The sequence below is a fragment of the Leucoraja erinacea genome, chromosome 2 (genome assembly GCF_028641065.1).
Source record: "Leucoraja erinacea ecotype New England chromosome 2, Leri_hhj_1, whole genome shotgun sequence".
Classification (NCBI taxonomy): Eukaryota; Metazoa; Chordata; class Chondrichthyes; order Rajiformes; family Rajidae; genus Leucoraja; species Leucoraja erinaceus.
The window spans coordinates 23,620,414-23,764,592 of NC_073378.1; the positions used below are offsets into that span (position 1 = coordinate 23,620,414).

The 144,179-nt window shown below is 41.9% G+C and overlaps 2 protein-coding genes across 6 annotated transcripts; one reads left to right on the plus strand and one right to left on the minus strand.

The window, feature by feature from the left end:
- Positions 1-2,757: 2,757 nt before the first annotated feature.
- LOC129707725 (signal transducing adapter molecule 1-like) lies at positions 2,758-74,880 on the minus strand. Of its 4 annotated transcripts, none has more exons than XM_055652976.1 (15): positions 74,610-74,880; positions 44,286-44,401; positions 43,019-43,103; positions 39,748-39,823; positions 39,356-39,451; positions 25,333-25,479; positions 25,084-25,174; positions 21,926-22,115; positions 17,596-17,690; positions 17,287-17,375; positions 15,436-15,523; positions 11,194-11,248; positions 9,567-9,720; positions 6,537-6,715; positions 2,758-5,098 (listed from the first exon to the last, which is right to left on the minus strand). In XM_055652976.1, the coding sequence occupies exons 2-15, from the start codon at positions 44,335-44,337 to the stop codon at positions 4,900-4,902; spliced, it is 1,596 nt and encodes a 531-aa protein (XP_055508951.1). In that variant the 5' UTR covers positions 44,338-44,401; positions 74,610-74,880; the 3' UTR covers positions 2,758-4,899. The 4 variants fall into 4 exon arrangements, with proteins under 4 accessions (XP_055508951.1, XP_055508941.1, XP_055508933.1 ...); XM_055652966.1 differs by having other exon boundaries at positions 6,537-6,712; positions 44,268-44,401; XM_055652958.1 differs by having other exon boundaries at positions 44,268-44,401.
- A 25,198-nt stretch (positions 74,881-100,078) lies between these two features.
- Positions 100,079-144,024, plus strand: hacd1 (3-hydroxyacyl-CoA dehydratase 1). 2 transcript variants are annotated; one of them, XM_055652998.1, is made up of 7 exons: positions 100,079-100,266; positions 115,454-115,571; positions 115,663-115,681; positions 115,763-115,851; positions 118,028-118,149; positions 140,556-140,734; positions 142,462-144,024. In XM_055652998.1, the coding sequence occupies exons 1-7, from the start codon at positions 100,154-100,156 to the stop codon at positions 142,542-142,544; spliced, it is 723 nt and encodes a 240-aa protein (XP_055508973.1). In that variant the 5' UTR covers positions 100,079-100,153; the 3' UTR covers positions 142,545-144,024. The 2 variants fall into 2 exon arrangements, with proteins under 2 accessions (XP_055508973.1, XP_055508982.1); XM_055653007.1 differs by lacking the exon at positions 100,079-100,266 and adding an exon at positions 100,295-100,545.
- Positions 144,025-144,179: the final 155 nt, after the last annotated feature.

Here is a 144,179-nt window from a genome sequence, read left to right on the forward strand (position 1 = left end):
TTCCTTCTCTCCAGAGATGCTGCCTGTCCCACTAAGTTACTCCAGCATTTTGTGTCTATAAGCCGGTTAGCGTGACCAGTGGTTAGTAAGATTTGAGAGTCCATTATTGAAGATGGGTTTCCAAGTACTGAGAAGCACATGATAAAATAGGCCAAAATCAGCATGGTTTTGTGAAGGGGAGGTTTTGCCTGACAAATCTGTTGGAATTAGAGTGAGATGCATTCTGAGGTTACTCTGACCACCTGCCTGCTTCCCTTCCTCTGCCTTGAGATCACACATTGCTTTTCTGAATGTTTTTTTTTCTTAAGCCAGGGTGACAAATAGTGCTATCCATGTATCCTACAGTCTCACTGTTGCACTGCGGTGCCTACGGCTGCTGCTAAAGTTGGCCAAACGGGTAAAGGCACCCGCAGATGTGTTCATTCAGTTTGCAAGGAGCATCTCAGAATTTCTGCAAACCATACAAATACATGGGACTATTCTTCTGCAAAATCGAATCAAAGACTCATACAGCACAGAAACCTGAGCAACTTTGGGCATATATCCGAGGAAGGGTGTTACTGCCTCTGGAGAGGGTCCAGAGGTTTACAAAAATGATCCCACAAATGAGTAGGTTAGCCTATGAGCGTGTCGGCACTGTGCCTGTACTCGCTGGAGTTTAGAAGAATAAGGGGGGAAGCTCATTGAAACATACAGAATAGTGAAAGGTTTGGATAGAGTGAATGTGGAGAGGATGTTTCCACTAGGACTAGAGGTCATAGCCTCACAATTAAAGGACGTTATTTTAGGAAGGAGATGAGAAGACATTTCTTTCATCAGAGAGAGGTGAATCTGTGGAATTCTTTGCCTCAGAAGGCTGCGGCGGCAGTCAGTAGATATATTACAGCAGAGATACAGAGGTTTGATTATTACAGGTGTCAGAGGTTAAGGGGAGAAGGCAGGAGAATGGGGTTAGGAGGGAAAGATAGATCAACCATGATTAAATGGCAGAGTAGACTTGGAGCTGAATGGCCTAATTCTACTCCTATCACTTTTTACCTTACGAACCAGGCCTTTTGGCCGAACTCGTCCATGCCAACCAAGATACCCCATCTAAGCTGATCCCATTGCCTGCATTTGGGCCACATCCATCTAAACCTTAGATTAAAAGTACTGCAGGTTGTATCGAAGGAAAGTACTGGAGTTACTCAGTGGGTCAGGCAATATCTCTGGAGATGGATAGGTGACATTTCAGGTCAGTCCGAAGATGGGTCCCAACCCGACCCATTGACTCTCCAGAAATACTGACTGATCGATTGAATAACTCCACTACTTTCTTCCCCCTTGAAAGCCTTCCTAATATCTAATTTTTAAAGTCCTCCTTAAAATGCATTCCAATTTTTAAACTATATAAATTCTCACTAACCAACAAAATACGCTGCTCATGAAAATCCTAATCAAATCCAACCAATGGCAAATATAACAACGGCCACAATATTTGATGTCTTCTACTGCTAAGACATGCATGAAACACTGATTAATTAACAACATACTTCCCTGACTGGAAATAAGGTGGAATGTAGAACGGAGGTAAGGAGAAATTGCTTTGTCCCAGAAGGTCTACAATTGCTTTGTCCCAGAAGGTCTATGGAATTAATTGCCATAGACGGCTGTGGAGGCCAAGACATTGGGTATTTTTAGAGCAGACATTGATAGGTTCATGATTAGAAAGGACGTCAATTGTTACAGTGGGAAACCAGGAGAATGGGTTGAGAGAGAAAAATGGATTGAGAGGGAAAAATGATTGAATGGCAGAGTAGACCACATGGGCTGATGGCCTAATTCTGCTCCTATGACTTATGGACAGGAAAGGGAAATAAATTTGTAAACTATTAATTTAAAATATTTGTTTTAATTACTCCTTTAATGGAACTTGCTACCCTTTTTTTTGTTTAAACACCAAAATTACAAATTGCAGATGCATTTTCAAAAGCATCTCCGCATCTTTGATTACGATAAATACGGTTTGATACGATAGAACTTTATTTATCCCAGGAGGGAAATTGATCTGCCAACAGTCATAAAAACACAAAATACATGAAACATGAAATTAAAGTGACGAGCGGACAGGCTTGGGGGATGTGCAAAGATTGGGATGGGGTTTGGAGGGGGAGTCAGTCTCAGTCTACCCCATGACAGAAGTGGGAGGAGTTGTAAAGTTTGATAGCCACAGGGAAGGATCTCCTGTGGCGTTCTGTCCTGCATCTTAGAGACAATAGACGATAGGTGCAGGAGTAGGCCATTCGACCCTTCGAGCCAGCACCGCCATTCCATGTGATCATGGCTGAACCAGTCATTGGTGGAACCAATCTGTTGCTGAAGGTACTCCTCAGGATGACCAGTGGGTCATGGAGGGGGCGAGCTGCATTGTCTATGACGCTCCGCAGTTTGAGCAAGACCACCCCCATGAATCCAACTCTGTCCCCAGGACGGAGCCTGCCTTTCTGGTGAGTTTGTTGATCCTATTGGTGTCTGCAGCACAGGAAAACACACAAGTACATACAAGAAAAACACACAAGTTCGCCCTGCTGCCCTAAATTCACTTGCAAATCCTTTCCTTGAATGCGCTGATGTCATGAAGAATCACGTAATTGTTTTATAAACCCACGTGCAAAATATTATAATTTTGTGGTGATTTATAGTGAATCCCACATAAACAGGAACTATATTACAATTCTTGATGTAAAACTATTTGAATTCACTGACACTAGGACAACATCTGTTAAACTATTTATTTAAACCATTTAGTTGATCACAGGTCAACTGTGAAACTTTCGATCAATGAAGATTATCTGTATTTTCTCTTTTCTGTGCCTTTGACATGCAATAGAGTAAGAAATCTTATGAGAGGCTTTAGAATTGCTGCATTGGAGTCAACCATTTTGTTACAACTTATTTGACAGTTAACAAGGTCAAAGATTACACAAACACACTTTCAAGACAATTAACAGCATGAGCTTTAAAGCATAGTTTAAAACTTTATATGATGAAACATACTTAAGCATTCATCAATAAAATTTAACATCTTATACAAAGATTTTTCCCTCATTTCCTATCGTCCAAAAAGAATGCGTGAATGGGAAACTGAACACAACTGAACCAGTATTACACGATTAGCATGTGATAAACAGTTTTTGCAAAATTGTGGACCATTCATGAATTTAATAGCAAACAGGAGAAAATAAAAACGGATGTTTATATCTGTTAACCTGAATATTAACCAACATACTTATTGAAACACACGAGTTGAATTACATTTGGTTTGCAATACATTGAATGAACAAGACAATGCATTTTTAAAATTTTCAAAGCAGACAAAATATTAAATTAAAAAAATGTAAAATGCAACACATATTCGCAAACTTCACACCTCCAGTTATGGACACTAAATTAGAGGAGCACCATCTTTTAAAAGGTTGAACGACAGCTTTTTTAATGTATTTTCAAACAGAATGATAAATGATGTAGGAACGGAAATACAGCATAGTAATTTTTTAATGATAGTGCCTTTAAAAGAAGAGTAACTGTAGAAAATAAATTCCACTAGTCTGCAAATGTGCCTCTTCACATTATCTGCCAAGTCCAGTTATGCAATGAAAATCTAAATACCTCTCAGTGAGAGTGAAAGTCTATAAATGTAAAGAGGGTTCTAATCCAGAAGATAAATTAGGAAGCTACTCAATGGACAAGACAATCCTTTTAACCTGGCTACAGCACGCAATTTTCATTTAAACACGTAGTCAAGAAAAATTAGAACTGAAATATTGTTGAATTCTAAATTATTATTATTTCAACCATCATTTGAAAAAAAACAATCAGATCATACAATCCCAATCAATGATAAGTTTCATTCCAATTATGAACAGGGATCCAGAGCAGCTTTTGTTTCAAAGCTATGTCTTTGGCGGTTAAATGTATGGAGCCGCAGGCAAAGGGAAAACTCTCTGAACCACTAGTTTTGTGCTACAAGATATGTCATTTTAAAAAAAGTTTGTAATTAGAGTTATTATTCAAAGTTTCACTCTAATTTTACATTTATATAGAAATACTTTTCCCATCTTTCAAGATAAAATGCTAAGCAATAATTTGCTACTCAGACCGTAAAAACAAGACATAAGGATAATGCTTTATACTGCATGTAGTTGAAATTAGTTTCAGACACTTCATTTGAAAAATTAACTTTAAAAATATGGGATTTATTTCCCATATTAGGCATAGAGTGAATCAGGAAATTATTTGAAAAAATACATAATGTTTGAGAAAAAAACTAAAACGGGAGGTGAAAAAGCAGCAGCATATAATGCATAGAAAGTTATGTATAACTCGATTGTTTGCATTTTCTCTTTATAACCAGAATGAGCAGAGCAACAGTGTAGTCTTATTTGAGTGCAAAATGGGGCTATGCAGATTGAATCCTTCACATCATAGGGATGATGAAACATTAACTATTTTATATATAAATAAATTAAAATTACTACAAAAAATTGATAATCTAATTTTAAATCCACCATGAATTAATTTCTATATCAACTGCAACAGTTTATCTTCACATTTTCACTTATGGCTATCAAATGTAATACTAATACAATAAACCAATATTATTTACACATACCAGCTGTCAGTTCCATTTTATTCCACAAAATAGGAGAATATGCACAGCACAAATGGCTGTTGTCATTTTAAGAACATGATGTTTTTTCATGGGTAGGTTACCATTTGTCCTCCTTCAGCATTAGATGGTTCTAAAAAAAAAGTTCAGAGTAGTCTGCGCATATCGATGCCGCTTTAATTGCTGTAAATTAAAGTACTACCTGTTTATTCTCAGCCAGCATTAAGAATAAAACTGAAGAAAAATATCCCCTATAGAAGTGCAGTCTGTGAGTAAGGTGATTGTTGCTGACTGTTAGATTGTTGGCCATTGGTTGTAGAGGAAACACTGTAGCTTGGCATCTGTTGTCCATTTAATCCTGTACTCTGGTAACTTGACACGTCAACATTTGAAGGGGCAGTTTGACTATACACTGTTGGTTGATTTATGTATGTATTTGCTGGCATAGCACTGAAAGAGAATAAAAAGGAGAATCAATCACATTTAAACTTAGGTTCTATTTAATTGCAATATAAACCACTAAAGGGCCTGTCCCACTTGGCGATATTTTCGGCAACTACCGGCGTCAAACAGGGTCGGTAAAAGATTTTGAACACTTCAAAAACCAGCGTCGACAAAAAAAAGTTGCGACACTTGAGGAAACACTGTGCGTCAATACGTCATCACGCCACGACTTTTTCAGGGACCTGATATGTCAATCAATGATGCCGGCAGTCGCCGAAAAAAATCGCCAAGTGGGGCAGGCCCATAACGCAGCTTAATAATTTTAGTTTAGTTTAGATACTGCGCGGAAACAGGCCTTTCGGCCCACCTGGTCCACACTGACCAGCAATCCCCGCATATTAATGCTATCCTACACACACTAGGGACAATTTACACTTTTTCCAAGCCAATTAACCTACATACCTGTACATATAGAAACATAGAAATTAGGTGCAGGAGTAGGCCATTCGGCCCTTCGAGCCTGCACCGCCATTCAATATGATCATGGCTGATCATCCAACTCAGTATCCCGTACGTTTTTGGAGTGTGGGAATAAACCGAAGATCTCAGAGAAAACCCACGCAGGTCACGGGGTGAACGTACAAACTCCATACAGACAGCACCCGTAGTCGGGATCGAACCCGGGTCTTTGGCACTGCAAGCGGTGTAAGGCAGCAACTCTACCGCTGCGCCACCGTAATGAGGCAAGATACTCAGCCACTGATGTTTAAACTGAGTCACGATGTGGGTTTGTGTCCGTGACTATCTCCACCGTTCCCAAGTTAAATGCCACTTCAGTAAAACTGTCGACATGAGTGCATCATCCTTTCATTTCAATTTGTCACCTTGCTAAACTGTGGTGCAATTTCAGCTGAATGGTTTAATTGTTAATCTAAGGTTTGTTTGCATCTGTACTCTACCAATCAAGCATCTATAAACAAGCTTTCCCTCCCAACGTTTACTACTTTACATTTGTGTTACACCATTTTTAAATTGCAAGTTTATCAATGTCCCCCTGTAATTTAGGATTTTTTAAAAAATTTACATGAACACTATATTTGAGCCATGAAATACCAGAAAATACTAGTTCTCCTTTCAAAGAAAAGTATTCTTTTAATTCATATTAGCCAAATAATTATAAATACTTGTTACTCCAGTTTCCAATTAGCAGCTAACATATACACAGAAATGTCTAAGAGTGCGCTCAACTGCGGAGATCTCGAAAGAACTGCCAACAACTGAGTGAGATGAAAGACATTTGTCAATGGCCTATGCTCCTTAGAGGAGCAAAGGGCTTAAGAAGAAGAAGAAGAAGAAGATATACACCTGCTAAAATGGGTTTAAAAATTCTGCAAGAGATTCACGAACAATACAAATGATAATCGATCAACACAAAAACACTTACTTGGTAAAAGACGTCAGAGCTTGCTGGGTGGACAGGGCTGAACTTGCTGCTAGAGGGACACCAGCTTGACTAAGTGATGGAATGTGATCTGCTGAAAGACTATAACCCTGGACTGAAGCCATTTGATATGTACCAGATACTACATAAGTGCCACTGGGAGGCTGTCCTGAATATACCTGCTAAAAAAGTTCAAGCATGTGGCATTAAATACATCTGAAATGTACAAACTCACTACAATGAGCAACCAAGTTCTCACTTTCGGCCAAAGAAACATGGCATCAAAGACATTTTGGCTTCCCCACTTTGAATAATGTAACCATTCCTAAATCAGTTCAGGCCACATTTATGGCAAAGAATACAATCATCAAAAGTTATGAGATTGTGTACTATTTCGTGTAAATTTGTATCTGTTTAAAAATGGCACTGTCAGGTACTGAAACAACTTGAAAACATCATAATCAAGACAAGTTCAGACCATTGCTGGTATCAGTCTCCCACCATCTATTGGTCCAGATGTCTCATACAATCAGAGTAGCATAGTACCGAAATAGGACTTTCAGCTTCACTCATCCATGCCAATCAAGGTGCCTTCATGAGCTAGTCAAGTTTTCGTGCTTTTGGTCTATATCCATCTAACCCTTTCCTATCAAAGCACCTATCTAAATTATTTTGTTTTAAAAGGTTGTAATTGCATATGCCTTAACCACTTCCTCTGGCAGCTTGTTCCATATACCCACTACTCACCACCATCTATGTAGAAATCTTGCCTCTCAGGTTTTATTTTAAAAATTTCTCTCTTACCTCATCTTATCCATACCCATAATGATTTATAAATAAATCTCTATAAGATCACCCCTCAACTTCCTTCACTTCAGTGAAAACACTCAACCTATTCAATGCTGTCGTATACTTCTCGCCCACTAGTTGAAGTAACATAATTGTAAATCTTTTCTGCACCCTATCTAGCTTAATGACACCTTTACTATAATCTGATGACCACAAGATGCTGCACACAATATTTCAGGAACTTAACCGTTTGCCTTGCCAGAGATGTTTCCCAAATTTCAAGGTATTTCCAACATTTTCTGTTTTAATAGTATTAAAGTACCTTCTAAAAATTGACCATGGACTTTATGACAAGGAATATTTCAAGTTTACTCATAGTCATAGGCTAATATAGTGTGGAAACAGGCCCTTCGGTCCAACTCGCCCAAACTGGCCAACAATGTCCCAGCTACACTAGTCCCACTTGCCTGCGCTTGGTCCATATCCCTCCAAACCTACCCTATCCCTGTACCTGTCTAACTGTTTCTTAAACAATGGGATAGTCCCAGCTTCAACTATCTCCTCTGGCAGCTTGTTCCATACAACCACCACCCTTTGTGTGAAAAAGTCACCCCTCGGATTCCTATTAAATCTTTTCCCCTTCACTTTGAACCTATGTCCTCTGGTCCTCTATTATCCTACTCTGAGCAAAAGACTGTGCATCTACCCGATCTATTCCTTTCATGATTTTGTATATCTCTATAAGATCTCCCCTTAACCTCCTGTGCTCCATGGAATAGAGACCCAGCCTACTCAATCTCTCACTATAGCTTACACCCTCTAGTCCTAGCAACATAAATCTTTTCTGAACCCTTTCAAGAAGGGTTTCTTTTCTATTAAATGGTGCCCAAAACTGAACACAATATTCTAAATGCGGTCTAACCAACGTCTTACACAACTGTAACATGACCTCCCAACTTCTATACTCAAAACTCTGACTGATGAAGGCCAAAGTGCCAAAAGCCTTTTTGACCACCTTATCTACCTGTGACTCGACCTTCAAGGAACCATGCACCTGTACTCCTAGATCTCTCTGCTCTACAACACTACCCAGAGGACTGCCATTTACTGTGTGGGTCCTGCCCTTGTTCGATGACCCAAAATGCAACACCTCACTTCTCAGTATTAAATTCCATCACCCATTCCTCCGCCCACCTGGCCAATTGATCCAGATCCTGCTGCAATCGTTCACAACCATCTTCACTATCTGCAAAACCACTAACTTTTGTATCATCAGCAAACTTGCTAATCTTGCCCTGTATGTTCTCATTGATGTAGATGACAAACATTAACAGGCCATGCACCGAACCTTGAGGCACACCATTAGTCACAAGCATCCAGTCTGAAAAGCAACCATCCACCATCACCCTCTGCTTCCTTCCATGAGGCTAATTTTCTATCTATTCAGCTATCTCTCCTTGGATCCCATGCGATCTAACCTTCCAGAGCAGCGTACCATGCGGACACTTGTCAAATGCCTTACTGAAGTCCATGTAAACAAATGCCGCTCATCAACCATTAAAAAAAAAATCTGATTTGTGAGACACGACCTCTCACGTACGAAACAATGCTGACTAATATCCCTAATCAGCCCTTGCCCATCCAAATGCCTGTATATCATATCCCTCAGAATACTCTCCAGTAACTGACCAACTACAGTTGTTAAGCTCACCGGCCTATAGTCCCCAGCATTTTTCTTGAAGCCCTACTTGAAAAGAGGTACATAATGTTGAATTCCCTCCATTTTTTTTTTTACAAAGGTCATATTATTTAAATCATTCCTCTGGCTTCACTTTCCACCATTCTTCTCTGATAGCTATTTGGCTTTTGTCCACCCATTGCCATAGCTCCCACACCTATATCCACCCTTCACTTGCCTGAAATTGTTCCCCCCTCCCCACCTCTCCTCAAGCTTTCTCCTCATACTACAATCAGTCTGAAGAAGGGTCCTGACTCAAAACATCACCTATCATGTTCTCCAGAGATGCTGCCTGAACTGCTTGAGATACTTCTGAACTGTGTGTCTTTTGTTTGTAAACCAGCATCTGCAGTTCCTCATGCCAAGGTATAAACTGTCATTTGTCTTTCCTTTGCTGCACATAATATTAAATCTTCAGGTTTTTTGATTACATGAGAGATTGAATATATGAAGATGCTCAGCTAAACTATCAAGAAAAAAATGGTTTGGAAAATTATTTACAATACCTGAGAGACTGCTACAGAGGACGGTTGCACATAATACTGCTGATTCGGAAGTTTAGCGTACATGGAATACATAGGATCTTCATTCATCAATTTAGCGTACAGGGATAGAGCCTCCATCACTTTCACATTTAGATCTGACAGTTCAGAATGCTTCCTAAAGCCACAAATTATTACATTGGTACATTGGATGTAAAATAACAGAATAAAATTTTGCAGTTGTACAGAGCCCTAGTGAGACCATACCTGGAGTATTGTGTGCAGTTTTGGTCCCCTAATTTGAGGAAGGACATTCTTGCTATTGAGAGAGTGCAGCGTAGGTTTATACGGTTAATTCCCGGGATGGCGGGACTGTCATATACTGAGAGAATGGAGCAGCTGGGCTTGTATACTCTGGAGTTTAGGAGGATGAGAGGATATCTCATTGAAACATATAAGATTGTTAAGGGCTTGGACACACTAGAGGCAGGAAATATCTTCCTGATGTTGGCGGAGTCCAGAACCAGGGGCTACAGTTTAAGAATAAGGAGTAAGCCATTTAGAACGGAGACGAGGAAACACTTTTTCCTCACAGAGAGTGGTGAGTCTGTGGAATTCTCTGCCTCAGAGGGCAGTGGATGCAGGTTCTCTGGATGCTTCCAAGAGAGAGCTAGATAGGGCTCTTAAAGATAGCAGAGTCATGGGCTATGGGGAGAAGGCAGGAATGGGGTACTGATTGGGGATGCTCAGCCATGATCACATTGAATGGCGGTGCTGGCTCGAAGGGCCAAATGGCCTACACCTGCACCTATTGTCTAATTGTCTATAACACAAAATGAAATGTTAATGGGTCAGATATTTCTCAAACTCTGTGTTCCACAACCAAAAGTGCATGTAACATTTCCCACACGCAGTTTGGTCCAGTCTGAATCCCATCATCATGCATGCAATAATATCAAGAACATAGAAGAAACAGATATCTGTGCTAATAGTGAAAATCGCTCTGTATCTACTGTGCAAAGATGAAGGTACCTTGCAGCTCCAGGTGGCATAACATGCCCCATTTTACTTCTGACTAAACAATTTTTATTTTTTATTTCTGATTTTGATAGTATGAAGCTAAGGAAATTTAAGAGGGCACAGGACGGGGCGGAGCCAGTCCTGACATTGCTTTAGATGCAGGTGTGAATGCCGGCTGAGTATTAACAATACAACACATTGAAGATGTGACAGTTCAAGAAAGAATAATGGACAAACAATGTAAAATTAATGCTGTGTGACAAACCAGTCGGTGGTCATATGTCTACAAGTAACATCCTAAACGTTGCCCCCCCCCCCCCCCCCCCACAGTGGATGATTAAAAAAAAGATCTGCTCTATAAAGTGAAAAGTGACGAATCAATTCAATTCTGTGCTCAGTTTATACTCAGTCCCCTTGCAACTTTCAGTCATCCTTTAAAGTGATCTTCAACATGCAGGAGGATTTATTCATCAGATGAGGAAGGTCAGTAGTTGGTAATCTGGAGGTATTCATGTCAGTGTTAGAACAGATAGCTGGAGGTTTCAATGGCTCCAGTTGATGTTGACAACACCAAGGGCTATTAGCACTCTCCAGCATACGTTGCGAACAAATGTGAAAATAGGACTTTTACCTGTCAATTTCTTCTAACTTCTGATCTATAAGTGGCCCCATCTGATGACAGATACCTGGGAAATTTTGGAGAATGGAAAGGTTTGGGAATGGGAAAAGAGAAGTACAGAAGTTATTCTATAATTATGTAGGTATATGCAGAAGATAACTGATTAACTAGCCAGTCCAAAAATATACCCATTACAACGCTAACCTAGATGAAGAGTTTAAAACGGTTCCGGGATAGGTTTCTTCAGAAAGTACTCTCTAGAGCCAACAGCGTGCCGGCTAGATATTGGACAAGGTAAGAATTAATGACCTCATTGTGAAGGCATCTGAGGTAGCAGCAATTATAATATCATTGAATTTTACATTTAATTTGAGATGGAGAGGAATGGGTGCAAGATAAGTATTTTACAATTTAATAAGGGCAATTAAGAAGGTATGACAGCAGAGTTGGCCAAACTGAACTACAAATCAAGTTAAGGGATCTGCGATTTGAGATTGACAGGAGACATTTAAAGCCATCTTTTAGAACTCAGTAGTGTAGATACATTTTAGGTGATAGAAGAAATGCAAGGAAGGTCTCAACAAGTGTAATTAACTAAAAAGATTATAGATAGCATCAAACAAAGAAAAAGCACATATTTACATTAAGATGGGCAGGTCAGATTGGACACCAAATACTAAAATAACAACTGAGTAAAAGATAGTTAATGAATTAAAAGTTTGAGTGTGCAATAAAGCCATTTAGTAATCTAAATAATGATAAGGCTAGTTTCTGATAACCCTTTTTATGAGAGATAAGTACACCTTGGTGTAATAAATAGTGTGCGTGTCTGATCATTTAATAAAGTGTAGAATGTGCTTCCAGTGGAAGTGGTGGAGGCAGGTTCGGTTTTATCATTTAAACATAAATTGGATAGTTATATGGACGGGAAAGGAATGGAGGGTTATGGTCTGAGTGCAGGTAGATGGGACTAGGCGAGAATAAGTGTTCGGCACGGACTTGTAGGGCCGAGATGGTCTGTTTCCGTGCTGTAATTGTTACATGGTTATAAAGGAAAATTAGATGGTAGATGAATCACACAAACATTTTATAATCAGTCTTTGTAAGGGCCGGGAGGTTGAAGTGCTGCTGTTGAGCTCACAGTGCAGGGTTTGCTGAGTGCAGGGTTTCGGTAAGCAGGGTGAGTAATGATCAGGTCAAGTTCATTTTCCACTTTCTTAACTGCAAGAGACTGGTAATAAAACATGTGGAAGTGAGGACTGTGGCATGACCCCCCTGCAATATATGGGAGATCAGGGATGTGTCCAACACCCCTGAAATAACACATTGACAAATATATATAGTCAAAAATACAATAAATACTGTAATACTATAGAACCATAATAGTGCATTAAAAAAAAAAGTACGCAGTGCAACCGAAGACACAGTCCAGAAAAGATCATTGTTGCTGAGGAAGTGGTTAGTGTTATGCAGTGTTGAAGAGCCTGTGCTTGCCGGTGAAGAAACTTTTCTTTAAACTTGTAGGCATTGTTTTCAGGCTCTTGCATCGTCTTCCCTAGAAGTGAAATGAGAGCATGGCATCGTTTTTATGGCAGCACCTCATATAGATCCCTTCGACCGTGGGGGGTTTAGTACCCGTAATGGACCAGCCTATGTCCACTAACCTCCTTTGAGTCCTTCATTCCGAGGGGTCCAGGTTACCACACCAGGCTGCAATGTAACCTATCAGTATGCACTTTTCCATACATCCGTAGAAGTTCGATAGTGTATTCATCAACATACTAAATCTCCTCCCACTGCTTGGGATATGGCAGTGTTGATGAACTTTGTCCTTGCATTGAAGTGTTGGACCCAGGACAGATCCACAGAGATATATATACATCCTCTTTGCAATGGTCCTGTTGGCCGGTTTCCTTCCCCCCTCCCCCCTGATGTCAACAAAGCTCACTGGTCTTGCTGATTGAGAACAAGATTGTTGTTCTGGCAGCTATTAATCAGATTTTTAACTCCTTCCTGTACTCTGACTCATCATTACCCAACAAAAGTTGTACAGTCAGTGAAATTAATGATTATGTCGGAGCAGTGTCAAGGTACAGAGAGAGTAGAGTTGGGGAATGCGCACACAACCTTGCGGTGCTCCTGTGTTGATGATTATCTAGGTGACAGTGTTGCAAGTGTTTTCCAATTCGACAAAACGTCTAGGTGAGCAGTAATGGAGGCTGATTCATCAGCGAGGGGAACAAACAGGAGTTGCTTCTGTGACTGAGAGCGAGAGTATAGAATGTCATGTTGCCTCCCAGCTGCAGGGTTCGATCTCAGAGTGGGTACAGAATATATTGAAGGGGAAGAGAGATCCACTAACGGTTGCAGTACGCATTGGTACTGATGACGTGTGTAGAAAGAGGGAAGAGACCTTGCAAAGTGACTTTAGGGAATTAGACAGAATGTCAAAACGCAGGAAGTTCAAGGTCATAATTGCAGGATTACTCCCTGTGCCATGTGCTGGCAAGGGTAGAAATGAGTGGCTCAAGAGCCGGTGTATAAAGGTGGGCTTAAAGTATTTGATCACTGGGATCACTTCTGAGGCAGGTGGGACCAGTACAAGTACAAGAGTTGCTGCTAAACTGAAGAGCCCAATATTCCTGCAGTGGTTCACTCAAGCTACTCAGGAAGGTTTAAAAGGTATTTTATTAGAAGTGTGCAAAACATCATAGTAGATGAGGGCCCACTTTCACTAAACCCTAATTACACCTGACGCAAGCAAAACTACCATATTCGTTAATCTGTCAGCAAGCTAGTCAATACAATTTTCCTTCCCTAGCGTAGGATGCACTCTAATGGTTGAGTACATTGCAGGCTGTTGTAAAGTAGGATAGCAATATACAATATACAAAAATATACAACATGGTTCAATTATAGGGGACATGGGTGAGACAGCATCTGAAATGGTGTGTACACTATTGGTCTTCTTATTTAAGAAATTATATTATTATAGTTCAGAGGTTTCCCAGGTCAATGCCAGTAATGGATATGTCGCCTTACAAGGGTGGGTTAGAAAGGATAGATCATAATCTACTGGTTGTGAGGGTGGGAAAGGCTGTGTGCATTCACCTTATCTATTCCCCCCATGATTTTCTATAAAGATCAACCATCAGCCTCCTAGACACCATGGAATAAAGGCCTGCCAACCTATCCCTGCAGCTATCCTCAACTTACAAGTCTTCTCAGCTTAATAAAATCTTTCCTACAACAGGGTAACCAAAACCGAACACAATACTCAAGTGCAATCTCACCAAAGTTTTGCACAACTGTATCATAATGTCATAACTCCCACACTCTATGCCCTTACTGATGAAGGCCAGGGTGCCAAACGCCTTCTTCACTTATCTGTCTACCTTGATGTCACTTTATGGGAACAATGTACTTATACACCTAGTTTCCAAAGCAGGCTTCCTCATAGTGCCTTCAACTGAAAACGTGCAAATTAATGATATTTGCCTCACCACTACCTACTTGACCCCTTGCAAATGAAACAGAAAATGAGTATATTTAGCAGGTTGAGTACCATCTGTGGAGATAAAAAAAAGTTTCTTTCTCCACAAATGCCTCTGGACCTGCAGCATTTCCACTTATTAAATGATGAGAGACCTACCACAAATTCCATTGCATTATTATTCCTATTCTTGGCCATTATCTGAGAGTATTTTGCAATTTGACTGAGATAAACCTTCGCAACACAAAACTTTATCAGATCTATATACAAACACCATCCATCTCACTTCCATGGTCTGATCGGCAGTGGGAACTCTCAACCATGATAATCTATTCAAATTATCTTTTTGCAAACCCTTCATATGCCATAATGCATAATTATATATAAACAAATTATTCTAACACTTCTGGCTGCGTCCTATCGCACATCACGTCTCGTTCATCCATCATATAAGCTCTCAATCTGGCAATAGATTAATTTTAAATTTCTCGTATCTCTCTAAGTTCCCACTCTGCATCTCCATTGCCCATTTTTAAAATCATTCCACTGTCAAAGCAGCCATTTTGTTTCTTCAAGCTCAGCTCCCAGATCCAAAATTTCCTTGTGTGGCTTGGCTTAACATTTTCTCAGCCCCATGTCTAAAATCAATACCCAAATTTAAAAAACATGTGTACCAACATTTATAAATGTATGGCTTACATTAATACAGCAGTGAACTGCAGAAAAAGTCAATTGTAATAGGAAACATGTAGCATTCCTACCTTCCAGATGCAGTAGTTCTGTTGGGTCTGGCTGACCATCACTGGGGTTAGCACTCTGCAGCATATGTAATAGATGATCCATCTTTTCCTAATGAAGTAAATAAAAATAGGAATTTGTTTTTGATAAAGTTTTATACAAGAGATCAACAAAAGTGAGTCCACACCATTGGGGCTATACTTTATAACATGGGTTGACAGCTAGGCGAGTTCAAAAACGATACTTAGCAAGAGTTCATTTAATGATTGGCAACGTACCACAAAAGTTAGTTTTGTGGTTCCTCAACTTATAAATAGCTTAGAATATTGAACAGAGATTTATATCGACGTTTACAAAGAATATATTATATATATATATATATAAATATATATATATAACGTATAACAATTACAGCTATAACTATCCAATTTATTTTTAAATGATTTCAGCAACTAGGGGTAACATGAGGGGGAACTTCTTTACTCAGAGAGTGGTAGCTGTGTGGAATGAGCTTCCAGTGAAGGTGGTGGAGGCAGGTTCGTTTTTATCATTTAAAAATAAATTGGATAGTTATATGGATGGGAAGGGAATGGAGGGTTATGGAGCGCAGGTATATGGGACCAGGGGAGATTATGTGTTCGGCACGGACTAGAACGGTCGAGATGGCCTGTTTCCGTGCTGTAATTGTTATATGGTTATATGGTTATTATTGATGTACATGACAAACAACAGTGGACCCAACACAGATCCCTGTGGCACCCCACTCGTCACTGGCCTCCAACCTGACAAACAACCATCCACCATTACTCTCTGGCATCCCCCATTCAGCCACTGTTGAATCCATCTTGCTACTCCACCATTAATACCCAACCATTGAACCTTCTTAACCAACCTTCCATGAGGAACCTTGTCAAAGGCCTTACTGAAGTTCATATACACAACATCCACTGCTTTACCCTCATCAATTTCCCGAGTGACATCTTAAAAAAATTCAAGAAGATTAGTCAAACATGACCTTCCAGGCACAAATCCATGTTGACTGTTCCTAATCAGACCCTGTTTATCCAGATGCTTATATATATTATCTCTAACTATTCTTTCCATTAATTTGCCCACCACTGACGTCAAACTAACAGGTCTATAATTGCTAGGTTTACTCTTAGACCCCTTTTTAAACAATGGAACAACATGCGCAGTACGCCAATCCCCCGGCACTATTCCCGTTTTGGGCCGAAGTCCTTCTTCAGACTACAGGCTGAATAATAATCTTATATGTTTCAATAAGATTCCCTCTCATCCTTCTAAATCCCAGAGTATACAAGCCCAGCAGCTCCATTCTCTCAGCACATGACAGTTCCGCCATCCCTGGAATTAACCTTGTGAACCTACGCTGCACTCCCTCAATAGCAAGAATATCCTTCCTCAAATTTGGAGACCAAAACTACACCCAATACTCCAGGTGTGGTCTCACTAGGGTCCTGTACAACTGCAGAAGAACCTCTTCGCTCCTATACTCAATTCCTTTTGTTGTGACACCTGGCGACAACCTACGACAGCAAAAATGTCGCTGAAAATGTTTCAACATGGTGAAAATTTTGCGGCAGTCGCCTGTATCGCCCAAACAATAAATTGCGTAAGCGGCAGGTCCATTAAGCTTTGGTAATCCTTGCTTAAACCCATCCCCACCCCCCCCCCCCACACAGAGTTTTTTTTTTCTTCTTTGAGCTGCACTTTACATATCAGTATCGACTTTTAGCTCAGTATCAAATTGTGAGATAACACACATTTGAAATGAATTGGAATATTTCATAATGTTTAAGGTGCTATTATTTAAAAACATCTTCCATTACACTGAAAAACGTACAATTACTTACGTCATCAACATAAACTGGTTCAGGTTCTGGTTCCAACGTTTCAACTTGTACCTCATCACTAAATTGTACAGTTTTCTTTTCAGTTTTCACTATAAAGGACAAAACCTTGCATTAGCCAGATTTTACAATTACAATCACCAAAGCTTACAACAATAATTGACTTTCCAATCAAATTTGAAAGGCAATTTCAAGTTCTACCATTTTTTGCACGTTAACGTTAGCAATGGGAATATATCAAATAAATTGCAATTTGTTGCTTTTAAAATACAAAAGCAACCATTTATTTTAATTAATGTAATAATTACTCACACATCTCTGGCTCTGCTGTTAGGTCTGCTGTCACAAAATTTGATGGAAATAATCCAATACCTTGATATGTTTCACCTTTCCACCAGTTTGGATCACTAGTGAAGATAGTGAATGAAGGTTACCACAGTTCAGTATTGATAATCTAAAATTACTATCCCAGAGAATGTTATGGTGCACCCAAAAAATCTAACATTACTTCATTGAATTCTCCGAAATACTCATTATCCAAGATTTACTAACTAAATAGCTTTTTTTCCCTTGCATTTAATTGTACAAAGCCAGTGTCTATCTAATGAAGCATTATACTGCAGTTGAATCATACAGCTCAGTTGCCTGCATTTCCAGCTAAACCTCTCCTATCCATGTATGTATCTGTCTAAATGTATTTTAAGTGTTGTCATGTACCTACCTGAACAACTTTGTATGACAATTTGTTCCATACATGTACCATGTGAGAAAATAGCTCCTCAGATTCCTATTAGGTTTAGGTTTATTATTGTCATGCGTACCGAGGTACAGTGCACGCTACCCAATCAGATCAGGAAATACAATGAAATCACACACACAATAGGCACAAAAGGGGAAGATACAGAGTCCAGGATATATAGTTCTCAGCATTGTTGCGCATCAATTTCATATACAAAGTCCAATGGATGCAATGGAGTAGAGATGAATCAGACGGTATCCCAGCTTTAGGGACCAAAGCCGAGTAATAGAGGGGGAGAAGCTGTTTCCGAGTCTAATGTGTTCACTTTCAAGCTTCTGAACCTTCTTCCCAACAGGAGTACGTAGTCCAAAGTCTAAAGAGTAGGGGCAAGGAAGAATGACCGGACGGGTAGTGAATCTTTCCCATCTCATTTTAAACCTTTGGTTCCCTTCTTCCCCTCATGATTTAATACACCTCTATAAGATCACCCCTTATTTTCCAAGGATTAAAGTGCTAACCTGCCCTACCTCTACCTATAACGAAATCCCTTGAGTCCCGGTAACAGCCTTATAATTCTATTCTGCAGCCTTTCCACTTTAATGGCTTATTTGCTATAACAGGGTGACCACATCTCCAGATGAAGCCTCATTGACCTCTTGTACGACTGTAACATAACATTCCAACTTCTATACTCAATGCCCTGACTGATGAAGGTCAACATACCCAATGCCTTTTCCTCTATCTACCTATGATATCACTTTCAAGATGTTATACCGGGGCCTCCCTGTTCTACATCACTCCCCAGGTCATGACAGTTCACTGTGGAAGTCCTATCCTGGATATCCTACATATGAAACTTCTGAATGTTGAAGAGGTTGAACTGTCATATGTTGATCGAATGGAGCGGCTGGGCTTGATAACTCTGGAATTTAGAAGGATGAGAGGGATCTTATTGAAACATATAAGATTATTAAATGTTTGGACACGCTAGAGGCAGGAAACATGTTCCCGATGTTGGGAGAGTCCAGAACCAGAGGCCACAGTTTAAGAATAAGGGGCAAGCCATTTAGAACGGAGATGAGGAAAACTTTTTTCACATAGAGGGTTGTGAATCTGTGGAATTCAGTGGAGATTATTCTCTGGATGCTTTCAAGAGAGTTAGATAGAGCTCGTAAAGATAGCGGAGTCAGGGGATATGAGAAGGCAGGAACGGGATACTGATTGTGGATGATCAGCCATGATCACATTGAATGGCGGTGCTGGCTTGAAGGGCCAAATGGCCTCCTCCTGCACCTACTGTCTATTGTAAATGCAACACCTCACACGTACCTGAATTAAATTCAATTTTTCACTCCTTGTCCACTTACCAGTGCAACCATATTCAATGTCTACAATATACACATTAGTGTTACCTGCTAAGAGACTAAACATGCCTTGTACAGCCACATCCAAATTATTGTTCTAGATGGCAAACAGCAAAGGCTCCAGCAACGATCCCTAAACACACCACTAGTCAATGGGCCTTCAGTCGGAAAAACAACTTTCCACTATCACCCTTTGCTTCCTACCATCAAACCAATTATGTAATTATGAAGAGAGTCAGAGTTATACAGCATAGAAATAGGCACCGGCTCAACTTGCTCATGTCGACCAAGATGCCCCATCTACACTAGTTCATCTGCCTGCATTTGTCCCATATCCCTCTAATATATTTTCATGTACCCGTACAATCTTTTTGAAATGTTGCTATAGTTCATACCTCAACTACTTCCTCAAGCTGTTCGACCATATACCCACTGCTCAATGTGGAAAAAGCTGCTCTTCAGGTTCCTATTAAACTTTTCCCCTCTCTCCTTACACCTATATCTGGTTCTTGATTCCCCTACTCTGGGTAAAAGACTCATTCATCCTATCTACTCCCCACCATGATCATAATTACTTCTATAAGATCACCCTGATCCTCCCGTACTCCATGGAATATAGTTCTAGCCTGCCCAAGCTCACCCTATAGCTCAGCACCTCATGTCCTGGGAACATTATTGTAAATCTTCTCTGCACTCTTTCCAGGCTAACATCCTTCCTATAACCAGGTGACCAAAACTGAACACAATATTCCAACTGCCTTCTACCTCAGACACCACTTTCAAGGAACTATGTACCTGTACTCCTAGATGCCTCTGCTCAACAACACTCCACAGAGCCTTGCCATTCACTGTGAAGTTCCTGCCCTGATTTGACTACCCTAAATGCAACGCCCCGTACTTATCTCCATCATCCACTTAAACTCCATTTGCAATTCCGCAGCCCTTGCCCAATTGATCAAATACCTGCTGTAATTTTAGATAACAATCTTCTTTAAATTTTATAACCATTTTCACTATGTACTTAAAGCACACGGTATTGGGGGTTCAGTATTGATGAGGATAGAGAACTGGCTGGAAACCAGGAAGCAAAGATTCTGGAGTAGTTCCTGAGGATTGGCGGGTAGCAAACGTAACCCCACTTTTTAAGAAGGGAGGGAGAGAGAAAACGGGGAATTACAGACCAGTTAGTCTAACATCGGTAGTGGGGAAACTGCTGGAGTCAGTTATTAAAGATGGGATAGCAGCACATTTGGAAAGTGGTGAAATCATTGGACAAAGTCAGCATGGATTTACGAAAGGTAAATCATGTCTGACGAATCTTATAGAATTTTTCGAGGATGTAACTAGTAGCGTGGATAGGGGAGAACCAGTGGATGTGGTGTATCTGGACTTCCAGAAGGCTTTCGACAAGGTCCCACATAAGAGATTAGTATACAAACTTAAAGCACATGGCATTGGGGGTTCAGTATTGATGTGGATAGAGAACTGGCTGGCAAACAGGAAGCAAAGAGTAGGAGTAAACGGATCCTTTTCACAATGGCAGGCAGTGACTAGTGGGGTACCGCAAGGCTCAGTGCTGGGACCCCAGCTATTTACAATATATATTAATGATTTGGACGAGGGAATTGAATGCAACATCTCCAAGTTTGCAGATGACACGAAGCTGGGGGGCAGTGTTAGCTGTGAGGAGGATGCTAGGAGGCTGCAAGGTGACTTGGATAAGCTGGGTGAGTGGGCAAATGTATGGCAAATGCAGTATAATGTGGATAAATGTGAGGTTATCCACTTTGGGGGCAAAAACAGGAAAGTAGACTATTATCTAAATGGTGGCCGATTAGGAAAAGGAGAGATGCAACGTGTCATGGTACACCAGTCATTGAAAGTAGGCATGCAGGTGCAGCAGGCAGTACTGAAAACATATGGTATGTTAGCATTCATAGCAAAAGGATTTGAGTATAGGAGCAGGGAGGTTCTACTGCAGTTGTACAGGGTCTTGCTGAGGTCACACCTGGAGTATCGTGTACAGTTTTGGTCTCCAAATCTGAGGAAATACATTATTGCCATAGAGGGAGTACAGAGAAGGTTCACCAGACTGATTCCTGGGATGTCAGGACTTTCATATGAAGAAAGACTGGATAGACTTGGCTTGTACTCGCTAGAATTTAGAAGACTGAGGGGGGATCTTATAGAAACTTACAAAATTCTTAAGGGGTTGGACAGGCTAGATGCAGGAAGATTGTTCCCGATGTTAGGGAAGTCCAGGACAAGGGATCACAGTTTAAGGATAAAGGGGAAATCCTTTAGGAACGAGATGAAAAAAACATTTTTCACACAGAGAGTGGTGAATCTCTGGAACTCTCTGCCACAGAAGGTAGTTGAGGCCAGTTCATTGGCTATATTTAAGAGGGAGTCAGCCATGATCATATTGAATGGCGGTGCAGGCTTGAAGGGCCGAATGGCCTACTCCTGCACCTATTTTCTATGTTTCTATGTTTCTAAAGAAAAGTTCATAATAATAAGGAAAATTATTTCCATGTACCTGTCATCTAGCACAGTAATTATCTCTCCAGCTTTAAAGGTGAGCTCATTATCTTCAGCAGCTTCAAAGTCATAGATGGCTCGCACCTTCCGTCCTTCAGGTTTGCTGGTGGTAAGGGTTGACGTGTTTGGATAAAGACTAGAAACCGTAGTCTGTTGCTGTCTTTGCTCTTTCAATGATAATTCAATGGCTATAAAAGTCAGCAGATACTAAAATGTAGCTCAACAAAATTATAATAATTTAATTTCCTCTGCTTGTTTTATCAACATTAACAAAAAACAGTCAATTACCTGCAGAAGTGAGATTGTAACACTTCAGTTTTTACATAGAAAGCATTTTATTGGGATGCATCACTGCATGGTTTGGGAACAGCTCCATGCAAGATTACAAGAAATTGCAGAGAATTGTGGCGCAGCCGAGATCATCACACAAACCAACCTCCCTTCCATTGATTTAATCTACATTTCACGCTGTCTGGGCTGGGCCACAAGCATAATCAAGGATTAGTCTCACCTTAGACACAATCTCTTCTCCCCTCTCCCATCGGGCAAGAGGTAAAAAAGTGTGAAAACGCACACCTCCAGATTCAGGTACATTTTCTTCCCAGCTGTTATCAGGCAACTGAATCATCCTATCACCAACTAGAGAGCGGTCCTACAGTGCCCTCCATAATGTTTGGGACAAAGACCCGTCATTTATTTATTTGCCTCTGTACTCCATAATTTGAGATTTGTAATAGAGAAAAAAAAATGTGGTTAAAGTGCACATTGTCAGATTATAATTCAGGCCATTTTTATACATTTTGGTTTCACCACGTAGAAATTACAGCAGTACTTATACATAATCCCCCCATTTCAGGGCACCATAATGTTTGGGACAAATCAATGTCATATAAAGTAGTCATGTTTAGTATTTTGTTGCATATCCTTTGCATGCAATGACTGATTGAAGTCTGCGATTCATGGACATCACCAGTTGCTGGGTGTCTTCTCTGATGCTCTGCCAGGCCTGTATTGCAGCCATCTTTAGCTTATGCTTGTTTATGGGCTAGTCCCCTTCAGTTTTCTCTCCAACATATAAAAGGCATGCTCAATTTGGTTCAGATCAGGTGATTGAATTGGCCACTCAAGAATTGATCATTTTTTAGCATTGAAAACCTCCTTTGTTGCTTTAGCAGTATGTTTGAGATCATTGTCTTGCTGTAGAATGAACCGCCGGCCAATGAGTTTTGAGGCATTTGTTTGAACTTGAGCAGATAGGGTGTGTCTATACACTTCAGAATTCATTACGCTACTACCATCAGCAGTTGTATCATCAATGGAGATATGTGAGCCAGTACCTTCAACAGCCATACATGCCCAGGCCATAACACCCCTACCACCGTGTTTCACAGATGAGGTGGTATGCTTTGGATCTTGGGCAGTTCCTTCTCTCCTCCATACTTTGCTCTTGGCATCACTCTGATATAAGTTAATCTTCGTCTCATCTGTCCACAAGACATTTTTCCAGAATTGTGGTTGCTCTTTTAGTTCATTAAGTCTTCTGCAGACAGTGGTCATTGACAAATCTACACCTGACTTTTGAAGAGTGTTTCTGATCTGTCGGACTGGTGTTTGGGATTTTTTCTTTATTATAGAGAGATTTCTTCTGTCATCAGCTGTGGAGGTCTTCCTTGGCCTGCCAGTCCATTTGCGATTCGTAAGCTCACCAGTGCTCTCTTTCTTCTTAACAGACAATAGGCAATTAATAGGTGCGGGAGTAGGCCATTCGGCCCTTTGAGCCAGCACCACCATTTACTGTGATCATGGCTGATCATCAACAATCAGTACCCCATTCCTGCCTTCTCCCCATATCCCTTGACTCTGCTATCTTTAAGAGCTCTATCTAACTCTCTCTTGAAAGCATCCAGAGATTTGGCCTCCTCCGCCCTCTGATGCAGAGAATTCCGCTGATTCACAACTCTCTGCGTGAAAAAGCTTTTCCTCATCTCCGTTCCAAATGGCCTACCCCTTATTCTTAAACTGTGGCCCCTGGTTCTGGACTTCCCCCATCATCGGGAACATGTTTCCTGCCCCTAGCATGTTCAATTCCTTAATAATATTATATGTTTCAATAAGATTCCCTCTCATCCTTTTAAATTCCAGTGTATACAAGCCCAGCTGCTCCATTCTCTCAACATATGACAGTCCCGCCATCCCAGGAATTAACCTCGTGAACTTACGCCGCACTCCCTCAACAGCAAGAATGTCCTTCCTCAAATGAAGTTTCCAAACAGTTGATTTTGGTAAGCCTAAGATTTGACCGATATCTCTAACAGTTTTATTTTTGTTTCTCAGTCTTATAATGGCTTCTTTGACTTTCATTGGCACAACTTTGGTCCTCGTGTTGATAAACAGCAATAAAAGTTTCCAAAGGTGATGGAAGGACTGGAGGAATGACTAGGTGCCGAGAGCTCTCTTACACCTGCATTAAGGAAGCATTTAAACACGCCTGAGCAATTGCAATCGCCTGTGAAGCCATGTGTCCCAAACATTATGGTGCCCTGAAATGGGGGGACTATGTATACATAAACACAGCTGTAATTTCTACGTGGTGAAACCAAAATGTATAAAAATAGCCTTTAATAAAATCTGACAATGTGCACTTTAACCACATGTGAATTTTTTCTATTACAAATCTCAAACTGGGGCGTAGAGGCAAATAAATAAATAATGGGTCTTAGTCCCAAACATTGTGGAGGGCACTGTATATTGATAGCTGTTTACTCAAATTGAACCATATAAAGAATTATGTTTCAATGGATTTAAAATTCCATGCTTCAGTGCATTCTTTCATCAAATTCAACGGTAGTTACCAACATCTTGCCATTTCCCAACAATTACAACATTGGTCCATCCACTAACATTAGTTCAGAGACCCTATTTATTTCAATGGAAAATAATACCTCCAAGGGAAATTGGGAAGAGGCAGGCAATGCAAGATATTTGGGTCTGTTTTTTTTCACAAGGTACATTGTTTCTACACATTTTAGAGCAATTGTCAGCATTACTGTGCATTAAGTTTAACTATTTTTGTTCTCGGCAATAAAACTAAATCACTTGCTAATTTCTATCAATAAACAGAAAAATGTGTGTATTTAAAAAAATGTATTCAGTCACCTTTCGCCAAGTCATCCTCTTCTTTTTTGTTTGTTGTTAGGTTGGGATCCTTGGCTACCAAAGCAGGACTTGCTTTTGCTTGTTCTGCAGCCTATCACAATCACAGAATTTACAAATAAACAACTCTACTAACAAAGAAAATGATTGAAATGAACAATGCAAAAGTTCTGGCAACATTGGCTGATGAAGAAAGCGCGACCTATTCAGCTGGCAATTCCTGCAGAAAATACAAATACAAAATTGCATTACCTGAGAGCCTACAGCAGGAAATGTAACTCCTTGTTCCTTTAGGTTTTTAATCATTGCAGATATAAGACTTAGTTGGGGGTCATTCTTAAATTCTTCAGCCCATTCCACCATGAGGGCTTTAAGCTTCTCGCAGACTTTTGGGTGTCCCTGAAATGAAAATCAAGAACACAGATCCTCAAGGCCTTTTAAATTGCTGTTTTCTTCTCAGACATATAGGCTGTGGGCTGAGCATCGAAAATGTGTCTAGAATTTAACGTTTGTGACTCACGTCTGGTATCTACTTGAAATTTGGCATAGATTTAGATAAAATATAATTGGGAAGGAATTCAGAACTCGTTTGTGTCAAAGGTTGCACACTAATTAATTAAGCTAATTTGAAAATTAGATCAAAAAAGTAAGCGCCATCTAGTGCTCAATGCTCATATTACTATGGGGAGCCTAATTCTGTGCTGCGGTCTATTTAAACCATATGTGACATAAATTATCAGCAAGGTTAGCATTACCTTCATTCCTTCTAAACCGTGCTATTGTTTTGATGTAATTAGGAGGCAGCCAATGTCCCAGAGTGCTCGCTGCCTAGCTACTATGAAACAGAGCGCATGATTGGTCAATGTGCGTCCGACAATGTCAAACGAGCATTGATTAAACAATTACTACTTGGAAAATTGGTGGTTTTTCAATTATTTTAAAAATATGTGCAGATTTTGGTCTTGATGAGTTTAAGGTAAGATGTCTATAATATTTTTACACAATATGTTATCAATACAGGTAGATACGTGATTTGGGTCAAGAAATGAAACGATAAAGCTCCTCGGCCCACGGTCAAATATCGCAATATGCTTTCCTGCTCTTGATCTAATCTGGTCCTTCGATATTCTGTAGTGATGACGTAGATCACATCATTTTTATTGCTCAAAAAGTTACTCTCAGTTTAATAATACAATTTGTAGAAATATACAATTCATTGATGAACGCAAGTCATATGTAATGTTGTGCTATTTACCTTAAATAATCGCTTCAAATTTGGGCGAAATTCACAGGAAATATATAGGTTAAGAAACTTTGGAATTGTGAAAGAAAACGCAGATTTTTGAAAACAAGTCTAGCTCTTAAACCACATCCAACATTTTTTTGAATCAATAGTTCAAGGCCACATTTAAAAGGAGAAATCTTATGTTGCATTTTTTACATTCTAAATCACTAAAAAGATTGCTGTGCCACAAGATTTATGGGATATAAAATTAACAATAGCACATAATCTCTTGAAAACCCCCCAATAATTAAAAATGAGGCCAAGGTGCAGATTATATAATGAAAGGCTCCGGCCTTAATGTACTTTGAAGCATTGTCACTCTTTTAACATGATGGACTGTTTTATGTGAACTATTAGGTTACTTCCAGAATATCTTAATACTTTTATAGACTCTGCCACAGATCTAGCAGCTGTAGCATTAATTTACACCCTGCAATAATAGGTCTTTACCAAGGAGAGGAGACTGGCAATTTGCAACCAAGTTGCATTAGTAGAATTACCTACTTTGCAAATATTGCACTAAATCCAGAGGAAATGTTATTAGTCCAGGAAGTATATTAAAATATATAGAACAGGGCAGATCAAAAAACGAAAAGAAAATATAAAGAACGTCAAAGTATTTAGATATTTTGCTGACGATGCTGCAAGTTCAGCTCCAGATAACAGATGGAAGTCGGCTTCACAAACCTCTCGAGACTTCCCCATGGCTAAATTTCCAGTTTAAATACCAGCTGTCAAAAGTAGAGCATGGATGAGCTAGTATGGCACTCAGAGCTTTCTACAGTAGTTTAAAATAACTTTCCAATGCTAATTTCCTATAAATGTGGCATAACAATAAGACCTTATCTCATCCTTTTCAGCAGGGGAGATAAAAACAGCGACAAAAAGTCAATTAGTTTTATCCAACTTTAAGCCACTGGCTCAGGCCCAACATTAAGTACAGCCCGGAAATGGGGTCATATGCCCTTTACACTCCGTTGGTATGTGACATGCCAAGTTTTCGGGTGGCGGGGGTTGCAAGTGGGGAGTTTTGTACAAAGATGTTGCCAGGGTTCTCTTCAACAAGGTAATTTGATCCCATTTGTACCTGAAGGTACTGTCTTTCATGAGTAGGAAGGAACTGCAGATGCTGATTTAAACTAAAGATCGACAAAAAATGCTGGAGTAAATCAGCGGGACTGGCAGCATCTCTGGATAGAAGGAATGGGTGACGTTTCGGGTCGAGACCCTTCTTCAGACTGAGTCAGGGGAGACGGATATACAGAGATATAGGAAGTGTAGGGTGTGAGAACGTGACAAAGGGGATGGAGATCGGATATGGGGGATGGATCGATTGGCAAGGTGCAAGAGCGGAACTCACTATCAAAACATGGAGGGGACGGGGACACAATTTTTTTGCGGCCGCGTGCACATGCACACACACGCGCGCGAGGCTTCGGAGGCTCAATCCAGCGTTAAATGCAGCTCAACTGCGCCTGTCTGACCGGGTTAACTACAGCCCTGTCTGGGCTGACGGGATACCAGCGCTGCTTCTCCGCGCTGGCCATATTTCCCGCAAGCCCGGGCAGGTTAACCTGGCGGGGATGTCGCCCATCTCTCAAAACATGGGGGGGGGGAACGTGTCCCCTCTGGCCCCCCCGGGTTTTCCACCCCTGGCCAGGTGGGCGGAGGAATGGTTGATGGAATGTAATACAGAGAAGTGTGGCATTTTGGGACATCGAACAAGGGCAGGACCTACACAGTAAAGGTAGGCCTCAGGGTAGTGTTGTAGAGCAGAGGGGCCTAGGAGTACAGGTGCATGGTTCCTTGAAGGTCGAGTCGCAGGTAGATAAAGTTATCAAAAAGGCTTTTGGCATTTCATCAGTCAGAGTATTGAGTATAGAAGTTGCAGTTGTATAAGATGTTGGCGTGACCGCATTTAGAATAATGTGTTTAGTTCTGGGCACCATGTTATTGGAAAGATATTGTCAAGCTTGAAAGGGTTCAGAAAAGATTAACTAGGAGAAGGTAACAACTAAGTAAACAGAGATAAAATGTAAACATTCAAACTAGTCATAGAACTGGGAAGGGGGAGGGAAGGAGAAAGAGGGAAAGCAAGGAAGCATGAAGTTAGAGAAGGCAACATTCATACCACTGGGTGGGTATCTGCTCCAGCGAAATATGAGATGTTGTTCCTCCAATTTGCAATGGGCCTCATTCTGACAATGGAGGCAGCCAGGTCAGAAAGGTCAACGTGGGAATGGGAGGGAGAGTTAAACTGTTTGGTAAATGGGAGAACAGGTAGGTTTAGGAGGGCTGAGTGGAGGTGTTCGGCGAAATGATCGCCGAGCCTGCGCGTGGTCTTGCCAATATATGAGTCGACATCCGGAGCATGTCAGAGGATTACTTGCTGTATGCAACGGCTGATAGGGTGAAAAGTGAAGACTAGGGGGACTGTTGCGACTTGGGGGGGAAGGGGAGCAAGAGCAGAGCTGCGGAATATCAAGGAGACCCGAATGAGGGCCTCATCTATAATGGAACAAAGGAACCCCCATTCCCTAAACATGTCATCTCAGATGTCCTGGTATGGAACACCTCATCTTGGGCGCAACGGCGTAAATGGAAGAATTGGGAGTAGGAGATAGCCTTTGCAGGAAGCAGGGTGGGAAGAAGTGTAGTCTAGATAGCTATGGGAGTCAGTAGGATTATAATAAATGTAATTCGATAGTCTATCTCCCGTGTTGGAGACGGTGAGATCAAGAAACGGTAGGGAGATGTCTGAGATGGTCCAAGTAAATTTGAGTGCAAGGATGGAAATTAGTAGAAACGTTAATGAAGTCAGTGAGTTTTGCATGAGTGCATAAGTAGCACCGATGCAGTCGTCAATGTAGCGGAGCTATAGTTCGGGATAGGGCCAGTTTACACCTGGAACAGGGAATGTTCGACGTATCCGACAAAGAGGCAGGCATAGCTGGGGCCCATACGAGTGTCCATGGTCACGCCTTGGATTTGGAGAAAGTGGGAGTCCAAAACCTTTTTACACAAAGGGTGGTAGGTATATGGAATGGGCTGCCAGAGGAGGTTGGTGAAGCAGGTCCTATCACAATGTTTAAGAACACATTGGGTCAAACACAGGCAGGTGGGACTAGTGTAAATGGGGCAACTAAACTAATCTAAACAGTTGGTCTGCGTTCATCTGAGGGGCCTGTTTCCACACTGTACGACAATTTCAAACATTTCATAATTTATCAAATCTGAAGTAGCGAATCGGCTAGCACCAACAAAACTGAACTTAGAAAACAATATGTTCATGTTATTTCCTTGACTATAAAGCTATCTACAGGGTATTGTGCACCAAACTCCAAAGGACACTATGATAAGGAACAGCAAAACATAATATTTGCAGCATTGTTTAAAAAGTCCTATTGAGGAAATATTATACAATAGAATTGATCAGATGATAACATAAGTTCCTCACACAAAAGTTAAGTTGCAAGAGAAAGACTTGGAGCTGAGGTTTTCAGAAATACATGGCCCCACAAAGAAATAAAGAACACACACACACACATAGGAGAACAGATGGCTTATCATAACTTGGAGATGTTGATGTGAATAGGCATAGCTTTGTTTGCTTTGAAGCAGCTATAACGCTGTCAGAAGTTGTATATGGTTTAGTTTGGTGTTTAGAGTATAGGTTATTGATGGGTTTCTTCTCAGGAGGAGCATCATGTATCCTTTCTTTGTGGCACATCTTTGAGCTCAGGTGTGCAATAAAGGGGATTTGTGGTTGTCTATATTGGGTCGTGGGCACCAAGGCTAGATAATAGTCTGTGATCTGGTTTGTGCTGTTTAAATGTATTTATGTTGAGATAAGAGATGAGGCATAGGTGATGGTTGTTTATAAGGGTTGTTTCTTATGTTTATAGAAAACTGAGAAAGTAACTCTGTTTTTATAATCTTCCATTTGCTGTGTGGAATGCTATTAGTGAGGAGGCCTTACATTCCTTTCGTCCAGAGATAGAAGAGGGAGGTTGTAATTCAGAATGAAACTAGACCCGAGCTTGGGAAGAAGCGATTATAATTTATCAAGTGGGAATTAGTGGCCTTTGTGTGGTTTGGGATTGTAGAAATAACTTAAGTCCTTACCACTTTGTAAGAATGGGGCAAAACTCATATTTAATCCTTTAACTGTATTTTAACTATGAAGTAGGAAAATTATTTATGAAGTGTATTGTGTTTTAATTAGGATTGTAAGTATTAGACTGTGTTTAAATCTGAAGTTTTAGAAATAACTTTATTTTACAAAAGTGAAAATATATGTTTTGTGTGTATACATTGTGTGATTGTTGTATGATATGTATTTTAGATTCTGAGAGGTGGTCTCTTAAAATTAGTTTTATATTTCTGTGGTTTTACTTCATTGAAAAAGAGAGAGATCTACAATAATAGGCAGCATGGAGTAAATGAGGTGCTTGAGGAGTATAAAGAATGTAAAAAGAATCTTAAGAAAGAAATTAGAAAAGCTAAAATAAGATCAAATTCAGATTCAGATTCAACTTTAATTGTAGTACAGAGTCCACGAGAAGCAGTTAGCATCTCCCTGAGCGACATAGAATATGATTTCAATAAATAAATCTATATACAGTCGTAGTGTTTTTCCTGTGGGAGGAGTGTCGGGGGGGGGGGGGGGGGGGGTGATTGGCAGTCACCAAGGTGCAGTGTTGACAGCCGCAGGGAAGAAGCTGTTCCTGGACCTGCTGGTCCGGCAACCGAGAGACCTGTAGCGCCTCCCGGATGGTAGAAGGGTAAACAGTCCATGGTTGGGGTGAGAGCAGTCCTTGGCGATGCTGAACGCCCTTCGCAGACAATGCTTACTTTGGACAGACTCAATGGAGGGGAGCGAGGAACCGGTGATGCGTTGGGCAATTTTCACCACCCTCTGCAGTGCTTTCCGGTCGGAGACAGAGCAGTTGCCATACCATACTGTGATACAGTTGATAAGGATGCTCTTGATTGTGCAGCGGTAGCAGTTCACCAGGATCTGAGGAGACAGATGGACCTTCTTCAGTCTCCTCAGGAAGAAGAGACGCTGGTGAGGCTTCTTGATCAGAGTTGAGGTATTGTGGGTCCAAGAGAGGTCATCGGAGATATTGACCCCAAGGAACCTGAAGCTCGAAACACGTTCCACCTCCGTCCCGTTAATGTGGATGGGGGTGTGCGTGCTGCCCCTAGACTTCCTGAAGTCTACAATGAGCTCCTTGGTCTTCTTGGAGTTAAGGGCCAGGTTGTTGTCAGCGCACCATGCTGCTAGGAGCAGGACCTCCTCCCAATAGGCCGACTCATCATTGTTGCTGATGAGGCCAATCACCGTTGTATCATCTGCATACTTGGTGATGGTGTTAGTACCATGTACAGGTGTGCAGTCATAGGTGAAGAGGGAGTAGAGGACGGGGCTCAGCACACAGCCCTGTGGAACTGGGTGAGGGTTGAAGAGGTGTGCTTGTCTAACCTAACAGACTGGGGTCTGTTAGTTAGAAAGTCCAGTATCCAGTTGCAGAGGGAGGGGGTCGATGCCCAGGTTAGGTGATCAGTTTAGAGGGTATAATGGTGATCAGTTTAGAGGGTATAATGGTGTTGAATGCTGAGCTGTAATCGATGAACAGCATTCTTACATAAGTGTCTCTGTTGTCAAGGTGGGAGAGGGCGGAGTGAAGTGCCGTTGAGATGGCATCCTCCGTACTCCTGTTCTTGCGATGGCAAACTGATAGGGATCCAATGTGGGGGGTAGGCAACCTTTGAGGTGTGCCAGGACCAGCCTCTCGAAGCACTTGGTGATGATGGGAGTAAGTACAACTGGGCGGATGTCATTGAGGCTTGCCGCAGTGGAGTGTTTTGGCACAGGCACGATGGAGGTGGTTTTAAGGCATGTGGGGACAACTGCTTGGGCAAGTGACAGGTTGAAGATGTCAGTCCAGACGTCTGTCAGCTGCGCAGCACAGGCCCTGAGGACGTGCCCGGGGATGCCATCAGGGCCAGCAGCCTTACGTGCATTAGTCCTACTCAGTGCCACGTACACATCGTAGGGGGTGAGTGTGAGGGGTTGGTGATCAGCAGGGAGCACAACCTTGATGGCTGTCTCTAGATTGTCCCTGTCAAAGCGGCCATAGAAGTGGTTAAGCTCCTCAAGGAAGGAGGCGTCGCTGGATGTGGGGGTGGTGTTGGAGGGTCTATAGTCCGTGATGGCCTGGATGCCTTGCCACATGCGTCGGGGGTCGGAGTTGTTGTTGAAGTGCTCCTCAATCCTGAGCTTATGGCAGTGCTTGGCCTTCTTGATGCCCCTCTTCAGGTTAGCCCTGGATGAACTGTAGGCTCGAGCATCGCCTGACCTGTAAGCGGTGTCCCGTGCTTTCAGCAGTAGCCTGACCTCGCTGTTCATCCATGGTTTCTGATTCGGGAATATGTTCACCCGTTTGAGGGAGGTGACACTATTGATGGGGGAATTTATAAAGTCCAGAACAGAGGATGTGTACGAATCAATGTCCGTGTGAGAGTCAAGGGTGGCCTGGGCTACAAACGCCTTCCAGTCAGTGTTTCCAAAACACTGCTGAAGTGTGGAATCCGCCTCCTCTGACCAGACTTTAACTGTCCTCACAGTGGGTTTTACCCGTCTGATGAGTGGGGAGTACTTAGGAAACAGGAACAACGAGAGGTGATCAGACTGACCAAGGTGGGGGAGGGGGATGGCTTTGTAAGCTTCAGCCATGTTAGTGTAGACTTTGTCCACTGTCTTGTCTACTCTAGTGGCGAAGGAGACATGTTGGTGGAATTTGGGGAGTACAGTTTCAGGTTGGAGTGATTGAAGTCACCTGCAACAATGAAGGCTGCCTCGGGGTTGTGAGTCTGTTGTTTGCTAATGGCAGTATGCAGCTCTTTCATTGCAAGCTTGGCATTAGCATCAGGAGGGATATAGGCTGCAGTCACACAGTGGAGGTAAACTCTCTGGGCAGATAGAACAGTCTGCATCTAACCAAGAGGAACTCAAGGTTAGCTGAGCAGTGACTCTCGATGAAGATATGAGGTTGCTTTGGCAAGTAAGGTGAAAGTAAATCCAAAGGGTTTCTACAGCTATATTAATAGCAAAAGGATAACGAGGGATAAAATTAGTCCATTAGAGAGTCAGAGTGGACAGCTATCTGCAGAGCCAAAAGAGATGGGGGAGATATGAAACAATTTCATTTCTTCGGTATTCACCAAGGAGAAGGATATTGAATTTTGTGAGGTAAGGGAAACAAATAGAGTAGCTATGGAAACTATGAGATTCAAAGAAGAGGAAGTACTGACACTTTTGAAAAATATAACAGTGGATAAGTCTCCAGGTCCTGACAGGATATTCCCTAGGACATTGAGGGAAGTTAGTGTAGAAATAGCAGGGGCTATGACAGAAATATTTCAATTGTCATTAGAAACAGGAATAGTGCCGGAGGATTGGCGTACCGCGCATGTTGTTCCATTGTTTAAAAAGGGTTCCAAGAGTAAACCTAGCAATTATAGACCTGTTAGTTTGACGTCAGTGGTGGACAAATTAATGGAAAGGATACTTAGAGATAATATATATATAAGCATCTGGATAAACAGAGTCTGATTAGGAACAGTCAACATGGATTTGTGCCTGGAAGGTCATGTTTGACTAATCTTCTTGAATTTTTTGAAGAGGTTACTCAGGGAAATTGATGAGGGTAAAGCAGTGGATGTTGTCTATATGAACTTCAGTAAGGCCTTTGACAAGGTTCCTCATGGAAGGTTGGTTAAGAAGGTTCAATTTTTAGGTATTAATGGTGGAGTAGCAAGATGGATTCAACAGTGGCTGAATGGGAGATGCCAGAGAGTAATGGTGGATGGTTGTTTGTCAGGTTGGAGACACCGAAAGCGCTTAGCATCTCCCTGGAAGATGGAGTTGGAAACAATGGTAAGTGCCTACCTGCAGTACATCGCGTGTAATCCATTTGGTGTAGCGTAGCAACAGTACGGGTCATGGGTCGTGACCCGACTGCCGTGAAACCTCCCTGTGTGCGTGTGTGAATATATATGTGTGCGTGTGAATGTGTGTGTGTGTGTGAATATTTACATGTGTGTGTGTGTGTGTGAATATGATTAATGATTCCATTTATTGTCATTGTCAGTGTACAGTACAGAGACAACGAAATGCATTTTTAGCATCTCCCTTGAAAGGGAGACACAGGGCGTCGCGGTGTGCCCGCGCCTGCCGCCGTACATTCCATTACAGGCAAAGGTGGGTGAAGTGTCTTGCCCAAGGACACAACGACAGTATGCACTCCAAGCGGGATTTGAACCGGCTACCTTCCGGTCGCCAGCCGAACTCTTAGCCCATTGTGCTACCTGTCGCCTCTGTGTGTGAGTGAATGTGTGTGTGTGTGTGTGAATGTGTGTGTGAATATGTGCGTGTGTCTATATGTATGTGTGTGTGTACATGTGTGTGAATATGAATGTGTGTGTGAGTGAATGTGTGTGTGATTATATGTGTGTGTGTGTGTGTGTGTGTGAATGTGTGTGTGTGTGTGCATATGTGTGTGAGTGCATGTGAATATATATGTGTGTGTGTGTGTGAAATAATATAATATTTCGTAGTTCAGAGCTTATTTGTTAAGTTTAATAGTGTGATGGCTGTCAGGAAGAAGCTGTTCCTCAATGTAGATGTTACAGTTTTCAGTTTACATAAGTCGGACGTGACTCCAGAAGTCGGGCATCAGTCAGTCCACAAGCTGTGAGAGTCAGTCCAAAGGCCATGAGTTAATCCCAAGGCAGTGAGTCCACACGTCATGAGTAAATCGCTCACTGCCCCCTCTCCTCCACTGACACCTCAAGACGCTGCCCTCCGCCTGGCTATAGGATGCACCCCCTACTGAAGCCGTCCACATCCCTTGCATGAGGACACCCCACCCCCTTCTCATCAGTTCACGACAACCCCCGCCTGAAGCTGCCCTTGGCTGCACGACATTTACCACCCATAGGGCAGTGTCTTGAGGTGGGGGATGAGTCTGTATATATGTGTGTGTGATTAAGTCTGTGTGCGTGTGTGTGAGTGAGTGCATGTGTATGAGTCCGTGTGTGTGTGAGTGTGTGTGTGTGTGTGTGTGTATGTGTGTGTGTGTGTGTGTGTGTGTGTGTGTGTGTGTGTGTGTGTGTGTGTGTGTGTCTTTGTGTGAATGTGAGTGTCATTGAGTTTGTGTGTGCGTGAATGAGTCTGTTTGTGAATATGTGTATGAGAATGTGTGTGAGTGTGAATGTGAATGTGTGTGTGTGTGTGTGTGTGTGTGTGTGAATGTGTGTGTGTGTGTGAATGTGTGTGTGTGAGAATATGTGTGTGTGTGTGTGTACGTGTGTGTGAGTGAATGTGTGTGTGTGTATGAATATATGTGTGAGTGCGTGTGAATATATATGTGTGTGTGTGTGAAATAATATAGTATTTCGTAGTTCAGAGCTTATTTGTTAAGTTTATTAGCGTGATGGCTGTCAGGAAGAAGCTGTTCCTCAATGTAGATGTTACCGTTTTCAGTTTACAAAAGTCGGATGTGACTCCAGAAGTTGGGCATCAGTCAGTCCACAAGCCGTGAGAGTCAATCAGTCTAAAGGGCATGAGTCAATCCCAAGGCAGTGAGTGAGTCCACAGGTCATGAGTAAATCGCTCACTGCCCCCTCTCCTCCACTGACATGCCCCACATCCGCCTGGCAATAGGATGCACCCCCTACTGAAGCTGCCCTCATCCCCTGCATGAGGCCCCCCCCCCCCCCATTACAAGACAAGATACATTTAATTGTCATTTGGACCCCTTGAGGTCCAAACGAAATGCCGTTTCTGCAGCCATACATTACAAACACATAGACCCAAGACACAACATAATTTACATAAACATCCATCACATCGCTGTGATGGAAGGCCAAATAAACTTATCTCTCCACTGCACTCTCCCCCCCCCCCCCCCCCCCCATGTCAGAGTCAAAGTCAAAGCCCCCGGCTGGCGATGGCGATTGCCCCGCGACCATTAAAGCCACGCCGGGTGATGCAAGGTCGCACACCGGGTCTTGGTGTTAGAGCCCCCGGCGTGCGCTCGCAGAGTCCCGCGGCCATTCCAAGCCGCGCGGGGCAGTGATGTAGGCCCCGCTCCAGGAGCTCTTCAACCCCGCAACTCGGGCGGGGGAAGTCGCCGTTGCGAGAGCCCTGAAAAGCGGTCTCCCTCCAGGGACCCGCGGGCTCCTGGTGCCGCCGTCCACAGACCTGCCGTTGGAGCCACCGACTCTCCGGTCGGGCCGCAGCAGCAGCAGCAGCGCTCCTCCACCATTCCACCCGCTCCGGACTCGGCCAGCCCCGCGACGGTGACGGTGAGTCGTAGCACCAGAGTCCCCGGTCTCTTCCTGTTGGAGGCCGCTCCTCGTTGCGGCCCCAACGATAACGGAAACCCGACGAGAAAAGGTCAGGTCTCCCGTGCAGGGAGAGATTTAAAAAAGTTTCCCCCCCCCCCCCCACACACACACACACCCCAACAAAAAATAACAAAAACTACATAGAAACACAGACAGAAAATAATAAAATGCGGACAGACTGCAGAGGCCGCTGCTGACCAGAGATTTCTCATCAGCTCACGAGAACCCCCACCTGAAGCTGTGCCCCTCCCTTGGCAGCACGATGTTTACCACCCCCACCCCACCCTGACAGCCCCTACCTCAAAAAAATGTTTTGCACAAAATCTTCAGTGTTCATTAACAACTGAAATTGTCTTTGGGCTGCTTTTTGAACATCATATCAGGAAATGTTATGTGATGTGGCTATTGCTGTAGTATCCTCTAGGATAGCAGCTACATTTCTGCCTGGTGGAAGAACGACACATTCTCGATTCAAGATACCCATCCAAGTGGCCGAGGATACATTGTGCAACATCGAGAAGAACTCTAAGACGGCACATTTCAGGCAAGTGAAAGTCATTGTTTGGGATGAATGTCCAATGATTAGGAGAGAATGCTTTGAAGTTGTAGACAGAACTCTTCCAGATGTCTTCAGCAACACCAAGCATTTTGGTGCCCCCCTGCCAGTACAGGCCTCAGTGACTGAGGTGCAAGCCCAAAAATCCATTCCGCCCACAAACTCCATACTAGCCCTCTGGAAACCAGTATCTTTGGCCCAACATACTAGCTCAACAGAAATATGAAGGGAAATGTCACAGGTTTCTTGAAGGATGGAACATCGCCCAAGAATGTTGTCATTAATAGCGTGCTTCGTTGAATGATGACTTCTGAGATATTCTCAGATTTTTCATCTTAAAATTTGACCGCTGACTTTCTCTTTATTAAAATTGTCTCTTTTTATCAACAGGAAATAGTCATCAAGAGGCAGTGAGCAGCAGAACACAACAAGACGCAAGACACAAGTAAAAACTTAATAAATCTCATCTTTAAAATTTAAATTGTTCTTATATTTTAAGAGTCATTTACATTTTAAACTTTAATAAAACCTTTTTGCACTTTTAATGCTGTGTGTTCTTCATCACAATAGAACCTAATAGGCAGGAATGGCTGCTCTGTGGGAGAGCCACTAAGAGTGCATGGGGGGGGAGATTGTTTGGAGATGCACTGAATGTGTGGGTGGGAGGGGAATGGCAAGGAGCAGAGTGGGGGGGGGGGGGGGGGATTGAAGGTAGGTGGGATGACTGAGTGAACTGCCAGCGTACCAGGCGTGAGTGACTGCACTGCCAGCCCACGAGCCGTGAGTTAGTGAACTGCCAGCCCAATAATCCATTAAGTCCACCCTCTCCCCCTTCTCTCTCTTACTGTCTGTCACCTGTTTTGGGCACAATTTCTGGCAGTTTCTCAGCCGCCAGCCTGCCAGGTCCGAGTGATTGTACTGCCAGGCCTCAGTGACTGAGCTGCCAGCCCAAAAATCCATTCGGCCCACAAACTCCATACTAGCCCTCTGGAAATCAGTACCTTCGGCCCACAAACTCCATACTAGCCCTCTGGAAATCAGTACCTTCGGCCCACAACACTCATACTAGCGCAACAGAAAGCCCCCTTCCCACTGGCCAGCAATATTGGAATTGCTGCAGAGGTGGAATATTGTGTTGGGTATCCAGCCCTCCCGTGTGAGGCCGGGACCCAACGGGTCCCACTTAGTCTAGTATGAAATAAAAATGATTTTGAGCAAGGAGGTTAAAGAAAACCACAGAGGGAAAAAGGGTTGTAAAGGTGTCAGAAAAGGGAAAATCATGTGACTATACATTTTGTCAATCACTGGAAAGGATTTAGTTGATTGGTTAATGCAAATAAGCTAAATGTATGGTAAACCATAATGATTGGTTAAAAGTTTGCCACTCCTTCTGTATCATAATTGGCTAATCCCTATATAATGTGTTACATTTGTACCAAAGTGGTAGTTCTTTCGACCTGCCCCAGAGTTTCTAGCTCTGTGTTGGAAAGTTTAAAGAATTATCCAGCGCCGTCAGAATAAAGAATTGATTTTAGCAGCAATGGTTTGAATCAAGTTTTCTTGAATTGGACTGACAAAAGAACTTAGTTTAACACTATTATAAATCTACACTTTGGACTTAATTTATATACTCAAAGTTAGAATAGACCTTGACCATAATGAATAATTGTTATATGGTTATATGGTTTGTCAGCATTGAGCCTGTACTCGCTGCAGATTGGAAGAGGGTAGTTAATCTGTGGAGCTCATTGTTACAGAGACCTGTGGAGGCCAAGTCAATAGATATTTTTAAGGCAGAGATAGACAAATTATTGATTAGAACGGGTGTCAAGGGTTATGGGGAGAAGGCAGGAAACTGAGATGAGGAGGAAAAGATCAGCCATGATTGAATGGCAAAGTAGACTTGATGGGCCGAATGACCTAATTCTACTCCGATAACTTGTGAACTAACAAGGTCAATTAACGCGAAACAAAACCTAATCAATTTAATAATATTAAACTATGAAAATATTTACCTTGTTTAAGACATTGCTTACTTCACTTGCAAAGTCTCTTGAGCAAACTTCAAGGTGAAAAATTTTGCCACAGTTTGATACACACGCTCCTAGCAGCTTCAAAATAAAATTTTGTGAATCAAAACATTGTCAGTGATAAAACTGTTACTAGATTACAGCTCCATTTTAGCATTACTGTATGATATTAACATAAATTATAATTTTATTTAAGTTTCAATTCAGCCATTCACACGACAAAAAAGTAATAAAACAGCTAAACTCAATCTAAGATTATCAAAATCGATTTGTATTTTACAGTTGTAAGCATAGCTAAACCCCGTATTTGAACAGGTGGGATAAATCTGCAGGGAAAAAATGTTTAAAATACAAAAAATACTAAAAGTACTACTTACAGTTAGTGCCTGCATAGCAACATGAGGATCTTTGTGATTCACTCTTTTCATAATGGCTCTTAAGCAGTCTTTTGGCCTAATGATTAAAAGTACAGTCTAAGTAATTAAAAAAACACTAATTTTTCTAACTTACACCCTCTAATAATAGATGCCTGTCGTCCAAGCCATTCTGTAGGCTCATTACAAGGTTTTAGTCATTGGTCTGACACTGCAAACTAGTTAACCCCAAATCCACTAAGGTTCAAAGGTTTCTTTGGTTCCACTAAGGTTCAAAGGTTGCACTAATGCAAGTTCTCCAAGAAAACAAATGCGACGTTAAAAGTCAAAATGAGGAGGCACAGTGGAAGTGATGAGGTTGTGGGTCATGGGTTGCGATTTGCCCAAGTACAGCACATGCAGTCAGGAAGTAAGTAAGTTTTATTTATATAGCACGTTTTAAGTCAACTCGCATTGACATCAAATTGCTTTACATAAAATGGATAAGTTTCCATACAAACCATAGAAAAAGGTTAAAAAAAAAATAAAGAAAATTGACACAACACATTATAGAGTTCAACACAAACGTCCCCCCACAGCAGAATCAAAAAATTCCACTGTGGGGAAAGGCACCAGAAAGTTTAGTCCTCTTCCTCTGAAACACCCACGGTCGGGGCCCATTTGTGGCCTTGCAGCCAGTCCGATGATTTTCAGGGCCCTTTTGCCGTGAAGATGGAACTCCGGCGTCGGGTGAAACAATTCCTCAAGCGGCTTGGAAAGTTTGGAGCGGCTGCCTCCTCCCCGGAGACCGGGGCACTCGTAGCCCTCAGGCCGCGCCAGTTGGAGCTCCGACCCGGCGAACTCGATCCCCGACTCTGCGGCGCTCCAAATCCAGCACCGCCCGCGGCCGGACGCCCGCAGCCACAGCTCTGCGATGTTGGGAGTGGGCGGCCACAGCGCTCCGGAGCATACCGCGCGGTGACACGGTAAGGCATCGCCCGCTCCCTGTTGGTATCCCAGCGCTGCACCGCCGCCAAAGCTGTAGTCCCGGCCGGTCCCGACAAGAAACGCCGCTCCATTCTCGATGCCAGGCCGCGAGGACAGGGCGAAGAAGCAGCTTGGAGGGACCGTCCGGGACTACAGCTTCGGCGGCCAGGTAGTGGACTAAGAAATAAAGTTTCCCCCTTCTCCCCCCACCCACCATATAAAAGACCTCCAACTAACTAACACATTTTTTTAACAGGACTTAAAATAAAAAAAGGTGAAGTGGAAGTGAGGGGATAAGCTCAAGAGTTGGGTAATGAGACTTCTTCAAGTGCATTCTTACCCCACACTAGTTGTTTCGGCAAAGACCATCAGCATTGGAACAAAATACAGTAAGTTCCATGGAATAACATTGTCAAGGCATACTTCTACCATGTCTTCCTTCAATCTCCAACATTCCAGAGAAAACAATCCAAGTCTATTCAACCTCTCCCTGTGGCCAAAACCCTCTAATCTATGCAGCATTCTGATAAATCTGCTTCGCACCTCCCCAAAGCCTCCACATCTTTCCTGTAGCGGGGCGACCAGAATTGGACGCAATACTCCGTATGCGCCATAACCAACGTCCTACAGAGCTGCATCATGACTTCTTGACTCTTATATTCAATGCCCCTAGCAATGAAGGCAATCATACTCTACACCTTCTTAACCACCATCTTCTGATGCTACCACCTTCAGTGAGATAAGAACTCCAAGATCCTTCTGTTGATAAGGGTCTAGCCATTAACTGTATCCATTCCACTTACATTCATCCTCCCAAATGCAACACTGCACACTTGCTCGGGTTAAACTCCATCTGCCATTTCTCCGCGAACTTCTGCAGCTAGTCTATATCCTGCTGTATCATCTGACAGCATTCCTCACTGTCTGCAACTCCTCCAATTTTGGTGTCGTCATCAAACTTACTCACTAATCCAGTTACAATTGTGCCTAGGTTATTTATATTCAGTAAACCTCAGTAACAAGGAACATAGTGGGGGAGGGGGGGAGGGGTTGGGATGGTGTCTGTTGTTGTCGATTGTCTGCTATAATGAAGTAAGGGATTATCATTTTATAAGTAGTAGAAACAAACAACTGCAGATACTGGTCAATACACAAAAGGACATAAAGTGCTGAAGTAACCCAGATCAGACAGCATATCTGGATAACATGGATAGGTGACGTTCCAGGTTGAGATCCTTCTTCAGGCCCTCAGTCAGGAAGTGGGTCTGGAATCCAGGTGATTTGACGGCTGGGGGAAGAGGCGGCAGGCAGGCACATACGACCTGGAAGTTGCCGAGGAAGCTGTGTGGGCCGGCGGTGTTGGCAGTAGATCCGGCCTGGATGCCGGCGGGGAGATGGTGCAGGCTGGCGGTGGCATCGGCAGCCCAACCTTGCAGAGAAGGTCGGTAGGTCCATCCACCACAATCAAAATCCGTCGTAAACACGTCCATAAAAACTGTATATCATAAACTATATAACAGCACAGATCCCTACAGAACTGCAGTGGTCATAGAACTCCAGCCAGAATATCTACCTTCCACTACAAGCCTACGCTCCCTAGAGGAGCAAAGGGGCTTAAGAAGAAGAAGACTACAACCCTCAATCTTCCATCTATTATCTATTCATTTAAAACTGGTCAATGTTGCAAAATATTTATGGATTAAAGTTAAAACCAGGTTGCAAGTCTGTGAAGAGGTGCATATTCATTCCCTGGCAACAGTCTTGCATTCAGCTCCTTCTCACCATACGGGAAACAAACAGAATAGAGCACTAATGCCCAGAGGGAAAATACACAATTTGAAATAAAAGAAAGAGAAAAAGAGCAGGTTCCAAAGATAGTTGTGACAAATGTGAGATACATGCATGTTAAAGCAATGCTCGGTTAGAACTTACAGAGCACAGTAAGGTGAATTACATTTAACCGAACATAACCCTGTCAAATCTTTGACTATCTAATTAGTTCTAACCCTCTGCTCTGGCTCTATATCGCCACCATTTATTTCTTCTAAATCACCCATCAAATTTCCTTTTGAAATACACAACTGACTCTGCCTCTATCACTTAATGCATTGTATCTTAATTGTATAATGCCTGCATACTGTACTGCTAATCTTCTCCCCAAGAGAAACGCAAAACTTGACTTGGCTCTCGAGTTGCTCAATTTGGAAACAGATTCCAAATGCTTTACTTAAATAGCCTTTTCTGACAATTCACTATTTATGATACAAATACAGTGATGGCATTTAGAAATTAAAATGCTCTCACTCACCCAGTCCGAGACTGTCCAACTTTGTCACAGATGTCCAATATGAGGCCCCAGTCCTCTGAAGTATTCATCTCACTTGTCGCTTTCTCTGTTTAATAAAAAATAAAAAAATGAAGCAAACCATATGTGCCAGAAAGCATTTAACTAGCAAACATTTGAGTACAATTATTCTGAGAAACACAGGCAAACAGTAATGTCAATCTCACAAAAAGCAATCAAGGTTTAAAGTATTTAAGATGTATTTCAATTTTTTTTTAAGGATGTGGGAGTCAATGACAAGACCAGCATTTGTTGGACACCACTGATTAACCTTGAGATGGTGGTTCCCGAAGAGATGCAGTCCCGATGGAGATATTCTTGCAGAAATATTGGGTAGGGAGAAGAAAGAGAAAATCCAACAATATTCTGGTTATTAATCGATCAAAACTTGCATTTTGCAGCCATCAATAAAGTAAAACAGTAAATAGAAACAAGTCTTGCCATGTCTGATCCACCATTCGAAATGAACAGAAGTTATCTTTAATTTCAGTTTCCAATTTTCTGCACTAACCTCGACTTCCCCAATATCCAGAAGCCTACTGTTCACCAACTGTGCCTTCTGCAGGCTCACTATGCCCTCAAATAAAGAAGTTTCTCATATACATCCTGAACAGATGACCCTCTTAATTTTGAGACAATGACCTATGCATCTGTCCTTAGGCCCTGCAAGATCTTTGTGATTTGTACAGCCCCAGCCCATTTTCAGGTACTAAGTGAAGCTGGAGAAAGATACTTTTATTGAACATTTTAACTTTGCTATACATGCAATTCACCCGACAAACACAGTTTTACATGACACTATTTTTAGATTTCACTAGAAGAGGACATTTCTTGAAAAATGCTCTAGTCTGATGATCACCTTTTGCCTGAAACTCTTGACTCCTAGGAGAAATTGAAAAGAAAACGTCAGACATACTAGGTCGTTACACAGTTAGCTGCCGAGTGAAAATGGCATGAAGGGTGTCACAATTAGCTCAGGGTCATGGAGGGAAATTAGGTGAGGGATTAGTCAACTGCTATCCAACATCATATACCTACCTATATGGAAATCACAGTGTCATACAGCATGAAAACAGGTCCTTCGTCCTAACTCACTCATGCCGAGCAAGATGCCCCATCCAAGCAAGCCAGTCCCATTTGCCCGCTCCAGGCCCATATCAAACTTCCCTATCCAACTACCTGTCCAAATATCTTTTAAATGCTGTTATTGTACCTGCCTCCACTATTTCACCTGGCAACTTCTTCCATATACCCAACATCTTCTGTGTGAAAAACATGCCCATCAGGTTCCTCCAAATCTTGAACAAAACGCAAAGTGCTGGAGGAACTTAGCGAGTCAGCCATCATCTGTGGAGGGAATGGACAAAGTATGTTTTTGGTCAGGGCCCTTCTTCAGACTGAACCCAACCTAAAAAGTGAATTAATTGGCAGTTAGAGAAAAATCTTAATGAGAAGTAGCCTACCCAGTAGGAACCACATTTCAAAAGTAATGTCATTCAGCATTTTGTACCTTAGACCAATGGTGCTAATACAGAATGCATTTCAACAGGAACCAGCCTCTTCTTCTTCACTTAAATTCCATGTACACTATCAAGCAAGAATTTCATTGTCCTATCTGGAAACTCTCTTGACTTGGCTTGACTACACTAGTTTGATGTCCTGGATATCTACAGGATACAGGGCTCTTAAATAATTGCTAGTGAAAAACATGTTAGCAGTTTACTGAATGCACAACTTTTTGCACACTACTGTAAAAACAAAATTAAACTGAATGCAGAATCCTGTTTAAAAACATCAAAAACTTTTCTACCAAAAGGGCTAAGAACAGTCAATAAAAGCAAATGTGGAATAAACTTTTTTGTTTAAAAAGAGACATTACATTTAATGTTTTTTTTCTCACTGTGCAAACATCTGTACAGCAATACATTAATGAACATTAATGAACATACATTGATGTGTAATAAACCAAATTTCTGGGAATAATGTGGCAGATGCAGGATCTTTTCATTCAAAAGAAGAAGAAAGATTCTAGGGGGAAGAAAGAGGTGACCGTGGCTGACAAGGGAAGTCAAGGATAGTATAAAACAAAAAGAGAATGCATAAAACATTGCAAAGATTAGTAGGAACCCAGAGGATTAGGATGTTATTAACTGAAAAGGCAATAGGGGGAGAAAAGATGAAATACAAAGGTAAGCTAGCCAATAATATAAAAGAGGATAGCAAGAGTTTCTGCAGTTATATAAAGTGTAATAAAGAGACAAGAGTGGACGTTGGATGCTGGAAAATGATGCAAGAGAAGTGATCATGGGGAATAAAGAAATGGCAGAGGAGTTGAATAACTTTTTTGCACCAGTCTTCATAGTGGAAGACACCAGAAATGTGCCTGAAATTCAAGAGTCGGGGAGTAGAAGATAGTGGAGTGGCTATTAATTGGGAGTAGGTGCTTGGAAAGCTGAAAGGGCTGAAGGTGGATGTCACTTGGACCAGATGGACTGCACCCTAGGGTTCTGAAGCTTTAGAGATTGTGGAGGTATTGATGGTGATATTTCAAGAATCACTAGTCAGGAGTGGTTCCAGCTGATTGGAAAATTTCCAATATTACCCCGCTGCACAAGAAGGGAGCAAAGCATATCTGCCATTCAATTATGGCTGATCTATCGCTTCCTCCTAACCCCATTCTCCTCCCTTTTCCCCATAACTCTGACACCTGTACTAATCAAGGATATATCTATCTCTGCCTTAAAAATATCCACTGACTTGGCCTCATTCGCCTTCTGTAGCAAAGAATTCCACAGATTCACCACCCTCTGACTAAAGAAATTTCTCATCTCCTTCCTAAAATAACGTCCTTCAATTCTGGGGCTATGACCTCAAGTCCTAGACTCTCCCACTAGTGGAAACATCCTCTCCACGTCCACTCTATCCAAGCCTTTCACTATTCTGTATGTTTCAATGAGGTTCCCCGTCATTCTTCTAATCTCGAATGAGTACAGGCTCAGTGCTGACAAACACTCATCATAGGTTAACCTCCTCATTCCTGGGATTATTCATGTAAACCTCCTCTGGACCCTCTCCGGGGCCAGCACACCCTTCCTCAGATATTGGTGCCCAAAATTACTCACAATATTGCAAATGTGGCCAAATGTGACCTTATAGAACCTCAGCATTACATCCCTGTTTTTGTATTCAAGCCCTCAGATGTGTCTGCTGCCACATCATGGGATGTATCAATAATTTTGAAATAAAGATACAAGACGGTTGCGAGGGAATATTAAGTGTTTAACTGCACTGTGGGCAGTCATGTACTGGAGATGGTTTTCAAAAATGGAATTGAATTGGCACTTGGGAGAAAACAGTAGGCAGCAGTGGAGTTGCTGCCTTGTCGTGCCAGAGACCCGGGTTCAATCCTGACCACGGGTGCTGTCTGTACGGAATTTGTACGTACTGCCGGTGACCACTTGAGTTTTCCCTGGGTGCTCCAGTTTCCTCCCACTTTCAAAATACCTACAGGTTTATAGGTTAATTTGGCTTGGGTAAAAATTATAAATTGTTCCTGGTGTGCAGGATTGTGCTAGTTTATGGGGTGATCGCAAATTCACCCATAACATTATATAAGTGTTTTTCTAGCGAGTAATAATATTTCTTTTAATTTAAAATCTATGCATTAATGATTGAATACTGGACAAATAGTTTAATTATCAGTGTTAGGGTAGTTATTAAATGAAATTAAAGAATTATTGCAAGTGTAAGTAGTATATACATACAATTAAGATTACTTTGGGAAACACATGTTTCTGACTTATTCAAAAACCAGTTACAGGCCGTCCTCAGGAAAGTGATCCTTATGAAACCCGGGGCTGCCTGTACCTGTCCAATAAGCGACCTGTCCAATAAGCTAGTTCGGAATAAGCGAGTTCAAAGGTCAATATGCATAAACAGCCTTGGAAAACAGTGGAGCAGTGAAGCAGTGGACCTTCATTTCTTTTTTTTTCCAGCTTTGATTCTTCTAGGTAAGAAAATACTACTTTCAAACTATGAAAAAGTTGTATTTATGGTTCCTTTGTTTTTAAAGCTAAGATTATTTTGCTGTTTTTATTGCTTTATTGATTTGAGTATAGGAGCAGGGAAGTTCTACTGCAGTTGTACAGTGTCTTGGTGAGACCACACCTGGAGTATTGCATACAGTTTTGGTCTCCTAATCTGAGGAAGGACATTCTTGCCATAGAGGGAGTACAGAGAAGGTTCACCAGACTGATTCCTGGGATGTCAGGACTTTCATATGAAGAAAGACTGGATAGATTGAGGGGCTTGACTTAGGCTTGTACTCGCTAGAATTTTAGACAGAGTGAGGGGTTCCCCCGGGGGGGGGGGGGGGATAAAGGGGAATCTTATAGAAACTTAAAAGGTGCAAAATGTTAAAGGGGTTGGACAGGCTAGATGCAGGAAGTGGGGAAGGATCCACCCTCCAAGGTCCCAAGTTAACCCTCCGCCAGGGAAGTCCAGCGGCCGAAACAAGGGGTCACAGTGGAAGCTTCTTCTTCCCCCCGGGTCCCCCACGAGGGAAGGATAAAGGGGAAAATCTCCAGCGAGCCCCAGCTCCGTTAGCCCCGAGCGGACTGAGATGAGAAAAACGCCTCTCCTTTTTCACACAGAGAGTGGTGAATCTCTGGAACTCTCTGCCACAGAGGGTAGTTGAGGCCAGTTCATTGGCTATATTTAAGAGAGAGTTAGATGTGGCCTTAGATGTGGCCCTTGTGGGTAAAGGGATCAGGGGGTATGGAGAGAAAGCAGGTACAGGATACCGAGTTGGATGATCAGCCATGATCGAAGGGCCAAATGGCCTACTCCTGCACCTATTTTCTATGTTATTTCTATTATGCTTTGTTGAGTGAGCAAGATCATGCTCATCCGTGGTCAGTGTTTGACCCGGGTTTGTTGAGTTGCTGCTGGGCCGTCCCCTTCCTCATCCCCTCCCGAGTGTCTCGTCCCTGTCCGGGGGCGACTGGAGGAAGCCGGAGGTGTAGGGCCAGGCTTGCAGCCGATGCGGGGAAGCCGAGTTGCTGCAGCGCTCTGTGCGTATGGTTATTGTTCAGCTTTCGCCGGTGCTGGGGGGGGGGTTGGCCGCTGGCGGTCCCCCGGCCAGTCGGGGAGCTGGGTTGGGCTGGAGTTGGCGCTTCTTCTCCGCACTGGCTGTGGACCTGGGGCCGCTGGTGTCGTCGGTCCGGGGCTGTCAGTTGGCCCGGCGGGAGTTGAGCTGAAGTTGGCTGAAGAATTCCATTGACTTTCACTATTCTGTTAATTTCAAGGCAACGGAATACCGAACTCGCTTATTCCAACTGCGCATGCCCAGGTCATAGGCACACGCTATAAACATTCTCGGCAGCTGTGGTGCTGCATTGTGCACAGGTCTGTGTTTCATCCATGGTCAGGGTCAGGGTCGGGCCCGGGTCTCCGGCACTGTTGTTCGAGCTGTGCAGCTTGCGGCGTTGGGCTGTACAGAGATTCCGTCGGTGACTGTGGACCGCCGGTTTACTCTGATGTGTCCGGTATGAAAGACTCACCGCCCGAGAGCGGCAGAGGTGACCGTTTGGGCCGCATGGAACGGTTCATGGAGCAAATGCTCCAGCGGGATTTGCTCCGGGAGATGGGGCAAGCCCGTACAAGCACTCCCGCTACAGTGCATTACCAAGCGCTGGCCATCGCATCACCCTCAGCAGAGGGGAGCGTTGGCGACCAGGGCTGGGCTGGTCAAGAACTGGCTGAAGAACACGGCAGTATGCTGGGGGTACAGGAACGGAAGAGCTGCTGGGAGTGGTAAACCGCTACGCCGTAACACCGCGAGCAGGACAGCCGTTACAGCCCAAACTGGCGGCTAGTATTGACTACCTGTCCTTTAATCCACTCCAAGAACAGGTAGTCAATGAGGCGATGGAACTATACACGCCTCCCGAAAACTGCATATCGCTCAATGTACCAGCCGTTAACAGCCAAATCTGGGAGTACATTGGGCTGGGTATCCGAACCCAAGAACTCAAATTACAAAAAATACTAAAGCTCCTGACGTCGGCTATAACTTCATACGCTAGTTCCGTGGACGGTGTCGATATAACAAATAATCAACAAGACACCCTGGCTCTGCTGTGTAACACACAGTATGAAATCAATAACCTCCGGACAGAAGCCATAAGACCTGCCCTCAACCGCAAATTCGCAGGACTGTGTAAAACGCCGACCTCACAACCACAGATCCTGCTCTTTGGCAAAGATCTACCAAAACAAGTAAACGATCTGCATGAGGAGTCCAAGGCACTTGGACTCATAGTAGTAATAATAATAATAATAATAATAGATTTTATTTATGGGAGCCTTTCAAAATTCTCAAGGACACCTTACAGAATTTAACAAGAGTAAAAAACATATAATCGGAGTAAAATAAATAATAAAGACATCGCCAATACACAAATTAAAGACAGAATTCGATCCAAAAACAAACAAAAAATCAAAAACACAATGTGAGGAGAGAGCAGCGGCAGCTAAACCGCGCCAGCGTACACTCTCCCTTCCGACAGCCATCTTGGACACAAACTAAAATAATCACTTACACACAAAAATAATCGCCCCCACAATGGTTACCACTGTGGGGGAAGGCACAATGTCCAGTCCCCATCCCCAGTTCTCCCAAAGTCAGGCCTATTGAGGCCTCCGCTATTGCCTCTACGGAGGCCCGATGTTCCTGGCCGTTCTCGTCGGGTGCTGTTGCCCCAGCGTCGGGAGAGTCCTCTCAGCGGCTGGGCCACCTGGAACGGCCGCTTCCTTACCGGAGACCGCGGCTTCCGAAGCCAACAAGGCCGGTTTGGAGCTCCCAGGCTCCCGATGTTGAAGTCGGCGCTGCCCGCTCCGCAGACCCGCAGCCCGGAGGTGTTGAACTCAGCGGTCACAGCTCACAGGAGCTCCAGCGTGTCGATCCAGCGCGGCGACCCAGGCAAGGCATCGCCCGCTCCGCGATAGCGCTCCAGCGCTGTGCCGCCACCGAAGCCGAGGTGCTGGGCGGTCCCCGCCAGGAAACGGCGCTCCACGCCCGCTGGTAGGCCACGAGGACGGGTCGATGGGGCAGCCCGGTGAAAAAGCTGCCTCACCGACCAGGTAGGGAACTAGAAATATAGTTACCCCCTTCCCCCCACATTAAAAAGTCTATTTCTCCCACAAACAAAACACAGGACTCACTAGAACTACAAAAAAAAAAGTGAATTAAACGGACGGCTGCTGGTTAGCAGCCGTTCCCCAAGATGGCTCCTCCTCCTTTGAGGGCAGGCCCCGGAACGAGCAAGACCACGCAACCCAGACGGCAGTACCCCTACGCATCCACCAGTAGGCGTCTACTACATGGTACTGGTGAAAGCATGGGGCCCGCATATCATCCCCGGAAGTCTTTTTTAGGACAGGGCCCAGAGCGGACCCCATGGAAGATGCGCCACCCCCACACAGCACCACCCCAACAGACAAAGAGCCGGAAGCCCAAGAAATGAACATTCTACCAGTAACAATGGAGGTAGGTGGGTCTGGTTCCTTCCAGTACATAAAAGGTGCAGGGCCTTTACTAACAGGGGGGAGGTTACACCTGTTTTTTGGAAGCACAAGGACTATCACTCTTGACAATTATATACTACAAAGTATTCAAGGATACAAAATTGAATTCATTCAAGAAAGTATACCACCAGTTCAGCATGCACTCCAAAGGGAATTTACCCTCTTACAAAAAGAAAAATGCAAAATGGGACAAGCAGAACTGGTGAGACTACATACAAAGGGGATCATAGAGAAATCAAAACAGGACCCTTTCAAATTCGTATCAAATATCTTTACTAAAACAAAAAAAGATGGTGGATGTCGCATCATCATTGACTTAATGACATTGAATACTTTTGTCAAGTATATACACTTTAAAATGGAAACATTTGTTACCGCCAAACAATTGATGTTCCAAAGGATACTTTATGGCATGCATCGACTTAAAAGCTTCATACTATTTAGTACCCATTCATAAGGATCATCGTAGATACCTAAAGTTTAACTGGATGGGGCAACTATGGCAGTACAACTCGTTGCCTAAAGGGCTAACATCAGCCCCAAGACTGTTTACCAACATATTAAAACCAGCCCTGGCAATACTAAGAAAACAAAAACATATTGTCATGGCATATCTTGATGATATTTTGATAATAGGCAAAACCCTGGAATTAGCTAATTCAGCAGTATTAGCTACTAAACATTTATTTGAAACTTTGGGATTTGTCATACATCCAGATAAATCTAAGTTGACGCCATCCACAACAATGGACTATCTGGGATTCACAATTAACTCAGTCCACATGTCTGTAACGTTGCCAAAAGGAAAAGCAGCAGAATTGGCACAAGCCTGCAACAAATTAATGGTTACCAATCAACCAACCATTCGACAAGTGGCAAGAGTAATTGGGAAATTAGTAGCAGTATTTCCAGCTACCCAGCTTGGACCTTTGCATTATCAAAACTTACAAAGAGCAAAGGTGCAAGCGTTAAAACAACATGCAGGTCACTTTGACCGAACCATGAAATTACCAACTAAAGCAATATCAGAGTTACAATGGTGGAAAGAGAACATTTGGCATAGTTCCAGTCCCATCATTATCAATAATCCAACATTGACGATACAAACAGATGCTAGTGCTCAAGGCTGGGGAGAAACTAATACTATATCTAGTACGGGCGGTAGATGGAATACTCAAGAATCATCACTACTACAAACACTGGGTATAAACTATTTGGAAATGTTGGGTGCGTTCTATGGATTAATAACTTGCTGTTCAACTATGCACCATTTGCATGTCCGCTTACAGATTGACAATACCACAGTGGTGGCCTATATTAACCATATGGGCGGGATAAAATCGATATCATGTGATAATCTGGTCAACACAATCTGGCAATGGTGTGTCGACAAACATATTTGGCTATCAGCAACTTACCTACCAGGTAAGCTAAATACAGTGGCAGACACCAGGTCACGCAAATTCAATGATGACACCGAATGGATGTTAAACCCCAAAGCCTTTGCTGAAATTACAAAGCAATATGGAACACCAGATATCGATCTCTTTGCATCCCGACTGAATCACCAGGTATCAACATATGTCGCTTGGGAACCAGACCCTGAGGCAGCGGCGATGGACGCATTCTCGCTGAACTGGGGGAAACTATTTTTCTATGCCTTTCCCCCCTTCTGCCTCATCAGTCGGGTACTACGCAAAATACAGATGGACTCTGCTTCAGGTATTTTGGTAGTACCCAACTGGACTACACAGCCATGGTTCCCAGTGGTCCTTGACAGGGTCACTGAACCACCCATGACCATCCCCAGCAGACCAGATCTACTGATCCACCCTGTCACAGGCGAGAGTCACCCATGCCATGACAGAATAAATCTGTTGGGTTGCAGATTTTATAAAAGACCATTATTGGACTTGGGATTGTCAAATAGGACCGTGGACATGATGACAGCATCTCACCAACTTTCCACCAAGAAACAATATCTCTCCAGCATCAGAAAATGGGAAGCATACTGCTCAAGAACAGGGACAACATACAGAACAACAACCATAACTAACGTACTGGAGTTCCTGTCCAGCCTTCACCACGATGAAGGTCTGAGCTATAGTACAATCAATTGTGCTAGGAGTGCACTGTCAGCCTATCTGGGGCAGGCACCAGGACAACAGTCCATAGGGTCTCATCCGCTGGTGGCCAAATTAATGAAAGGCATCTTCAATATCAACCCCACTAGACCTAGGTAACCCAGATCTGGGATGTCAGTGGCTCCTGACATACCTAAGGGGATGGCCACCAGCCAGATCCCTCACTCTGGAACAGCTTACCCTGAAAACAGCTATGCTGATGGCTTTAGTCTCTGCACAAAGGGTCCAGTCCCTTCACCTACTCAGACTGGACAACATGGTCAAAACATCTGACCCAAGTAACTTTCATTATCCGGGAGCTGGTAAAACAGAGCAGACCAGGAACTTCAGGACTAATTATGGAATTCCAGGTGTACCCACCTGACCCCCGTTTATGTGTCATGACACATCTACTACACTACCTCAACACAATCAAAGATCCCCGAGGGAGAGAAAATGCACTATGGGTCAGCTACAAAAAGCCACATATAACCATATAACCATATAACAATTACAGCACGGAAACAGGCCATCTCGGCCCTACAAGTCTGTGCCAAACAACTTTTTTTTTTCCCTTAGTCCCACCTGCCTGCACTCATACCATAACCCTCCATTCCCTTCTCATCCATATGCCTATCCAATTTATTTTTAAATGATACCAACGAACCTGCCTCCACCACTTCCACTGGAAGCTCATTCCACACAGCTACCACTCTCTGAGTAAAGAAGTTCCCCCTCATGTTACCCCTAAACTTATGTCCCTTAATTCTGAAGTCATGTCCTCTTGTTTGAATCTTCCCTATTCTCAAAGGGAAAAGCTTGTCCACATCAACTCTGTCTATCCCTCTCATCATTTTAAAGACCTCTATCAAGTCCCCCCTTAACCTTCTGCGCTCCAGAGAATAAAGACCTAACTTATTCAACCTATCTCTGTAACTTAGTTGTTGAAACCCAGGCAACATTCTAGTAAATCTCCTCTGTACTCTCTCTATTTTGTTGACATCCTTCCTATAATTGGGCGACCCAAAATTGTACACCATACTCCAGATTTGGTCTCACCAATGCCTTGTACAATTTTAACATTACATCCTAGCTTCTATACTCAATGCTCTGATTTATAAAGGCTAGCATACCAAAAGCTTTCTTTACCACCCTATCTATATGAGATTCCACCTTCAAGGAACTATGCACGGTTATTCCCAGATCCCTCTGTTCAACTGCATTCTTCAATTCCCTACCATTTACCATGTACGTCCTATTTTGATTTGTCCTGCCAAGGTGTAGCACCTCACATTTATCAGCATTAAACTCCATCTGCCATCTTTCAGCCCATTTTTCCAAATGGCCTAAATCACTCTGTAGACTTTGGAAATCCTCTTCATTATCCACAACACCCCCTATCTTGGTATCATCTGCATACTTACTAATCCAATTTATCACCCCTTCATCCAGATCATTGATGTACATGACAAGCACATGGTCGGGTGTCGGTACAAACCATCTCTAGATGGCTCAAACAGGTATTGGGAGCTGCTGGGGTGGATACTGATACTTACACATCTCACTCCACCAGGGCAGCATCTCCATCGGCGGCTAAGGGAATGGACGTGCCATTAGACCACATCCTGGCAACTGCGGGGTGGTCCACGGAAAGAACTTTCCAAACGTTCTACAGTAAGCCGATTGTAAAACCTGTGTCATTTGCAGAGAGGATTTTAGACTGCAAATATATAATTTAAGCCCAGGGGAGCGTTATTTTCTTTGTTATTGTTTAAAATAAATATCGTTATTGGTTTATAAAACAGATTCATGTTTAATTACGATAACATACTTCCTCCCTTGGATGACTTCGGCAGTGAGTGAAGCATGGACTGTTACACGGTGTGAAATCACAGAGCTTTAAAATCTTCACGTAATCACTCACGTGACTCCGAAGTAAAATAGTAAGATTAAACGAGAACTTACCAGTTTGAAGTTTGATCTTTATTTTATGAGGAGTTACGATGATGGATTACGTGCCCTCCGCTCCCACCCTCAATTATAAAGGTCAACTGGTATCTTAGTTCTCCTTATCTTTACTATGTTTATTTCAATTACTGTGTTTTCTGTGATTCCCCACCATTGCTTTGAAGAATGTCGCGCATGCGTGCTGGTGGGGTCTTCACGTAGTCCCTCATCGTAACTCCTCATAAAATAAAGATCAAACTTCAAGCTGGTAAGTTCTCGTTTAATCTTACTATTTATACAGTTTATACAGTCAGCGCTTTGTTCGCTTTTTCTTTCTCGTGTGACCTTTGACAAATCCCATAATTCCTTGCGTTTTTCGGAATACCAAACTCACTTATTGTCTTTTAAACATTGTAACTCAATATCCCTCCCCCCTCATCCTTCAGCTGCTCGTTTTAGCCACCATTTTCTATGTGAATATCTTAACTTTCGGATCACCAACTCTACCCATCGCCTATCCAATTGCCAACACAGTGTTTTTTCCTCAGGTAATTGCCACCCAATCAATCCACTCTCAACTGCTAGCAGAGCGATGAAAGCTAAAAATCAAGTGTGCTATTAACCAGCAATCACTTGCCAATAAATTATTCATTGACTCATTAACATTCACTCTACAAAGATGCCCATTCACTCTACAAAGATGATCATCTCCAACCAAAAGTTCTGACTACCTATCGTGACATTACCATTAACCAGTTCCCCATCAGTTATATCCTGCAGGTCTCCATTGGCCAGAAGATTAACTGGACCAACCACACAAGTACCGAGGATTTAAGAACAAGTCAGAAATGGGCTTCCTTTGGCATGAGGTTCTCTTCATAACACCCACAATCCGTGCAAGGCATATCAAGGGTTAATTGGATTGGTAAATGTTAAAATTGGTACTAGTGAGTGTAGGATAGTGTTACTGTACGGGAATCGTTGGTCGGCGCAGACACGGTGGGCCAAAGGGCCTGTTTCCGCGCTGTATTTCTAAACTAAAGTAAAAGGATTATGAACAGACTTGTGATTGTATCCCAAGGAGTCCGAAGAGTCTCAACCCGAAACGTCACCCATTCCTTCTCTCCAGAGATGCTGCCTGTCTCGCTGTGTTGCTCCAGCATTTTGTGTCTCCCAAAGGAACTAATTTGCTATCACTGGTGTTGGGTAGCATTATTATACCGAATTGGATAGAACTAAGGAATTGTAAGGATAAAAAGACTCTAACGGGACTTATCTACGGGCCCCCAAACAGTAGCCTGGATATAGGGTACGTTGAATCCGGGGTTAAAATTGGCATGTAGTAAAGGTAATGCTACAGTTGTTACGGGAGATTTCAACGCAGGTAGACTGGGAAAATCAGGTTGGTACGGGACCCCAAGAAAGGGAGTTTGTGGAGTGCCTCCATGATGGATTCTTAGAGCAGCTTGTATTGGAGCCTACCAGGGAGAAGGCAATTCTGGATTTAGTGTTATGTAATGAACCTGATTTGATAAAGGAACATGAGGTTAGGAGCCATTAGGAGGTAGTGATCATAACATGGTCAGGTTTAATCTACAATTGAAGAAGGGTTAATCGGAGGTGTCAGTGTTTCAGTTGAATAAAAGGGTAGAATAATTGAATAATATGGAGCCATGAGGGAGGAGCTGGCCAAAGTTGACTGGAAAGATACCCTAGCAGGGATAACAGTGGAACAACAATGGCAGGTATTTCTAGGAATAATACAGAAGGGGCAGGATCAGTTCATTCCTGGGAGGAAGAAAGATTCCAAGGGGAGTAAGGGGTGACCGTGGATGACAAGGGACGTCAGGGACAGTATAAAAATTAAAGAGAAGTATAATGCAGCAAAGATGAGCAGGAAGCAAGAGGATTGGGTAATGTTTAAAGAACAACAGAAGATAACCAAGAAGACAATACGGGGAGAAAAGATGAAGTACGACAGTAAGCCAACCAAGAATATAAAGGATAGTAAAAGCTTTGTTAGGTATGTGAAGAGGAAAAAAAATTAGTTAAGACCAAAGTTGGACCCTTGAAGACTGAAAAAAGGTGGATTTATTATGGAGAACAAGAAAATGGCAGATGAGTTGAACAGGTACTTTGGATCTGTCTTCACTAAGGAGGACACAAACAATTTTCCTGATATAGTAGTGGCCAGAGGATCTGGGGTGACGGAGGAACTGAAGGAAATCCACATTAGGCAGGAAATCGTGTCGGGTAGACTGATGGGACAAGGCTGATAAATCACCAGGGCCTGATGGTCTGCATCCAAGGGTACTTAAGGAAAATGGACATGGGAGAGCCAGTGGATGTAGTGTACCTGGACCTTCAGAAAGCATTTGATGAGGTCCCACATAGGAGACTAATAGGCAAAATTAGGACACATGACATTGGGGGTAGAGTGCTGACATGGATAGAAAATTGGTTCGCAGACAGGAAACAAAGAGTAGGGATTAACGGGTCCCTTTCAGAATGGTAGGCAGTGACTAGTGGGGTACCGCAAGACTCCGTGCTGGGACTGCAGCTATTTACAATATACATCAATAAATTTGATTAAGGGATTCAAAGTAACATTAGCAAATTTGCAGATGACAAAGCTGGGTGGCAGTGTAAACTGTGAGGAGGATGCTATGAGAATGCAAGGTGACTTGCACAGGTTGGGTGAGTGGGCAGATGCATATCAGATGCAATTTAATGTGGATAAATGTGAGGTTATCTAAATTTGGTAGCAAAAACGGGAAGGCAGATTGCAGTTAAGATTTGAGTGCAAAGATGATGTCCCCTAGCTACTGGACCTAATTTAGAGGAGTAATATGCAACTGGTCTATGTCTATCCCCATGCTTTTGCATTAGTACTGAAGTGGCACAGTCAGATAGAATTGTACAATACAGCTGGATTCGTATAATGGCCTTCCCAATGCCGGGGCTTGCATCAATGATCTTTTTAATTTCTCAAAGGCCTCCTGTGCTTTCTTTGTTAATTTAAATTTGCCCTCCTTGCTGGTATAGGGTGTTAGCTCCTTGGTTTCTAGAGCTATATTTGGAATCCAGGGTCTGCAACAATTAACCATGCCCAGCCATATTCTCATTTGTTTGGCTTCTTTTGGGACTGGAAATTCGCAGATAGGTTCGAGTCTGCTCTTCTCAAGACTTCTTTCGGTGGACGAAATTATAATTCCTAGAAATTTTACTTTCTCCTGAGCTACCAGTACTTTTGATGGTGAGACCACATATCCTAGATCAGCTAAATGGTTTAGTAGTTGTGCAGTATCTTTCTGCTTACTGGATTCATTTTTGCTGGCCACTAATAAATCATCCTGCACTTAGGTTGAATTCATTTTGAACTTCAAGGTACTTTGTTGATCCTGCAGACACCTGGAAAATAAAGTAGGCAAATTGATAAATCCTTGAGGCAATCTGATCCAGATGTATTATTGGCCCCTATATGTGAAGGCAAACAAATATTGGCTGGCTTCATGAAGAGGAAAAGAAAAGAAGAGTATTTTTTTTACTCGTGGAAATTTTTCATCATGCTGAAACAACGTCCCGACTTACCTGATGCCCCGAGTACCAACAGCTGGCATAACGAGCCGCTACGATATATCCACGGCCTCGTTACGAACAATCTGCTAGTTTGAAAACTCAGGAGAATTCGTGAATGTCTCAGGAGAATTTGTGAATAACTCGGGAAAGTGGGACAGGCCCTTTACAGTGGCCCATTCCTGATGGCTGTTATGTCCTCGACCCTGGTCTTTGGAGGACTGTCACTAGGGCAGATGCTTCTCTATAATATCGGTCTGGATATTACGGGACTATTTTCTCCCAGTCCACAGTTTGTTGGTACTCTGGGGATTCATGGTTCGGGGTCGAATCGTGGTACTTCTTTTCTGATCACATATTCAGTTTTTTGTTTTACTGCAGGCGGGCTACCCTGCTTCTTCATGTCCCTCCAGTGATATCTTACAGCCCTAGCCATTTGACTGGCACTGTTTTCTGTCCAGTCCATGTTATTGGTCTTGATGGATTCTGCTACGTTTGTGGGAAGGCAATTCAATAAGATGGCACAATATTGAGGGGATTCACTCCATTTCTGTAATTTAAGTCGCCCGATTGGTCCATATATAATTCAGAGAATCGCTCTAAAAATTCATCTACTCCTTCTCCCCTTTTTGCTCTTACATCTAGTATTCTGGCCAAATCAATTGGTTTTTGAAGGGCGTTTGCAAGGGCTGTTAAAACAGTATCTTCCCTTGCACCATTGTCTGCGATTATATTTGCGAGAGCTTCATGTTACGGATGTCCTAAATTCGTTAGGTACCTGGTATGCTCGCTTGGGGTCATTATTTGCTGGGTCACCGCCCATAAATCTGCGTGATAAACTCGCATTGTAGTTCTTATGGGGTTTTTTTTTTTACTGTATTTTAATGTTGCTGTTTTTACCTGCACTTTCTAACTACTCGTACTGTTTTATCAGGGACTGGATTGTTTTTAGTATGTGTGAAATGTTTAAGTTTTATGTGCGATGCTCCGGTATTCCGTGGGAAATGTCTTCTCATTTTGCACTGTACAATTGTTGCTTTGCAAGATGACAATAAATAAAGGTTAATTGATTGATTGATTGATTGATTGATTGATTGATTGATTGAAGTGATCCACAAAAGAAGCGAATGATTTCCTACTATCGGATATTTGACTAAAAATAGCCATAGAAACATAGAAATTAGGTGCAGGAGTACGCCATTCGGCCCTTCGAGCCTGCACCGCCATTCAATATGATCATGGCTGATCATCCAACTCAGTATCCATCATCTCGTTAGGCTTCCATGGGGAATAGACTCTAATTGTACAGGAATTATTTGCACTCACTGCATTGGTTGGATCAAAAGAAGGATTAGGCATTTCCATTACAGGGAACTGTCTAAGGGTTGTTTGTTTAGTTTCAAGATCTACCTTAGCATCTTCAATGGTTGTCTCACTCCCAGATGTATCTTCCCCTTCACCAGGGGGTTCACGGTATCTTCTAAATGATTTATTTCCTTCTCTAACTGCTTGTTCTTTTTGTCTAGGAATACGCTCTTCTTTCCCCTTAACTAATTGAGTTATTTTCCGAGTCTGGCTTCTGGTACGGTGAACTCCAGGACTATCTGTAATAGATGGAGCGGTCGGGTTTAAGGAAGTCTGTGCCATGGAATCTAATTGTCTATTCCGTTCACAAGCTCCACAATGTGTATCTGTGACATGGGGATTGCAAGATGAATAAGGTGGTGGAAGTGATTCCTAATTTTAGCACTTTCCCAATCTTCTAAACAATCATCATCATCCCCCTCGTACCCAGTGCCAACCATCGGATCCTCACGCTTAAAACTTATGGATGCCAGTTTCTCTGTGGAAGATTTTCTTTTCCGCTTATCTCTAATACTCTCAGGCTCCTCCCTTAGGCTACCTGGTGGTTCAAATGCTTCAGTATCCTCTAATTTTATCCCCCGCTTTAGAGTTGCTTCCTTCCAATTTTTTCCACCGCTCTATTCACTTTCTGTTCCTCGTAATAATGTTTCCACAACTCAATTAATTATTGCTGCAATGCCAGACAATCTGCTCAATGCATTTCAATCCCTTTACTGTATCTATGCCCCCTTTGGGCCATAATTCGCTCCCTAATTCTCTACTTAATACTCCGGAAAGAATTCTCAATCAGTCAGCTTTTTGTGGAAATTCACTCCATATTTCTTGTAACGGACTTTCCGAGTCAGCGGTCATATCTTTATTTACGTGGTTCCCCATTCTATTGGATATGGAAGTAACTCTCAAGCTACTCACAGCTCTTAACAATTTCCCCCTTTCTAATTTCAAATTTACCAAAGTCGTTTTTAAACAATATTCAAAAATTAAGGTGTTTAAGAAGGAACTGCACTTGCTGGAAAATCGAAGGTACACAAAAATGCTGGAGAAACTCAGCGGATGCAGCAGCATCTATGGAGCGAAGGAAATAGGCAACGTTTTGGCTCGAAACGTTGCCTATTTCCTTCGCTCCATAGATGCTGCTGCACACGCTGAGTTTCTCCAGCATTTTTGTGTACCTTCAGAAATTAAGGTGCTCTAGGTAACAACCAACCACAATCACACACGTTCCCGCAGCCCGTTTCCTATCTCCGACCTTAATCTAAGCACGTGCAAATGAGCTCTAAACACGCAAGCAAAAATCAAATACAGAAAATAAATTATTCCGCTTGTTATAAGTATGCCTAACCACATTCCTGTATAAACGATAAGCATTCGTCTAATAGAGCATTTGTTAACTATACAGTCTCAAAATTAAATCGCAGTAGTCTCAATCCCTCCTCGTGGTGTGCTCGGTCAACGGAACGACTCCTCCCTCGACACAGCGATAAAAAATAATACGATCCCTGATCGAACCACCGCGAATCAGATTCTAACAATTCTACCATCCCGATTTAAACAAATACAAATATTCAATTCAAACACTTTTGCTTCAATTATCTAACACCCAAAAATCCTTAAGCACTTACACAGACAATACAAGTAGCAGTCTGCGATCTTAACACACTCTAAATCCTTTTACATACACAAAGTATTTATACAATTCTGATCCGATGAAGATGCTAAAAAAGACGATGCTGGATTTCTACAATTTACAATGATAATTTAACACGTTAGCGCACAGTTTACAAACACTGAATCTCAATGTCGCATCACGCTGTTATCAATCAGTGAACCTCTCCCTCTGATACTGAAGATTTTCCCCTTCCTAGGGTACTCTTTGCTGAGGGGTACCACATTTCCTTCTAAATGTTACTTTCCCCTGCTAAGACTGGACTTCTCTAGGGGGACCTCCATCCCTCCTCTCTAAGTTCTACAGAATTAGGAGTACCTCTCACATCCGGGTACTTTTCACCAAGTAAACCAGGTTCCCGTCTCTCAGTTACTCTTCACTATCAAGTACTAATCAACAATCGATCTGTTACTATTCACTATTGATCAGCCGCTATTCGAAATCAATCTCAAATATGCACGTTCCGATGTTCTGTTTACAGAGAATTCAAATTCTACCATACGGGCAGAACTTCAATGTGAAATTCTGTATTTGGCAATTTGATTCTGCAAGTCTAAACTCGTTCTCGGACCAATTAGTTTTGGTGCGTATCCCTCCACATACGCGGGCTCTCGAATTCAAATTAAATTGACCAATGAAATCTCGAATGGACTATAGTATTCCCAGCCAATCTATACTCTAGCCACTGTGATTCAAACAGTTTCTCCAAGGCTCAACATTTCAACCAATCATCACCCTACAGGATGACCGTCTCGCAACATTATTTATACTATTTACAATGCCCTTGCAGATATCCAATCGAAATGATGCATTTAGGGTTCATTTGCAAAACTGCTATACATTTTATCAATTTAGGAGAAACAAGGGGAAAACTTGGACCCCTCACCATCCTGCATACCAGTCTGAGCCTGTAAATTTCAGCTGACAAGGGTTAAGCAATTCTGACAAGTGCAGGGATCCTCCATTGTATGATGTCTTTAATTTGGCCAGTATTAACAAATGGCCAAGGAATGATTGATGGAATTTAATACACAGAAAAGTGAGGTGTTGTATTTTGAAAAGTCTAACATGGGCAAGACCTGCATGGTGAATGGTCGGGCTCTAGGGAGTGTGGCAGAGAGCCGAGGGATCTAGGAGTGCAGGTACTTCAATCCTTGAAAATGGCGTCACAGGAAGATAGCGTGGTGATGTTGGTGAGGTCACATTTAGAGTATTGTGTTCAGTTTTGGTCACCATGTTACACAAAAGATGTTGTCAAGCTGGAAAGGACGCAGAGAAGATTTATGAGGATGTTGCCAAGACTTGATGGCGTGAGCTATAGGGAGAGGTTGAGCGGACTAGGGCCTTATTCCTTGGAGCACAGGAGGATGAGGGGTGATCTTATAGAAGTGTACAAAATCATGCGAGGAATAGATGGGGGAAACGCACAGAATCTTGTGCGTACTGTACGGGAGTCAAGAACCAGAGGACATAGGTTTAATGTGGGGGGGTGGGGGAGATTTAATAGGAATCAGAGGATATACTTTTTTTTTTACGCAAAGGGTGGCGGGTGTATGGAATGAGCTGCCAGAGGAGGTAGTTGTAGCATGTACAAATGCAATGTTTAAGAATCATTTAAATAGGCACATGGATAAAGAGTTTTGTGTCAAACACAGGCAGGTTGGACTAGTGTAGGTGGAATGCATTCGTCGGTGTGAGCAAGTTGCTCCGAAGGGCCTATTTCCACACCATACTCTAAATGACATTCCCACCAGATGAGTCTATATGACATTCCCAACAGAAGGAGCGACCCTCAATATGGGAGGGAGTATGCTCCTGGGAAACAGACCGTAACCTGAAGTTGCAACATAACTTCATAAATGCAAAAAAATTCAATTTGGAAAAAATAAAGGTTGATTTATTCACTTTTTTATTCTCACATAAATTTAATGAGCAAATGATAATCTATTTCAAATTTTAGGTAGCGATTTGCAAATTTTGTAAGGAATTGTTTCCGTAACTAGAACTGCCGTAATGCAGGGTGCGGATTGGATGGCGAGTCACCTGTAAAAATCAAGGAAGTTGTTGACATGACAGATCTGCTTTAATCACAAGCCAATTCTATCTCAAGATTTAGTGTAGCACCAGTAATCTTTCCAAAAATATAGTTTAGCGCTCTTTCTCCTGACCAAACTGAACTGTAGTGCAAATCTTTTAACAAGCTCCAATTCAAATAGTGTTTGTAGGCTATCTTTACTACACACAATTGTCCATGTACTTTGGAGCAAGGCTTTATATTAGAGGACCCCCCTCCCCTTCCCTTCAGATGAACTGCAGAAGATTCATCAGCGGTATGTCAAACAGAAACTGTATTTCAAAGTATTGTATTCCAAAAGTATGTCAAACTTGGTCTCCTGTCACTATTTATCTCTCAATCGACATGGTAGATTATCAGATACAATCATTATCAGTTTCTCGTTGCAGAAACGTATGCACTAACAAGCTTCAATCTTTCCTGCTGTTGCTACTGTATTTCATTCTGAAATCTTTCATGCCTAAAGCCAGAGTAATACAGCACAGAAACAAGCCCTAGGGTCCAACTTGACTATACCGACCAAGAAGTCCCATCTGCCTGCGTTTGCCCATACACAGGGCTCAAAATTAACGGTTGCCCGGGTGCCATTGACCATCAAAAGTGCCGCCGGGCAACCTAAACGCCGAATCATTGTGCCCGGCTGGGCACTACAGATACTGGTTTATACCGAAGATAGACATAAAAAAATTGAGTAACTCAGCGGGTCAGGGAGCATATCTGGAGAAAAGGAACGTGACGTTTCGTGTCGGCGACGGCTGTATTACGGGGCAAAGATATTAGGTGTGTGGTGACAAAGGGTCGGAACGAATGACGGGTCCCGCACAGCGGCTCCATCGCCTCCTCCTCGTGCACCCCGCCCTGATAGTAACACATCTTAACACCTTCCATGCTTTGATTCTCCAGTTTTGTTCTCCTGTTTAATGAACAAAATTATACCTCAAAAGTAGTACTAGGTGATAACCTACTTCCCTTTCCTCAGAATCGATTACATTTTTATTACAACAGAAATCAGCAACTGACATTATCATTGTTTATATCCATCTCCATAGCTTTGTTTAATAGGAAAGCGCAAGGCTATAAATTGAAACAATTTACAGATTTGCACTTTCCTATCTGCTTTAGAATTTTATTTTTTAATTTTATATTTAAAAAAAACATCCTTCCACGTGTATATAATTTATTTCCCTCAGTTTATCACTCAGCTATTTCAGAAATTGTGCAAATTCTGATAGTGAAATTGGTCCTTCTTTTTAATTTATGACAGATACATGGCACGAGTGATTCCAAAAGAATGTCTTCAAGTCCACAATCCTCACAACAAAAGATTGCACTGTATCCAAGCTTGGCTATCCATTAGTGGGCATGGAGAATAGGTGAGATTTTTAAAAAGTGTCTTAATTTCTCCTTTTTCACAATTCCATTGTCACATTTTCAAGTGTCCATCCACACCAGGACAAACTTGAGTCCCAGTAAAATCATTCAGACATCCACAGACTGTGGCAAGGTCAGAATGCTATAACTAGCTGCAAAGCGAAGTCAGGCACATCGCTGGTGATTGCACAGCTCTACCTGATGAAATTAATGCATTCTATGCTCGCTTTGAGCAGATAGCCAACGGGGCAATGACATCCGTCCTTCAGACTGTAGAGTGCTTCTTCCCAGGGTTGCTGTTACAGAAGTTAGATCGGCCTTCCTGAGATTGAACCCACGTAAAGTCCCTGGCCACATCCCTAGGAGCTGTGCTGACTAAGGGAGGGAGCGCTCACGGACATCTTTAATCTCTCCGTACTGTGTTCCGAGGCACCCACCTGCTTAAAGGCCACTATCATCCCAGTGCCTAAGAAAAGCAAGAACTCATGCCTCTTGAATGACTGTCGTTCAGTGACCTTGACTTCCACCATCATTAAGTGCTTTGAGAGGCTGGTTATGAGATGCATTAACCAGTTTACCAAGCAATCTTGACCCACTGCAGTTCGCCCCCCGCCACAACAGGTCCAAAAGCTGGATAAGAGAAACACCTACATCAGACTCCGATTCATAGACCACAGCTCTGCCTTTAATTCCATTATCCCATCCAAATTCATGGAACTTGGAGTCAGCATTCATCTCAGCAACTGGATCCTCGACTTCCTGACCAACAGACCACAATCAGTGAGGATAGGTGACAAATCATCCCCGACGATAATCCTCAACTCCTGTGCTCTGTGGTTCTTAGCCCCCATCTTTACTCCTTATACACCCACGACTGTGCAACCAAATACAACTCAATTCATAAATTCGCAGACGACACCATCGTAGTGGGCCGGATATCAAATAATGACAAGACGGAGTACAGGAAGGAGATGGAGAAGGAAGGCATCTGAAGAAGGGTTTCGACCCGAAACATCACCCATTCCTTCTCTCCAAAGATGCTGCCTGTCCAGCTGAGTTACTCGAGCATTTTATGTCTATAATGAGAACCTCATAACCTGGTGTCTAGACTACAATGTCCCTCAATGTCTGCAAGACAAATGAGAAAGTGATCAGCTTCAGGATGTGAAGCGGTACACATATACTGGTATACATTGACGGCGCTGAAGTAGAGATGGTTCAAAGCTTCAAGTTCCAAGGAGTAAATATCATCAACAACTTGACTGGGACTCACCATATCAAACCAATGGCAAAGAGAGCACACCAATGCAACAACTTCACTAGAAGGCTTAGGAAGCTCAGCATGTCTCTCACTAACTTCTATTGAGCCATTATTGACAGAAACTTCTTAATTGCCAGAATTTTAGATGGGTTTAGGAAATAAGCCTGGGCAGACAAATGGAGATTCAGTGGGAGATAATTTTGGAAGTAGTGATCATACTCCTCAGTTTTTTAGGTAGTTGTGGATAACAATAAGACTGGACCTCGGGCAGAACTGCCAAATTGTGGGAATTATAACAGTATTAGGCAGAAGGTGGGGCATAAATTTAGAGAGGCTGGACAAGTCCTTATATAATATCTTGGAGTCTTTTAAATACTTGCTGATCAGAATTTAAGACCAACTGTGTTCTTGCAAGAAAACAAGACAGGAAAGCAAGGTTTGGGAATCTTGAATAGAGGGAGTGGTTCACCAGACTGATTCCTGGGAGGTCAGGACTTTCATATCAAGAAAGACTGGATAGACTCAGCTTGTACTTGCTAGAATTTAGAAGATTGAGGGGGGATCTTAGAGAAACTTACAAAATTCTTAAGGGGTTGGACAGGCTAGATGCAGGAAGATTGTTCCCGATGTTGGGGAAGTCCAGAACAAGGGGTAACAGTTTAAGGATAAGGGGGAAATCCTTTAGGACTGAGATGAGAGTGGTGAATCTGTGGAATTCTCTGCCACTTGGCTATATTTTAAGAGGGAGTTAGATGTGGCCCTTGGGGCCAAAGGGATCAGGCAGTATGGAGAAAAGGCAGGTACAGGATACTGAGTTGGATGATCAGCCATGATCATATTGAATGGCGGTGTAGGCTCAAAGGGCCGAATGGCCTACTCCTGCACCTATTTTCTATGTTTTTTATGAATGATGAGAGGCATTATAAAAAAAATGTTAAAGAAAAAAGCATGTAAGTTCCAGAAAGCTGAAATTTGATGGGACCCTTGAGGATTATTCAGGAAGCAGAAAATAAAATAGGGAATCAGGAGGACTGAAATAGGCCATGAAATGTCCTTGGCAAGTAGAACCAAGACATTTTACACACATGAAAAACAAGCGGATAGCTACAGAGACAGTAGGAGCCAAGGACAAAGGAGGGAATTTATGCCTGGAGCTAGAGGAAGCGGGCAAGATATTAAATGAGTACTTTGCATTTGTATTTATAAAGGAGAACTACACAAGAGATAGTGAGATCAGGGAGGGGTATACTGATATGCTAGGACAAGATAACAAGGAGATGTTGAGTCTTTTGAAAAATACCTGGATGACTAACTCCCTAAAGCCTAATGAAACCTATGCCAAGACATCGAGGTGGGGAGACAATAATCTAGATTGCCTTGACAGAGTTCTTTATATCCTCCTTAGCCACAGGCAAGGTCCCAGAGGACTGGATAAGTCTTAATGCTGTTATTTTAGTTAAAAAGGGTAATAGAGACAAATAAGGAAACTGCATTGCATGCAGTTCTGGTCACTCTTAACCGGAAGGATGTGGAGGGCTTTGGTGAGAGGAGAAGAGGTTCAGCAGGATGCTGCCTGGATTAGGTATCGGAAAAATTTAGACAAACTTGGATTTTTTCAAACTTTGATCTTTTAGAGGTGTACAAAATCATGAGGAAGAGATCGGGTAGACGCAGTCTCTTGCACAGAGTAGAGGAATTGAGGACCAGAGGACATCGGTTCAAGGTGAAGGGGAAAAGATTTAATAAGAATCCGAGGGGTAACTTTTTCCACGCAAAGGGTGGTGGGCATATGGAGCAAGCTGCCAGAGGAGTTAGTTGAGTCAGGGACTATCCCATCGTTTAAGAAACAGTTAGACATGGATAGGACAGGCTTGGAGGGATATGGACCAAGCGCAGGCAGGTGGGACTAGTGTAGTTGGGACATGTTGGCGGGTGTGGGCAAGTTGGGCTGAAGGGCCTGTTTCCACACTGTATCACTCTATGACTCTATGGAGCAAGAGAGGCTGAGGGACAACCTGATACAAACATATAAAATCATGAGAAACAAAGGCGGGGCAAGACACTTTTTTTCCCCAGGGTGGAATTGTCAAATTGCAGGAGATCATGAAGGGTATAAAGTTATAGAGTAAAAAACATACCGCTGGACAACCTTGTGTCCCCACTTACCAACCTCCAGCAGCTGTCTCAACCATCACACATCCCTTCCATACTGGACTCCATCTGCCCTGCTTGTCTGCTTCTACCCATCACCCATCTGCCATTGTGTCCCAAACTAAGCTCCACCCCTCCCTCACCTGCCTCCATCATCTCTCACCTCTTTGATTCATCTTTCACTACGGGCCCCATCTCAGATTCATCCTTTAATTCAAATCTGAGGAAGGACCCCATCTCAGAGAGTTCACTCAGACTAATTCCATGTCCTGTCTTTGAAGAAAGATCAGCTAACTTCTTTCTTCCCAGGGAAGTCCTGAAACTTTAAGGATAAAAGGGAAATCCTTTTCACCACAGATGATGCTCAGAGGGTAGTGAGGCCAGTTCATGGCTATATTTAAGAGGGATTTCTTCAGGGGGTGGAGATGGACTAGCTCTGTCAGCTGCTTGGTTTTGGCTCTAGATTCCAGCATCTGTGCTACGTGGTGTCTCTAAATTTACTGTGTCTTTCACAAATTTCCCCATGACATTGGGGTAGCACAGTGGTTCAATCCTGACCTCGAATGTAGTTTGTGTGAAGTTTGCACATGCTCCCTGTGCCTGCGGGGCTTCCTCCAGGTGCTCCAGTTTCCTCCCACATTCCAAAGACATGCAGGTTTGTAGGTTAGTTGGCTTCTGCAAATTGGCCCTGTCCCTAGCGTGAAGAATGCAAAAGTGGGAAAACATTGAACTAGTGTACAGGTGATGGTCCATGTGAACTTGGTGAGCCAAAGGGCCTGATTCCATGCTATATCTCTAAACTAAACGAAAAGGTTTACTGCCAAAGAAGGGCTTTTCAAATGCAAGGTGAAAGAACATCAAATTATGCAAAGAAGGAATGCAATGTGATATTGGCCAGATTGTGTTTTATGCAGACATAGGAGAAAAATTAACCAGAAAATGAGAAAAAAAAAAATTCTTGCCCTCCTTCAATACAGCAACGTGATCAAATTTCTCCAGCTATTCTGCAAAACAGCAGGCAATAATCAAGGCAAAATGATAGAACATAGATCAGCATAGCATGGGTTGTTTGGCCCATCATGTCTGTCGAACATGATGCCACGATCCAACTTTTATCTACCTGCACATAATCCAAATCCCTCCATTCCCTGCATTTGCATTTGCCTATCTAAAAGTCTCTTAAATGTCAGTATAGTATCTGCCTCCAAAACCACCCCAGCAGCACGTTCCAGGCACCTACTACTTTCTAGATACAAACCTTGCACAACTCCTTTAAACTTTGCCTCTTTCACCTTAAAGCTAAACTCACAATAATGGATAAGATCAATGCTAAACCCTGCCACACTATTATAAATGGCAATCAACAACTAACAGGAGGATGCTTCCATCCTCGATGATGTATGGGGCCAAGCATCAATGTTACAGACTATGCTGAAGCATCCACAACATTGGTCAAACAGAGATGCCATGTAGATGATGCATTTTAGCTTCCTTCTAAGACCTCCACCATTAGAGAAGTGGCTTCCAGCCAATTTGATCCACTCCACATGAAATGGAGAAGTTGCTGAGAACAAGGGATACTGCGAAGGCTATGAACCCATCCAGTGTTCTGAATCTAGTATTGAAGACCTGTGTTCCAAGATCTGCTGCATCTCTCGCCAAGCTGCTTCACCTACAATACGTCCACCAACCCAACAATTGCCCAGGTATGTCCCATTCGTAAATCCAACCTGGCAAATTACCACAAATTAATCCATGCTCATCATCTACATAAAATAATCACGAAGACAACCAAGCAACATTTACTCTCCGATGACCTGCTTACTAATACCCAGTTTGAGTTTAGCCAAGAACTCTCCATTCTATACCCCCATCATACCCATGTACCAAACATGGATCCAAGGGTCGAACAAAAGTGGGAGTGTCTTCCCTGGGTATTTTTTAGACAGAGGGTGGTCAATCTGCGGAATCCTTTGCCACAGATGGCAGTGGAGGCCAAGTTATTGCATATTTTTAAAGTGGAGATAGGGCATCCAAGGTTACAGGGAGAAGGCAGGAAAACAGGTTTGAGAGGGAGAAATAGATCAGCCATGATTGAATGTCAGAGCAGACTCGATGGGCGAATTATCTAATTCTGCTCCTATGTCTTATGGGTATCAAGGCAGTATTTGGTTGAGCGCAGTGTCCATAAGCCAAGATAAAACTGAAGTCAATGAGGATGAATCGGATTACATTCCAATAGTGGCACAACTAAATCATATCTTGCATAAACAACAAATGCTGTGGTCATCCCACCAGGAAAACACTACAGGAGTTACTCAGGACAGTGAACATGTGTTTGCAGAAAAGGTATGAATGGCAAGTGGGAGACCTTTGAAAGTGAGATAGGAAGAGTTCTGGGACAACATGATTCTGTGAAGAGCATTACATTGACCTCCTAGGACCACGTGTCAACCATGCTGCGAGTTTGTGGCGAGCGCAAACTCTTCTAAACTCGCAAATTAGGTTGCCATAGTGGGACAGGCCCTTTTAGGGAACCCTGGTTGATCAGGGATTGACCCAGTCATCTCAGAGTTATAGAATCACAGAATCATGTTGCCCCAGAACTCTTCCTATCTCACCTTCAAAGTTTCCCACTTGCCAGGCATCCCTTTTCCTGCAAACAGTCTGTCCCAATCAACCTTTACAAGTTCCTGTCTAATATCATCAACATTTTCCATAACTATTTTTAAACTAATAGAATTGTGGTCACTGGTCCCAAAATGCTCCCCCACTGACATATCAGTCACTTTGCCCTGCCTCATTTCCAATGTTGCCCATACTCTCGTGGATCATCTATATAATCCTGGATATACTTAACAAATTCCATCTCATCCAAGCAATTAGTGCTACAGCAATCCCAGTCAATATGATGGAAGTAAAACTCACCTACACTGGAAGCTCTATTATTCTTCCAGCTCTCTGGGATCTCCCTACACATTTGCTCCACTAATTCCTGCTACCTATTTCTTCCCTTTCTCAGTTCCACCGAAGAGCCTCAATGACAACCTCTCAGGACTGCGGAGATATTCTACTGAACAATAAAAAATACGAAAGCCCTCCTCTCTTACCAGCACCTTTATCATACCTGTACCTTCTACAGACTGAAATATTGAGCTGACAGCTGACAGTCTAGAAATACCTTTTATAATCATAGCTCCATGTCCATACTCATGCTCCTATGTTCATCTGCCTTACCTTGTCAGGCTTCGTGCATTAAAATAAATGCAGTTTAGTCTATCAGACCTTCCTTGCTTCATATCCTGCCCAACATCTCCTGCCTCTGAACTTATTTTCTTTAACTTGTACATTTACCTCAATTTTCTCATCTGCTTTGGGTCCCACCACGTGGCCAAGTTCGGTTAAACCCTCCCTTTAACTGCTTCATTGAAGACCTTTTCCATCAAAGATTAAATGTGGAAATGTTGTCTCATGACTGCACAATCTTTAATGAACCGATTCACAACTTTTTGTCCAATGAAGCAGTCAATGCTTACACAGTTGGACCAAGACAACATTCAAGCAAGGGCTGAGAATTGGCATAATATTTGTAATAAGCAAGTGCCAAGAAATTATCATCTCCAATATTAGTGAATTTAATCATCCATCCTTCAAACTCAATGTCATCACCTTTGCCAAGTCCCCCTCATTGACATATGATGAGAGTTTGACGGCACTGGGTTATGGGGGGAAAAGGCAGGAGAATGGGGTTGAGAAGGAAAGATAGATCAGCCATGATTGAATGGTGGAGTAGGCTTGATGGGCTGGATGGCCTAATTCTGCTCTTATCATGTGAACTTGTGAACTCAAATATCCTGAGGGTCAACATTGCGCAGAAATTCAACTGAATCAGCCATATAAATGTCAAAGCCACCAGAGTAGGTCAGAGGATAGTTATCACAAATTACTCGTATTCTGAGAGTGGCTGCACCATTTACCATCTAAAACAAGGACTGCAATTGTTGCTACTCTGACAGATCCATCCAAGCCCATGACCTCTATCAACAAAAAACTCAAGAACAGCACATGCCTGGGAACACCACAATATGCACATCACGCACAAGCCCGACTTGGAAATATATTGCCATTCCTTCATGATTACTGAATCTAAATCCTGGAACTCCCTATCCAGCAGTACTGTGGAAGTACCTTCATCAGAAGAATTGCAGCAGCTCAAGTGACAGCTAACCACCATCTTCTCTGGGACAATTAGGGATGGAAAATAAATGCTACCCTGTGAGTGACATCCAGATCCCAATCAATTAATAGGGCAGCTTGGTATAACTTGTTCTGAAAGACAGCAGTACATTCCTGGTGCTGCACAAGAATATTTATCCAGATTTTTGAAAAGTCTACGAGTCCATTAATCTGATTTTAAAATGACACTGCTTACATTGCTTTGATCGGGTATTATATTTATTGTGGGAATCAAGTATGCTCCCCTTACCAATACTAATCTAATTAGAATTATCAACCTTGTTGATATCTCCAAACTATCCATCATCCAGATTAATGAAAGAATAGCAGCAAATTAAGAGCACACTTCAGTTTTTGCATCCAAACAACCTGTAGTCCCCGACATACATAGAGCGATTTTTTAAAAGGGCAAATAATCAAAATAGTACGTAATTTAAATAAAAAGCAATAAACTGTTCAGTTAGAATCCAAGTGCTCGTCCCTCTTCTTTTCATCCATAGTTATTCCAAACCTTATGCAGCATTGAAACATTCCCTCTGCTGATGCAATCGACATAAATATTACGATGTTTTCTTATAATGGCGCAGGAGGTGGTCATTCAGCTCAACTGGACCATACCGGCTCTACGGGCAGCAGTCCCTTTGGTCCATTTCCCCTCTTCTTATTCCCCTGTAATTTATTATCTTTCACACATGGCATCAACTCCCCTCTTATCTGTCCTAAAATAAAAACATTAAACTTGAACATTGCTATTCTATACAGGCAAATTTTTAATGCAATGTATGCCATTATATATACAGGAATAACAACTTTAAAATTTAGTGTTTCCATAATTTAAGGTAATTCAATCTGTCACACGAATTTGGCAAAATTACAATACTCTTGCTATTACCTTCAGATTTGATAGAATACCTAACTTTGTAATTATGTAAGAGATTAGAACATATTTTTGAATAGCAAAATGCAGTTACATACTCTGCAAGTTTATAGCAAACTATGTAATGCAAATAAATATAACACAACAGACAATAGGTGCAGGAGTAGGCCATTCGGCCCTTCGAGCCATATTCAATGTGATCCTGTCTGATCATTCACAATCCGTACCCCGTTCCTGCCTTCTCTCCATATCCCCTAATTCCAATATCCCCAAGAGCTCTATCTAACTCTCTCTTCAAAGCTTCCAGAGAGCCAGCCTCCACCACCCTGAGGCAGAGAATTACGCTCACTCACAACTATCTGTGTGAAAAAGCTTTTCCTCATCTCCGTTCTAAATCGCTTGCCACTTATTCTTAAACTATGGTCCCTGGTTCTGGACTCCCCCAACATTGTGACATGTTTTCTGCCTCTAGCGTGTCCAATCCCTTTATACTCTTATATATTTCAATAAGATATCCTCTCATCCTTCTAAATTTCAGAGTACACGAGCCCAGCCGCTCCAATCTATCAATATATGACAGTCCCGCCATCCCGGGAATTAACCTCATGAACACATAAACATATTTCAGCCAGATTCAACGTGGTCAGGGCATCATGGAATAGATCATCCAAGAAGCGACCCATTTTTAGGTGATGGGAGAAAAGTGGTCCTTGCTCCAAAATCTAAATGAAGGTGAAGATGAAATATTAATGTGTTTCGTCAGTTATTAATAAACAGCGTCCGTTGTTTCTTTGTTATACACAAGTTCTTTGAGAATTAATGCATATATATCATATATAATCGAAAATGAAGTATAATTTGCGAATATTTCAAAATAAACTACACGTCAGTTAATTTCTTTCTTCTCTGCACCGTTAACACTCCAACTAACCTGTGCCACGCTGTGATTTTTCAAAATATTATGGTCGGTATTCACGAATTATTGCTTTCAGTTTAAGCGAGGTTTTAAATCAATAATACATTAAAGCAAAAGTTCCATATTTTACTTGAAAACTAGGATTAGTTATCAAACCATTTAATCTTAGATTAAATTAAATCTGTCCTCGCAAATGATTTACGATTGGTGTCGATGAATATTTTTACTGGGGGGGAAATATTGACAAATACTCAGCAGGACTTCAACAATATTATCTTCAGCCATCAGAAACAAAGGCTCAAATCTATCTATCAGCATACAGAGCCTGAACAAAAGCTTGGAGGGGACTATACACCACCACCGACTTCAAAGCAGCCATTCGTACGGATCCTCTCCTAGACTCACCAACATCTTGATCGAACGGATTGGCGGTAAACAGAGGCATATCGATTTTGTCCGTGTAGGTTTGTTTTTGTTGCAGTCGGGTTCTCCCGTTCCTTGGAGTGTTTCAATGTACGCCACCCTCTTGGCTCACTCTGTGGCCAGAACTCTCCCACTGTCTGGGGGGGGGAGGATTGAGTCAGCGGCAACTTCACTCCAACCTCCCCGCGATGGCCGTCCCGGCTCCCGTTCTATCGGCGGCGCGAGCTCCGGGTCGCGTTCTATCGGCGGCGCGAGTTCTATCGGCGGCGCGAGCTCCGGGTCGCGTTCTATCGGCGGCGCGAGCTCCGGGTCGCGTTCTATCGCTGGCGCGAGCTCCGGGTTCCGTTCTAACACTGTCACGAGCTCCTGCCCATGCTCCCACAGCCGCCAGCATTCATTTCCAACCCTCGACGCTGCCCAGCTGCCCAAATCCAGACAGTCTACACATGGAAACACAGCATGTTGGGAAATCAGGGCGCCTCTTGCACTGCCTGAAAATACTGCGTGATGGGGAGGCGACAGCTATGGTAATTGTTCCCATAAGCTTTGAAAATACACAGGGATGTAAAGTAATATTTGCAATCACACAAAACACGTATCTGCAACAACTGACTGCATTCTGCACGTTTCGTTTCATTGTAATCGCTGCCCCGTTGTCTTTATTCTTTACTGGCCCGGAATCCAGGAGGTCAGCAATGTAATCGCGCAATTCGGTTATAAGGGAGCAACACTGACGAGTGGTATTACACCTGTCTCCAACAATTGTCATCGTTTTTATTTTAGTTCAACGGTGAAATTTATGTATGACCCCAAAGAGTCATTTGGGTTGTTGTGAAATACATCAATGACTACCTCCCTTTTGTCTTCCAACCATGTTGAACATATTATTTTCCCACTCATTTCAGCCTGACATTGTTATTCCCTGAAGATAGACACAAAAAGCTAGAGTATCTCAGCGGGACAGGCAGCATCCCTGGAGAGAAGGAATGGGGAACTTCAGGTCGAGACCCTTCTTCAGACTGGTTAGGGATAAGCGAGAGATATAGACGATGATGTAGAGAGATAAATAACAATGAAAGTAATGATGATGAAGGAAATAGGCCATTGTCAACTTTTGAGTAAAAACTTAAAGCTAGTGCGACTTGGGTGGGGTGATAGAAAGAGAGGGAATGCCGGGGCTATCTGAAGTTAGAGAAATCAATATTCTGGCTTTCAACATTCAACATTTCCCTCAGCTTCTCCACTGGCTTGCAGTTTGAACCGATTATCTATTTCTTCTATTCTTGTGGTTCAACACGTGTTTTGATACTGATTTTAAGCTTCATTTTAGGTTTAGTTTTATTATTGTTGAGTTTACCGAGGTACATTGAAAATATTTGTTTTGTGTGCTATTCAATCAGATGAGATAATACAATACATAAATACAATCAAACCAAAATCAAGTACAATAGGTGAAGCAAAGGGGAAGATACAGAGTGCAGAATGTAGTTCTCGGCACTGTAGCACACCAGTTTCACAATGTCCAATGTTTGCAAAGGAATAGCGATAAATTATCAAATTCTTCTGTTAGTTTAGGCTTGTGTTAGCATTATGCTTTCCCCATCTCTCTTTACCCCCAAACCTATACAATTATATTCTTTATATGTCACCCACCTCACGATTTGTAAGGTCATTCACAAGACATACAGCACAGTAACAGATCCTTCAGCCCAATTTGTCCATGCTGACTAAGATGCCCATCTAGGCTAGTCCCACTGACACACGTTTTGCCTGTATATCCCTCTAAACCTTTCCCATTCATGTGCCTGTCCAAATGTCCCTTAAATGTTGGAAAATTGTAACTGCCACAACCTCTTCCTCTATGTGAAAATGTTGCCCTGCAGGTTCCTATTAAATCTTCACCCTCTCACCTTAACCCTATGCCCTCCAGTTCTTGGTTCCCCAACATTTCTTGGTTCACTGTATCTATAGTTGCTTCCAGTTTTTCCATCCTCATTATATCTGGGCAATGCCCTCTGTCCAAGCAACAAATCTAATGTCCAGAGTGTGAAGAAATCAGCCAAGATTTATTTTACACTCTGCATTGAGTGTAATCTCTTGTAATCTCCTCCATATCTTGAACATTTCCCTCGGCTTCTCCACTGGGATTTGTGCACATGATCAAGACTGATGCTTGAATGCATCCCATACTGTTCCACCCTGGGTATAACATAAATGCGAAAAAAATAAGAAAGACACAAAAAGCTGGAGTAACTCTGCGGGACAGACAGCATCTCTGGAGAGAAGGAATGGGCGATGTTTCGGGTCAAGACACTTTTTCAGAGAAAAAAGTGAATTGTATTTGGAAACATAGAAAATAGGTGCAGGAGTAGGCCATTCGGCCCTTCGAGCCTGCACCGTCATTCAATATCATGGCTGATCATCCAACTCAGTATCCTGTTCCTGCCTTCTCTCCATACCCCCTGATCCCTTTAGCCACAAGGGCCACATCTAACTCCCTCTTAAATATAGCCAATGAACTGGCCTCAACTACCTTCTGCGGCAGAGAATCACAGAGATTCACCACTCGCTGTGTGAAAAAAGTTTTCCTCATCTCAGTCCTAAAAGATTTCCCCCTTATCCTTAAACTATGACCCCTTGTTCTGGACTTCCTCAACATCGGGAACAATCTTCCTGCATCTAGCCTGTCCAACCCCTTAAGAATTTTGTACGTTTCTATAAGATCCCCCCTCAATCTTCTAAATTCTAGCGAGTACAAACAGAGTCTATCTTCATATGAAAGTCCTGACATCCCAGAAATCAGTCTGGCGAACCTTCTCTGTACTCCCTCTATGGCAAGAATGCCTTTCCTCAGATTAGGAGACCAAAAGTGTACGCAATACTCCAGGTGTGGTCTCACCAAGACCCTGTACAACTGCAGTAGAACCTCCCTGCTCCTATACTCAAATCCTTTTGCTATGAATGCTAACATACCATTCGCCTTCTTCACTGCCTGCTGCACCTGCATGCCTACTTTTAATGACTGGTGTACCATGACACCCAGGTCTCGTTGCATCTCCCCCTTTCCTAATCGGCCACCATTCAGATAATAATCTACTTTCCTGTTTTTGCCACCAAAGTGGATAACCTCACATTTTTCCACATTATACTGCATCTGCCATGCATTTGCCCACTCACCCAGCCTATCCAAGTCACCTTGCAGCCTCCTAGCATCCTCCTCACAGCTAACACTGTCCCCCAGCTTCGTGTCATCCGCAAACTTGGAGATGTTGCATTCAATCCCCTCGTCCAAATCATTAATATATATCGTAAATAGCTGGGGTCCCAGAACTGACCTTGCGATACCCCACTAGTCATTGCCTGCCATTGTGAAAAGGACCCGTTCACTCCTACTCTTTGCTTCCTGTCTGCCAACCAGTTCTCTATCCACATCAATACTGAACCCCCAATACCGTGTGCTTTAAGTTTGTATACTAATCTCTTATGTGGGACCTTGTCGAATGCCTTCTGAAAGTCCAGATATAACACATCCACTGGTTCTCCCTTATCTACTCTACTAGTTACATCCTCGAAAAATTCTATAAGATTCGTCAGACATGATTTACCTTTCATAAATCCATGCTGACTTTGTCCAATGATTTCACCACTTTCCAAATGTGCTGCTATCCTATCTTTAATAACTGATTCTAGCAGTTTCCCCACTACCGACATTAGACTAATTGGTCTGTAATTCCCTGTTTTCTCTCTCCCTCCCTTTTTAAAAAGTGGGGTTACATTAGCTACCCTCCAATCCTCAGGAACTACTCCAGAATCTAAAGAGTTTTGAAAAATTATCACTAATGCATCCACTATTTCTGGGGCTACTTACTTAAGTACTCTGGGATGCAGCCTATCTGGGGATTTATCGGCCTTTAATCCATTCAATTTACCTAACACCACTTCCCGCTAACCTGGATTTCACTCAGTTCCCCATTCTCATTTGACCCCCGGTCCCCTGCTATTTCCGGCAGATTATTTATGTCATCCTTAGTGAAGACAGAACCGAAGGAGTTATTCAATTGGTCTGCCATGTCCTTGTTCCCCATGATCAATTCACCCGTTTCTGACTGCAAGGGACCAACATTTGTTTTAACTAATCTTCTTCTCTTCACATATCTATAAAAGCTTTTGCAGTCAGTTTTTGTGTTCCCTGCCAGTTTTCTTTCATAATCTATTTCCCCTTTCCTAATTAAGCCCTTTGTCCTCCTCTGCTGGTCTCTGAATTTGTCCCAGTCCTCTGGTAGGCTGCTTTTTCTGGCTAATTTGTACGCTTCATCTTTTGCTTTGATACTATCCCTGATTTCCCTTGTTATCCACGGATGCACTACCTTCCCTGATTTATTTTTTTGCCAAACTGTGATGAACAATTGTTGTAGTTCATCCATGCAGTCTTTAAATGCCTTCCATTGCATATCCACCGTCAACCCATTAAGAATCAATCGCCAGTCTATCTTGGCCAATTCACGTCTCATACCCTCAAAGTTACCTTTCTTTAAGTTCAGGACCCTTGTTTCTGAATTAACGATGTCACTCTCCATCCTAATGAAGAACTCAACCATATTATGGTCACTCTTGCCCAAGGGGCCTCGCACAACAAGACTGCTAACTAACCCTTCCTCATTACTCAATACCCAGTCTAGAATAGCCTGCTCTCTCTTTGGTTCCTCTACATGTTGGTTTAGAAAACTATCCCGCATACATTCCAAGAAATCCTCTTCCTCAGCACCCTTGCCAATTTGATTCACCCAATCTATATGTAGATTGAAGTCACCCATTATAACTGTTTTACCTTTGTTGTACGCATTTCTAATTTCCTGTTTGATGCCATCCCCAACTCCACTACTACTGTTAGGTGGCCTGTACACAACTCCCACTAGCGTTTTCTGCCCCTTAGTGTTTCGCAGCTCTACCCATATCGATTCCACATCCTCGAAGCTAATGTCCTTCCTTTCCATTGCGTTAATCTGCTCTCTAACCAGCAACGCTACCCCACCTCCTTTCCCTTTCTGTCTATCCTTCCTGAATATTGAATATCCCTGGATGTTCAGCTCCCAGCCTTGGTCACCTTGGAGCCATGTCTCCGTGATCCCAACTATATCATAGTCATTAATAGCTATCTGCACATTCAACTCATCCACCTTATTACGAATGCTCCTTGCATTGAGACACAAAGCCTTCAGGCTTGTTTTTACAACACTCTTACCCCTTATACTATTATGCTGAAAAGTGGCCCTTTTTGATTTTTGCCCTGGATTTGCCGGCCTGCCACTTTTACTTTTCACCTTGCTACCTATTGCTTCTACCCTCATTTCACACCCCTCTGTCTCTACGCTCACACATTTAAGAAACCCTTTCCCTTTAACTCCATCCTCCACTATCCCATTCGACACCCCACCCCCCTTATTCAGTTTAAAACCACCCGTGTAGCAGTGGCAAACCTGCCTGCCAGAATGCTGGTCCCACACCTGTTAAGATGCAATCCGTCCCTTTTGTACAGTTCCCCCTTACCCCAAAACAGATCCCAGTGATCTAAGAATCTAAATCCCTGCCCCGTGCACCAGTTCCTCAGCCACACGTTCAGGTCCTGTATCTCCCTGTTCCTGCTCTCGCCAGCACGAGGAACTGGAAGCAAACCGGAGATAACAACCCTGGAGGTCCTGCTTTTCAGCATTTTTCCGAGCTCTCTAAAGTCACGCTGCAGAATATTCATCCCCTTCTTTCCGACATCGTTTGTGCCGACATGCACTACCACTTCCGGATGTTCACCTTCGCCCTTGAGGATTTTCTGCACTCTGTCCGTGACATCCTGGATCCTGGCACCAGGAAGGCAGCACACCATCCTCGCATCCCGTCTGTTGCCGCAGAAACCCCTGTCCGTACCTCTCACAATGGAGTCTCCCACTACAATGGCGTTGCCTGCCTTAGGCCTTTTTGGTTTTGGCTCAACAGCCCTATTCGCATCGCAAGCCAGTCCGCCGCTCAGTGTAAACACGTCTTCTGTCCCGACAGCTTCTAAGTGGGGTGAACCTGTTCACAAGAGGTACAACACCCGGGGACGTTGGCATTCCATGCTTCCTTCCCTTTCTCACTGTCTCCCACCTTCTCTCTTCCAGTACCTTAGGTGTAACAATCTTACTGTAGGACTTGTCGAGGAACGACTCTGTTTCTCGGACGAACCGGAGGTCATCCACTTGCTTCTCCAGTTCCCCAACACGGTCATTCAGGAGCTCTACCTGGATGCACTTCTCACATTTGTAGCAGCCAGAGGCACCAGCAGTGTCCTTGACCTCCCACATACTGCAAGCATCGCACTGAATCAGCTTGCCGGACATCTCCTTCTTTCGTCTCTACGTGAGTCCCTGGGAGTTTTTTTTAATTAAGCCTAGCCCCCCAAAAGTACACAGTGTAAGGAAAAATACAGAGAGAGAAACCTGCTGATTATCACCTACCATCCTGCTTCAGCTGCTGAATCAGTATTCCTTCAATGTTGCACACTTTTTCAAAGAACCATTAAGAACAGCAGAAGCAGAACATAAGGGGTCTATCGTACACAACATCAAAAATGGCTCAACAGCACCACCATTAACTAAGCTGGTTGAGTAGAAAAAGATAACTCCCAGACTGGATCCACATAAAGTGGCAACATAATTCATTTATTTTTACAGAATTCATGCTAGTTGACAATTCAAATAGATCCATTTGTGTATTTTTTTTAAATACAATCAATGCAATTTTCCCGAGGTTAGTTCACGTCAGTAATAATTCCCAGTAGTTAGAATTGTATCTGGAAATTGGTTTGGGGGTTTCTTTGCACAAATCCGCTTAGCATAGTTGATATTTGTCTGGTGTAAGTCACAACAATTTTCACAACTACTAATCTCATTTGGTGCAAAAATGTATAACCTAAAATCTTTGCTTATAAGTCATAAATAAAATAAATTCTGCAACAGAGATGTGAAGAAAGTGAAATGTTTTCTTCAGAACATCTGTCAGATCACATTGAATGGCGATGCTGGCTCAAAGGGCCAAATGGCGTACTACTGCACTTATTTTCCATGTTTCTATCAGCTTTTCATTACTCAAAATCTATGGAAAAAAACATCACTGTTTTCCCTAGATATTTGCAATGTTTCTATGTTATGCACCATAATCCAAAAAGCTGTGGTGTCTGTGAGACTGATTAGCTCATATCTCACAATGGCTTGGAGCTCCCCACAGCACAGAACTTCTTCAAACATTGGATCATATGGTGTTGTTATATACCCTGGAGTGTGCTGTTATTCATTTCGTCCAGATTTGTGTCCGTGCCCTATCTCCATGGTGCCTTTTCTGCAGCGTGTCTGTAGTTTCGATGGAAATAAGTTCTTTATGGTCCCTTTCTCTGTAATCAGCATAAAAATAACTATTTACAGTTCCTAAAAGATTGCATTTAAGTGAAACACTAGTGCCACTTTGCAAACACTTTATTTTACATCAAGTGAGTTTATTGTCATGTGTCCCTGTATAGGACAATGAAATTCTTGCTTTGCTTCAGCACACAGAACATAGTAGGCATTTACTACAAAACATCTCTGGCATTATGCAGAAACAAAAAACTGCAGATGCTGGTTTATACCAAAGATAGACACAAAGTGCTGAAGTAACTCAGCAAGTCGGGCAGCATCTCTAGAGAAAAAGGATGGATGAAGTTATGTGTCAGGACCCTATTTCTGACGTTTGAAGAACGGTCCTGACTGTAACTTCACTCGTCCTTTTTCTCCAGAGATGCTGCCTGACTCACTGAATTACGGCAGCACTTTGTGTCTGCCATTATGATGCAGGTTTTAGAAACATAGGAAGTAGGCGCAAGTGTAGGCCATTCGGCCCTTCGAGTCAACACCGTTTACAATTTCCATTAACTGCTCTGCACTGCATTCAACAGTTCCAACATTTTTGTTGTTTTGCTTCTTCTCTGTTGGCACTCAGTAATTGTTAAATTAACACAATTTGTCTCCACTCTATTACATTCCCCCAGCTCTATGTAACTTAGAATACACTTTTTTTAGTTCTGATGAAGAGCCATTGACAAGAAATGTTGACCCCGTTTTCCTCTCCACCAATGTTGACTCATCTGCTGAGTGTCTCAGCATCTCATAGAAACATAGAAAATAGGTACAGGAGTAGGCCATTTGACCCAGTATCGCCATTCAATACGATTAATTCAATTAAATGGCTGATCATCTAAAATCAGTACCCCGTAGCTGCTTTCTCCCCATATCCCTTGCTTCCATTAGCCCTAAGCTATATCTAAGGGGCTCATGTTGTCGACCTCCCCATGGTGAGCCCTGTCAACTGACCTCAGTCAGGCGAATGACAACAAACAGAGACAGCAGCAGCTCCGCAGCTTTAGGGCGGGCACCTATGGATGTCGAACTGAATGGCATCACCCTGCTGCAGACTTCTGCTGCCTCAAACGCATGAAGAAGAAGAAGAAGAAGAAGAAGCTATATCTAATTCTCTCTTGAATACAACCAGTGAATTGGCCTCCATGGCTATCTGTGGCAGAGAATGCCACAGATTCACAACTTTCTGAATGAAAAGGTTTTTCCTCAGTCCTAAATGGCCTACCCCTTATTCAGATTCAGATTCAGATTCAGATTCAAACTTTATTGTCATTGTGCAGTGTACATTACAGAGACAACGAAATGCAGTTAGCATCTCCCTAGACGAGCGACATAGAATATGAGCAATAAATAAATATATTAACATGCATACAGTGCAATTTTTTTTTTCCTGGTGGAAGGAGTGTCCGGAGGGGGTGGGGGTGATTGGCAATCACCGAGGTACAGTGTTGAGTAATGTAACTCCTGTGACTCGTGACTCTGGACTCCCACAACATCAGGAACATTTTTCCTGCATCGTGCCTGTCCATTCCCTTAAGAATTTTATGTTTCTATAAGGTCCCCTCTCATTTTGCGTTCCTTTGTGACGAATACCTAAATCTGAATGAAAACCATCTTAATGCTCTTTATTTAAGCATATGTTTAAGCCCGATCTTGCATTTATTTTTGTGAATTACCCAATTGGGCATTAGCACTCAAGATAGTGCCATTTTAGTACATTATATAAGGGTAAGTTCAATTTCTAGACATAAATCGTAGCAATCTCTTAATAAATACAAACTTATTTATATCCATCATATTCAATATAATAAATGCTTCATTGCCATTTACTCTTAACCTTATACGTGAACAAGGTCTGAATGAGGTGATCTTACATATTCAACGAGTTAAATAAGCATACCAACAAGTTAAATAAGCATCGTTATCCTCATTGATCTAATCGGTTCAGGTCCAAATATCCATGATAATAATAGGATAGTGCCTTTTTTTGTATGTTTCCAAATGTCCTAACACATTTTCACAGATGTATGGTAGAAAGTATCCTGAGTGGTTGCATCATGACCTGGTGTGGAAATGCCAACACACAGGAATGCAAGAGGCTACAGGGAGTGGTAGCCTCAGCCCGGCCCCTTATGGGCACAACCCTCCCCTCCATCGAAAGCATTGCCATGAGGTTCTGCATCTATCAAGGATCCCCACCATCTGGACCATGCCCTTTTCCAACTGCTACCATAGGACATGAATTACAGAAGCCTGAATTCCCACACCACTAGGTTCAGGTCTCCCCTCAACCTCCAGCTTTCCAGAGAAACAATCCAAGTTTGTTCAACTTCTCCTTCAGACTAATACCTCCTAATCTAGGCAACATTTTGATAAACTTCTTTTGCACCCTTTTCAAAACCTCCACATTCTTCCTGTAATGGGCGAGCAGAACTGCTCACAATACTTCAAAGTCTTATAAAGCTTTTCATGACATCCTGACTCTTCTAAATACCCTGATCAACGAAGGCAAGCGTACCATAAGACTTCTTTACCACTCTATATATTGTGTTACCACTTTCTGGAAACTAGGGACCTGGACCCCAAGATCCCTCTGCACATCAATGCTGTTAAGGGTCTTGCTCTCAACCACAGACCTTCCCCTTACATTTCATCTAGCTCAGTTGAGAAGGTGGGCCAAGGAATGTCAAATTAAATTTAACTCTGGGAAGTGTGGTTTTGCTCTTTACTATGTCAAACCAGGGCAAAACATATAAAATAAGTGATGCCTGAAGAGTGTTGCAAAATAGAGAGATCTGGGAATTCAACTGCCTGGTTCCCTGAAGGTGGTGAGTCAGATTGAGGTAAAAAAAGGTGTTTAGCATTAGGAGGAATCAGGATAAATTTGCGCAAAGGAGATCAAACGCCTCATGCTTGCCTTAATTGGGAAGGGTATTGAGTACAAAAGTTGGGACATCATGATGCAGCTGTCCAAGTCGTTGGTGAAACTATACTTGGATTACTGTGCGCAGTTCTGATTGCCCAGCGATAGGAAGGATGTCATTAAATTATAAAGGGTGCAGGAGTAGTCCACCAGGATGTTACCTGGGCTTGTGAGCTTGAATTATAGGGAGAGATTAGCTAGGCAGCGACATGCTTCTTTGGAGCACATGAGACCGAGGGGTGATCTCATAGAAGTGTATGAGGAGCACGGATAAAGTGAACATTCAGTCTTTTTCCCCAGGGTAGAAGATCTAGCACTTGAGGGCAGGGGCTTAACATAGGAGGGGAGAGATTTAGGAGGAACCTTTGGAGCAATATTTTCACTCAGGAGGGCAGTCTTTATCTGGAATGAGCTGCCAGAGAAAACTATTAATCACGACTTTTAACAGGTAGCTGTGTAGATACATGGATAGGAAGGGTTTAGAAGGCAATGGTCCAAATGTAGGTCAATGAGTGGCCCTGTTCACTATTTGGGCAGCATGGACAAGGTGGCCCGAAGGACCTATTTCTGTGCTGCATCATCTATGTCTCCATGACTCGTGTGATGTCAGCCAGAATGTGTCAAGCTAAGAGTCAAGAATCAAGAGTGTTTAATTGTCATATGTACCATGAACAGAACAATGAAACTGATGACCTGCAGCTTTACAAGCACATTAACACATCACAGCAATAAATATACAATAAACAATAATACGATAAATTATTTGTTATTCAGTTTAGTTTATTGTCACATGAACTGTGGTACGGTGAAAAGCTTTTGTTGCGCGTTATCCAGCCAGCGGAAAGACAATACATGATTACAATCAGGCCATTTATAATGTTATAGATAATTGATGAGGGGATAACATTTAGTGCAAGGTAAAGCCAGAAAAGTCCAAGGTATATGAGGTAACTAGACCATTAAGTTAATGGTGCAACCTATAGAAAGTGCATAGTGTTTCAATGTTGAGGTTCCCGATGTTGGGGAAGTACAGAACAAGGGGTCACAGTTTAAGGATAAGGGGGAAATATTTTAGGACCGAGATGAGGAAAACATTTTTCACACAGAGAGTGGTGAATCTGTGGAATTCTCTGCCACAGAATGTAGTTGAGGACAGTTCATTGGCTATATTTAAGAGGGAGTTAGATGTGGCCCTTGTGGCTAAAGGGATCAGGGAGTATGGAGAGAAGTCAGGTACAGGATACTGAGTTGGATGATCAGCCATGATCATATTGAATGGCGGTGCAGGCTCGAAGGGCTGAATGGCCTACTCCTGCACCTATTTTCTATGTTTCTATGTTGAGGTAGGGTTGTTCAGGCACTCGATGGATTCTGGGAGGGCCTCTGTTTACCTTGACAAGGTTACCATATTCTGATAGCTTCTGAGTTTATCAGTATTTTCATGCCCCATCTTAGCAAAGGGGTAGCTCATCACATTTCACAGGATTGAAGGCTTTTCATAAAGTTTGGAACCGTTGAAGGGATCTCATTCATAACACATTATCTTTTCAAATTACTACTTGGGAATGCAGGCAATTGGTTTAGATAATCAAAAAAGAAAGGCTCATGATACATTTGTCAAAAGAAAATGGGAGGAATCACATTCTGTAGCTGGAACATAAGGGGTATTAATGAACCAATTAAAAGGGGCAAGATACTAGCTCAGTTGAAATCATACAATACTTCTATACAAGAAACGCATCTTAAACACCAAGATCAGATGAGATTGAGGGCGAATTGGATAGGCCAAACATATCACTTTTCACACACCTCGAAATCCAGAGGTACCGCAATTATTATTCGCAATGGAATACCATTTAAATCAAAGAACATTATATCAGATAAAGAAGGGAGATATCTTATAGTTACAGGAGAGATCCATTCTACGCCAATCACCTTGGTAAATATACATGCGCCCAATTTTGATAATCCTCAATTTTTTTATAAAATCTTGAATACAATTGCAGAGTTCAACTACCAAAATGTTATAATTGGAGGAGACTTTAATTGTGTTTTAGACCCGTACTTAGATAAATCGATGCAAAAACAGAGAGGTATTATGAAATCTAAAACTAGTGAACTCTTAAATACAAACACAAAAAATACAAACATAACAGACGTTTGGAGGATCGCGAATCTGACTGGAAGGGAATACTCGTTTTACTCAATGGTACACAAAACATACTCACGTATAGATTATTTCCTAGTGGATACAAAACTAATCCCTTATACTATGAACCCTAAATATCACACCAATACGATTTCAGATCACTCCCCGCTAACCTTTTTAAAACTGGAAGGAATGTCTATGAATAAATCGTTTTGGAGGTTTAACTCGCAAATTTTAAAAGACCCACAAGGGAGTATATATCTAAAAAAAACAGATGGACTTATTTTTTGAGACAAACGATACACCAGACATATCGCCCACTTTACTATGGGAATCCTTCAAAGCATTTATTAGAGGAGTCATTATCTCATACCAAGCTTTTCAAAACAAAAAGAATAAGAACGAACAAAGACAATTAGAAGAACAAATCAGACAACTAGATGTAGATAATACTAAAGATCCAACTATGGATAAACATAATAAAATATTAATATTGAAATTTAAATTAAATAAGTTATTATCAGATAAAGTTATAAGACTCTTCCAAATTACCAAACAGGAACTCTTTGAATTTGTGGATAAACCCCACAAACTTCTGGCACGCCAACTGAAAAAAACGGGAAAAAGACCACGCAATTTTAAAGATTAAATCAGATGGAAATTATTAACACTAACCAATGATATCAATAAAAGATTCGCCTTATTTTAACAGAATTTATACACATCTAAAACGCTAACAGACAATAATAAAGTTTCAAAGTTCCTGGACAATTGTAATCTTCCAAAACTAGAATTGAAGGAACAAGAGGAACTGGGAGCACAAATTACATCTAAGGAAATAGAAGACACAATAAATACACTAAAGAATGGAAAAATACCTGGACCAGATGGATTCAGTAATGAATTTTATAAAAGTTTTTACGACATAGTTACACCACGTTTACAGAAAATGTATACATATGCTTTTAAAGAACAAATCCTACCTGAAACACTAGCAGAATCAATGCTTATATTAATACTTTAAAAAGATAAAGACATAGAAGTACCAGGTTCATACAGAGCTATTGCGTTGTTAAATACGGATCAAAAAATATTAGCGAAAACACTAGCTAGAAGACTAAGTAAATATGTTAGTAAATTAATAAACGAGGATCAAACGGGATTTATACCCAAGAGACACTCATTTAATAACCTGAGACGTCTGCTTAACATAATGCATTCACACAAACCTCAAGAACAAGAGTTATCAATCATTTCATTGGACGCAGAAAAAGCATTTAACCAAGTAGAATGGGATAATATGATTAAAGTATTGCAAAAATTTCAAATGGGAGAGAACTTCATTGCATGGATAAAATTATTATATAACAAACCCACGGCTAGAATATTAACTAATAATACACTATCTACGAAATTCCAATTATCAAGGGGCAATATACAAGGATGTTCATTATCACCGCTGTTATTTGCTCTGATAATTGAACCTTTAGCTGAAAGAATCAGAACACACCCGGACATTTACGGTTATAATACAAAATATTCAAATAACATTTGTATTGTATTGTATTGTATTGTATTTTAATGACCACACAGCCAGGCTGGTGGAATTTGTTATCAGTACAGCTCGGTACAGGTTCCAACATTTCATCAACATTAAACATATAACATAGATATACATACAGACAGACACATTACATAATACATAAGGGCCATGCTTATTCTTATTCCTCACCGTACAGAGTTTAAAATGTTAATTGCAGTGGGAATGAAACTGTTTTTGAAGCGGTTTGCTTTGGAGGCAATTGTCCTGTAACGCCTCCCAGAGGGCAGTAGCTGAAAGGGTGTGCAGGGTGAGTAGGATCAGAGATGATCTTGCGGGCTCTGTGTAGTGTCCGTTTGTGATAAAGTGATTCAAGGGATGGTAGGGGTAAGCCAATAATTTTTGATACTCTGTTGATGATGCGCTGTAATTTCTTCCGGAAGAGTGAGTCGAGACTGCCGAACCAGACTGTGATGGATGAAGTGAGGATGCTTTCGATGATGGCTGTATAGAAGTGCATAATATCTTTATATGCAGACGATGTGCTACTGTACATCACAAAACCCCAAATTAGTATACCAAACATACTAAATCTAATTGAGGACTTTGGATCTTTTTCAGGATACAGAATAAACTGGAACAAAATTGAAATTATGTCGATAAAACTGAAAGACTCAACACATCTTTTAAAATTCCCCTTTAAAATAGCCACAGAAAAATTTAAACATTTGGGAATTGAAATTACTAGAAACTATCATGCTATGTTTAATGCCAATTATAGTCCCTTACTTAAGAAACTAAATACTGTAATCAAATTCTGGAAAACGCTCCCGATGTCTTTAATAGGTCGAATAAATGCTATAAAAATGATTTTTCTACCACAAATCCTATATCTATTTCAATCAATCCCTATATATCTTCCAAAAAAGTTTTTCAAAAAACTGGACTCAGACATTACAAATTTTATATGGGACTATAAATCCCACAGAATACAAAGAACACATCTGAGCAAACCCAAAGAGCTGGGTGGTCTAGCACTCCCTAACTTTATGTACTATAATTGGGCAGTAAATATTAAAAATATGATTCACCTGCTGGACAACTCTGCCCAGCAGGTGGACTGGATTGTAATGGAGAGAGAGGACTGCTTTCCGTGCAATATAGGAGCGACCCTCCTCTCACCAATGAATCTGAATAACAAAAATTACAATAAAAATCCAATTATACATAGCGCAATTAGAACTTGGAAACAAATAAAACAGAACCTAAAATTAAGAAATCTATCTCTTTTATCGCCAATACTCAATAATCCGTCGTTTAAACCTTCTACTATAGATAAATCATTTACACAATGGGAAAGAATATGAATTTAAAACGTTCGGAGACTTGTATGAATTTGGAAAATTACTATCATTTCAACAATTACAACTGAAATATAATTTGAGAAATAATCAATATTTTAAATATCTTCAAATGTGTGACTATCTGAAAAAATACACAAAAGACTATCATAACATGCCGCCAGACTTACTGGACGAAGCAATTAAGACAAAGGCCAAATCAGCAAACCTAATATCATACTTATATAACGCTATTTTAAATATAGAAATACCTACAACTGATGGTATTAGAAGAGACTGGGAACAAGAACTAGCTATAAACATTTCAAAAGAGAGCTGGAATAAACACTTACTATATGTGCATAAATGCTCGATCAACGTAAGACACACTCTAATTCAATTCAAAACTTTACATAGACTATACTATTCAAAAACCAAAATAAATAAACTATTCCCTAACGTCTCACCCATTTGTGATAAATGTCACTCAAGAAGCTACCATAGCGTACTCTTTTGTTTTTTGTATAAAAATCCAAAAATTCTGGAATTAAATATTTGAAATCTTCACAAAACTATTTAAAATAAAACTGCTACCAAAAGCACAATGGATTATCTTTGGAATAATGGAAAGTAGCCCTGAACTAAATGAGTTTCAAAATAATTTATTTAATTACGGGCTAATAATGGGGAAAAAAGCTTATACTCAAAATCTGGAAAAACGCTCCTATACCAACAATAAGAATGTGGATTTCAAACATGTTCGGAACATGGAAGATATGAAACTCCACCTCGCAGGCAAAGCAGACCACTTCCAAAAGACGTGGTCTGCAATTATGGACTTACTACAAGCATAAGTTCTATAGTAATTTAAAAAAAAAAAAAATGGTGCCAGGATCTGGTAACGGGGGATGAAAAATATGGTTGGTATATACCTTCTTGCAGAGTTTTTTATAATAGAGCGATTGTTTCTCTTTCTTTCTTTTCTAGGGTCTATTTCTTAACTTTCTTCTCTAATTCTCTTTCTAATGGGCTTTCTTTTCCCAACACTTTCCTGCACTATCATGACTCTTTCTCACTTTCCTTACTTCTTTTATTTCTATCTTTCTTAAAGCTCAAAAAATGTAGGGGTACAACAAATGTAATAAGATATATGTGGTGTGTATTACTGTAACATATTGTACTTCTAATTAAAAATAAATAAATAAATAAAAAATAATACTGTTGTCTTCAGTTACTCATCACATTTGATGTTGATGGATAGGGGGCATCATTGCAGCTTTGCAGATGAATCCTTGCTGCACAACAGGAAAGCTAAAACCATATACATAGAAACATAGAAATTAGGTGCAGGAGTAGGCCATTCGGCCCTTCGAGCCTGCACCGCCATTCAATATGATCATGGCTGATCATCCAACTCAGTATCCCGTACCTGCCTTCTCTCCATACCCCCTGATCCCCTTAGCCACAAGGGCCACATCTAACTCTTAAATATAGCCAATGAACTGGCCTCAACTACCCTCTGTGGCAGAGAGTTCCAGAGATTCACCACTCTCTGTGTGAAAAAAGTTCTTCTCATCTTGGTTTTAAAGGATTTCCCCTTTATCCTTAAGCTGTGACCCCTTGTCCTGGACTTCCCTAACATCGGGAACAATCTTCCTGCATCTAGCCTGTCCAACCCCTTAAGAATTTTGTAAGTTTCTATAAGATCCCCTCTCAATCTCCTAAATTCTAGAGAGTATAAACCAAGTATAAACCAAGCCTCATGGATCTGTGTTGGGTCCATGCAGATGATACCAAGATAGGGGGTGTTGTGGATAATGAAGAGGATTTCCAAAGTCTACAGAGTGATTTAGGCCATTTGGAAAAAATGGGCTGAAAGATGACAGATGGAGATGCTGATAAATGTGAGGTGCTACACCTTGGCAGGACAAATCAAAATAGGACGTACATGGTAAATGGTAGGGAATTGAAGAATACAGTTGAACAGAGGGATCTGGGTATAACCGTGCATAGTTCCTTGAAGGTGGAATCTCATATAGATAGGGTGGTAAAGAAAGCTTTTGGTATGCTAGCCTTTATAAATCAGAGCATTGAGTATAGAAGCTGGGATGTAATGTTAAAATTGTACAAGGCATTGGTGAGGCCAAATCTGGAGTATGGTGTACAATTTTGGTCGCCCAATTATAGGAAGGATGTCAACAAAATAGAGAGAGTACAGAGGAGATTTACTAGAATGTTGCCTGGGTTTCAACAACTAAGTTACAGAGATAGGTTGAATAAGTTAGGTCTTTATTCTCTGGAGCGCAGAAGGTTAAGGGGGGACTTGATAGAGGTCTTTAAAATGATGAGAGGGATAGACAGAGTTGATGTGGACAAGCTTTTCCCTTTGAGAATAGGGAAGATTCAAACAAGAGAGGACATGACTTCAGAATTAAGGGACAGAAGTTTAGGGGTAATATGAGGGGGGAACTTCTTTATTCAGAGAGTGGTAGCGGTGTGGAATGAGCTTCCAGTGGAAGTGGTGGAGGCAGGTTCATTGGTATCATTTAAAAATAAATTGGATAGGCATATGGATGAGAAGGGAATGGAGGGTTATGGAGTGCAGGCAGGTGGGACTAAGAGGAAAAAAAAGTTGTTCGGCACGGACTTGTAGGGCCGAGATGGCCTGTTTCCGTGCTGTAATTGTTATATGGTTATATGGTTATAAGTCTATCCAGTCTTTCTTCATAAGACGGTCCTGACATCCCAGGAATCAGTCTGGTGAACCGTCTCTGCACTCCCTCTATGGCAATAATGTCCTTCCTCAGATTTGGAGACCAAAACTGTACGCAATACTCCAGGTGTGGTCTCACCAAGACCCTGTACAACTGCAGTAGAACCTCCCTGCTCCTATACTCAAATCCTTTTGCAATGAAAGCTAACATACCATTCGCTTTCTTTACTGCCTGCTGCACCTGCATGCCTACCTTCAATGACTGGTGTACCATGACACCTAGGTCTCGCTGCATCTCCCCCTTTCACAATCGGCCACCATTTAGATAATAGTCTGCTTTCCCGTTTTTGCCACCAAAATGGATAACCTCACATTTATCCACATTATACTGCATCTGCCAAACATTTGCCCACTCACCCAGCCTATCCAAGTCACCTTGCAGTCTCCTAGCATCCTCCTCACAGCTAACACTGCCCCCCAGCTTAGTGTCATCCGCAAACTTGGAGATATTACCTTCAATTCCCTCATCCAGATCATTAATATATATTGTAAATAGCTGGGGTCCCAGCACTGAGCCTTGCGGTACCCCACTAGTCACTGCCTGCCATTGTGAAAAGGACCCGTTCACTCCTACTCTTTGCTTCCTGTTTGCCAGCTAGTTCTCTATCCACATCAATACTGAACCCCCAATGCTGTGTGCTTTAAGTTTGTATACTAATCTCTTATGTGGGACCTTGTCGAAAGCCTTCTGGAAGTCCAGATACACAACATCCACTGGTTCTCCCCTATCCACGCTACTAATTACATCCTCGAAAAAGTCTATAGGATTCGTCAGACATGATTTACCTTTCGTAAATCCATGCTGACTTTGTCCAATGATTTCACCACTTTCCAAATGTGCTGCTATCCCATCTTTAATAACTGACTCTAGCAGTTTCCCCACTACCGATGTTAGACTAACTGGTCTGTAATTCCCCATTTTCTCTCTCCCTCCCTTCTTAAAAAGAGGGGTTACGTTTGCTACCCACCAATCTTCAGGAACTACTCCAGAATCTAAAGAGTTTTGAAAGCATCCACTATTTCTGGAGCTACTTCCTTAAGTACTCTGGGATGCAGCCTATCTGGCCCTGGGGATTTATCGGCCTTTAATCCATTCAATTTACCCAACACCACTTCCCAGCTAACCTGGATTTCACTCAATTCCTCCAACTCCTTTGACCCGCGGTCCCCTGCTATTTCCGGCAAATTATTTATGTCTTCCTTAGTGAAGACGGAACCAAAGTAGTTATTCAATTGGTCCGCCATATCCTTGTTCCCCATGATCAACTTACCTGTTTCTGACTGCAAGTGACCTACATTTGTTTTAACTAATCTCTTTCTTTTCACATATCTATAAAAACTTTTGCAGTCAGTTTTTATGTTCCCTGCCAGTTTTCTTTCATAATCTATTTTCCCTTTCCTAATTAAGCCCTTTGTCCTCCTCTGCTGGTCTTTGAATTTCTCCCAGTCCTCTGGTATGTTGCTTTTTCTGGCTAATTTGTACACATCATCCTTCGCTTTGATACTATCCCTGATTTCCCTTGTTATCCATGGATGTACTACCTTTCCTGATTTATTCTTTTGCCAAACTGGGATGAACAATTTTTGTAGTTCATCCATGCAGTCTTTAAATGTCTTCCATTGTATATCCATACATATTTGCTCACTCCGTGCAGAGGTGCTGAACACACACTTGCAGTTTGTAAACTGTTTTTCATTATTCCTCTCTATAAGTGGAAACGCCTGTGATGACTTGTTAGGCATTGCATGTTCCTATGTTTCTATGGGATTTGGGGAGAAGGCTGGCACGGGTTATTGATTCGGGACGATCAGCCATGATCACAATGAATGGTGGTGCTGGCTCAAAGGGCCGAATGCCCTCCTCCTGCACCTATTTTCTATGTTTCTTTGCATAACATTATTCTGCAGGAACACCTGACACTGGACAGACAAGATTCTAGCTTGATGGATAAAATGGACATATATATTTAAAGCACTTGACCTTGGTTGGTACTCAGGATACATTTCCAAGAACAAGAACATTAATAGAACTAATTGCTAAAAAGAATCGTTATCGTATTGTGCACAGAGAGATACAGTACATTGCTGACAGTGCTGTTGCACTGGTAAACTGGTACACAACCTGCTTCTCCACAACAATTCCATGCTGAGAACTAGGAGCTAACCTTCACTGCTGCTACAGTACATACTGTTAACCAGGGAACCTGGCATAAATCCAGCAGTGGATTGCCTCACAGTTTTGTGTGGGAGGCTTCCTGTGAGTACTGGTATGAGGGGGACTGTGAATGGTGCAGCTGTAAAGTGCTGAGGTGTGGGCCCTGGACTGCACTGTGGGTAGCAAGGTGTGTGTGGCCCATTGTTGCGGATTGGTAGCAGCTGCGCCATGTGTTGATAGACCACCCAATCCTGCAGTCTTTCCCCTCACTTTTTCTATTCAGTGTTTGTTATCTCTCCCTTTCCTCCTTTGGGTACACAGCTCTCCCAACCCATTTGTCTTTCCTATTACCTGTGCCTGCACTTTCTGTGTTACGTATTTGTGGACCTTCAAATTCCTTCACAACGTAACCTTTTGCAGTCTTTCTCAATGTACATAATAATCTGTAGTCGATGGCATGCTTCAGGAAGTTCCTTCAAGAAATTGCAGGCAGGGAGGCACAGCGACCCAAACAAAAATGTTGGCAGATAGGTATTGAGGAAATGTTGTTATATATTGGCATTTGATTCTAAATATTGCCTGGGACAAACTTCCTCAAGAGAGCAAGGCACCATCCAAGACCATAGCAGCATGCGTGTCACAGTTATATAGGAGAGACAATAATGGTTATGGGGGATTTTCTAGTTAAGGAAGTAGACAGGTATTCTACAGTCCTAATTATAATTAAAAGATGTTATGTTGCCTCTCTAGTGCCAGAGTCAAGATTGTCATTGAGTGGGTACAGCACATTCTGGAGGTGAAACCAATTCCAGTACCAACAATATGTGAAAAAGACGATGATGCAGATTTCAACCAATTAGAGAGGAAATTAAAAGCCAGTAAGGTTTGGGTTACTCCTGGTGCCACATGTCAGTGAGAGGTGGATAATGCAGATTAATGCTTACATAGCAAGATGGGATAGATGAAGGGATTTAGAATATTGGGACATTGGGCCAGTTCAGTGGAAGGTCAGGTGAGACCTGTACGTGCCAGAAAGTAGCACCTCAACAGGACCAGGGCCAAAACCTTGCTGGCAAGTATGATAATTTTGATGGAGAGAAGCTAAACTAAGATAGAAGGATAATGGAAAGCTGAGCATAGATTTAGCTGGGAGTAAAGCAGGATTGGAATGGAAAACAAAATTAGTGAGTAAACTTGGAAGGTGGAGTTAAAATAGTTGGGAAGGAATCTACTATGCTTAATTTTAATGTGTCTACATACCTGGACTTTATGAAGAGGACAGATGAACTGAATGCATTGATCGGCACATGGAGTTATGATATTTTAGCCATTACTGAGAAGAATCTTAAATTCTTAAGATGTTGAACTGACAGTTTAACATCCCCAGTTGCAGAGTTATGAGACAACATGAAGAGGTTGGTAAAAAGGGAACATTTGCAGCATTGGTAAATTGAATAATTATTGCAATAAAATAAAATGTATGATGGAAGGTTTATCCTGAGTTATAATCTCGAGGTTTGCGTTAAAACCACCAGGGGCGCCGTACGATTGGCAGCCTCGCCAACAGTCTGTCTGGGGGGGGCCTCAGTGAACCTCAGTGAACCTCAGTGAGGCTCAAAATAAACTCTGTTTCTACAGTCATACAAACAAAAAACGATGTATACTAGACACACAAACATCCATCACAGTGAACCTCCTCCTCACTGTGATGGAAGGCAAAGTCTTTTCTCTCCCCTGTTCTCCATTTTTCTCCCGATGTTGAAGCCCCAGGCGGGCGATGGTAAGTCTCACGACCATTTTAGGTCGCGCCGGGAGATGTACGGCCCCACTCCAGGCACAAAAGTCATAATGTTGGAGCCCCCGGCGGGCGCTGGAATGTCCTGCGGCCATTAAAGCCGCGCCGGGCGATGCACGGCCCCGCTCCGGGTCGTTCCAACCCCGCGACATGGACTGGAGAAGTTGCGTTGTGGGAGCTCCGGAAAGCGGTCTCTCACCCGGACCCGCGAGCTCCCGATGTCCCAGTCCTCCGGACCAGCGGCTGCAGCTGGAGTTTCCGCTGGAGTTTCCAGGGTCGGGCCACAGCAGTGAGCCATGACCGCTCCCCATGCTCCGAAACCGGCCAGCCCCATGATAGTAAGTCAGCAGCTCCGCATGCTCCGCGACTGGAGCCCCCAGGCCGTTCCGGCTGGAGGCTGCTCCACGGTGCTAGGCCCCAACGACAATGGAGACCCGACAGGGAAAAGGTCGGGTCTCCCGTGCAGGAAAGAGATTTTTTAAAGTTTTCCCCCGCCCCCCACATAAACACAGTTATAAACAGTATAAAAAAAACACAACAGCCACATTTAACTAGACAAAAAAAAAAGACAGACAGACAGACAGGCTGTAGGGACCGCTGCAACAGTGTCGCGCCGCCAACCAGCTTCGTGTCATCCGCAAACTTGGAGATGTTGCATTCGATTCCCTCGTCCAAATCATTAATATATATTGTAAATAGCTGGAGTCCCAGCACTGAGCCTCGCGGTGCCCCACTAGTCACTGCCTGCCATTCTGAAATGGACCCGTTTACTCCTACTCTTTGCTTCCTGTCTGCCAGCCAGTTCTCTATCCACATCAATACCGAACCCTCAATACTGTGTGCTTTAAGTTTGCATACTAATCTCTTAAGTGGGACCTTGCCGAAAGCCTTCTGAAAGTCGAGATATAACACATCCACTGGTTCTCCCTCCCCTATCCACTCTACTAGTTACATCCTCGAAAAATTCTATAAGATTTGTCAGACATGACTTACCTTTCATAAATCCATGCTGACTTTGCCCAATGATTTCGCCACTTTCCAAATGTGCTGCTATCCCATCTTTAATAACTGACTCTAGCATTTTCCCCCACTACCGACTGTTAGACATTACTGCCACCACTCTCTGTAAAGAATCCCCCCGTTTACCCCTCTCTCCCTCCCTTTTTAAAAAGTGGGGTTACATTAGCTACCCTCCAATCCTCAGGAACTACTCCAGAATCTAAAGAGTTTTGAAAAATTATCACTAATGCATCCACTATTTCTGGGGCTACTTCCTTAAGTACTCTGGGATGCAGCCTATCTGGCCCTGGAGATTTATCGGCCTTTAATCCATTCAATTTACCTAACACCATTTCCCGACTAACCTGAAGAAGTCACTGTGGTGCATGTTTATATTAAATTGTATTTTGTGTGTTCTGTTGCGTTTTATTTGTATGACTAACTTGGCAAATGAAATTCCTCGTATGTTGCAAAACATACTTGACTAATAAAGTAGTATTGTATTGTGAAATAATGAATGAGATACTGAGTTGGATGATCAGCCACGATCATATTGAATGGCGGTGCAGGCTCGAAGTGCTGAATGGCCTACTCCTGCACCTATTTTCTATTTTTCTATGAAATGATGAAATGTGGAAAAATATCTTCATTCAAAGGGTGGTTAAATATGACATTTTCTTGCACAGAAAACTGAATCACTGAATATATTTAAGGATGAGATAGAAAGATTTGTAGACACACAAGGCATCACAAAGTATGGGGAGGGAGCAGTAACATGGTATTAAGATAAAGGGTCAGATCATATTGAATGGCTTAAAGCATTAAATGAGCTACTCATGTTCCCACTTTACTGAGCTCTATGATACACAGAGAAGGCAACATAAGGCATAAAAAAGGATGCTTACATGAGACTGAGCAACAGAGTAGAAAACCATGTGGAGTATGAAAAATGTTGGGATGAAATTAAAGGAGAAATTAAGAAAGCAAATAGAGGGTAGGAAATATATTGGCAAATAAAACTAAAGAAAATCCATAATTAATTAAAGTATTGAATATGAATACTTTTAAAATCAAGAACCTGGTTGAGGGCTGGCTTGATATGACAGGGCATAGAAGTTTCAGGCATGGCGAAAGGGGATGTAAAAGACGAGTCACACTACAGATCAGTGAGAAGATCTCAGTGATACTGAGAGGATAATTAGAGAAACTTCATATGGGCCATGTGGATACTTTTTAGGAATAAGAGGGGTGATTACTGCTTGGGTTATGCTCTATATCTCTCAATTACACAAGCAGGAATTACACAAAGAGATAAGTAAGTTTATCTCAGAAAGGTGTAAGCACAATGAGATCATATTAGAGCAGGATTAGTACAAGGGGCTTAGATGGAGTGGTATATGTCAAATGTGTCCAAGAAGGTTTTGGAGACAATATGCTGTGTAAAGTCCTACTACAGACAGGCAATATTTAACCTTATATTAGGAAATGAAACTAGATCCTCAAGTTAAGGTCGTAATTTGGGAAAAGGCTGATCCCAATAGAGCAACAGGTGATGTAGTATAAGTATATTGAAAGCATATATTTGTATGTAGAACAATAGCTAACAAGAGGAATAATTTTAACAAAGAGTAAGAGTTCAGGTTCAGTACATTCTGGTAAGGGTGAAAGGCAAAGTTTGAAGATATTGAAGGTTTGATCACAAACAAAAGGAAGCATAGGACAGGAATAGAAAACTGGGATTGAGTGAGTCTCAAGGAATATGGGGGACGTAAGAGATAATTTAAGAAAGGAATTGGCTGGGCAAAAAGGGGCTGTGAAATATTCTTGGCATGTAACGAGAATCCTAAGACATTATATAACTATATCAAGAGCAAGCAGGTAGCCAGAGAAAGAGTGGAACCACTTGTGGACCAAAGAGGATCCAAATGGACAAAATAACTGATATGTGGAGCCAAGGGTTGTAGCCACAGTTCTAAATGAATATTTCTAGTCTCACTTCGCCATAGAGGAACACGTGGAAGATAGGGAATTTAGGTAGGGGAGATGATGACTGTCTGGAGGCATTAATTGGAAGCATTAGATGCCTTGGTCAACTTGTACAGTAAGGACTTAAAAATCGTTCATCCATATTGCAGAATACACATTTAGCAGCTATCATTGCAAACAAAAGTGTAACATTCCAGATAAGTATTGTTACCAAAATGCATCAATTAAAGCCTGTAGAGCGACAATGCGGGGGTATTGTTAGATGAAAAGAATATGAGAATTGGGGGGGTAAAAATATTTTGGAAAAGTTGATCTTTTAGCGCGCGGCCGCGGATCTCCGGGAGCGAGCGAGGCGCGCGGCCGCGGATCTCCGGGCGCGAGCGAGGCGCGCGGCCGCTGCCGGCTTCAGCTGTTCTGAACTTTCTTGACTTAGTCAGCTAGTACCATGGCGCCCAGTGAGGAAGATGGCGTGGTGGAAGAGAAGGAAAGCAAGAAGAAGCTGGCGAGTCCGCTGGCCACTGCCTGGCTCACGTTCTACAATATTGCCATGACCGCTGGGTAAGAGCTTGAATGTCTCCGCGTTGCAAAAATCAGTGCGAGCCTTTTCCAATTGCAAAGCGTTGGTTCAGCTATTTTGAAGCAACGTTCTTTGTACAAGTTCCTTTCAGGATTAAGCGTTTGTGCAAACTTCTCTGCAGAGACGCGTTTAACCCGTTTTGATGCCAGCGATGTGTTTTAACGGCAAAATAGAAAATGAATGTGGGAATTTGTTGGTGTGCCTTGAATGAAGGAGTGCCTGGTTGGTCTAGCATTTCCATATTTGGTTGATCACAGAAGGTGCGTCATCTTTCATCGCAACTGTTAAGTATAGACTGACACTGTGGTAAGGGGCATGCCATAGGGGAGGTTGTTCTGCTTTCCTCGGCGGATTTCCCCAGCTTGCATCGAGTGTGCTTCTCAGTCGAGCAGGCCATTAATTTGTACGCGAGGTCTATAAAAAGGACACTAAACATGAACCTGTTTGTCATTTGTCCAATAGTTATTGCAGTGAGCAGCGCGGGTCATTTTATTACCCATTCTGTGTGCACACGTTGTATTGCTTGTAGCTGCATAACTAGACTATAAAAATCAGTTTATCTGATTCGCTTGCTCGTTTCACAATGTCATTAAAGAACACTTTAATTTTAAGTTGTTATTTATTCTGAAATTTTTGTTTTATATTTATGAAATTGCATAATTCTTTTTTAACGAGCCGTTCAATTGCCTTAATTTATATAACTTCACACCGTTTGGTTTCATTTGCAAAACGTGGTGGTCTTTTTGAGATTTACACAAGAGACCTTGTGGAGGGTGGTCTTGGAGCTGTAGAAGATCATGAGGAGAATAGATAGGGGTAAATGCAGTCTTTTACCAATAGGGGAATCAGAGAACATACTAACGTAAGGTAAGTGGGGAAAGATTTAATAGGAACTGAGGGGCAACTATTTGTGGTGGTGCATATACAGAACAAGCTGACGGGACGTAATTGAGGCAAGCACTATACGACATTTAAAAGACGGGCACGTGGACATGAAAGGTTTAGAGGGATATGGAACAAATGCAGGCAGGTGGGATTAGTGTTGTTGGGGCATCGTTGTCAGCATGGACAAGTTGAACTGAAGATCCTGTTTCCGTGTTTTATGACTCTCACTATGACCTTTTATGTTCAGTCATGAAACCGAGGTGTGTTATGATGAATGGATGTATATATTATTTGAGGGTTTTTCATAGAAACATAGAAAATAGGTGCAGGAGTAGGCCATTCGGCCCTTTGAGCCTGCACCGCCATTCAATATGATCATGGCTGATCATCCAACTCAGTATCCTGTACCTGCCTCCTCTCATAGAAACATTAAATTAGGTGCAGGAGTAGGCCATTCGGCCCTTCGAGCCTGCACCGCCATTCAATATGATCATGGCTGATCATCCAACTCGGTATCCCGTACCTGCCTTCTCTCCATACCCCCTGATCCCCTTAGCCACAAGGGCCACATCTAACTCCCTCTTAAATATAGCCAATGAACTGGCCTCGACTACCCTCTGTGGCAGAGAGTTTCCAGAGATTCACCACTCTCTGTGTGAAAAAAGTTCTTCTCATCTCGGTTTTAAAGGATTTCCCCCTTATCCTTAAGCTGTGACCCCTTGTCCTGGACTTCCCTAACATCGGGAACAATCTTCCTGCATCTAGCCTGTCCAACCCCTTAAGAATTTTGTAAGTTTCTATAAGATCCCCTCTCAATCTCCTAAATTCTAGAGAGTATAAACCAAGTCTATCCAGTCTTTCTTCATAAGACAGTCCTGACATCCCAGGAATCAGTCTGGTGAACCGTCTCTGCACTCCCTCTATGGCAATAATGTCCTTCCTCAGATTTGGAAACCAAAACTGTACGCAATACTCCAGGTGTGGTCTCACCAAGACCCTGTACAACTGCAGTAGAACCTCTCTGCTCCTATACTCAAATCCTTTTGCAATGAAAGCTAACATACCATTCGCTTTCTTTACTGCCTGCTGCACCTGCATGCCTACCTTCAATGACTGGTGTACCATGACACCCAGGTCTCGCTGCATCTCCCCCTTTCCCAATCGGCCACCATTTAGATAATAGTCTGCTTTCCTGTTTTTGCCACCAAAATGGATAACCTCACATTTATCCACATTATACTGCATCTGCCAAACATTTGCCCACTCGCCCAGCCTATCCAAGTCACCCTGCAGTCTCCTAGCATCCTCCTCACAGCTAACACTGCCCCCCAGCTTAGTGTCATCCGCAAACTTGGAGATATTGCCTTCAATTCCCTCATCCAGATCATTAATATATATTGTAAATAGCTGGGGACCCAGTACTGAGCTTTGGGGTACCCCACTAGTCACTGCCTGCCATTGAGAAAAGGACCCGTTTACTCCTACGTGATTATGTGAATATGTGATTCTGTTCCATTCTGTTTTGTAGTTTTTTTGCACAATCCGCAAGCATTGCCACTTTCATTTCACTGCACATCTCGTATGTGTATGTGATGAATAAACTTGACTTGACTTGATTTGGAGGAGAAAAACCGACAATGTTTCTCATCATGACCCTCAGACTGATTGGAGGGGAGAAGAAAGCTAGAACAGAGATGCAAAAAAGAGATGGGGATGGGACAAAGCCCGACCAGTGATAGGTGGATACAAGTGAAAGGGGGTAGCATTGATTGGCAGATGGATGAGATAAATGACAAAGACTAGAGGTAGAAAAGATGCCAATAAAGACATGTAAAGTGGAAGGGGATGGAGAAGGGGAAAGAGTGGATAAAAGCAATGGGAGATCAGCATCTGAAGGATGGGAAAGGAGTAGGGGAGGGAGGAGATGGTGGAGGGGGGCAGGGGAAAGAGAGGGGGCGGTTCGGGGATGTTACTTTGAGGTAAAGACAACCACATATACATAGACACTTACAAGATCAGAGTTTTAATAAGTACTAGACCAAGTGGGAACCGTTGGGTCCCGTCCCCTCAATGCGCGATTGTGGGGGGGTGTGGATATAAAAATAAATTCCAATTGCACCTCCCCTGCCTGCTACAATTGCAATACCAGTTGGCGCTCCCCCTCCTGTTGAATTCGCCCTCCTCCTCCTGTCGAAGGACAAAGTTCAGAGTGTTCCTGTCTTGCAACTTTGTATTGAGGTGTGTTGGAAGCTGTGAGGAATGATTTTAACAGTAAAAATCTTGTGAAAGTTGGCATTTTTAAAGCTTTAATATAGGATCCAATCCTAAGTAAACCTGGTCACTGCCTGGAGGGGAAAAATGCAAGTCCGAATATGTAAAAATGTATGCTCTACCACATAGCATTTTGGCGAAAATCTAAAGACAGACACATATGCACACGTACAAGATGAGAGTTGTAGAGGTATATACTAGTCCATGTGGGACCCGTTGGGTCCCGCCCCCTCAACGCGCAGTTTGGGGGGGGGGGGCTGCTGCGTCACTCGCACACTAACCCCCCCCCCTCCCCCGCCACATCACACTAACCACCCCCCCCCCCCCCCCCCCCCCCCCCCCACACGCACATACACACTTTTATATTATATTAATATTATTAATTCGCTCCTTTGGCCTGGTCCCCCAACGCAACCCGTTCCCGAACACAACATTGCACCACTATCCCATAGCCCACATGGGAAGTATGGTTCCCCAACTGAAGCCGTTCCCGAAGTAAGATTCCAGCACTCCCCTACCTCGCTCAGCGGTGGTCTTAAAAACAAATTCCAATTGCACCTACCCTGCCTGCTAGAGCAGTTCCAATTGCAATGGCAATTGGTGCTCCCCCTCCTGTTGAATTCGCCCTCCCACTCCTGTTGCACGACCCAGTTCAGAGTGTTCCTGTCTTGCAACTTTTGTATCGAAGTGTGTTGGAAACTGTAAGGAATAATTTTAACAGTAAAAATCTTGTGAAAGAGGGCACAGAGAGAGGGCAGAGAGAGAGAGAGGGAAGAGAGCCAAGAGAGAGGCAGGCAGAGAGAGGTTGCTGTGTAGTTTTATCGCGAAGATGTAAAATCACACATACAAGATCAGAGTTTTAATAGGTAAGACCAAGTGGGACCCGTTAGGTCCTGCCCCCTCAATGCTTGGTTGCGGGGGGGGAGGGGGGCGGCCTGCGGCGACACACATACAAACGCACACACCACCCCATGTGCACACATACTACCCCCCCCCCCTCCCTACACACACACACACTGACCCCCCCACTGATATTATATTAATATTACCCCTCCCCCGCCCTATCCACTCACGCATAGCCCTCAGCTGCGCAGGCGTGGCTAGAGAGGGAGAGCGAGGTGGATAGAGAGAGAGAGGACTGAAACAGGGAGAGGGCAGAGACAGGGAGAGGACAGAGAGAGGGAGGGGCAGGCAGAGAGCGAGGGGGGGGGTCAGCCCATGGCAGCAGCCTCCCCACCAGGCGCCGGGCAGCGGACCCGAGCAAGGTTGCAGCAGGCATGGACCCTGAGAGAGGCGTCGAAACGAAGGGGGGGGGGGCGCAGAGAGGGAGTTGGTAGAGTTTGAGCGGTGGTGAGAGGCGCGAGACATCACTGGGGAGGGCTGGTTCCCATACGCAATACTCCCTCGCTCCAGCTCTAGGCTCTGCTCCAGCCCAGGTCTGGTCGCTGGCTCAGCCCGCAGCAGTAGCCTCCCCACCAGGCGCCGACCCGAGGACCCCGAGTGAGGGGGCTTGGGGAGGGGAAGGGGTGGGTGGGAGAGGAGAGGGAGGGATCGGGGGTTGACATCACTCGCAGCACGTGGAAATGGCACCGTGCAGGCCCATTGTGACGTCATCAGCGAAAGCCAGTCGTTTAAATTCGGTCTTTTGACGATTTTCAGTAAGATCCCTCTGAGGCACCTCCACGTGCTTATATCCATGGCTGTGGAAAGCATCTTGTCCTGGAAACATCACAATTTGGTTTGGGAAAAAACCCTGGTGCTTTCCAGAAGGCTTCGCAGAGAGTGGTGCTCATGGGCTTTAATCTGAAATGTTCAAATAATGTGATCCCGGCCTCGACAGGAAAAATGTCAACTGGAATATGTAAAAATGTTATCTTTACCACGTAGTTTTTTCACGAAGTTGTAAAGGCACCCACATGTACACATATACATAGCAATGTTTCAAAATTTTGAGATTTAAAAAATCAAGTCTGCAATTTATCCCATCAGATAAAGCATAACAATAAGTTTAATTTGACACCAAATTCACTTTCATATCTCAAGTATTAAAAAAGTTATGACCATTTTCATACTCGGAAATTAGCATCTTGTTCCCTATTGATTTTCAATGGACATTACAAAAAAGCTGTGATCTTGGATAGTCAACAGGCCATTTCTTAAGGAAAGATTAACATTTTTAAATAGCCTAAGTGTCCAAAGGTTATTCACAAATAATTCACAATATAACATGATTTTTATATCTAATTTACATTAATTTATAGGCCAAATGGAAGGAATTTAGTGTTCAATTGCTGTAAATAAATGCCCATTTAAATCGGCTTTCTAGTGGGTTCATGTGGAACGCGCAGGTTTAGAATGTTGATATAGCGCTAGATTAGTGCCCTCAAGTGCCGAGAAAAATACTGCGGGATATAAAAAGCCCAAAATGAGCTATTCGTTATAGATAATTTGATATATAGGGTTATATATATGGCCCATTTAATGTAAAAATAAGGTACATACCTTTAATTGTTTGCTCTATAAAACCCTGGGGCTACGAATGGTTGCGAGATGAAACAGTAATTTTAAATCTATTAGAACTATATTATCGAGGCCTATAAAACTAATAATACCTTTTGCGACCGGGTCTTGCAGCGATTTTTCGTTAATGATTTACTAGGCTGAACATGTGCGATTAGTACAGCCTAGTAAAAATCGCGTTTTAAACCCGCCCCCTCCAAACAGCACCAAAATCGCCGACATGGCTGTGGGCAGATTCCCAATGGCGATTCAGGTAGGTTTTGTAACATACCTAATATACATTGACACGTACAAGATCAGAGTTTTAGTATATGTATATATGATGATATATGATGATATATGATGATGATGATGATCATGATATGATGATGATAGATATGATTGATACAATACAGAACAATACCGTTTCTCTTTGATTTGTGACTTAATCTCTGTCTTTGTCCCATTTCCTTACTTTATTTGGCTAACAAATATTTATCATTCTAAAACCTAAACAGAACAATAGTACATCAATTTTGTATCATTTTGTGCAGGAGTTTCATACCCCACATTTTTTTCTTCATTTGATTTAAAGACCATGCTCCTGATCCACGACTCTTCAAGTGTTGAGAAAATTATTTTTGTTATTATCAGTTCCCGTTAATCTCTTGAAAATGTAAATACCATTTCTGCTTAACCTTCTGGATCTCACTGAAATCCTGGTACAAGCCTTGGAATAGTTTTATCAGATCCTTATTGTATTTCCCTCCAAGCCTGACATATTCTCCCTGTTTTCTCACAGTATTCCATGTGATGTTATGATCCACCATTCTTTAACTCGCTGTCTACTTTAAAGCCATGATGAATGAACTCTGGTTGCTACAATTTTTCTTATTAGTTTAATCTATTCATGTCCCTTTAGTTTAATCAAGACACATTACAGAGATAGGTTGAATAAGTTAGGTCTTTATTCTCTGGAGCGCAGAAGGTTAAGGGGGGACTTGATAGAGGTCTTTAAAATGATGAGAGGGATAGACAGAGTTGATGTGGACAAGCTTTTCCCTTCAAGAATAGGGACGATTCAAACAAGAGGACATGACTTCAGAATTAAGGGACAGAAGTTTAGGGGTAATATGAGGGGGAACTTCTTTACTCAGAGAGTGGTAGCGGTGTGGAATGAGCTTCCAGTGGAAGTGGTGGAGGCAGGTTCATTGGTATCATTTAAAAATAAATTGGATAGGCATATGGATGAGAAGGGAATGGAGGGTTATGGTATGAGTGCAGGCAGGTGGGACTAAGGGAAAAAAAGTTGTTCGGCACGGACTTGTAGGGCCGAGATGGCCTGTTTCCGTGCTGTAATTGTTATATGGTTATATGGTTATTTGGGTCCTTGCTGCTTATCCTTGTATGGGCTCTCGTCACTCAGACAATTTTCTATCTATGTCAATCATTTGTAACATTGACATCCAATGCATCCCTCTGATAGATGTCTAATTGGGTATGAAATTGAAATCTGATATTACTTGTACCCCAACCCAAATGTAGCCATGTGAATCCAGCCTGACCATTTTCTATAAATATAATCTTAAATGCACTGTTCATGTTCCAATAACCTTAAGTAAAATCATGCTAACTTGGATGAAATACTAAGTGGAATTGGTGTTGCGTGACCCAACTGTGAAGGTTTAGCAGAAATATATATATATATCTTCTGCATAGAATCGGTATTGTAAAATATCCAACAATTTCTGGTTGCGTGGCCATAACCCAGGCTGCGGCTCAATTGTTAGCATTATTATCTGAGTTAGAAGGTTTCCTGTTCAATTCCCATTTCAAAGAGTTGAGCGTGATTATCTAAGTGTTCATCTTAATGCAATCGTGAGGGAGTACTACATTGCTTGAGAGCGCTTCCTTTGGGAACTTCTCAGTTGATGATAGGCTTAAGCATTGATTTATAAAGAACTCCAGGTGCATCGTATACAGTTAATTCAATTGTATTGCTTTGAGTGTACATATTATAAAGGAAAAAATTGCTTCCTAAATAGCAAAGGTAGATAAAAATGCTGGAGAAACTCAGCGGGTGAGGCAGCATCTATAGAGTGAAGGAATAGGTGGCGTTTCACTTAAACCTCCTAAATAGCAAAATATTTCTATAATTCAATCTGAGAATATTTGGATTCAAGAGGTATTCAATTGATCTAAAATTAGATGCTCCTGATTGGCAGGATCAGGGAGCATGGTGGCGCAGTGATAGAGTTGCTGCCTTAAAGCGCCCGAGGCCTGGATTTGATCCTGACTACAGCTGCTGTCTGTACGGAGTTTGTACGTTCTCCCTGTGACCTGCGTGGGTTTACATCGGGAGCTCCAGTTTCCTCCCAGGCTCCAAAGACATACAGGTTTCAGGTCAGCTAAGTGGATTGGTATAATTGTAAATTGTCTCTAGTGTGTAGGATAGTGTTAGAATGCTGGGATTGCTGGTCGGCATGGGCTCGGTGGGCCGAAGGGCCTTTTTCCGTGATGCATCTCTAAACTAAACTGATAATTTGCCATTTCTTCTTTCTTTTCTCCATTGTTGTGATTTGCATGTTCGTTGGAGTTTTCCAAGTGATGTCCTGATTAAGGTTGATTCTTTCCAACGCCGCAGGAAAAAAAATGAAAATCCTACATTATCAAAGTGCCTAATTTGGTATATTTTGTCATTGAGCCATTGGTGGCTGTAATTTCTTGATTTCAATGTTTTAAAATGTTCATTCCATGCATTGATATTGAAGCAGCAATTCTACAGAAAAAAAAAGAGTTACACATATTTCCAGATTGACCATGTATAGTCTTTAGAAAAGTGTACCTTTCTATGAATGGACCACAACTACCAGAACATTCCCCTCCAAGTTGCACAATATCCTGATTTGGAAATAGTATATCATTGGTCCTTCTATTTAAATTATAAAAATCAACTGATAAAGCATTATGAATAATTAACAAAACTACCAATGGGGAACAAAAGCACTAAAAATGCAAAAGCTGGAAATGGGAAATAAAAACAGAAAATAATGGACTACAAGTCAGGCAATACACATGGGAAAAAAATTGAGGTGCAGGGTTGATGACTTTTCATCATTGAGGAAGAATAGAATTCGACAGATTTCTAAAATAAATGTCCGTGATAGGGTAAAATGCAGAAAAGATTGAATAGGCCAATTCTTAGTGGTGTTGGTGAAAAAGGGCTGTGTGTGTTTTTGTGGGGAAGGAGGAGGAGGGGGGGGGGGGGTGGGGGTAGTGGTTGAGTTAATATTAGCATATTGGTTAGTGAATAACTCAATTTCCCAGATTTGTGAAAATACGAGAGGAAAATTCTGATATTATCGGACAAAAATCAGAAAAGAATTGCATGCTGACGTGAGATGGAAGGCTGATTAATGAAATTGTTGAGTACGGATGTGCCAATGTCGAGTTTTGTTTCAATCTCTGCAGCTTTTTATTTTTGCTCTCGGGGTACCACTATCCACTCACCATCTTGTACTTTTCCAATATTCACGCATCCTGCACACTAGCATAGAACTAACGTACAGATGATTGATGGTCGGTGTGGGCTTGTTGTGCCGACAGGGCAGTTTTCACATTTTACATCTAAAACAAACAAAGAAAAAATCTCATTCTTCTCAACACTGAAGAATTAAGCTACAGTATACAATACCTCCTCGTATAGGAACCCACTATCACTAGAATCTAATGAATCCTCCTTGGTCTTCCTCCATGGCAAGCATATTTATTTTGTAGGTGTGGAGTCCGAAACGGGAAAGTTGTTGTCTCACGATGAGTTAACATATTTACAGAAAGGCATCTTCACGCAGTAGAAAAGAGATCACTACTTTATTGTTAAGGGTTAACTTTTGTTATTTGTGCCAGAGAATCAATTTTTAATTTTAAACACCCACTGTTACAATTTGTCAAGATACAAAAAAAAATATTGCACAATGTTGACGGGTTCCAGTCTTAAAAGAAAACCCTGATAAAGAGACTCCAATCTGAAAAGTTAATTTTGTTTCTCTTTTCACAAATGATGTCTAATCTGATGAGCATATCCACTGTTTTGCTTTTATTTCACTTTTCCAGCATCTGCAGGTATTCATTTTTCCATTTTAAATCCAGCAAACAAATCTTTGATCCAGCCACCTATCATCTCATACTCTCTTAAATCAAATTGTTAATTAAAATCAGGCTATTGTGCACTTTCTAAAGCGCAACCTCAGGCCCTCATTACATCCAACAAAATACTGTAGTCATTGTTTGTAGACAGTGAAGTGGAACAAGAAGAAATCTGTTTTAGTAATATTGTAATTTAGAAAAAATGTGGCCAGATTATTGGGAATATCTTCAAAATATCCCTATTGGATCATAAATCCAACTGAATAATTATCTCATCGTTTACGAAAAAGTTGGACAGGTACATGGATAGGACAGGTTTGGAGGGTGATGGACCAAGCACAGGCAAGTGGGACTAGGGTATACGGGACATTATTGGCCGGTGTGGGTGAGTTGGGCCGAAGGGCCTGTAACCACACTGTATTACTCTGTGACTCTGAGTAATAGGCATTATTTTGTATCTAAGATGTGGAACCTCCAATTATGTACTGTATGTCTAGAATGATCCACATTTCCATTAGTCGTTCATGTTAATATGAATAGGTCCCTAATTTTGGGTGCGGCCCCTTCTTCCGACGTCTGAAGATGGGTCCTATCCTTCTCCACCTTTGTGCCTTTGGATTATAACCTTTGCTCTACTGCAATTTTGATGCTGTGATGATAATTAACTTGGTTGAGTTGAATTACTTTTCATTTATTTCAGCACAATGGATGCTGATTTAGATTTAATTTCCCAGAATCTTCACCATTTTTTAGAACAATATGTTGTCTGCTAAATTATGACGTGTGACATTATAATAGGCAGTTCACAGCATAAAACCTTGTGTACACCAGTTGGACACTGGTGCTGAATGTTGAACTGTGATTGTCCAACTAATGCTATGAAGAATTCAACAGTGGCAAACCTGTGGTGCTGAAGAAATTCTCTCATGCAGGTCTGATCACAATTTGTTGGACCCGAGATGGATATGTAGTGTTGCTGGTTTAATTGTTAAATATCATTGGAATTTGAAATATCCCAAGAAAGCACAGTTACTTGAGATAGGACTTGACCTGATCCTGAGATAGACATAAAATGCTGGAGTAACTCAACGGGACAGGCAGCATCTCCGGAGAGAAAGAAAGGGTGACGTTTTGGGTTGAGGCCCTTCAGACCTGATCCTGTATCTGGCATGGGGCTTTAATTACTGTATCACTAGGCTGCATTGGGAGAAAGTGTTGCAAAGAAGATGGAGTTGATGTGGTTGGGAGTGGTGAGAGGAAGAAGGCTCTATGTCAATCATATACAGAAGAGTGCAGAGTAGAGAAAGGTGAACAGGAGAATGGACATGTAGACGACATGGGAGGTTGTAATGGCAGATAGAATTTAATATGGACAAGAATTTTGGGAGGTCAAATAAGTGAAAAGTATACAGTAAATGAGAGTATTGATGTCCAGAGGGATCTTGGGAAGTAACACACTAGCTGTCTTCCTTCTTTCTTGCTTCCAGCAGCTGTTCTTTGCTCCTCTAATATTCCCACTACTGGGACATAGGACAGTGGACATGAGATAGTACAGCACAGCAATAGGCCATTCGGTCCACAATATCTGTGCCGAATATGATGCCAAGACCAACGCATCTGTCTACACACAATCCATATCCTTCCATTCCTTGCATATCCATGTGCCTATCCAAAAGTATCTTAAATGCCACTATCATATCTGCCTCCACCAACCCCAGGGACAAGGGCATGGGACAGCTGTGCGTCCCATGCCTTTGCCACTCTGTGTAAAAAAAAGTCTAACCATTTGGATAGAATAGGTTTGGAGGGATATGGGCTAAACAAGCAATGTATCTGGGACTCGTTATATTGGTGAGGAAGAAAAAAATCTTCTGTCTTCTCTTGGATACTGATTATAGTAAAGTTGCTATTTTTCTCTCTTGGTACATTACTCCAGTATGCAGTGTTATACATTTTCTTCTATTCTTTGCCATATGTATTTGAATAGGATTAGCAGCTTAATTTGATATTTTTGATTTAACCACAGTTCTGCTGATTTGCAACTTGAGCTGTGATTTCTCAAACTTCAGACAGAATCCACGCTGCCAATGGCAAATAAGAAATAAAAATAAAATAAAAGCATTACTGTAACTGAGCTGCTTTTGAAATCCTGATCAAAAAAAGCTGATAAATTGGTGCTTAGAACCAAATGTTCCTTCTATAAGGAGAGTTCAAAGAGGGATTTGCATATTATATCAGCACACAAATCCAATTGGACAAATATCCTATTTTGTAAAGCAATTAATTTTCACACAGAGAGTGGTGAATCTCTGGAACTCTCTGCCACAGAGGGTAGTTGAGGCCAGTTCATTGGCTATATTTAAGAGGGAGTTAGATGTGGCCCTTGTGGCCAAGGGGATCAGAGGGTATGGAGAGAAGGCAGGTACGGGATACTGAGTTGGATGATCAGCCATGATCATATTAAATGGCGGTTGCCGAATGGCCTACTCCTGCACCTAATTTCTATGTTTCTAATATCATTCATTTTTAAATGTATTTGGAAAACTTAAAAGTGACTTCCTTTGGTCAGGCACATTAGATAGAAATAGTTTAGATCAATGTGGTTCAAACACAGGCAATTAGGACTTGCTCAAATACACATCTTGATTGGCATGGATAGGTTGGTCCAACGGGTCTGTTTCTATGCTGTATGACTTGATTGCTCTACTTTAAATACATCTGGTATAGAGATATCAATTGGATTGTGGAGGAGTTGGGTCAAACCTCTGCATGGTGCGATTACTTGAAGGAGCACAAGACAGTAAAAATATAATTATTCACCATCTGGAAATCCTAATAGACAATAGGTGCAGGAGTAGGTCATTCGGCCCTTCGAGCCAGCACTGCCATTCAATGTGATCATGGCTGATCATCCCCAATCAGTACCCCATTCCTGCCTTCTCCCCATATATTTTTTTTTAATTTATTTTATTTATTCCGAACAAGTAAAGACATTAATAGTAACAAAATCAAAATTATCAAACAATTGGACATTACAATCAATATTTACAAGCAATGAAAAGAACAAAACGCAAATTTCCAATGTCCAACTCTGTGTCTGTACAAGCTCGAAAAGGAGTGAGAAGAAGAATAACTTATTAAATCTCACCCCTTTTCCCCAACACTTCTACCATATTTAAAAATCAATTAATTAATAATAATAATACTACCCCAGGCAATTTCCCATAATACCTACAGACATATATATACATACAACTATTATACACATACAAACTTCATATATGAAGTAACCAAACATAAGTAAACAATTGTAAAGCAATAGATAAACATTAACCCCCACTTGTCAACCATCCCCTCCATCCCCGGTACCCCTTGAAAATTATTTTTTTATATATCATTTTAAAATGATTCATGTTTGTACATTGCTTTAATTCCTCGTTCAATTTGTTCCACACTCCTACTCCACAAACCAAAATACAAAAGGTTTTTCTAGTCGTACGGACTCTTTGTTTCTTAAAATTAAATATTCCTCTTAAATTGTAACCCCCACACGTTCGTTAAATAATTTTTGAATGTTTCCAGGTAAATTGTTATTTTTGGCCCTAGACATTATCTGAGCTGTTTTGAATGTAACCAAATCTTCTAATTTTAATAATTTTGACTCTAAAAATAATGGATTCGTATGACCCAGATACTTGGCATTATGTATAATACGAATTGCTCTTTTTTGCATCATGGTTAATGAGTGTATCGAATTTTTATAGTTATTGCCCCAGACTTCTGCACAATAATTTAAGTAGGGTAAGATTAATGAACAATAAAGAATGCGGAGTGATTTGTAATCCAGAGCCTGCTTGGCTTTGTATAATACAGAGATACTTTTTGACAATTTTAATTTTACATGTGATTTCCAGCTTATTTTATCGTCAATTATAACCCCAAGAAATTTATTTTCATGCACTCGTTCAACTTCCACCCCATTTATCTTTATACTTACTAGTTTATTTATTCTGCAATTACCAAATAACATTATTTTAGTTTTACTCAAATTTAATGAAATTTTATTCCTATCAAACCATATTTTCAATTTACCCATTTCTTTTATTATTTTATCCAATAGCTGTTTTAAATTCTCCCCAGAACAAAAAATATTTGTATCATCTGCAAACAAAACCAGCCTCAAGGCATTGGACACATTACAAATATCGTTTATGATATTGATATATATCATGATAAATAATCCCCTGACTCTGCTATTTTTAAGAGCCCTATCTAGCTCTCTCTTGAAAGCATCCAGAGAACCTGCCTCCACTGCCTTCTGAGGCAGAGAATTCCACAGACTCATCACTCTTCTGTAAGAAAAAGCATTTCCTCATCTCCATTCTAATTCTTATTCTTAAACTGTGGTCCCTAGTTCTGGACTCCCCAGACATCAGGAAAATGTTTCCTGCATCTAGCGTGACCAAACCCATAACAATCTTTCAGCATCTGGTTCAGGTCAGGGTTCCTTTGCCTTTTTCTATTGGCTGGATTCCCATTTTCAGGCACTGGGCTTCTGGTTCCAATGGTCCCACTTCACAAGCCAGGTCCCTCTTTCCTTTAATCCTTCCCACTTGGCCCTTTGTTCCTGCACTGGATTTTAACCAGTTCTGTTGGCTGTCCTCCCTTTTAAACATGCCCGTGTCACTGGGATGTTACTGTGAACGTCGCTTTTTAAAACAAAAGTAATTGGAAGCGTTTTGGAGTCTCAACAAATAAAAATGTAGGAAAGGCCAGAAAATCTTCCAGCCCAGCACCACCAATGTCCCATGAGTTTCACAAATGGATTTGTGTGACTCATTGAAAATAGCATAATAGATTTCAAAACCTATGACTTTGTATGCTGTCTTTCAACATGTGTTCAATTTAAGCTGTACCATTGATGTCCATTGTCGCCATTGTCTAATAATAAGTCGTATTTAGATAATGGTGCCTATAAAAGGATACAATTTTCGTATTAAAATGTATTGTGTAACACCGACATGAACAGTGCTAATTTAAATATCACCCTAATCTGTTTTTTTCTTGGTGAATTGCACTAATAAGAGGTTAGGCTAACAATTGACCTACCTTTAATAGGTTTTCTGTTGCTATTACTGTGAATCATTACTTCCTGATATCACTCCTAATTATGAATATGGTCTCCAACCTGTTGTACAGTTTGATGATTTCTGTTTTAATGTTGTGGCTTATTCCTCATCCTATGACTTGCTTCCTCAGAATAGATTTGTCCTTCTGCTGTTAGTTATTCATTTGTAAAATCTAAAAAAAGTAGTTCAATTTGCAACATGCGTTTTATATATTTTGTTGATGTTTTTCTCTCTCAAGGTGGCTGGTACTAGCTGTGGCCATGATCCGGTATTCTTACCAAAAAAGAACACACAAGGGATTGTACAGGAATATACAAAAGACACTCAAGTTCTTCCAGACATTTGCATTGCTAGAGGTAACATTTTTTTTTCCTTGCTCTCTATATGCAGTACAAATTTTACCTGTTTGTAATAAGCTCACTTTTTCTTTCTTTTACTACTCCCCAGATTGTGCACTGTGGAATAGGTAAGTTTGTAGAATTGATACAGCTTTAAATGTGGAATTTTGTCTTTATTAATAGCTTAGTAACTTTTCATTTTGTTTTAGGTATAGTGCGTACTTCGGTGCTTGTTACTGGGGTCCAAGTCCTGTCCAGAATTTTCATGGTGTGGTTTGTTGTTCACAGCATAAGACCGGTAAGTTTACCTTGAGTACAGAGTACGGTAGGCGGCGCGACTCTCGTCAGCAGCGGCCTCTGCAGCCCGTCTGCGTTTTTATTATTTTTTGTCTATGTTTTTATGTAGTTTTTGTTATTTTTTGTTGAGGTGTGTGTGTGGGGGGGTGGGGTGGGAGGGAGGGGGTAACTTTTAAATCTCTCCCTGCACGGGAGACCCGACCTTTTCTTTGTCGGGTCTCCGTTGTGGTTGGGGCTGCAACGAGGAGCGGCCTCCAACAGGAAGACCGGGGGCTCTGGTGCCGACGACTCACCTCACCGTCGCGGAGCTGGCCGAGTCGACCTGGTCAAGAGCGGGTGGAGCGGTGGTAGAGCGCTGCTGCGGCCCGACCTCCGGAGATTCGGAGGCTGCAACTGTGGGTCTGGCGGACGGCGGCACCGGGAGCCCGCGGGTCCCTGGAGGGAGACCGCTTTTCAGGGCTCCCGCAACGGCGACTTCTCCCGCCCGAGTTGCGGGGTTGAAGAGCTCCTGGAGCGGGGCTTGACATCACCGCCCCGCACGGCTTGGAATGGCCGCGGGACTCTGCGAGCGCACGCCGGGGGCTCTAACATCAAGAACCCGGTGTGCGACCTTGCATCACCCGGCGTGGCTTTAATGGCCGCGGGACAATCGCCATCGCCAGCCGGGGGCTTTGACTTTGACTCTGACATCGGGGGGGGGGAGTGCAGTGGAGAGATAAGTTTTTTGGCCTTCCATCACAGGGATGTGATGGATGTTTATGTAAATTATGTTGCGTCTTGGGTCTATGTGTCTGTAATGTATGGCTGCAGAAACGTCATTTTGTTTGGACCTCAAGGGGTCCAAATGACAAATAAATTGAATTGAATTGAATTGAATTACCTGTTTGTCTTGTCCCTGTTATTTGTTTTGCTTCTACGAGGAATCAAAGGAACTAGTTGTCAGATAAATAATGCTCGTTCCCTTAAAGACAAATCTACTCTTCCCTAGTCCTGCTGCTGGTGGTATAACCTACTTCTCTTGGGAGATAGAGAACTTGAATCCTGATATTGGCTTCAAACACTCCAGTTGTAGTTCACAAAATCATGAGTCATAGGATCAGAGGAGAGCATGCAGCCCGTCAAGACCATGCCAGTGAAATCCATCTAGATTCTCCACCATCTCTTAAGCCATCTTATTTCCTAAAATGGAGAATGTGGTATAGTACACAATAATCTGAACGTCATTCCAAAATGTGTATTATGACTTCCTTGCCTCAGTTCTTGCACTTGCAAAGGCTAGGAACTTGTGTGCTTTTTTTTTTTAAAGCACCATAATGCCAATTTCGGTCGTTTTTTAGTGTACTATACTTCCAAGTTTTGTGTCATACTGATATTAGGATGCTGCAGTTAATAAATGCAATTGTCAGTGGGAATGCGATGGAGAATCCCACTATGAACTATCTGTCTATGGCCACCGGCACTGTTATACCAAGGCCTAAAAGGAGGTGAGGAGCAACAATAAATCATACACACCCAGGCACATTGTATCCTTCTAGGCGCCATGTCCAATTCTACAACTTCAATTAGCTCGTGTTATCTGCCTGTATTCAAACTGCAGGAAGTCATCCTCGCCATTAGCACAGCTTGTCCAAATGGAAAAGGACCACCAGCTGTACATTTTCACCATTTTTACATTCCTATATCATCACACTCAGCCGCCATTAATATATCGACTACAATTTGAGCCTGTGACAACTCTAGCCTTGCCCAATACCAAATATTCCTTTTATCCTCAATATCCCTTCTTTCACTTTCTCTGCAGCTTTAAACTAACTTAGATTTTTCTCTTTCCTAGTTCTGATAAAGGGCCTTCAACCTGAAACGTTAAGTCTGTTTCTCTTTTCACAGATACCGCCAGACCCGTTGAGTGATTCCACTATTTTCTGAACTAAAATCTTATTGTTTGACGTATATAAATCTAAATATGGAGATTTTTTATTTGGAACGCATGGAGTGAAATGTTACGACATCAGCACATGCAGTACATTGTGCTAAATTTTGTGATCTTTTGTGACAGGTGGTTTTACATTTGTATACATATTTCTTTAAATGATGCAATTCTGAATCTAGATCTAAACTCTTTATCATTTACATGCTTTCTAGCTGAATATGTATTTTTTTCATGTAAAAATCTGCAGATACAGAATGAAGAGAGTGTCGTTCTTTTCCTGGTCACTTGGGCATTGACAGAGATTACCCGATATTCTTATTACACATTCAATCTGCTCAACCATTTGCCTTACTTCATTAAATGGGCCAGGTGGGAGAAAGTGATGACCTATGTATTGCTTTGTGATGTGTGTGAAGTAAAGGTTTGCATGCTTTATGCTGGCTGCTGCAGTTACTAATGGAGCTTTAGCTGGAGTGAAATGGAAATAGCTACTTGCTGTGAGAATCGTGAGTTGAGATGAAATTGCTTAACCTGCACCTGTTTACTTTCATATGGAGCATTAGATTGTCTTTGACATTTCATCAAGAGATACTTACTGAAATTGCTTTTTGGTAAGGTTGCTTCATTATAAATTGAGCGACTTCGACGTGAGATATCTACACAGCTGTGATATCCCTAACGTATTACTGTGAATCTTTTGGATTTCCCTTTGCTGAAATAATTTGTCAATTTGGAGTCGCCGTCCAGTTGGGTTTGGCTGCCTTGCCTGCAGCTGTCCGTCCTTTCATTTCTTTTTTTAATTTTTAGTACTTTAAAAAGTGTTTTTGGAGGTGTATTCTTTTTACGTGTGGGGGGTTGGGGGGGGGGGGGGGACTGTATTTCTCAGTCCCTACCTGTTCGGAGAGGCAGCTTTCTTCCAAGCAGCAACTTCGACCCGTCCTCGCGGCCTACCATCGGGGCCTGGAGCGGCTTTTCCTGCAGGGACCGGCCAGAACCTCGGCTTTGGCAGTGGCGCAGCGCTGGAGCGCTGTCACGGAGCGGGCGATGCCTTGCCCGGGTCGCCGCGCTGGAGCTCCGGTGAGCTGAGTCCGCCGATTGAACATTGCGGAGCTGCGGGACTGTGGAGCGACTAGCCGCAGGCGGCGGCGCTGACTTTAACATCAGGAGCTTGGGATCTCTCGCCAGGATCGCTAGTAGTGGAGCTCCGTCCAGTGCGACCTGTCGGCTTCGGAAGCCGCGGTCTCCGGCAAGGAAGCGGCCGTTCCAGGCATCCCAAGCCGCTGAGAGGGTTCTCCCGACGCCGGAACACCACCTCCCGGCGAGAAGGGCCTGAAACATCGGGCCGTCGTAGAGGCGACTGCAGAGGCCTCAATAGGCCCGACTATGGGTGGACAAGGGGATGAGGACTGGACTTTGTGCCTTCCCTCACAGTGGGAAACATTGTGGGGAGGATGTTTTTTTGTTTTATGTAAAATTCTCCTTAATGTTGTTTTGTATTCAAGTGTGCTGCAATGGCAACTTGAATTTCACTACACCAATTGACAATATGTGACAATAAATGAACCTTTGATCATCCAATCTGTGTGAATATATGACTTAAAAACCATGACATTTATGGCAGTAATGCCCATATTTATTATTTCTAGGCACTGTAGTATTCCAGATGTTTAAGTAACATCAGTTAAATATTATAGAATTGTTTAACAACTGTCTTACTCTGCATCCATTGGTAATAATGAATGTTGGCTTGTTCTTTGTTTTGTGCAATGTATGCCTGGATTATGAATTGCAAGGGAAGAGCATTCCTTGGAATTGGAAATATAAACCAGTCTAAGTTTTAGATTTTATTAGGGCGAACAGGAATGTTGCAAGATGACAACAGCAAAAAGGAATGTTGTAAAGATTATTTTTAACCAATTCTATTGATCTGCGAATTAACATTCATCTTTATTCTCCTGCCCTTGAATGAATGACGCTATAAGTACTACTGAAGGTAAAATAATATAGTTAAAATTCTTCTTTTCAATTTTATTGAATTGTTCATAACAAGATTTAGCTTAATTTACTATTGTCACATGTACTGAGGTACAGTCAAAAGATAATAGACAATATGTGCAGGAGTAGGCCATTCAGCCCTTCGAGCCAGCACCACCATTCACTGTGATCATCCACAATCAGTACCCCATTCCTGCTTTCTCCCCATATCCCTTGACTCCTCTAGATATTTGATGTGAGCTATCCAGTCAAAGAAAAGACTCTACATGATTACAATCAAGCCATCCACAGGATAAAGGGTATTTCATTTAGTGCGTCAGATTAAAGATTGTTCAAAGGTCTCCAATGAGGTAGAAATGAGGTCAGGACTGCACTCTAGGTGGTGAGAGGATGGTTCAGTTGTCTGATAACAGCTGGGATGAAACTATCCTTGAATCTGGAGGCATGAGTTTTCAAAATTCTGTACCTCTTGTCTGATGAGAGAGGGGAGAAGAGGGAGTAATCAGGGTGAGACTGGTCCTTGATTATGCTGTTGGCCTTGCCAAGCCAACATGAACAGTAGATAGATCCAAGGAAGGGAGATTGGTTTGCAAGATGGTCTGGGCTACGTCCACATCTCTCTGCAATTTCTTGTGATCTTGGTTGGCGCTGTTCCCAACACAGGCTGTGCTACATCACGATTAAAAATGCTTTCTTCAGCACATCTGTACAAGATAATGAGGGTTGTTGGGGACATGCCAAACTTCCTAGATCTTCTAAGGCAGTAGATGTGTGTGTGTGTGTGTGTGTGTGTATACTTCTTTGCCATTGCTTCACATAGCTGGTCCAGGACAAACTGGGTTGATTGATGATGGGTTGATGGCATTGGGCTGATATGATGAGAATTTTGATGGCAGGCCTTGGGATGAATACTAGCTGGAGATATAGTCTCAGAGGAAGGAGGGGCATTGAAACTTGTCGATTTTTAGTGAGATTGATGCCTGGATAAGGTGTTAGGTGTTGTAAGAGTGAATGTGGATAGGTTGTTTCCAGTAAGTGGGCCAAGAGTCTAGACTTATGACCATCAACCATCTCTACATTGGCTCCAAAGCCTGCTTTGAATATCACAATCAGAGGATGGTACACAAATCTGTGGAGTGAAGTCATTGGGTATTTTTAAGGGGTGTAGATTGATCGAGTCTTGTGGAGGATTACCATTGGGTGTTATTTTGGTTTGTTGTGGGAATAAAGCAGAGAGGAGTGGATTCCAAATTCCAAAATTTGGGGCTTAGTTGGGATACTGGTATTGAAAGGAACGATAGATCAGCCATGATTGAATGGCAGAGTAGACGATGGTATGCTCAAATGGCCTAATTCAGCTCTTATATATAACATATTATTACTACATAAGTGGGGACCCGTTGGGTCCCAGTCACACGGGTGGGCTGATCCCCCAACGCAATATTCCACCTCTCCACCTATTCCAATATTGGTGGCCAGTGGAGGGGGGGGGGGGCTTTCTGGAGTGCTGGTATGTGTGTTGTGGGCTGAAGGGACTGGTCTCCAGAGGGCTAGTATGGACATTGTGGGCCAAATGGATTCTTGGGGTGGCTGTTCAGTCCCTCAAGCCTGATGTGCTGGCAGCTCACACGGCTGGTGGGCTGGCAGTTGACCCACGGCTATTCCTTGAAATTCCATTTCAAGCAGGGTGCAAGACCACCAAATTCAAATCCATTTTCCTACCATTTCAAGCAGGGTGCAAGGCCACTAAATTCAAGTGAAGTTTCATACCATTTCATGCAGGGTGCAAGGCCACCACATTCAAATACAGTTTCATACCATTTCAAGCAGGGTGAAACCACAATAAAACCACACAAAACACCACACTCACAGTTCAGTAGACATTCAGTGTGTTCAGTTGATTCACAGCTCAGACAGAGTCGTGACCTCTCCCTCCCCCATCATGCAGAGACTGAGCCACATCCACACTTCCGGGTTTTATAATCCCTCCCCTCTCCCACCGGAAAAGGTGTGGCCTTCATGGCATGATTGACAGGAGAGAGATTCTCAACATTTTTTAAACACTAATAACATTTTTATATTTCAATCCTCTGCACCTGATGAGTGGGGAGAGTGAGTAAGATGGCCAAAAATCGCAGCCGTAAGTGGTAAAGTACCTAAAATCAATATACGGTGCAAACAGGAAGTTGTCAAGTTTAGACCACCAACCATTTGCAGTGCTTTTACTTCAACCCAAACCCCCCAAACAACCATTTGCAGTGACTCGTGGGGTACTGCAATGCTCAGTGCTGGGACCCCTGTTATTTACAATATATTTTAATGATTTGGACAAAAGAATTAACTGTAAAATCTCCCAATTTTGCGGATGGCACAAAGCTGGGTGGCATTGTGATCTGCGAGGAGGATGCTATGAGGCAGCAGGGTGACTTGAATAGGTTGGATGAGTGGGCAGATGCATGACAGATGCAGTATAATGTGGATAAATGTGAGGTTATCCATGTTGGTGGCAAGAACAAGCAGGCAGATTATTATCTCAATGGTGTTGGATTAAGAAAAGTGGAGGTGCAACGAGACCTGGGTGTCCTTGTACGTCAGTCACTGAAAATAAGCATGCAGGTACAGCAGGCAGTGAAGAAAGCAAATGGCATGCTGGGCTTCATATCAAGAGAATTTGAGTGTCGGAGCAAGGAGGTCCTACTGCAGTTGCACAGGGCCCTGGTGAGATCGCACCTAGAGTATTGTGTGCAGTTGTGGTCTCCTAATTTGAGGAAGGACATTCTAGGCAGCGTAGGTTCACCAGGTTAATTCCCGGGATGGTGGGACTGACATATGATAAAAGAATGGATGACTGGGCTTATATTCACTGGAAATACGGATGAGGGGGGGCCTTATAGAAACATATTAAATTCTTAAGGGATTGTACAGGCTAGATGCAGGAAAAATGTTCCTGATGTTGGGGAGTCCAGAACCAGGGGTCACAGTTTAAGAATAGGGGTAAGCCATTTAGGACTGAACTTTTTCACCCAGAGAGTTGTGAATCTGTGGAATTCTCTGCCACAGAAGGTAGTGGAGGCCAATTCACTGGATGTATTCAAAAGAGAGTTAGATATACCTGTAGCACTTGGGGCTAATGGAATCAAGGATATGGAGAGAAAGCAGGAACAGGGTACTGATTTTGGACGATCAGCCATGATCATATTGAATGGTGGTGCTGGCTCGAAGGGCCGAAAGGCCTACTCCTGCAGCTATTTTCTATGTTTCTATGTTTATGTTTCTATGAGATGCTGAGACATCTGTGGAAAGGAAAACAGAATCGATATTTCTTGTCAATGGCTCTTCATGAGGACTCGTAAAAATGAGAAAACAAGTGTATTCTAAGTTGCACAGGGTTTGAGAATGTGATAGAGTGGAGGCAAATTTTGTTCATTTAACAATTACTAACTGCCAACAGAGAAGAAGAAGAAAAACCCAGCAAAAATGTTGGAACTGTTGAATGCAGTGCATAGCAGTTAATGGGGAATTGTAAGTACAAGAGAATGTTGGTGGGACCACACGACACGACACGATACGATGGAACATTATTTATTCCAGGAGCGGAATTGATCTGCCAACAGTCATAAAATACACAGAATACATGAAACATGAAATTAAAGTGACGAGTGGAAAGGATTAGGGATGTGCAAAGATTTGGGGGGGGGGGGGGGGGGTTGAGGGCAGTTGGTCTCAGTCTACCCCATGGTATTGAATTTGGACGATCAGCAATGATCATATTGAATGGCGATGCTGGCTCCAAGGGTTGAATGTCCTACTCCTGCACCTAATTTCTATGTTTCTATGGATTAATGCACTTATGTCTCTATTATGCAGGGAAGGTTCGCTGGTTTGCTTCCTGAAATAAAGGGGAAGGTTGCATGAAAAAAGATTGAACTAGTTGTGCTTGAACTTAATGAGGTATATTAAAATGAGAGATGACCTAGAAATGTATAACATTCTGATGGTAGTGACAGAGTGAATGTAGAAGGGGATGGTTCACTTGGAGATTTCTGGAACTAAGAAGCACAGTTAAGCTTCAAGTGTCCCCATTTCACATTGAGCTCAGGAGGAATTTATTTTCTGAACGTCATGAATCATTGAAGTTTTGCATCACGGAGAGCTGTGGCATCTGATCCATTGACTAAATTCAAGCAGAAGTTGGCAGATAATGAAACTACAAAGTAATCTAGGGATGTAGAATGAATGGGGAAAGTGTGGTTGAATGGTTAAGTGCAGTTTATCAGTGAAAGTTGGATCAGTCATGATCTTGCGGAATAGGTGGCAGACTGTAGCCTTCCAAGGAAAGTTATGCATTATACTCTCTTGGGTCCAATTTTGGATGAATTCTATGGATAAGCTTAATTCAGTTGAGTGCTTATTTAGTCGACATTCATTACAGACAATACATTGGAACAGTTTAAATATCTACTCAATTACAAAGATGATCCTTCCATAGTTGAAGGCTATAATTAAATTAAATCGCTTTTTTCTGTTAAACGTTTAACACCATTGAGGGTGTTAACATTTAGGAAGTGAAAACAAAAAATGTATTAATTCTTTCCAAATAAGCTAAATGTGCAATGGAAATTACTTAGCAGTTAATCATAATCATAATTGTAATTTGTTAGCCAAGTATGTTTTACAACATACGAGGAATTTGGTTTGCCATACAGTCATAATAAAAAGCAGGCAGACACACAACTACATAAAAGTTGACATACACATCCACCATAGCGGCTCCTCCACGTTCCTCACTGTGATGGAAGGCAATAAATTCTTATCTTCTTTCCTTCTCCCGCGGTCAGGGGAGTCGAACCATCCGCAACCGGCAATTGAGCTTCCTCGTCGCAGCGGTCCAAGCTCTCACAACGGGGCGGTCGAACTCGGCTTGGAGTTCCCGAAATCGGTCTCTCACCAGAGATTGCGTGCTCCACGAAGTTAAAGTCCGCAGCTCTCGCAAGTTGGAGCAAAGGGATCGCCCTCTCCAAGATGTTAAACTCCCGCAGGCTCTAGAAGTCCCAGCAAGAGGCCACCAAGTCCATGATGTTAGGCCGCGGAGCCGATGGAGATGCTGTAATTCCGGTCCTAACCTTACCCCCCTAGGCTGGTTCAGTCAAACACCGAATACGAACACTGGAAATCCAACTCTCTTTATTGTACAACACCAATACAATACCTAGTCAAATACCGCGGGTCCGATCCTTGTCTCTACTCATTCGAGCCCATCAGCCTCGTGCGAATAGAACAGAAGATCACCATACAATACAATACAATACAATCAATACCATTTATTTGTCATTTGAACCTCACATTGGGTTCAAACGAAATTTGGTTTCTGCAGTCATACAAGAAAAGAACCAAGACACACACCAACACAATTTACACAAACATCCATCACAGTGAATCTCCTCCTCACTGTGATGAAAGGCAAAGTCTTGTCTCTCCCTGCTCTCCATTCTTCTTCCGATGTCAAAGTCAAAGCCCCCGGCGGGTGCTGGCAAGTCCCGCGGCCACTTAAAACCGCGCCGGGCGATGTAAGGCCCTGCTCCGGGTTTTGATGTTGGAGCCCCCGGCGGGCGCTAGCAAGTCCGTGGCCATTTAAAGCCACGCCAGGCGATGTAAGGCCCCACTCCAGGTCACTTTCAACCCCGCAATTTGGGCGGGAGAAGTCACCGTTGCCGGTGCCCCGCAAAGTGGTCTCCCACCGGGGACCCGCGAGCTCCCGGTGTCACCATCCACTGGAGTCGGGTCGCAGCCGCGCGCCACAGCAGCTCTCCACGCTCAGAACTCTCCACGCTCCGAACCGGCCAGCTCTACGATGGTTGAGCTCTTTACTCTTTACTCAGAGAGTTGTGGCTGTGTGGAATGAGCTTCCAGTGAAGGTGGTGGAGGCAGGTTCATTTTTATCATTTAAAAATAAATTGGATAGTTCTATGGACGGGAAGGGAATGGAGGGTTATGGTCTGAGCGCAGGTATATGGGACTAGGGGAGATTATGTGTTCGGCACGGACTAGAAGGGTCGAGATGGCCTGTTTCCGTGCTGTAATTGTTATATGGTTATATAGATCCACAGCTCCGCCGGCTCCGTGACTTGAGCCCTCAGGTTGTTCCGGTTGGAGGCCGCTCCACGGTGCTAGGCCCCAACGACAACGGAGACCCAACAGGGAAAAGGTCAGGTCCCTGTGCAGGGAAGAGATTTAAAAGTTTCCCCCCACCCACCTCCCGCTCCCCACACATACACATTTAAAAACCCACTACAAACTATACCATCAACGGGACAAAAAAATTAAAAATTAAAATTAAAAAAAGACAGACAGACTGCAGAGGCCGCTGCGACATCGGTCACCCCACCCACCCACTTTCTGGCGGCAGCACTTGGCGGTGGACAGGGACGGCCAAGGCAGCGGGGCGATGTTGTCCGAGGAGCTTCGGGGCGATGTTGTCCGAGGACCTTCCTTCCTCCCCACCTCCTCTGCCCCTTCCCCTCTCTCTCGCTCTCTCGCTTGTATGACCCCCTCCACCCACCCCCCTTATCCTGAGACCCCCTCCTCGCCATTCCGCACTGATCCCCATTGCCGCCTCTATTCAGTCCTCACTGACATGCCATGTGCTCCCCTCCCTATCAATCCAACCCCCTCCCCAACCATCTATTCATCCTGCGCTGATCACCCTATCCACCTTGCATATATTTCTCCTGCCACCCCCCCCCCCCCACTCCAATTCCTACACTAGTCCCCCAATTTATCCTGCACCAATCCCCTCATCCATCCTGTAGTGATCTACCCATTCACCTGTACTGATCCCCCTCATCCATCCTTTACTGATCCCCTCATCCATCCTGTACTGAACCCCCCCTCATTCATCCTGCATAGACCCTCCGATACACACTGTACTGACACCCCCATTCATCCTGTACTGAACCCCCCATTCATCCTGCGCTGACCCCCCCCCCATCCTTCCTGTACTTACCCCCCCCATTCAAGAAGAATGGGGGGAACAGTCTCTGACGAAGGGTCTCGCCACCCCCCCCCCCCCCGAAACGTTGCCTATTTCCTTCGCTCCATAGATGCTGCCTCATCCTCACCCGCTGAGTTTCTCCAGCACTTTTGTCTACCCCCATTCATCCCGTACTGATCCTCCCCATTCATCCTGCGCTGCCCTCACCCCCCCCCCTCCATTCATCCCGTACTGATCCCCCCCCCCCATTCAACACCACTGACATTCCCCGTGCTCTCCCTTCACAATTTTACATGCTCCAATGAACATATACTAATTCACCTGCCTCAATCCATCCATTCAGCACCGATTGCCTTCTCAACCTCCCCCCCACCCGCTCCCTGAGCCCATTGTGCTGGAAATGTCTTCAGAGCGAACATTGACTGTTTGATAACGGAATGCAATCATATGTGTTTTAATTCCCAATGGTATTATTTGTTTTAGTCAATGAAGATGGATTAATTAAATTGTGAACACGTGAAACATTAAAACCGCAGTGTTCGATTGTCACTGCTACCATTGACACGTTATTACAGAATTCATTTTAACGGCAAATCAATGCTCTTACTATGGAGTATCAGTACTGTAGTTATTTAATGAGCACCATTCGCAACTATATACGTTGGATTTATCCAGGTTTTACTTCTACAGTCGGTCTTGTACATCACAAATTTGGTCAGGAGATATTTCAGTTGAAACTCTACCGTTAATTCTGAAGTGGGAATGATGGAAACAGCGTTTATCAATAATTTTTTTTAAATCTAGTGCGTACAAACTGGGTATCTTCATTGCTGTTCACAACACGTACATCTAATCTGAATGTCCGATAATTTGGCATTTTGACACCTTAAACATATTACCAAAAGAACATTTGCTGCAGTTAGGTCCTTTGGCCATCTCTTGTCAGTTAGTGTAATGTTTAACCTGTCAGATGGGTAGAGTCAGTTTTAACAGCTATTATCATAAAATGCCTTGCAACCTGTATATTTTGTTGTGGATAAATTATGTGGGAAGCGAGAATGTTTCTGTAACAATAGCAATAACGACCCATGTTATGGCCATGTCATGGTAATTTTCGGTCCTTCACAGAAAACATGCTTGCAGCAATCTGTAGTATGCATGGTTAAGCATATATGTTACCATGGTCCAGGATTTATTGACACAGGTTGATCATACGCTGAATAATCCAACCACATTTTTGTTTGGAAGTAGAAAGAACTAATAGAAATTGCATTAATTGCAATGTGTAAAAAGAGTTGAGATACTGCCTTATAATTTTGCTGCATGTCATTGTGGTATATATCATGTCTTGATTGGTGAATATGTTTAGTTTGGGACTTTACTTGAAGTAGAAATAATATTTGAATGCTTCATTGAGCATAATTCCGACTGGTAACTACGGACTTCGTCCGAGCACATTATCGCACGCGTCATGCAAGCCGTCTTAAATGACCACCTAAACTGTCATTTGGCAACCTAAAAAGCTGCCTAGGTTGCCCAGCTGGCAACAGGAGAAAAAAGTTAAGTGACAGCCCTGGTCTTACTACCTTGATTGAGTTTTCTGAGGATGTGAGTGGATGTTGCTTTCATAGACTTTAAGGTATTTAACAAGATTGCTCATGGTCAACTGATACAGAAAATTAAGATGCATGGGATCTACACTGACTAGGTAGTTTGTATTCAGAACTGGCTGACCAATAATAGTGGAAGGGTGTCATTCTGCTGAGGTTTTCTGACCAGTGGTATTCCACAGGGATATGTATTGGGACCTCTGCCAAAAATGTAGATGGGTTGGTTGGTAAACTTGCAGATTACACAAATATATTGGAGTTGGGGACAGTGAGGAAGGCTACCAAAGGATTTAGTTGAGTCACAAAATTGGGTGAAGAAATGGCAGATAGAGTTTGATCCAACCACATATGGGGTGCTGATTGTTGGGATGTCGAATGTAGGGGGAAAGCATACAGATGATGGAAAGACCCTTAATAGAATTGATGTACAGAGGGATCTTGGGGTCAAAGCCTATGGCTCTCTGAAAGTAGCAATACAAGTTTACCAATAGTAGTGATGAAAGCGTATGGTATGCCTGCCTTCATCAGTCAGGGCACCTAGTTACAGCTTTATAGACTTTGGTTAGTTTGGAACATTGGTTAGTTTGGAACTATAATTTGGAATATTGTGTGAAGTTCTGGTCACCCCATGACAGGAAAGATGTGGAGGCTATTGAGAGGGTGCAAAAGAGGTTTACCAGGAATGTTGCAATATGCAGGGAATAGAAACATAGAAAATAGGTGCAGGAGGAGGCCATTTGGCCCTTCGAGCCAGCACCGCCATTCATTGTGATCATGGCTGATCGTCCCCTATCAATAACCCGTGCCAGCCTTCTCCCCATATCCCTTGACTCCACTAGCTCCTAGAGCTCTATCTAACTCTAACGAAATCTAACGAATAGAAAGATATGAATCACTTGCAGGCAGAAGGAATTAGTTTTGATTTGGCATTAAGTTTGGCCCAGATATTGTGGGCCAAAGGGCCTGTTCTTGTGTTATGTTCTATGTACTGCAGACAGAAAATGCAGAAAAGTAAAGAAGTAAGATCAAGAGATTCAAAATGAAGATGTTTGGAGATGAATCAACTAACATTAATTCTTTATAGCATTGAGCTGTGCAAAACGCATGTTAACAGTTCCTTGTATGGAAAGAATGTTTATAGCTGGGTGAATGGGATGAGAAATCAATCGATTTTGTATCTGGGACCGTTGCATGAGATGTATAAATGAGCATGCATATTGAGAGCAGGAACAGTGCTTTTGTGGCATTAATTACGTGGAATGGGGAGAGAGGGAGGGGAAGGTTGTACGTTTTTGTGTTATTAGAGATTATTCTACAGAAGAAATATGGGAGTCCTAATGGAAAAATTGGAAAATTAGAGGAAATGAATTTGATTTGGTTTTGATCTGTTGGTAATTCCATCACAATGATAAAGAAGTTATTGACTAATCAGTAATCAGCTATTAACCAAAGCCAGTACTGGTGTTGGCAGAGAAGCATTTCAGGAGCCTTAGATGCATTCACCTTTCACCTTGCAAAGAAGCTACCCTTTTGTTGGGTTTTTTCTGAAATTAAACATTATACATTTAAAAACTGCTGTTGTCTGAAAAAAAAAGCCCCGTATTTAGAAAATCTTGGATTCAAACATCTCAAAATCAATTCCATTTAGTACTTTTTTCAAACAAGGGATGCAAGTAATTTCTATTTTGTCGAGGGAACTTTCAAAGCATAAGAGGAAGGGTGTAAAATAAAGTTATCTGAGTCGGTACCATGGGATTTGGAGAAATGGGAAAAACAAGGGCATTTTCCATTAGGAAAGATGGGACGTTCTCCAGTTTGTTTGTTTAGCCGAAATGTAATTCCCATGCACTAGCACTATCCCACACACTAGGGACAATTTACAATCTTTACTGAAGCTAATTAACCTCCATGCTTGTACGTCTTTGGAGTATGTGAGGAAACCCGAGCACCTGGGGGAAAACCCGCACGGTCACGGGATGAACGTACTAACTGTAAATATAGCACCCGTAGTCAGAATCGAACTAGGGTCTTTAGTATTGTAAGGCAGCAAGTCTACTGCTGCACTATCATGCCAGGTTGCTGTAAAGATGCTGTTCAGGGACCAACATCGAAGTAAGAGATGGATTTTGGGAATAATTAATGGTTGACACTTGATATGAAAGGGAGCCTGTGGCAAAAGATTTCAAAACAACATTAAACAACACAAAGTTAAGCTGTGTGGAGGATGCTCGTGAAAGAGGGGAGCAGTCAGGATAGAAGGGATAAATTAGGGAATAGAGTGTTTTCGGGCACCCAGAGCTGATAAAATATGGGAGATGGTGAGTCGGTATTGGGATTAGAGATAGGAATATAAATTAGGTAGTTAAAGTTTGGCTTTTAGTCAAGAATAGATCATTTGAATGAATAACCCACATTGTAAATTTATAATCTTGTCATATTTGAACTTTAGAAGGCAGCTATAAGATCTGGGCGGTGATATAGTAACACAAATCATAGCTGGGAGTTTACCAAAATCATATCCTTTTCAAATGAGAGTGAGGTTTAATAGTGATCAGAGACCATGAATGAGAGAAGATACTGATCATTTGTGAGGGCATTTGGCCTTTCTATAGAGACAGGTGTACATAAAAATTCGGGGCTGCTGATGTAGTACAGTGATGTATTTTAATGCAGTGAAGCTTTAATATAGCATTATTCAGAAAATAAACCTGTTTTATTGCATTTAAATCACTTCTCACAGCGACAATATTGCAGACCTCAAAGTCGCATGGATGTATACAGAATGGCTGTAGCTGATTGATCTAAGCTGTATGAATGTTACAGTAACATTTCAATTTCACTGAATGAAGTGTCACTAATTTTCCAAAACGATAATTTATTCAGTTATGATGTATGTTATTTGCCTTTGATTAGAAATAGACATGCACGTATAAAGGGTGAAACTAAATGGATTTGTGCAAGCTTGCTGCATGATGGTTCTGGTAATTAGCTCTTGAAATAGTAGTCCTTCAAGTTTCATGTTAAGCTGCTGTCATTTTAAAGACATCTGTTTTGGTCATGGAATGCACTTCATACATTTCTTCTGATCCCCTGAGGCAGTCTGAAGTATTACTGTCACATGAGACTTTCTTTGCAAATGAATACATCTGCATGTTTTATCTGGGAGAAGCATTGTTTAATATGTGATATTTAGTATCCCTTCGATATTTAATCGGGAATTAACATCTTCATTTTAAGATGGTTCATTAAGAGGATTTATTATTCATTAATTAAATAAATATACAATTTTGTATGGTGGAGGTATATTTATAGAGCACTTCTATGAAGAAGTATCAGTGGGAAAACATTGCTGGGCAGGTAGACATTACATTAACAGAGTGGAATCCACATGTGTTTCTCAGTTCCCTTTTTTTAACCTGTAATGTTCCCTCCAGGAACTGTCCTTTCTGTTTTGTTTACCTTTTTTGTACTGCTGTGACTGAGTGGATAGAAAACGTGAAATAGCTCTAGACAGTAAATGAATATAAAACACATTCGGAAGAAGACAAAGTGTAGACTTCAATGGAGTGAATTTTGAGCAATCAATGATAGACAACGTATATTCTTATGGAGAGTAGATAGTAACCAATTTTAAATTAAATCTGGTCGATACAAAGCCATGAAAAAAGAATATTATTTATATCAAAACTAACACGATTCCCACAGGGCCTTTATTTCTTAACAAGGCATAGTATTGCAATTCATAATAGTCAAGAGTGTTTTATTGTCATATATCCCAGAGAGAACAATAACATTCTTACTTGTTGCAGCACAACAGAATATGTAACCAATATGATAAATGAGAGAGAAAAAAAAAAATCAGTGTGTGTATATACACATACTCACAAGTACACACACATGTACAGTGCATTCAGAAAGTATTCAGACCCCTCCGTCTTTTTCATATTTTGTTACGTTACAGCCATTTTAAAATGGATTAAATTCATTTATTTTATCATCAATCTATAAACAATACCTCAGAATGAAGAAGCAAAAATAGATTGTCAGAAATGCTTGCAAAGTAATAAAAAATAAATAACTGAAATATCATGATTGGGTCGAGACACAGAATTGGGGAAGGGTATAAAACAATTTCTGCAGCATTGCAGGTCCCGAAGAGCACAGTGGCCTCTGTCATTCTTAAATGGAAGAACTTTGGAACCACCAGGACTCTTCATAGAGCTGGCCACCCGGCCAAACTGAGCAATCGGGGGAGAAGGGCCTTGGTCAGAAAGGTGACCAAGAACCCGATGGTCACTCTGACAGAGCTCCAGAGTTCCTCTGTGGAGATGGGAGAACCTTCCAGAAGGACAACTATATTTGCAGCACTCCACCAATCAGGCCATTACAGTAGAGTGGCCAGACGGAAGCCACTCCTCAGTAAAATGCACATGAGAGCCCGCGTGGAGTTTGCCAAAAGGCACCTAAAGGACTCTCAGACCATGAGAAACAAGATTTTCTGGTATGATGAAACCAAGATTGAACTCTTTGACAATAGACAATAGGTGCAGGTGTAGACCATTCGGCCCTTCGTGCCAGCACCGCCAATGTGATCTTGGCTGATCAGTACCCCGTTCCTGCCTTCTCCCCATATCCCCTGACTCCGCTATTTTTAAGAGCCCTATCTAGCATTGAAAGCATTTGAGAACCTGCCTCCACTGCCCTCTGAGGCAGAGAATTCCATATACCACTCTCTGCGAGAAAAAGTTTTCTCGTCTCCGTTCTAAATGGTTTACTCCTTATTCTTAAACTGTGGCCCCTGGTTCTGGACTCCCTCACCATCGGGAATATGTTTTCTGCCTCTAGCATGTGACAGTCTCGCCACCCTGGGAATTAACCTTGTAAATCTGCGCTGCACTCCTTCAATAGCAAGAATGTCCTTCCTTAAATTAGGGGACCAAAACTGCACACAATACTCCAGGTGTGGTCTCACTAGGGCAGTTGTGTACAACTGCAGAATGACCTCTTTGCTCCTATATTCGATTCCTCTTGTTATAAAGGCCAACATGCCATTCGCTTTCTTGACTGCCTGCTGTACCTGCATACTTACTTTCATAGACTGATGAACAAGGACCCCCAGATCCTGTTGTACTTCCCCTTTTCCCAACTTGACGACATTTAGATAGTAATCTGCCTTCCTGTTTTTGCTACCAAAGTGGATAACCTCACATTTATTCGCATTAAACTTTATCTGCCATGCATCTGCCCGCTCCCCCATACTGTCCAAGTCAGCATTCTCATAGCATCCTCCTCACAGTTTACACTGCCACCCAGTTTTGTGTCATCTGCAAATTTGCTAATGTTACTTTGAATCCCTTCATCCAAATCATTGATGTATATTGTAAATAGCTGCGGTCCCAGCACCGAGCCTTGTGGTACCCCATTGGTCACTGCCTACCCTTCTGAAAGGGACCCGTTAATCCCTATTCTTTGTTTCCTGTCTGCCAACCACTTCTCTATCCATGTCAGCATTCTACCCCCAATACCATGTGCCCTAATTTTGCCCACTAATCTCCTATGTCTTTGGCCTGAATGCCAAGAGTCACGTCTGGAGGAAATCAGGGACCGCTCAACACCTGCCCAATACAATACAATACAATATTTATTGTCATTTGAACCTCAGTGAGGCTCAAACAAAACTCTGTTTCTACAGTCATACAAACAAAAACTATTCCTACTAGACACACAACCAATCCATCACAGTGAACCTCATCCTCACTGTGATGGAAGGCAAAATATTTTCTCTCCCATTTTTCTCCCAATGTTGAAGCCCGATGTTGAAGCCCCAGGCAGGCGATCGTAAGTCGTATGTTTTTGATCGATCATATGTTTTTCAGTGGCAGGAACTGGGAGACTAGTCAGAATCGAGGGCAAGATGAATAGAGCAAAGTGCAGAGAAATCCTTGATAAAAACCTCTTCCAGAGCGTTCTGGAGCTCGGACTGGGGCGGAAGTTCACCTTCCAACAGGACAACGACCCTAAGCACACAGCCAAGATAACGCAGGAGTGGCTTTGTGACAAGTTCATGAGTGTCCTTGAGTGGCCCAGCCAGAGACTGGACTTGAACCCGATCGAACATCTCTGAAGGAACCTGAAAATAACTGTGCGGCGACGGTCCCCATCCAACCTGACAGAGCTTTAGAGGATCTGCAGAGAAGAATGGCAGAAATTACCCAAATACAGGTTGCCAAGCTTGTAGCGTGATACCCAAGAAGACTTGAGGAGCTTCAGCAAACTACTGAGTAAAGGGTCTGAATACTTATGTAAATGTGATATTTTAGCGGATCTGAACGATCTTTATTGAAAACTCACTCCTTAGCAAACAGGTCTCTGCATACACGTCTGATCACAACGATGGTCAGCAAAACAACTGTGGCACGAAAGTAAAACCGCGCAAAAACAGCAGCCCCTCCCGAGTCACGTGACCGTGGCTTCCGAACGCCGGGTTCGATATCTGTATGCGCCAGTAGAAACATCGAAACAGAAAATAGGTGCACTGCCATTCAATATGATCATGGCTGATCATCCAACTCGGTATCCTGTACCGCCTTCTCTCTATACCCCCTGATCTCTTTAGCCACAAGGGCCACATCTAAATCCCAATGAATAGCCAATGAACTGGCCTCAACTACCTTCTGTGGCAGAGAATTCCAGAGATTCACCACGCTCTGTGTGAAAATGTTTTTCTCATCTCTGTCCTAAAAGATTTCCCCCTTATCCTTAAACTGTGACCCCTTGTTCTGGACTTCCCCAACATCGGGAACAATCTTCCTGCATCTAGCCTGTCCAACTCCTTAAGAATTTTGTAAGTTTCTATAAGATCCCCCCTCAATCTTCTAAATTCTAGCGAGTACAAGCCGAGTCTATCCAGTCTTTCTTCATATGAAAGTCCTGACATCCCAGGAATCAGTCTGGTGAACCTTCTCTGTATTCCCTCTATGGCAAGAATGTCTTTCCTCAGATTAGGAGACCAAAACTGTACGCAATACTCCAGGTGTGGTCTCACCAAGACCCTGTACAACTGCAGTAGAACCTCCTTGCTCCTATACTTAAATCCTTTTGCTATGAATGCTAACATACCATTCGCTTATTTCACTGCCTGCTGCATCTGCATGCCTACTTTCAATGACTGGTGTACCATGACACCCAGATCTTGTTGCATCTCCCCTCAGTTACTCAAGCCTGGCGTGCTGTCAGCTTACTCACTCGCGGCTGGTGGGCTGGCAGTTGACTCACGGCTATTCCTTGAAATTCTACTTCAAGCAGGGTGCAAGGCCACCAAACAAGTGCAAACTTCAAGCAAGGTGCTAGGCCACCAATTTCAAGTGCAGTTTTCCTACCACTTCAAGCAGGGTGTAAAGCCAACAAACTCAAATGCAGTTTCATACCATTTCAAGCAGGGTGAAACCACCACAAAATCACATAAAACACCACATAAAAACCACAAAAAAAAACACACATTGTTCAGTAGACATTCAGTGTGTTCAGTTGGTTCACAGCTCAGACAGGGAGTCGTGACCTCTCTCTCCCCATCTTGCAGAGAATGAGCCACGCCCACACTTCCGGATTTTATAGTCCCTCTTCCCTCCCACCGGAAGGGGCATGGCCTTCATGCCGTGATTGACTGGAGAGAGAATCTCAACATTTTTTAAACTCTAAGAACTCTTTTATTTTTCATCAATGGGAAAAATCATCTGTACCTGATGAGCAGAGGGGGACTCTGAGTAAGATGGCCAAAAATCACAGCCATAGGTGGTAGCATTTTTTCTAAAGTCAATATACTGTGCGAACAGGAAGCGGTCAAGTTTAGACTTTTAATTATAAGCTTTTTCAAACCCACCACCACCACATTTGCTTAGCTTTTTAAAACCAACCACCACCATATTTGCTTAGCTTTTTCAAACCAACCAACCACAACCACATTTGCTTTTTCAAACCACATTAAGGGCACTCACAAGTCAGTAAAACCACTCACAGTTTAGTAGACATGTGTTCAGCTCAGACGTGACCTCTCGCTCCCCCATCTTGCAGAGACTGAGGCAGTCCACACTTCCGAGTTTTATAGTCCCTCCCCCTCTCACCGGAAGAGGCGTGGATTTCATGGCGTGATTGACACGAGAGCGAATCTGAACATTTTTTAAACATTAATAAGTCTTTTATTTTTCATCAATGGGTAAAGTTGTTCGGCGTTATTCTCTTGTTATATATATGTATATATATATATATATATATATATATATATATATATATATATATATATATATATATATATATATATATCAATAAATTATTAACTAGTTATTTACTTTCTAATTTGGTAATGCTATGACCATCTACCCAAGTTAATAACTCCTCACCCCTTTGCAAATTAATGTATTACATATCAAATTGTGGTGAGCAACAGTGATAATTAAGGAATGAAATGGTGTATTTTTGTATAAATCCAAAAATTAAAAAATATAACGGCAAAGTGTAGAAAAGATGTGTTTCGGGATGAGACAGGACAATTGCAGTTCTTTGATATTATAGGATCAGAATTTGCTTTCAATGGATGGCTGTAGCCAATGATGCTTAATGTCACTTTTGCATCATCTGCAGATACTTCAGACAAAGAAAGTGTGTTTAAAAAGGAATTATCCAAGTATGTTGCTGCTCTGGTTTGCATCCATTTGAGTGAAAACACTAATAAATCTGAAAAAAATCAACAATCAAATTGCATAGGTTTTAGGAGTTGTTCAACTTGGGTAGATGGTCATTGCCTTACTATTAAGAAAGTAAATAACTAGTTAATAATTTAAATAACTAGTATTATGAATTGCAATGAATACTATGCCTTGTGAAGAAATAAAAGCCGTGTGGGAATAGTGTTAGTTTAATGGAGGAAACTTGTAATATAGCAAACAAAATTAGAAAGCCTGAAGTTTAGAGGAATTCAGTAATGGAAACTTAATTGAGAGCAAACAGATTATGAGAATAAACAGACAAGAGATGTGATTGATTTAGTCGTACAACACAGAGGTGGGAAGCTAAGAATTTTTGGCAACACGCGAACTAGACATTGGTGAGCAGGCTATTGAGTACAGCTTTATAGTATTTTCAATGACACCTTTCAATATTTTTGTGTTGAATAATTGATTGGGTTGTAATTAGTGTGATTGGATTTGTCCTGCTTTTCCAAAGTAGACACGTGAGCAACTTACCACCTTGTTGGGTAACAACTTTGTAACAGGACTGAAGCAGCTTCCTGGGAGGCTTGGCTAGTTCTGTTGGTCAAGTCTTCAGTGAGCAACTGGGATGTTGCTGATCTCATTGCCTTTGCTGTGTTCTCAGCTGTTTCTTCTTATCATTTGGGTTGCATTGAATTGGCGGATGACATGGCTGCCATGATAGTATTATAAACTGAGATGGATCATTCATTCTTCACTTTTTGTTGAACACGAGTGTGTCAGTCTATCTTTAGTACTCGTATGCTGGGCCTTGCCATTATTTGGGATGTTATAGACAATAGACAATAGACATTAGGTGCAGGAGTAGGCCATTTGGCTCTTCAAGCCAGCTCCGCCATTCAATGTGATCATGGCTGATCATCACCAATCAGTACCCCGTTCCTGCCTTTTCCCCATATCCCCCGACTGCTATTTTTAAGAGCCCTATCTAGCTCTTTCATGAAAGCATCCAGAGAACCCGCCTCCACCGTCCTCTGAGGCGGAGAATTCCACAGACTCACCACTCTCTGTGAGAAAAAGTGTTTCCTCGTCTCTGTTCAAAATGGCTTACTCCTTATTCTTAAACTGTGGCCCCGGGTTCTGGACTCCCCCAGACTGATTCCTGGGGTGTCAGGACTGTCTTATGAAGAAAGACTGGATAGACTTGGTTTATACTCTGTAGAATTTAGAAGATTGAGAGGGGATCTTATAGAAACTTACAAAATTCTTAAGGGGTTGGACAGGCTAGATGCAGGAAGATTGTTCCCAATGTTAGGGAAGTCCAGGACAAGGGGTCACAGCTTAAGGATAAAGGGGAAATCCTTTAAAACCGAGATGAGAAGAACTTTTTTCACGCAGAGAGTGGTGAATCTCTGGAACTCTCTGCCACAGAGGGTAGTTGAGGCCAGTTCATTGGCTATATTTAAGAGGGAGTTAGATGTGGCCCTTGTGGCTAAGGGGATCAGGGGGTATGGAGAGAAGGCAGGTACGGGATACTGAGTTGGATGATCAGCCATGTTCATATTGAATGGCGGTGCAGGCTCGAAGGGCCGAATGGCCTACTCCTGCACCTAATTTCTATGTTTCTATGTTTCTATTGAGAACATGTTTCCTGCCTCTAGCGTGTCCAAACCCTTAACAATCTTATATGTTTCCCTCTCATCCTTCTAAACTCCAGAGTGTACAAGCCCAGCTGCTCCATTCTCTCAGCATATGCCATACCGGGAGTTATCCTTGTAAACCTACGCTGCACTCCCTCAATAGCAAGAATGTCCTTCCTCAAATTAGAGGACCAAAACTGCACACAATACTCCAGGTGTGGTCTCACTAGGGCTCTGTTCAACTGCAGAAGGAACTCTTTGCTCCTATATTCGATTCCTCTTGTTATAAATGTGAACATCCTCTTGTTCTTGGAACTGCCTTCTCCAGTCAGGTGTTTACTCGTCCATTGCCATTCTTGACGAGGGATGGTAAAGCTGTAGAGCTTCATTTTGATCCATTGATTCTCAGAGGTATTGTTTACTACACGCTATTGTTGCTGTTGCCAAGCATGAAGTCCTGTGTTGCAGCTTCTACAGGTTGGTATCTTATTTCTAGCTATGCCTAATGCTGCTCCCTGAATGGTTTTCAGCATTCTTCAATGAAGAAGCCTTTCGCCAAGCCTGATAATTGAGTGAGCGATGTGCTGGGCCATGATATTACAGATCATGCTGGTAGACATTCCTGTTGTTGTTGATGGTTCACAGCATCTTATGACCTTTAGCTGTCAGAATAGTTCTGAAGTTGTGCCATTAGCAGAGTTGTAAAATACTGCAGCATTTTGTGGAGTATTCAGTAGCAGCTTGATGAGTAAAATTGCTTGAGATTTCAGAATATTATCAGCACTTATTTCTTCATATCAGAGTATTATCAGTTTAATGCAGACCAGGCCTTTCAAAACATCTACAATCCACTTATTTCACTTTGTGCATTAAAAAAAAGTGAAATATGATTTTAAACACAAGCCTTTTGATGATGAGTAACATTATCGTGTTATGTTCAAATATAAGTTCATTATCATCTTTGCATTTTCTTCTAAAGTATTGTTAAACAGTCCCATGTCTCAGATGAGGTGGAAATATTGTGAGGTTTTCTTAATCTAGACTGCTGCAGCAAAGATGGATGGTAAACGGGTAAAGGGGATGCAATTAAAATAATTAAAAGCATTCACAGTTCATACAGCAAATTGGAGTTGGAGTTTACAGAGAAACCTCAAGTACGATATATCAAAAAAACGTTTATTCCTCTCCATTGTAGTAGCTAATTTGTTAATGTGGAGTTTAGCGTCCCAAACCCGTTTTGATCACATTCTCAACATGTCTTGTTAACTTTTTTTTTAAGTTTCTTGAGATCAGAAAATTTAGTGCTTTGGATCAAACATGGGATAAATTTGAGATTTTTGCCCCAGTGTTGTGATTTTTGCTCCATTTGTTATTTTGCTGCTTGAATCACAGCCAATATCCTGGTTTTTTTTAATCCTAATCTGACTGTCCTGTGTGATGATGAATATCTTTGATAATTAATCTTGAATTTGAAACCAGTGTAACCCAAAATATATTTCCAGAAATCTAAGGTGTAATTGAACTAGAGACCAAGACTTGCAAGACTGCTCTCAAGTGTAGTGTAATACAGATTTCTTGATAAACATATCTTATAATGACCTATTTATTTACATTCTAAGGTGGAATTATGTAGTGGATATGTTTATATACTCTGAACTATATAACTGAATGTGATTGCAATTATTTGTCTATGCATCTCTTAATTTAACAAGACATATAACACCTTGTGTTTAACTTCAAATTGGTCATATTTTTGCCTTTTCAAAGGCGTCAGTGATTTATTTTTAACCAGGGGAAATGAAGGTTTTTAATAAAGTCTTACATTTATTTGCAGATACAACCTCTTTATCATCTTGTATCCGATTGGTGTTGTTGGTGAACTCCTTACAATTTATGCTGCCTTGCCTTTTGTGAAGAAATCTGGCCTATATTCTCTGAGACTTCCAAACAAGTACAATGTCTCCTTCGACTACTATATTTGTCTTATCCTCATAATGATTTCGTATATACCACGTAAGTGTATTTTGTATGTTTGAGTGATCTTTTTAGAACTTAAAGGAAAGAACAACTGAAATGTCATCCTAGTAGTGGTTTTAGTGTACTATTTTTTAAACATTTGTTTGATCATTTGTGATTTATTATGTTATCTTTTTGTTTTCAATGAACATGTTTACTTTTATACTGCTCCTTTTATTTTTGAGCAGATTAGATGCATATGTGAAAATCAATTGATTAAACACCATGTCATTTGTATTGAGAGACCCTTCCTTAACATTATAAAGATAGTAGAGATAAAAAAAACCCATCTAAATCAGCCCAATGGATGCAACCAAATAAAAATATTAGTTTCAGTAGATTTTAACACAATTTAAATTAGTTCTTTATTAAAAGCATAAAACTTTAACTAATTTCAAATAATGTAAGGTAGACATAAATGCTGTAGAAACTCAGCGGGTGAGGCAGCATCTATAGAGCGAAGGAAATGGGCAACGTTTCAGGCCGAAACCCTTCTTCAGACTGATGTGAGGGTGGGGGGGAAGAAGAAAGGATTCTCTCCCCCCCCCCCCCCCCCCACCAAAGATTACAAATAATGTAATCTTCATTTTGCTTTAATATATTAATACAATTACATTGTATTGTGTCAATACATCAATATGTTGAATGGAAATGTTCATATCACAAATGGTATTTTGATTATGGAGCCTGCTGCAAGAGTAATGCCCCTGCCCCACTTAGGAAACTTCTGGAGACTTTGCGCCTCACCCAAGGTTTCCGATTGGTTCCCAGAGGTTTTTGTCAGTCTCCCTACCTGCTACCACTACCTACAACTTCCGGCAACCGCACGGAAACCTTGGGTGGGGTGCAAAATCTCCAGAGGTTTCCGTTCAGGTTTCCTAAGTGGGACAGGGGTTAGGATGCAATTTTTTATTGTATAAATCCTTGGTTATAATCTGAAACCTGATTAACTAGAATTTCTGAGCCTGGCTAATTAAGAAGCATGAAATCAAAATATTAACTGCCTTTAGATTATTTTCAAGCTGGGGAGAGAGTGATACATTCCTTACAACTCAAGGTGTTGCCAATTCATGCACGCTGCTGTCCATGTTTTCACATGTGGTATAAACCCAATGGGACTGAGTGTGCCATCACTTTTGTTGTCAGAAGATAAATATATTGACCTTGGATTATTGATTTAGTCTGACTGATGTACATTTTTGTCTGCACATAATGCCCATTTTATTCTATAATCATATTTATTCCCTACAAATAAGTATTCAAAACATGTGTAAAAAAATATTTAGTTGCTCCCTGTAGACTTATTTGCGAATATTGCTTTTAATCTAACCAATTATACTTCCATCTGTAAAACTGTTGATCTATACAAAGCGATAGAGCTTCACTTAGTTCTCTGTCCCAATGAGATTTACACCACATTTTGAGAGCACGGACAGCAGGAAATGTCATCAAGGGAATTTGATAAATGAAATTGGACACTTTGGCCTCCATGTGGCATGTGTTTGAATTTGTACCGATCTGAAATCAATCATTTGGAGTGGACATAATTTACATTAGCAAAGTTACAGCATGTGGCCTGAATGACCTTGATGCAGTCATAATAAAAGCATTTATCTCTATATAGGAATTAAAATAATGTATTAAAATTTAGAACATTTTATATAGTTTGCATCTTTGTGCAACTTTTAACTAATTTTCTTCCTTCAAATTTATTTGCCGTTCAGTTTTTCCACAACTATATTTCCATATGCTTCGCCAAAGGAGGAAGGTGCTTCATGGAGAGGTGATCAAAGGAAAAGAGGATTAAACCAGTCATGAAACAACGGTGCTTTTCTCAGGATCATATATTGTTTATATCACATTTACACTGATGTAAACTTACATTCAGTCTGAATTAACTTGATCTAAACCAACAACATGTAATAAATGTATGAATTTACTGAATTTCAGTTAATGTAAACCAATTGATCTGAATTACTATTCCAGATTGATTCGAAACTTGTCTGGATGGGGGTTAAAATTAAACAGTTTGAAATAGATATGAATTTGAATTCAATGTGAAGAATTATTTTTATGCCATAATATCCATGTTATTTGTACCAAGTTTGCACACTCCGAGATAGAATTTACTCTTGAATCATATACTGTACCTCGACCAACTAACAATACAAAACTAAATCAATTTGATCCAAATGGATTGTAAAGTTGGTGTGTAAAAGGGATGAAAGCCAAACAATAAAAATCCCAGTGTTTGAAGGATTCCGAGTTGCTAAAACTTGGAACAGAAATAAACAGCGAGACAAAATATGTATAATGAAGTTACGTATGAAATATTTGAAACTGTCTACCCCTATTTTGGGAATTATAAATTATATTAATCAGTCGCTAAGTTTTGTAGTTCACTGGAGGCTAACTGAACAATTATGCATTTCTTCTGCAAGGGTAACTATTTGCCTTCTTCACAGTGGATATCAAACATTCGGTTTTAATAGTAAATTTGTAGCATCATTCCGGTGTGTAGTTGAAAGCTCCCTTCTGAGGGGAGGAAGACCATCTTCATGCATACAGGGAGAATGCTTTCATAGCTACTTTACGGATAGTCGTTAAATATGGAAACAATTTTGTCAACTTTAGTAGATGCAAACTTCTAAAGGGTTTCTACAAATCAAAAGGCAGCTCCAATGCTATAGAAATTTCCATTTTGTATTTCAAGCTATTTTCTACAGGAACTGTATCTATATCGAAACAAGTGTACACGCTTACAACTATTTACCACCTTGCCGAATTAAATAATGACAAATCTTGCGCAGTCCTTCAACAGAAAATAGCTTTGTGAGGTGTGGATTTGAGCAACCAAGCCCACCAACCGCCAAAACCTTGGCCATCTCATTGGACTTGTGTTTTGATGTGCGAGGCACTGCTGTTGTAACGATGACCCTGGTGTATATTGTCTGATTGTCTTTAAATTTGGGCTGCTAATGTTCACAAAGTACATTGAGAAAGATTCCATGATGAATTTTATCCTTCTTGTGATTAATCCTGGTTTTGGACCAGAGTCTGGGAATGTATTGTTTAAATTGGAAATTTTGTTCTCAATTTATAACTTAAATTTTACGATGTAAATATGAATTTTCTGCAAACACACATCAGACTAGTTACCTAATTTATTTCTTGAACTGACTTTTTCTGTAACTTGGCATTTTATAAAGGGACAAAGTGCTTCAGTTTTTTCAATATATTAAATATTCTGAGGTGAATATTAAACACTTGAGTTTACTCTATCAAAATACAGCCTGTCTCTCCCATCTTGTGGTTATTTTGGAAATAATTCTAAGTATAAATCCAACATTAAAAGTTAGATGCAAATAAACGTTAATCAGCCCATCTAGATCATCCGTTACATTTAAAAGAATTGTGGCGTCTTCTTGCTTTTTATATTAAA

What these genes read in the sequence shown, in the direction of transcription:
- LOC129707725 (XM_055652958.1), bottom strand. Translation starts at nt 44,337, where the DNA reads ATGGGCATGTTTTTCACACAGAAGATGTTGGGTATATGGAAGAAGTTG. An exon ending in TAAGCAATGTCTTAAACAAG is followed by an intron (nt 25,480 to 39,355) that starts GTAAATATTTTC and finishes TTTTCATTTCAG; the next exon opens with GGACACCCAAAAGTCTGCGA. An exon ending in GCTCTGACGTCTTTTACCAA is followed by an intron (nt 5,099 to 6,536) that starts GTAAGTGTTTTT and finishes ATTCTCTTTCAG; the next exon opens with TGCTATGCCAGCAAATACAT.
- hacd1 (XM_055652998.1), top strand. Translation starts at nt 100,154, where the DNA reads ATGGCGCCCAGTGAGGAAGATGGCGTGGTGGAAGAGAAGGAAAGCAAG. An exon ending in TACTTCATTAAATGGGCCAG is followed by an intron (nt 118,150 to 140,555) that starts GTGGGAGAAAGT and finishes ATTTATTTGCAG; the next exon opens with ATACAACCTCTTTATCATCT. An exon ending in AATGATTTCGTATATACCAC is followed by an intron (nt 140,735 to 142,461) that starts GTAAGTGTATTT and finishes TTTGCCGTTCAG; the next exon opens with TTTTTCCACAACTATATTTC.